Source organism: Pseudophryne corroboree, chromosome 5, assembly GCF_028390025.1.
Source record: "Pseudophryne corroboree isolate aPseCor3 chromosome 5, aPseCor3.hap2, whole genome shotgun sequence".
Classification (NCBI taxonomy): domain Eukaryota; kingdom Metazoa; phylum Chordata; class Amphibia; order Anura; family Myobatrachidae; genus Pseudophryne; species Pseudophryne corroboree.
The window spans coordinates 94,569,363-94,713,541 of NC_086448.1; the positions used below are offsets into that span (position 1 = coordinate 94,569,363).

The 144,179-nt window shown below is 45.3% G+C and overlaps 1 protein-coding gene across 1 annotated transcript; it reads right to left on the minus strand.

The window, feature by feature from the left end:
* Positions 1 to 19,073: 19,073 nt before the first annotated feature.
* Positions 19,074 to 114,145, minus strand: LOC134927265 (ATP-dependent translocase ABCB1-like). Its single transcript, XM_063921476.1, has 28 exons — positions 113,894 to 114,145; positions 113,591 to 113,686; positions 94,641 to 94,719; positions 91,846 to 91,990; positions 90,467 to 90,515; positions 79,714 to 79,905; positions 75,901 to 76,072; positions 66,115 to 66,239; positions 64,147 to 64,318; positions 58,908 to 59,021; positions 56,429 to 56,539; positions 50,554 to 50,679; positions 50,157 to 50,360; positions 49,182 to 49,352; positions 48,624 to 48,785; positions 47,651 to 47,827; positions 45,201 to 45,347; positions 43,678 to 43,779; positions 42,217 to 42,294; positions 41,891 to 41,974; positions 33,092 to 33,295; positions 31,784 to 31,884; positions 31,379 to 31,519; positions 29,572 to 29,728; positions 28,296 to 28,493; positions 27,158 to 27,364; positions 24,469 to 24,615; positions 19,074 to 20,441 (listed from the first exon to the last, which is right to left on the minus strand). Exons 2-28 carry the CDS (start codon positions 113,677 to 113,679, stop codon positions 20,241 to 20,243), a joined length of 3,855 nt encoding a protein of 1,284 aa, XP_063777546.1. The 5' UTR covers positions 113,680 to 113,686; positions 113,894 to 114,145; the 3' UTR covers positions 19,074 to 20,240.
* Positions 114,146 to 144,179: the final 30,034 nt, after the last annotated feature.

Genomic DNA, 144,179 nt, shown 5'->3' on the forward strand with positions numbered 1-144,179 from the left:
AGCTAAGACAGAGCGATTCCGCAAAATATGTGGGACTTGTGGATGGAGCCCTTCATTCGCTTTGCCAGGATTCAAGGGTGGTCAATCTGCTGAAATCAGAGCACTACATTTTGGCCACAGTGCTCGATACTAGGTTTAAAGCCTAAGTTGTATCTCTCTTTCCGGCAGACACAAGTCTGCAGAGGTTCAAAGACCTGCTGGTGAGAAAATTGTCAACTCAAGTGGAACGTGACCCGTCAACAGCTCCTCCTTCACTTTCTCCTGCAACTGGGGCTGCAAGGAAAAGGATAAGATTTCCGAGCTCACCCGCTGGCGGTGATGCAGGGCAGTCACGAGCGAGTGATAACATCTGGTCCAGACTGAAGGACATGCCAATGATTACTGACATGTCTACTATCCCTGCATATGATTCTGTCACCATTGAAAGAATGGTGGATGATTATATGAGTGACAGCATCCAAGTAGGCATGTCAGACAGTCCGTACGTATACTGGCAGGAAAAAGAGGCAATTTGGATGCCCTTGCACAAACTGGCTTTATTTTACCTAAGCTGCCCCCCCTCCAGTGTGTACTCTGAAAGAGTGTTTAGTGCAGCCGGTAACCTTGTCAGCGAACGGCATAGGAGGTTACTTCCACAAAATGTGGAGAAGGTGATGTTCATCAAACTTAATTATAAATTCCTCCGGGAAGACCTTTACCAGCAATTGCCTCCAGAAAGTACACAGGGACCTGTGATGGTGGATTTTCCAGTGGGGACAAATTAATACTCTGTGAGGAGGAGGATGTACACAGTGAAAGGCGTGAGGAATTGGAGGATGAGAATGAGGTCGACATCTTGCCTCTGTAGAGCCAGTTTGTGCAAGGAGAGTTTAATTGCTTCTTTTTTGGTGGGGGCCCAAACAAACCAGTCATTTTAGCCACAGTCGTGTGGCAGACCCTGTTGCTGAAATCATTGGTTTGTTAAAGTGTGCATGTCCTGTTTATACAACATAAGGGTGGGTGGGAGAGCCCAAGGACAATTACAGCTTGCACCTCTTTTTCTTCTTTGCATCATGTGCTGTTTGGGGACTAGTTTTTAAAGTGCCATCCTGTCTGACACTGCCGTACAACTCCAGGGGTACTGTCGTATAAGTCCAGGGGTACTGCCATTTAAGTCCAGTCCAGTGGTGCTGTCTTGTGCTGCATCAGTCCAGTGGTGGTGTCTTGTGCTACCATAAATCAAGTGGTGGTGTTCTGTGCTGTATATTATTTACTCCAAATAAAAGGGTTATATACATTACTTATGTTATTTTCCAAATAATTTTTACAGGGCTTGCCCTGTGTGGTGTAGGGGTACGCTCGCCTGTGCTGCATATTATTATAATAGCTTCAAATAAAAGGGCTATTATTATCCAAATTAATTTTACAGGCTTTGCCATGTGTGTGTTTGGTTTGGGGGTACGCTATCCTGTGCAACCAATATTGTGCGTGTATTACATCTGGGCAAATTCCAGCACGTCCCATGTTGTTTGTGCCGCACAGTTGTGTCGCTTAGCTTAGTCATACAGCTACCTCATTGCACCTTTTTTTCTTCTTTGCATCATGTGCTGTTTGGGGCCTATTTTTTTAAATCTGCCATCCTGTCTGCCACTGCAGTGCCACTCCTAGATGGGCCAGGTGTTTGTGCTGCACACTTGTGTCGCTTAGCTTAGTCATACAGCCACCTTGGTGCAACTTTTAGGCCTAAAACAATATTGTGAGGTGTTCAGAATAGACTGGAAATGAGTGGAAATTAATGTTATTGAGGTTAATAATACCGTAGGACAGTGGTTTCCAAACTTTTTTGAATCATGGCGCCCTAGAATATCAGAATTTTTTTCACGGCACCCCTAGGCCAAAAATTTCTTATTGAGAAATTTAGAAAGAAATATTACATTAAGTAGAACGTGTTTATATGTCATCCTTAGGGTCAGTTGTGTGGTGAGGGACAAGATTTGCTTCTGTTTGGCCACATATTTTGTGACTGGCAGCCACCAGCACTGGTTTTGCCCATTATATTGACCATGAATAATTTGAATTGGTCCTGGACCACCAACCCAGGGCACCCCTGTAAGTGTCCCGAGGCACCCCAGGGTGCCAAGGCACACAGTTTGGGAACCTCTGCCGTAGGATCAAAATTACCCCCAAATTCTGTGATATTACCTGTTTTTATGTTTAAAAAAAAAAAATTAAGATCCAAAACCAAAACCAAAATACAAAAGGGTGGTTTTGGCAAAACCAAGCCAAAACCAAAACACGAGCGTAGAATTAGAACCATATATACATACTATATGGACAAAAGTATTTGCCCACATCTGTTAATTATTGAATGCAGGTGTTTCATTCAGACCCGTTGCTACAGGTGTATAACATAAAGCACCTAGCCATGCAGTCTCCAATTGAAAACATTTGTGATACAAAATGGGATGTTCTGAAGTTTATATACCTCTCACAGGTTCACTCCTTTCATTCCACATTTGAATCTTGATAGATACACAGCAGGTCTCTGTAAGTATTGTACCTCGATCTGTTCATTGCTCCCATATGTGATATATGATCTGTATCCTATATACTTTCTATTATTATATTGTTGCTTTAAAGTACTAGGGGCATGGATAGTGGTGATATGCTGTATTTTTATGGAGTGTGTGGCACTTTTTAAGCCCCATTATCTTTCTATATTGGATTTTATTATTTAACAACTGAGCCCTAAAAATGATGTATGAATTTACAGATCATTGCCTTATTTTATTGGTGAATACCACTATACCATCCAGCAGGACTATCACAAGTCCAGTAGTGTTCCTTGTGATCTTTTGCACTTTGGTATGTATAATCACCCTTATGGGTGCCTATCCATTTGATACGATAGTATGACCGTTATGATGGTCCATTTTTCTTTTCCTCTTTAGGTCCAACACAATTGTTGGCTAGCACATCTAAATAATCCCTATAAAGGATCATTTTTACGAACAAAATGTGTATTCTTTTATTTGTTTATATGGAAAAACAAATGTGGTATGTATATCTGCTATCTTCTCCTTTGTATATTTTATAGATTTCTGAAAATGAACTCTATGATAAATCATCAACTGGCCGTTATTGAATGTTATTGTGTATAGTAACTTCACAAACATCATTGTGTATGTATCGTTTGGACTATTGTTAAACAACTGGTATTTTATACATGTTTATTGTTTTATTTATCATCTAGATACTTACCCCTGAGGAAGTCCTTTGGGACGAAACGCGTTGAGTTCTGTGTCTTCTTGATACATACATCACCTTTTTTGAACAACTATTTGGCAAGAAAATTCTGCTTGATTAAATAAGAACTATTCTCTGTGTGGATAAAGTTTTGATTATGTCTGTTGTGTGGAAATTGTAAACAAATTTTACATATTTTGTACTGTTCTTTAATATTTCTGATTCTAACTAATATGAGTGCCCTCAGCAATTGTGTTTCATGTTTTATGTGTGGGCCCTTACTAGCAGAGGGCTTTTCTAGAGGTGCAGCTGACTCTTGATTTTAGCGCAGTGGGGTATTTGTTGTTTTCATACATTCTTTCTGCTAGTTACCTTGTACTGCAGCTTTTAAAATATGCCGGTTTGTTTGGATAGGACTAAGAGGGCCCAGAAAGTTAATAATATTTTTGCTGAAGATGAGCAGGCTATACAAATTGAGGATGATGAGGATGAATATTATGGATACTTGAATTCCTTGGAGAAATTGGCTTCCAAGGAAATGAAAGGATGGTTTGATATAGTCACACTTGAGAAATATCTAGAAGTTGGATGCATACCAAGGGTGCTCAGACTCCACAAATTCCCCACTTTTGGAGGGGATAACGTTTCATTTCTGAAATTATGGAATTCAATTTTGGATGAATGTTCAACCAAACTAATAGAATTGATAGTCAGTGAGTGTAAAAAAGAGATGGCTAAGTTTCAGGAAGAGATTAATAAGATAGAATCTCTAGCGGCTAAGTTTGAAGAAAGCGAGGAGTACCAGAGAGACATTAAAGATCTACAATATAAATTAGATAGTTTGGAAAAAGAAATTATCTCAAGGAAACAAAAAAAGTTTTTACGTGACAAAAGAGATTATGCCTGTGGTCAGATCCATAATCGACCTAATGAGACGCTGGTGATATGAACTATAGGGTATTACCCGCCAATACCAGTATCAATCATCCTCGTCTCTATTACAGACAAGACTCACAACGCGATCAGGTCCCAAATAGACAGTACAGTAACTTTAGCATGCAACAAAGATATTTTGAACCACGACAGGTCGATAGAGGGGAACACCAGGGAGGTTATGACATTGGTAGACCCCGATATCAGCGTAATAGGGTCCCTTCTCGTTCCAATAGAAGAAATGATAGATTTGGGACCAATAGATATGAAGTGTTTAGATCTCCTACACCCGAAAACCGCCAACGTTTTTTAGGGGAAAGAACCGAAAAGAGGAATATTATTCCACAACGTCAGTGGAAAGAGGAGTTGTACACAAGGATAGACGCCCCACAGGGCACCAAAAGAAGATATGGAAGAAACGAGGAACTAGAGGAGGAGGTAGAAAGATCACCAAAGAAAAAGAGAGGGTTTCAAACCCAAGAGAGTACCAGACAGGAGTCATTAACAACTCTAGGAAGGGGCTTTCTACAGCAGAACTCTCAGTTCTAAGTAAGGGCTTTAAATTTGCCCCAGATAACCACCTCGATAAATTCAGTTTATATGTAGACTTGAATAAGTACATACGATCACTCACAATACAAACACATTTCTTAAAAAACCTCCAGTATCTGGGGCTTCTCAATACGAAAAATCTAAACCTTTGGTATCAAAACCCTCACGTTTTTATCCAGTGGAGTCAAGAGGAAGTTACATTGACATCTTCTATGACTCTGCGAGAGATGACTTTAGAAAAATTAAGCAGTGTGATTTGAGACACTGTAGTAATCTTAACTCACAATAAAAGCATGCCCTTGAGAATCTCAAGAAAGATAAGAACATCATCATAAAACAGGCGGATAAGGGAGGAGCTGTTGTAATTCAGGATCTGTCAGTGTATATGGATGAATCGGATAAGATACTACGGGAGGAGAGTACCTATGTAAAATTGAAGGATAACCCTACCGTTATTTTTCAGGAAAATCTAAATGTCCTCCTGAACAGAGGCCTGAGGGAAGGGTCCATTTGTATAGATGAATATAATAATTTAACGGTTAAAACCCCGGTTATACCTATTTTCTACCATATACCTAAGGTTCATAAAGACAAGGACCACCCTCCGGGAAGACCTATTATTGCAGGGATTAACTCCCTGACTGCAAATTTGTCTCAGTTTATAGACCTGAAGTTGCAACCCCATGTGTTGAAGACTAAGTCCCATCTTAAAGACTCAACAGCTATCCTCCAAAAACTCAAGGGTTTTATTTGGTCCATGGAGATGGTATGGATTACCATTGATGTACAAGCATTGTATTCTTCAATACCTCACCATAAAAGCTTAGAGGCCATCAAAGTTACTTTGGACACTTGTCCTGAGTCTAATCAAACTGAAACAATCTTTGTTCTAAATTGTATTCAATTTATACTAGAACATAACTTTTATGAATATAAAAATGAGTTTTGTCTGAAGACCCAAGGCACGGCTATGGGGACAAAATTCGCCCCTTCATACACTAATTTGTTTATGAACATCTGGGAAAATGATTACATTTATGGTTCCAAGTATGAGAAGAACATCGTTATGTATCAAACATACATTGACGATATTATCATCATTTGGCAGGGAGAACCAGAAAGCATTACGAAATTCATTACTTATGTCAGAGATTTTCAACCTTTTTTTACTTGCGGCACACCGAACACTATTTTAAAATTGCCAAGGCACACCATCAGTTCCCCACAGAAAAAAACAAACAAAAAACACACATTGGCCCTCACAGAAAAAAAAAATCCACATACATTGGTTTTTTTATGTGTAGGCCAATCACATTGCTCTCCACATGAATTATGTTGCTCCCCACATGAACTCACATTGTTCCCCCCATAAATCCATAAATCCTATTGCTCCACACAGGAGAAATAGCATAACAAATATTAGCCCTTACCGGTCAGCTGTCCTCCTCCCTGTCCCTCAGTGGCGGGGGTTGTTCATAGTGGAGTGCTGTGAATACTAAGCAGTGGGCGGTTGGGCAGGTGTGGATGTGGGTGGGCAAGGAAAGCAGTGGATGCAGGCGGGAACTGGAAGATGTGTATACAGACGGGTGGGCTGGCTGGGTGGTGAGACGCGGCGGCCGTGACCTATAATATCACACCTCCGCGTCTTCAAGGCATAGGTCACAGCCGGAGCATGACTGATCCTCTAAGAAGAGCCCGGGCAAACAGTTCACTCTGAAGGTGCAGGAAGCTGCTCTGGCTCCATGTCACACCTTGCAACTGGTCGCGGCACACTGGTTGAAAAAGCCTGACTTAATGTTAATGATAGTAACTTGCGGTTTACCCATAAACAGGATCCCTGTAAGATTGAGTACTTGGACTTGGAATTAATCAGAATCCCTGGCCAAATTATTCTGACTAAAACTAATTTCAAAACTGTTGATGCCAACAGCTACAGTATATTCCATTCTCCAGTTGCCATCACCTGGTTTGGAAGAAAGGAGTTCCTTTCTCACAATTCCTATGGGTAAGAAGGAATTGTACTGATGAAAGGGATTACTGGTTGCAATCTCCATTACCATATGATAGGTTTATCAATAGGGGGTATGCACATGAATTGGTGGATGACGCTAGGTTGCGAGCAGCTGAAAGAAGTAGAGAAGACCTACTGATACCTAAAATGAAGATTAAGAAAGATGGATCTTCTAGGCCTTTCTTCACTCAATATAATAGAGAGAACCATCTCATATGCAAAATATTCGATCGACATTGGGGGATCCTTACCAAAGACCCCATTTTAGGTCCACACCTTCCACCTAGATTGAATCTGGCATTCCGTAAATCTTCTAACCTTAGAAACCAGCTAGCCCCCAGTAGACTCAAACTGGATAACTCTCAGGAAAGCACACCCGGGAGTTTTCTGATGACTAAGAAACCGGGGTGTCTTCCTTGTAATAAATGCATATGCTGTAAGTTTCTTGACAGGTCAAAAATTAGCAGGAAATTGGATTCCAGGAAATTGGATTCTGGGAAAGTGTACACCCTAACTCAATCTGTAACTTGTAATTCTGAATATGTCGTTTATAAAATCACGTGTGGATGTGGTCTTGTATATGTTGGAAAGACTAAAAGACAGATTAAGATCCGTATCCAAGAGCATATACGGAACATTAAAAATAAAGTAGGGACCCACAGTCTGCCTAGACATTTTCAGGAAAAGCATAGTTCAGAGGTACACCCATCCACATTTAAATTTACGGTTTTGGAAGTGGTCAAAGAACCTTCTAGGGGAGGGAATAGGGATTTAGCATTAGCCAAAAAAGAGAGTTTCTGAATTTATACTTTAAACTCCATGACTCCATGTGGCTTAAATGAGGGTATAGACGTAGTGTCCTTTATTTAGGTCTTATTTTCCCTTTATAGGTTTCTGTCACATCCCTTTGTTGGTGTTTTGGAGCCATATTTCAAAAATGCAAACCAGTTGCTGTTGGTCAACATTTAATATCACTCCAAGAATGTTTGTATTACTGTTATTCTGTGATTGTAAATGTTATTGTTCAGTATTTATAGGGCAAAAACATATCCTTAATGTACTGTATGTGCTAATCTGTTAATATGGGAGCACTGAATAATTTTAATACTAGCTCATACTCTACTACAATGGGCTAGTTCTATGAGGTTGAGACTAGTAATTAAATTTTGCACTTCCGCTACTTAGGGTCTTCGATCTTTATTCATTTAAATTATTAAGCTCTTCACCTTAATTAGTCACACTTTAGTAGTTTTATAGGTTTACCGAGTTAATTAGCCACACTGTTGTTTTTTAGAAATAACCCCTATTTATAGAAAATATTTTTTCCTTATTCAGTCCCTTATACACTAAAGTGAGTGTTTGTGTATGTTTTATGGAAGCGCGACATTATGTTGTGGAACGTACACTGTAATCCATTTGGAAGTTTATACTTAAGCGCATTACATCAGCTTTTCCCCAGGCTTGGTTCTTTCCCCCTGGCAGCACGTCATCACGTTTGGAACACATACTGGCCCTCCCCAGTAGATTGTCACCCAGTATACATTGCACACTTCCTATATATGTCCGGGATCCGCCCCCCGGAAATACGGTATCAGGCGGTGGAACGCACAAACTGCTTTCCCCCGTGGTTAGAAAGTACATACATGCTGCTGACTCCACTTCCTTTGGAAAGGATGTTGTGCGCTTCCAGTGGATGCTGTTAAGAATCCCCTGGTGGTGGAACGCAGACAGGAAATAGTGTTGTCCGCGGGTGGAGCGCATACAGGTGGAACGCAAACAGGAAATAGTGTTGTTCGCGGGTGGAACGCATATAGTAAATATGCTCCCCCGCGAGCTAGGATATTTATATTCATTTAAATTATATATGTATTCACTTTGTTTTAGTATATAATGACTGATGAGATTTGATAAAAGGATATAGGTCCCTTTAATGTCAGAAGTTCTTTAATTGGCATATCCTGATCCCTGTTAACTAAATGATAGGAAGTGATGTCATCCACTCATGGTATATATACCTCTCACAGGTTCACCCCTTTCATTCCACATTTGAATCTTGATAGATACACAGCAGGTCTCTGTAAGTATTGTACCTCGATCTGTTCATTGCTCCCATTTGTGATATATGATCTGTATCCTATATACTATCTATTAATATATTGTTGGCTCATGCTTGGGGCTTTATGTCTTGTATACTGTATTTTTGTATAGATTTGTTTATTTCTGTATTGACATATATATATTTGTATACTCTTACAACTATATTGACGGCCCATGTCTGGGGTATTATGACGTTTATAAACATATAGATGGCTTACCCCTTGGACACTAGTGTTAGAATGCAAACCCTTGAGTCCTGTTTGGAGAAAGAGCGCTATATAAATAAAAATAAGAATTTACTTACCGATAATTCTATTTCTCATAGTCCGTAGTGGATGCTGGGACTCCGTCAGGACCATGGGGAATAGCGGGCTCCGCAGGAGACAGGGCACATCTAAATAAAGCTTTTAGGATCACATGGTGCGTACTGGCTCCTCCCCCTATGACCCTCCTCCAAGCCTCAGTTAGGTACTGTGCCCGGACGAGCGTACACAATAAGGAAGGATCTTGAATCCCGGGTAAGACTCATACCAGCCACACCAATCACACCGTACAACTTGTGATCTGAACCCAGTTAACAGTATGATAACAACAAATGAAGTAGCCTCTGAAAAGATGGCTCACAACAATAGTAATAACCCGATTTTTGTAACAATAACTATGTACAAACATTGCAGACAATCCGCACTTGGGATGGGCGCCCAGCATCCACTACGGACTATGAGAAATAGAATTATCGGTAAGTAAATTCTTATTTTCTCTAACGTCCTAGTGGATGCTGGGACTCCGTCAGGACCATGGGGATTATACCAAAGCTCCCAAACGGGCGGGAGAGTGCGGATGACTCTGCAGCACCGAATGAGAGAACTCCAGGTCCTCCTTAGCCAGAGTATCAAATTTGTAAAATTTTACAAACGTGTTCTCCCCTGACCACGTAGCTGCTCGGCAAAGTTGTAATGCCGAGACCCCTCGGGCAGCCGCCCAAGATGAGCCCACTTTCCTTGTGGAGTGGGCCTTTACAGATTTAGGCTGTGGCAGGCCTGCCACAGAATGTGCAAATTGGATTGTGCTACAGATCCAACGTGCAATCGTCTGTTTAGACGCAGGAGCACCCATCTTGTTGGGTGCATACAATATAAACAACGAGTCAGATTTTCTGACTTCAGCTGTCCTTGAAATATATATTTTTAATGCTCTGACAACGTCCAGTAACTTGGAGTCCTCCAAGTCGCTAGTAGCCGCAGGCACCACAATAGGCTGGTTCAAGTGAAAAGCCGAAACCACCTTAGGGAGAAAATGAGGACGTGTCCGCAGTTCTGCCCTGTCCGAATGGAAAATCAGATATGGGCTTTTGTACGATAAAGCCGCCAACTCTGAAACTCTCCTGGCTGAAGCCAGGGCCAATAACATGGTTACCTTCCATGTAAGGTATTTTAAATCTACCGATTTTAGAGGCTCAAACCAATGAGATTTGAGAAAATTCAAAACTACGTTCAAATCCCACGGTGCCACTGGAGGCACCATTGGGGGTTGTATATGTAGTACACCTTTGACAAAAGTTTGTACTTCAGGAACTGACGCCAATTCCTTCTGGAAGAAGATTGATAAGGCCGAAATTTGAACTTTAATGGACCCTAATTTTAGGCCCATAGACAATCCTGCTTGCAGGAAATGTAAGAATCGACCCAATTGAAATTCTTCCGTTGGGGCCTTTTTGGCCTCACACCACGCAACATATTTTCGCCAAATGCGGTGATAATGTTGTACAGTCACTTCCTTCCTAGCCTTCATCAAGGTAGGAATAACTTCCTCTGGAATGCCCTTTTCTTTTAGAATCCGGCGTTCAACCGCCATGCCGTCAAACGCAGACGCGGTAAGTCTTGGAACATACAAGGTCCCTGCTGAAGCAGATCCCTTCTTAGAGGTAGAGGCCACGGATCCTCCGTGAGCATCTCTTGAAGTTCCGGATACCAAGTTCTTCTTGGCCAGTCCGGAGCCACTAGTATTGTTCTTACTCCCCTTTTCCGTATAATTCTCAGTACCTTTGGTATGAGAGGCAGAGGAGGGAACACATACACTGACTGGTACACCCACGGTGTTACCAGAGCGTCCACAGCTATTGCCTGAGGGTCTCTTGACCTGGCGCAATATCTGTCCAATTTTTTGTTGAGGCGAGACGCCATCATGTCCACCTTTGGTTTTTCCCAACGGTTCACAATCATGTGGAAGACTTCTGGATGGAGTCCCCACTCTCCCGGGTGAAGGTCGTGTCTGCTGAGGAAATCTGCTTCCCAGTTGTCCACTCCCGGGATGAACACTGCTGACAGTGCTATGACATGATTTTCCGCCCAGCGCAGAATCCTTGCCGCTTCTGTCATTGCTCTTCTGCTTCTCGTGCCGCCTTGTCGGTTTACGTGGGCGACTGCCGTGATGTTGTCCGACTGGATCAACACCGGCTGACCCTGAAGCAGCGGTTTTGCCAGGCTTAGAGCATTGTAGATCGCTCTTAGTTCCAGTATATTTATGTGAAGGGACGTCTCCAGGTTTGACCACACGCCCTGGAAGTTCCTTCCCTGTGTGACTGCTCCCCAGCCTCGTAGGCTGGCATCCGTAGTCACCAGGACCCAGTCCTGTATGCCGAATCTGCGGCCCTCTAACAGATGGGCACTCTGCAACCACCACAGGAGAGACAACCTTGTTCTTGGTGACAGTGTTATCCGCTGATGCATGTGCAGATGCGATCCGGACCATTTGTCCAGCAGATCCCACTGAAATGTTCGTGCATGGAATCTGCCAAATGGAATTGCTTCGTAAGAAGCCACCATCTTTCCCAGGACTCTTGTGCATTGATGTACTGACACAGTTCCTGGTTTTAGGAGGTTCCTGACAAGTTCGGATAACTCCCTTGCTTTCTCCTCCGGGAGAAACACCTTTTTCTGAACCGTGTCCAGAATCATTCCCAGGAACAGCAGACGTGTTGTCGGGGTCAATTGAGATTTTGGAAGATTCAGAATCCACCCGTGTTGCTGAAGCACTACCTGGGTTAGTGCTACACCGACTTCCAGCTGTTCTCTGGACTTTGCCCTTATCAGGAGATCGTCCAAGTAAGGGATAATTAATACGCCTTTTCTTCGTAGAAGAACCATCATTTCGGTCATTACCTTGGTAAAGACCCGAGGAGCCGTGGACAAACCAAACGGCAGCGTTTGAAACTGATAATGACAGTCTTGTATCACGAACCTGAGATACCCTTGGTGTGAGGGTTAAATTGGGACATGCAGATAAGCATCTTTTATGTCCAGGGACACCATGAAGTCCCCTTCCTCCAGATTCGCTATCACTGCTCTGAGTGACTCCATCTTGAACTTGAATTTTTGTATGTACAGGTTCAAGGATTTCAGGTTTAGAATAGGTCTTACCGAACCGTCTGGCTTCGGTACCACAAATAGTGTGGAATAATACCCCTTTCCCTGTTGTAGGAGGGGTACCTTGACTATCACCTGCTGAGAATACAGCTTGTGAATGGCTTCCAATACCGACGTCCTTTCTGAGGGAGACGTTGGTAAAGCAGACTTTAGGAACCGGCGAGGGGGAGACCTTTCGAACTCCAACATGTAACCCTGAGATATTATCTGCAGGATCCACGGGTCCACTTGTGAGCGAGCCCACTGATTGCTGAAAATCTTGAGTCGACCCCCCACCGCTCCTGAGTCCGCTTGTAAAGCCCCAGCGTCATGCTGATGGCTTTGTAGAACCCGGGGCGGGCTTCTGGTCCTGGGCAGGGGCTGCTTGCTGCCCTCTCTTACCCTTTCCTCTGCTTCGCGGCAGATAAGACTGTCCTTTTGGTCGCTTGTTTTTATAGGAGCGAAAGGACTGCGGCTGAAAAGACGGTGTCTTTTTCTGTTGGGAGGGGGTCTGAGGTAAAAAAGTGGATTTGCCGGCAGTTGCCGTGGCCACCAGGTCCGAAAGACCGACCCCAAATAATTCCTCTCCTTTATATGGCAATACTTCCATATGCCTTTTGGAATCCGCATCACCTGACCACTGTCGCGTCCATAAACTTCTTCTGGCAGATATGGACATCGCGCTTACCCTTGATGCTAGAGTACAAATATCCCTCTGAGCATCTCGCATATAAAGAAACGCATCCTTTAATTGCTCTAGAGTCAATAAAATACTGTCCCTATCCAGGGTATCAATATTTTCAGTCAGGGAATCCAACCACACTACCCCAGCACTGCACATCCAGGCTGAGGCTATTGCCGGTCGCAGTATAACACCAGTATGTGTGTATATACTCTTCAGTGTAGTTTCCAGCCTCCTATCTGCTGGATCCTTGAGGGCGGCCGTATCAGGAGACGGCAACGCCACTTGCTTTGATAAACGTGTGAGCGCCTTATCCACCCTAGGGGGTGTTTCCCAGCGCGCCCTAACCTATGGTGGGAAAGGGTATAATGCCAATAACTTCTTGGAAATTAGCAGTTTTCTATCTGGGTTAACCCACGCTTCATCACACACGTCATTCAATTCCTCTGATTCTGGAAAAGCTACAGGTAGTTTTTTCACCCCCCACATAATACCCCTTTTTGAGGTACCAGCAGTATCAGAGATCTGCAAAGCCTCCTTCATTGCCGTGATCATATAACGTGTGGCCCTATTGGAAAATACGTTTGTTTCTTCACCGTCGACACTAGATTCATCTGTGTCGGTACCCGTGTCGACTGACTGAGGTAAGGGACGTTTTACAGCCCCTGACGGTGTCTGAGACGCCTGAGCCGGTACTAACTGGTTTTCCGGCCGTCTCATTTCGTCAACTGACTTTTGTAATGTGCTAACATTATCACGTAATTCCATAACTAAAGCCATCCATTCCGGTGTCGACTCCCTAGGGGGTGACATCACCATTACCGGCAATTGCTCTGCCTCCACACCAACATCGTCCTCATACATGTCGACACACACGTACCGACACACAGCAGCCACACAGGGAATGCTCTAATCGAAGACAGGACCCTCTTAGCCCTTTGGGGAGACAGAGGGAGAGTTTGCCAGCACACACCAAAAGCGCTATAAATGTATATAAACAACCCTAGAAGGTGTTGTTTTTGATATAGGCGCTTTTAATATATCAATATCGCCAAATTATGCCCCCCTTCTCTTTGTTACCCTGTTTCTGTAGTGCAGTGCAGGGGAGAATCCTGGGAGCCTTCCTCACCAGCGGAGCTGAGCAGGAAAATGGCGCTGAGTGCTGAGGAGAATAAGCTCCGCCCCTTTTTCGGCGGGCTTTTCTCCCGGGTTTTAAGAAAACTGGCCTGGGTTAAATACATACATATAGCCTTAATGGCTATATGTGATGTATTTTTCGCCACTAAAGGTATTTAATATTGCTGCCCAGGGCGCCCCCAGCAGCGCCCTGCACCCTCCGTGACTGAATCAGTGAGACGTGTAGCAACAATGGCGCACAGCTGCAGTGCTGTGCGCTACCTTCATGAAGACTGAGGAGTCTTCTGCCGCCTGCTTTCCGGACCTCCGATCTTCAGCGTCTGTAAGGGGGGTCGGCGGCGCGGCTCCGGGACGAACCCCAGGATGACCTGTGTTCCGACTCCCTCTGGAGCTAAGTGTCCAGTAGCCTAAGACTCCAATCCATCCTGCACGCAGGTGAGTTGGAAATCTCTCCCCTAAGTCCCTCGATGCAGTGATCCTGTTGCCAGCAGGATTCACTGAGATTTAAACCTAAAAAAACTTTGTCTAAGCAGCTCTTTAGGAGAGCCACCTAGATTGCACCCTTCTCGGACGGGCACAAAAACCTAACTGAGGCTTGGAGGAGGGTCATAGGGGGAGGAGCCAGTACGCACCATGTGATCCTAAAAGCTTTATTTAGATGTGCCCTGTCTCCTGCGGAGCCCGCTATTCTCCATGGTCCTGACGGAGTCCCAGCATCCACTAGGACGTTAGAGAAATTATTATTATTATTATTACTAGGGGCATGGATAGTGGCGATATGCTGTATTTTTATGGAGTGTGTGGCACTTTTTAAGCCCCATTATCTTTCTATATTGGATTTTATTATTTAACAACTGAGCCCTAAAATTGATGTATGAATTTCTACAGATCATTGCCCAATTTTATTGGTGAATACCACTATACCATCCAGCAGGACTATCACAAGTCCAGTAGTGTTCCTTGTGATCTTTTGCACTTTGGTATGTATAATCACCCTTATGGGTGCCTATCAATTTGATACGATAGTATGACCGTTATAATGGTACTTTTTTCTTTTCCTCTTTAGGTCCAACACAATTGTTGGCTAGCGCATCTAAATAATCCCTATAAAGGATCATTTTTACGAACAAAATGTGTATTATTTTATTTGTTTATATGGAAAAACAAATGTGGTATGTATACCTTCTCTCTTCTTTGTATATTTTATAGATTTCTGAAAATGAACTCTATGATAAATCATCAACTGGTCGTTATTGAATGTTATTGTGTATAGTAACTTCACAAATATCGTTGTGTATGTATTTTTTGGACTATTGTTAAACTGGTATTTTATACATGTTTATTGTTTTATTTATCTAGATACTTACCCCCGAGGAAGTCCTTTGGGACGAAACGCGTTGGATTCTGTGTCTTCTTGATACATACATCACCTTTTTTGAACAACTATTTGGCAAGAAAATTCTGCTTGATTAAATAAGAACTATTCTCTGTGTGGATAAAGTTTTGATTATGTCTGTTGTGTGGAAATTGTAAATAAATTTTACATACTGTATTTTATACTGTTCTTTAATATTTCTGATTCTGACTAATATTAGCACCCTCAGAAATTGTGTTTCATATATATGTGTAGTTTGCTGATTTAACTGAGTCTCTGCGAGTGCCAGCTCATTTCCTTGCTATATATATATAAATATATATATATATATTCATTTCCTTTATCTGTCTAGTTTAGGGTTTATACTAAATGAAAGTAACTTCGGAGTGTCATGTATCAGATGACAGCTGACAGGTTTGGGGATGGCTGTGTTGTGGCTCGGATTCTAACAGTCTCCCCAATATTCAACAGGAACTACCACAAGTGGAATGGGCTTTGTAGGCACTGAAGTGGTGGTCCTCTGTCTCCTTAACGTGAGGGCGTGGTAAGGACTCCTATTGTTATAGAATTGCAGAGTGTACCAATGGTTTGGATCACAGTCACAGACTCGTGAACGGTAGCACAGGCAGTCGCGGTGTCAGAGGCACAGATACATGAATGGTAGTATAGAAAGTGGTCTTTAGCAGATAGGATTATTATTATATTTTATTTATAAGGTGCCACAAGTGGTTCGTAGCGCCGTACATAAGGCACATATTAGAACAATACAGGGTACATAGAACTTAACATTACAGTAACTGAAAGGGAGGCACTCGATATACTGTACTGGCTGTCGGGATCCCGGGGCGCTCAGCATCCCGGTGCTGTGATCCCGACAGCCGGTATACCGACAACTATTCTCCCTCTTGGGGTGTCCACGACACCCCTGGAGGGAGAATAAATAGCGTGGTACGTCACCGCACCCACAGCGTGGCGAGAGCAGCGAGCCCGCAAGGGGCTCTTTTGTGCTCACCCTACAGCCGGCATTCCGGCGGTGGGGATCTCGATGCTGGTATGCTGGGCGCCGGGATCCCGTGCGCCGGCCAAACATAGTACACGCTAGCTGAAAAACTAAAACATTAGCACCATAATACTCAGTACACAATACAGCTGAGATGTAAGGAAGCAATGGAGTAATCGACGCACTACTAGGGGCGGGCAGCCATTGGAAAAGATAAACAGTAACGAGCGAGAGGAGATGCGGGTACAGACAGTCGCTAAGTAAGACAGAGCTGTGAGAGAAGGGGTCTGTGAGAACAGGAGGGAAGAGATCCCTGTTCCAAGGAGCTCACACTCTAGGGGAAGGGGGGAAACAGACAGGAGATATGAGCAAGGAATGAGACTGCACAGAGCAGGCTGCAAATATGTATGTGTAACTTGAATTCAGTGCATGTGATGCCAGCGGTCATGTGACTGTCAATTTATAAGAACTGCAGTGGCGCACGTCTGCTCCTAAAGGAGGCCACTAGTTAGAGGATCCGGGGAGGCGGGAGGTATCAGTAACGTGGCGATCCTCCAGAATTCACACTGCACGTGCTGGCATAGCATAACAGGGAAGTATAGGTACTGCTGCAACAGGTACTTTTGTTTGCCATGTCTATGTGGCCTAAATGTTTTTAAGCAGTTGGTAATTATTGTTCTTATGCAATTAAACTCCCAAATTATTGTTTGAATCAGGGCTGTACCCTCCATGTTGCCTACAGTCCTCATGTAAGATGACTTCTAACAGTTGAACTTTGCTTTTGTCAAAGCTTGGGAGTTCCTCTGTCCTCTCACTGCACCGCAATAAATCCATTTAGGCCAGTGGTTTCCAAAATGGGTGCTGTGACACCCTGGGGTGCCTCCGGGCACTTGCAGGGGTGCCCTGGGTTAGTGGTCCGGGACCATTTCAAATTATTTATGGTCTATGTGATAGGCAAAACTGGTGCTTGTGGCTTCCAATCATAAAATATGTGGATAAACAGAAGCAAATCCTGTCCCTCGCCACATAACTGAACATACATGAACAAATCCCATTATTATAACCACCAGCTAATAGCCAGGGTAACCGCTGTGTGCAGCACGAATAGCAGCTATACTGGCTCAACTGAACTCAAAATACCACCATAACTTACTTTAATTAGAGTTACTGCAAACCAAGCAATTTCCTATATTCTTATTATGTAGCATTTTCAATAATAAAGCTGTCTAGTACACCAGCTCCTTAATAACACAGAGACAGAACTTTATTAAAAAAAAGTGTAAACTGATGAAGTCGCAATGCTTAAAATATAGAATTATATAAAAAAAATTATACTCAAAGTGGTTTCTTTAAAATAAAGATAAATACATAACAAGAAAAACCTCACATAATTACAGTAAGTGCATCTGTTGTCAGGGCAAGCTGAAATACGGAATATCAATCTAATTCCAGGAAAATATCAATTTAGCTCAAAAGTCCTCACTTTATGCCTATATGGTAATTGCAGAATATTCAAATCTGGTTAGGGTTTGTGCCAAAGTATCCTTCTATTCAACAAATTGTATGCCTGAAATAAAATTTCTGTCAAACATAGAAACACAATACTTTTAATCTAGACAGAACAAATTGACATGTAAATGCATATGAAACATGAATATGAAATATTAATTTGACATATATCGTGTCAGTGTTCACTGATTATAAATACATATAGAGAACTATGCAAGTATGTATTCTGACTAATGGGGGTCATTCCGAGTTGTTCGCTCGCAAGCTGCTTTTAGCAGCTTTGCACACGCTAAGCTGCCGCCTACTGGGAGTGAATCTTAGCATATTAAAATTGCGAACGAAAGATTAGCAGAATTGCGAATAGACAGTTCTTAGCAGTTTCTGAGTAGCTCCAAACTTACTCGGCATCTGCGATCAGTTCAGTGCTTGTCGTTCCTGGTTTGACTTCACAAACATACCCAGCGTTCGCCCAGACACTCCTCCGTTTCTCCAGCCACTCCCGCGTTTTTCCCAGAAACGGTAGCGTTTTTTCACACACTCCCATAAAACGGCCTGTTTCCGCCCAGAAACACCCACTTCCTGTCAATCACATTACGATCACCAGAACGAAGAAAAAACCTCGTAATGCCGTGAGTAAAATTCCTAACTGCATAGCAAATTTACTTGGCGCAGTCGTACTGCGGACATTGCGCATGCGCATTAGCGACTAATCGCTCCGTTGCGAGAAAAAAATAACGAGCGAACAACTCGGAATGACCCCCAATGTGTTTGATGAGATAAGTTCACTACATAATTAATAAGGGCTTGACTTGGAGTGATCATAGCTATTTCCCTTTAAAGACACCCCTTTTGGCTTGCACTAGAACTCTTACCTGGATCTGCTAATTTTATTTTGTGTTAAACACATGCTAAAGACATCAATTCTGGCTGAATATGATACCACCATGTAGCAGGATATAGGTAACAGAAGAGTGTTAGGATAGCGCAAACGGAAAGGTGATATGTGCAGCCACACAGGCTGGGACTGAGCTGATATATTAATAAATAAGTCAGTTAGGCACCTTATATAGATTGTATGTGCAATATACTTGTAGTAAAATGAAATGCAACGGATACAATCAAGTCATCCACATGAAAAGCACAAACAGTTTCAAATGCTAGGAAAGATAAGTTTATTTTTTTATTTGTTTAACACAACTTCATTCAAATGGTAAACAAAAAACCCCAGACGGAGAGGTAGCTACAAATGGGAGTGCACGAGCCGCTTCCCATTCAGAGCGTCTCTGTCCGGGGGTGCGGACAGAGATGCTCTCCATTAAAGATAAAGAAGGCTCCATCTGTACTAGGGTGGTCATTCCGAGTTGATCGTTAGCTGCATTCGTTCGCTGTGCAGCAATGAGGTAAAAAAATGGCACTTCTGCGCAGCGTATGCGGCGCAATGTGCACGCGCGTCGTACTATTGCAACGAACTATGTAGTTTCACACAAGGTCTAGCAAAGCTTTTCAGTCACACTGCTGGCCGCAGAGTGATTGACATGAAGTGGGCGTTTCTGGGTGTCAACTGACCGTTTTCAGGGAGTGTTCGGAAAAACGCAGGCGTGCCAGGAAAAACGCAGGCGTGGCTGGGCGAACGCAGGGTGTGTTTGTGACGTCAAAACAGGAGCTGAACAGTCTGAAGTCATCGCAAGCGCTGAGTAGGTATTGAGCTACTCTAAAACTGCACAAAAAAAGTTTGCCACCTCTCTGCGATCCTTTCGTTCGCACTTCTGCTAAGCTAAAATACACTCCCAGTGGGAGGCGGCATAGCGTTTGCACGGCTGCTAAAAACTGCTAGCGAGCGAACAACTCGAAATGACCACCAATGTGTTAACAGTATACAAAACATTAAGGGATTGCAATAATTTTAGGAACAAAATGGCAACACTGTGACTCTCTATTTATGGTATTTTGGCATTTGTAACCATCATGTAGGATAGGCCCAACATTCTGCAGTACAGCACTCTCAATATCCTCCTCCCTATACACCGCCAACCTTGCTTACTGTCAACACATACATGCCGAAGAAATTAGAACTCACATAATCAATTTATCCCAATGTCATGTTCTGTAGATCATCACCTGTGTCACATTTTGCTGTTCAGTTTTGGAGTAATAGGAGAGATCTGTACTTTGCTTGGTTCTGTTTGTCAGGGGAAGAGTGTCCAGAGAACTGGTCCCTTTATCAGCCTTAGATTAACAATTGTACGATCCACATCAGTAAAGGTAACCCGTCCTCTGATATGTCAGGTAGTATAACGTCTGGCCATGTGTCCACCTCATGTGGGTCCCAGCTGTATTGTGACCAGCGAGTGATAGACCCCTTTCTGCTGCAGCAGCTGTTGATGTGTCCCCTGTTCCACGACTTTCCCATTCTGGATCACAGCTATTTTATCTGCATTCTGGATGGTGGACAGCCGGTGGGCAATCACAATACACGTGCGGCCCTCCCGCGCTTTGTCCAGAGCTTCTTGTACAACCTGTAAATGAGAGTATAATAACTTATAACTGTGTACTAGAAATAATGACAGTTGTCTGGGTATTGTACAGAAGTCACTAGAATGCCCTTTGTATTTTATATTGGTCACTAGGATGCTGTTTGTATTGTGCGAGTATATAGCTACTCGAGTACTCTACACTAATAGTCAGCTATGACTGTTACTTTAGGTGATGGGCTTGATAATAGTTATTTGGTATAACATTGTTTCATGGATTTCATTTGATATTTAAAACCACACCCACATTAGACAAAGCAAGCATGGATATTTTTTTTCTGATGCCCAGTTTTCCATTTCGGCATCCTGGTAGAAAGCCTGGACCCACTGCCTACATTGTAGTCCCGCCATTGGTTGCCCATATTCTACCTTATTCAATTTACAATACTGTACTTCTACTCACATATAAAGCTATTAACTAAACTACACCAACAAAATATCATTTTGCTTATCTGAAAATATCTCCGCTCTGCACAAGATCTGCGTCTCTCATCTGCACGGATCACTCGCTCCCATTCACATTACTTTCTTCGGCCTGCACCCACCCTCTGGAATGTCCTCCCACGCACAATAAGACTCTCCTCTAGCCTCCAAACTTTCAAGCGTTCCCTGAAAACTCACCTCTTCAAGCAAGCCTATCAAATTCCTGAACCGCCACATTCAGAAGCATTCCTATCTAATTACATCACATCAGGACTGTCTTTTGCAATCTGGTGGCACCGCTATGCTATAGATCGGTGGTCAGGGAACAGGGGTAAATTACCTCAAATGGGGTAAAAATTTAATTCCTGGAGGCAATGGACGGTCGCGCTGCCGAGACACAGCCCATCCAGCACCGGCCGGCTCGCAATGTGACAAGCTGACATCACACCGCGCTCCCTCACGCCCGCCCATCCTGCGTTGGCCTGTCCTCCCGCCCGCGACCCGCCAACCCACACACAGAACTTGAAGTGTTCTGTGGCTGACCGCTAACAGAGTTCTGCAGGATCAGACAGTGGCCCACATAACAGTGGGAAATTCCCACTGACATTACGGAGGTGAGGATGTGACCGTCTCCGAAAAGCCGTGTCCCCCCCCCCTACTCTTCTTAGCACTATTATAATGTCTAACAGAGACAAGTGACCCCTTGGGCCCGATCCAGCATCAGTCGTAGAAGTGTGGAAATAGCTATTCAGTGATTTTTGCACTTCTGCGCGATCCGCATGCGATCACAATCTAAGTCCTGGCGGGTGGTGATGATGGGGCATTGCTGTAGCATTTTGGGGGTGCCATGGTGGCGTTGTCCGGAGGTAGTCCGGACTATTTGCAGGGTGTTAACTCTCTGAGGAAACCGCTGGCCCCGTGGGCGGAGAAACGCGTAAGAGGGGCGTTCACTACTTGGATTCCGGTGCCCGGAGCTCTTTCACGAACGGATCCCACTACCGCACGCAGCGCAATGGAAACCTGACCGGGGATAAAGCAACAGCAGGGCCGAGTGCAAAACGGTCTGCACCCCGAGGGAAGTGTTATGATTCCAGCACTCTGGTCTGAGGAGATCTTATTGCAAGGACCGGAGCACTGGAACGTAATGCTGGGAAAGGGGAATGGAAAGGGAATAGCCCCTGGCGCCCTATCTCCGTTGTCTCGCCCGTGCTGTCAGTACACTCTTGCGAGACTATGGTTGCTTGAGCCCATGGCAGCCGCGTTTGAAGGGCGGATTACGTCTGCCCAACTTCGATGCCCCCTCAGGTCTTAATGAGAGACAAAGAGTGTACCGAGACAGGGTGATAACAAGGGGCCCTCTTACTGAAACAACCAAAGCCAGGGGCTACTAACTAGCCTAAAACTAAATGTATGTGCAGCTTGCCGCCAAAGGAAAAGAACAACAAAGGAAATGCTGACCACACGCCCACACAATACTTTTGTGTACCGGCGGTGACAGCATAAGCAGAACCCTTTGCAAAACACCAGTGACAGAAATAATAATGGAATACAGCGGCCTAGACCGACGGACGCGGCAGAGCCGCTACTCACAGAACCGGTACGAATACTGGCAAACGGACAGGAACTCCCAATGCTGCTGACACAGACTCTTAGAACTGGAGGACAGGCAGAATCCCAAACGAAAAGACCGGTGGACACCAAGAAGCCAGAAACTTGACCAGGCACAGGCAAAGGCACTGGACCTCAGGACAGGAACGCCTCACGGCAGGACACGGGATCAGACATAGGAATCGACACAGGGACTGACTCAGGAATCGACACAGGAAGCTCAGGAACTAGCAGGAACCAAGCTCAGAACTCAAGCAGACCGGATACCCAGAAATATCACCAGCGTCTGTGAATTGCAGTCAGCCAGCATATAACAGAGAGGCCTAATTAATAATCTCATGCAGCTGCCCTGTTGCATGACTCCAAACTGACAAGATGCAATTAGCAGCCAGGTGAGGCTGAACACATGGGAACAAGCTGCAATTACACAGACTCACCAGCGGCAGCAGACAAGAGTATTCTAAAACAGAGCAACAGGAAATCTTGGCATGCAAGACAACTTTATAAACATAAAATAGGAATGAACCACTACCTGTGGTTCATAACAGTATCCCCTCCTTAAGGGTGAGCTCCGAGCACCCCATGACACCCACGGGGAACATGAACAGAAGTATAACATAAAATACATAACCAAAATGCAAAAATGGAAATGAGCCACAGCCGTGGCTCATAACAGGAAGCAGAGGCGGCTGTGAGTGACCTTTCAAAAGACGTGCTGCGGCTGGGACGTAGGGGTCGTAGCATACCGCTGTGCATCCATTTACTACACAGCGCTCTCCCCCTACTGCTATCTATTAAGGAGCCTTCCAGTGACTGATAAATTTTTGCTGGATACAAATAATAAGAAGGTTGCCTTGTTTAAAGCCAATTAATTATCAAGACAGCATGGTTACAATTGGACACAATTAATGTGTACCAGTGGAGATTGTACGGATCTATCTGTGTGAATAGACAATTACTAATTCGAGCTCAGGGCATGGGACTAAATAAAGAGTGCACTATATTGTTTTTAATATCCGGATATTATCCTTGATTTTATTTGCTGTTTATATGTGGATTGTAATAAATGTGTGATTTAAACTGACCCTGTTCTTAGCGCTCCCTTGTTTAAATATATTTTGTGGTTTTTGGTAATTGGTGGAACAGTACCACCGGTGGGAGCAGTAGAGATTAGGTGTGTTTTTTAATCAATTATGGGTAGTAATTAACAGATTTCTTGGTGGTATTATCATAAAGCGCTGTGTATTTTAGAAATATTTGCAGGGTGGGCTGCTGCTGCCAACCCAAAAGATGGCAGCCCGGCAACTGCAGGGGGCTACCCTAAAGATGCAAGTACTTTGCGGGGGGAAAGGACCCAGCAGGTGGGAGAGCTTTGCCGTGTGCTGGGTGGCCTCCCCAATGCTAGAGAAAGAAGTTGTAGTATTGCTATTTTTCCGCCAAACTACAGCTCATGCTGAATCGGGCCCCTGATGAGTTGTTTTAATTGATACAGCAAAAGTCAGAATTACAATATCTTTGCTTTTTTTTAAATCTATCTGAGAACCCGAGGAAGCATGGGTATTGGTGGAAAAATGGAAGCTAGATAAAAACTCCACGGGGCAACCATACTGTAGTACAGAAAAAGCAAACCTCTGTCTGTATACTCTGGTACATCTTAGAGGAAACCAACTGAATATCAGATACCCTATTACTCTGGATGGACACAAAATTAGACAGTTCCTCTTGCATAAGAGAAGCTATGGAAAGAGCTAAGACCTAGCCCTAACTGGACCTTCCACAGAGCTGGTGGGGGCCTCATTTTTCTAACACAGCCTGTAAAATGATAGTTGGGAGCTGACTGGTCTGTATTTTATTTCTCTCCACGCTTTGATGAATGACCCCCTAAGTGCTAGCTCTTCAACCCTCACTACACCCCTGGTCTAGAAGCATCCAGCAGACAGTGGGAGATCTTATACACAAAGGAAACAACTTTCTATCTCACCTTTTCACTCTCTGTATCCAGAGCAGATGTGGCTTCATCTAGAAGCAGGATTTTGGGATGACGCACAAGCGCTCGGGCTATGGCGACCCGCTGCTTTTGACCCCCGGACAGCTGTGTGCCCTTATCTCCAACACGAGTGTTATATTTCTATCAGCGAGAAAAGGCATAGGAAGCAGGGATAAATATATTGTACATCTGCAGTTATAATTATATAGGTATACTGTAACACAGTTCTGGTTCGTCAGATCACTATAAGCAATAGAATCCTACGAGTCATATGCTAGCCCTGCGGTAGCAGTGCACAGAGATGCCCTGGACTGGCAACACCCAGCGCACGTGCGTCACTGAACAAGCACTGGGAGCATAAAGATGGGTTGTGGGCATAGTCTAAGGACGCAATGAAGCGGGGTGCTTGGGTGTCATCACTTTAGTGAATGTGAGTTCTCCATCTAAAACAAAAAATTAACATTGGGCTCAATTGAACACCTCAGTCCATAGACATTGGGGCTAAGGGGTCTATTTACTAAGTCATGGGTGAGATAAAGTGGATGGAGATAAAGTACCAGCCAATCAGCTCCTAACTGCCATGTCACAGGCTGTGTTTGAAAAATGGCAGTTTGGAGCTGGTTGGCTGGTACTATGGGGGTCATTCCAAGTTGATCGTCGCTAGCAGTTTTTAGCAGCCGTGCAAACGCATTGTCGCCACCCACCGGGGAGTGTATTTTCGCTTTGCAGAAGTGCGAACGCTTGTGCAGCAGAGCGCCTGCAAAAACATTTTGTGCAGAACTAGAGCAGCCCTGGACTTACTCTTCGTGTGCATTGATTCTAACGTTGGTGGGACGGCTTTTGACGTCACACACCCGCCCAGCGTTCGGCTAGCCACGCCTGCGTTTTTCCTGGCACGCCTGCGTTTTTCTAAGCACTCCCTGAAAATGGTCAGTTGACACCCAGAAACGCCCCCTTCCTGTCAATCTTTTGCGGGTGCCAGTGCGAATGAAAACGTCGCTAGAACCCGTGCAAAACCACAAAGGCCTTTGTACCCGTACATCACGCGTGCGCATTGCGGTCCATACACATGCACAGAAATGTAAATTTTTAGCCTGATCACTGCGCTGCGAACAATGGCAGCTAGTGGTCAACTCAGAATGACCCCCTATAGCTCCGTCCACTTTATCTCCGTTAAAGGTTTAGTAAATAGACCCCTCAGTTCTGTATTATATTGTATATTATGTATAAAGATGTGTCCCCTTACATCTCTACTCCATATGCCATGCAGCTCTGCTAATGTTAGGCATCTTTTTTTACCGAAAATGCATCTAAGTCGCGATGCAATGCATCTAGGATGCACCAGGAGACTGTGCTGATTAAATAGTTTTGCAACATTTGCATATTGGGGGTCATTCCGATCCGTTCACATGCAGCGGTTCTGCGCTGCGGTGCGAACGGGGAGGGACGGCGATGCCACTAGCGCTGAAAGTGATCGCAGCGGCGTTCGGAAGAAGACTGATGGTGGGGAGGCGTTCCCGGGGCGTCTGCTCACCGCTTTCCGTGCGTGGAGATCTGAACGCAGGCGTGTCCAGGCGTTTGGAGGGCGGATGTCTGACGTCAATCCCGGGACCTTCGTCGCTGGATCCGTCGCACAGGGTAAGTAGGTCTGATCCTGGTCTTGTTTTGCAGGAAACTTTTTTAGCATGGCAGGGCTGCACAAGCGATCGCAGCCCTGCTGTGCTAAAATACACTCCCCTATAGGCGGCGTCAAGTTGATCGCACAAGCAGCAAAAAGTTGCTACGTGCAATCAACTCGGAATGACCACCATTGTGCGTTATTGAATCTGTATATGAAGCACAAAGGAACTTGGTATGGAAAAAAGCTGCGTCTGCTACACTGTAGCACTTCATATGCAGATTCAGAGACTGAGTCGCACACAGATATACAATTGTCACATATTATATTACTCAGCATGGTCTCCTGGTGTGTCCTAGCTGCATTGCGTTGCGTATAAGACACATATTTGGCAAACAAAGACGCCCGACACTAGAAGAGTCGCACAGGACCTAGCATGCTAAGAGGGGCTGTTTGGCGTGGCTGCAGCAAAGATGTGTGAGGACACATCTGTATTACTTAATAAAATCACAAATCACACACGCAATTTGTTCTAACGGCTTTTGTGGTGTTTTATTACGATGCGCTTTCTGTTTAGTAACTTGCTGCCTATAGAGAAATTTTAGTCACTGGTTTGTCCCTTCAGCCTCAGCGACTCGTCTGCTACCAGTACAGTAAGAATAGTCACAACACAAACTATATAAGGATCATGTACATTTCATGTCATGAGACATATCTACACACTAAGTATATTTACAGTGATTCTTCTGGATTCTAAGTACAGCAGTACAACACATCTTTCATTTGAGGTGCATTCCTGTATGGTAGATAGACGGCAACCTATGTCCCTCCAGCTGTTGCTGAGGTGCCAGAACTAAGAGCTAGTATGACACAGCTTCCTCAGGCTGGCAGGGTGTGCTGGAACTCGCAGGTTATAAACAAGACACAAGTTGCCTTCACCAGTTATAGAAGCTGGATTGTGTCATAGTGAGATCATGCATTACTGGCAAGTAGCATCCAATCATTACAGAGGACATGTATTCTACCAGCACGATGAGACATCACAGGGACACAGCAGAGACTCACATCCGGGAGGGTTTCAATGAAGCTCTGGATATTGGCACCTATGGCTGCTCGTTCAATCTCTTCTTGTGGCACCGTCCTGCTGTTATCTCCATAGGCAATGTTCTCCGCTATGCTGCAGTCAAACAACATGGGCTCCTGGGACACAATGCCCATCTGGGCTCGGAGCCACTGGATGTTCATGCTCCTCACATCACAGCTGTCTACACTCTAGGAGAGAGACACACAGCAAAGTTGATTTCAATCGATTTTAATTGGTTTTAAATTGATCTAGATTGATCAACATCTATGTTGTGTTTCAGGGGCTAAACCACACATTTACTAATAGGCAATTTTTGATATTGAGTTTTAAGCGTTACTATATGTGTGATTTGTTACTATATGTATCCTTTAGTAAATTTTCCCCCAATATTTACATCCTTTACAGTTCTGATTCCATATTACATTTTACTTAGAGAGATCGCAAACTACTGTAAGCCACCTGAAAATACTCATGAGTATAGAAAAGTATAGAATGTATCATTGACAACTCTTTGCTGATTCTCAACTGTGTCAAGCAGTGTTAGCCCATCGGGGTAATGCAGTGGGAAGGGCCCATGTTTTAGGATGTGGCCAGCCTCCAGAGGGGGTGTGGCTAGCCACCACAGAGGATTGGCTAACCATTAGAGTGCATGGTCTGGGACCCTTAATAGATCTAGAAAATAGTGCAGGGACCACCAAGGGTTTTCCCTATACCCCTGTGGGCCAGTACGACCCTGACTATGGGTCAGGTACGCTTCCCTGCCATGCTCTTATTCTAGTAATGAGCCCTCCATCCAAGTGGCACAGTTCCCCACCATAATACACCAGTAAAGTTAGTATCAATACAATGCTATTTCTCTAGTTATATAAAGGATAACCTATGAATAATAGAAGGTGTGGGTACCTTTTAAATGAGAGGGTAACATTGCTGTATATATTATTATCAGTCCGTTACATGTAATGTAATCAGCCATATGGCTTTAGGTTACAGCAGGGCTTAAAGGAACCCAAAGACCATACTTACAAGTCCCAGTACTGTGTAGATTAAACCAGTGACTACATACAGTATAACTACACCTAGGAAAGTATTCGTTATAAATGATGATATATATATATTTACCACTTCTCCGTTTTGTGGGTCGTAGAATCTCTCCAGCAGTTGGACAGTGGTACTTTTCCCGCACCCGCTGCTGCCCACTAGCGCCAGGGTTTCCCCTTTCCTCACACTGATGTCCAGTCCCTGAAGCACCTGCACATCCGGTCGGGTTGGATAATTGAACTGGACCCCCCGGAACGTGACGTTACCATCACACTGTGGCTGCAGCCAATAAAAACAGTTAGTGCATTCCTGCAGCTGACACAACACCAGTTACATACAGTATAGTTTTCTACTAGGATATTGTTTAGCAAACCTATTCCAGGCCTCAGTATGGGGCCAAACAACCTGTCAACGTGCACTACAGACGTGTGCTGAGAGTGCATGCGTGTGGCCCGACAATCAGGCAGCTTCATGTATGTATTGGAAGCAATTTGTCTGGGCAATTTGTATCACTTCTGGCTTACAGTGATGGGGGCTAGCTCGGTCAGAAGAAAGATCCATTCAGAATGTGGACATGGACATAAGGTCGAGAATTAAAATGGAGACATTCACAAATGCCACCAAGGACAAGAAAATGTCAACATGTTCATCATGTCAGCACCAGAATGTCGATAGTACAGTACATTTTGTGTTATTTTCAGGTTTAGGGTCAGGTTTAGGCTTAGAGTTATTCTCAGGAAAGATCTCCAAGACAGTGCTCCAAGGTCCCCTCGTGTTGTGGCAATGGGCAGAAAAACGTTGCTCACTTCTACACACTGTACAGCGTAAAATGTGTCATGTGTACTGGCGATAGACCTAATTCATAGCACACATTTTACTGATACACCTTTTAATGCAGAAAAGCATTAAGTGTAGAGGTTCTGCCGGAACCTATAGTAAAACTCCGGGTCACCATTCACACTTAGCAAATCACCTAGATTAAAAAAGCACAAGTCTGTGGAAGAAGATCATTATACGCCAGCTGACACTAATACCCCCCTGCACTAACACAATTTCATTGAACATTTAAAAATGTATGAGATTGCACTACGATATGAGTGGGCTAGACAAGCCAATATTTAGCATTCCAGAAGGGAGATGCATGATGAAATCTTGGAGAGAGGTAAAGCGGAGAGAGATAAAGTGCTAACCAATCAGCCCCTAGCTGTCATTTTTTCAAACACAGCCTGTAAAACGGCAATTAGAAGCTGAATGACTGGTACTTTATCTCTCTCCACGGGTTAATGCATCTCCCCTATGTATTAAAGTGTTGACTTACATTCCAACAAAATCGCAAAACTATTAAATATCTACTTACAGGCTTGAGGCCATCGGTGCTGTAACTGTCTATGAGGGGCTCCTTCTCCAGCAGGTGGAATATATGAGCCGCTGACATCATTGCTTTAGCGTAGTCTGGCGCAAAGGAACTAGTCTGTCCCAAGGCCATTGCCCCAAAGACAATGGCTGAGAACACCCTGAAGAGGTAACAGATTTTATTTAGCAGTTTCTAAATGTCAGAGTCACAATGTCAGGGTCACATTACAATGCAGTAGCAGACCAAGTCTCATTAAATGAATTGAAATGTAGTGGATGACTATACTGACATTAGTATGGCCCATAGTAAGAGACTGTACTATAGCATGTTTCTAAACTATGAGGTGGGCTTTACCTTAACAGTCTAGAACAAGTGTGCAGGGGGCACAGAGCATTAAAGCATACACATAGATACCAAATAAAGTGCTTGTTCAAAACTATGTGCATTATTGTGCAGGCAATGTGCTACTAAAAGATGTTGGAATTGCGCATGCGCCGGCGCCGCAGTGCGTAAAACGGCATTGTCGTTTTACAGTAATTCAACTTCTAATTGTCGTTCAGTAGCGATCGCCTCTGCCGGATTGACAGGCAGAGGCGGTCGCAGGGTAGGGAAGGGGGCTGGACGGCGGTGTTAAACCACCATTTAGGGGGCGCGGTCCGGCCAACGCAGGCGTGACCATACCGTTGTGGGGGAGGGCCGCGGTGGCTGCATGACGTCTCACGCAGCTGCTGCGGCCAGTGGCAGCGACTAACAACTCCCGGTCAGCAGCATGAGCTGCGCTGGCCGGGAGTTACTCCACAAATAGCAAAGCATCGCCGCTGTGCGATGCTTTTGTATTTGTGCGGGGGGACGGGGACGGACGTACTGACATGCGGGGCGGACTAGCCCTGTGCTGGGCGTCCCCCCGCATGTCAGGGAACATGATCGTAGCTGTGCTGCTAAATTTAGCACAGCTACGATCAACTCGGAATGACCCCCATAGTATAGTATGTTTATTACCTATCCCCAAATGGCATTGCTGACATAAGAAGTGTTGACATGGGGGCCGGGGCATTTTAACAGAGGAGAAGCCTGTGTGCAGATTCCAGGTGAGCCCCCTCCTGTCCACGGCTGTAGGCTCTGGCATTGAGCCGGAGTCTACTGCGCATGCACTGGTCTCTGGAAACATGGCGTACTCCATGTTCCGGAGACTAATTTCACTACTACAGTAGGTAGGCGTTGGGAATGCTGGACCTTTCAACAGCGCAGTAGTAACTTGCAACTGGACTGGCACCAGGCTGAGCAGAAACCAGACTGGGACAGGAATGAGCAGGAACCAGAATGACACAGCAATGTTCCGAAACCGGAATGCCATTGGTATGAGCAGGAACCGGAATGGCACTGGAATGAGCAGGTAACAGAATAACACCAAAATGAACAGGAACCAGAATGATCAGGAAACAGACTGGCACCAGGCTCAGCATGAACAAGACTGGGATCGGACTGACTGCAAAGTGGTAACTACGTAGGAGTTTGCTCTATAATTAACCCAATAGAATAGAGGAATTCTAGCACCCAACTTACTGGTCACATACATCCACACTCTCTGTGTCACATTATTGCTCTCTGCCGTGAGTTAGCCTGGGCTAAAGAAGTGGAAAATAGGAGATGTACTTCCTAGCCAGGCACCCCGTACTACACATTCACAGTCCATTGCATTTAGGAAAGACATATATAACTGCATTCATTTCAATGAGCCCTACACTGTGTAATGAAAGTGTACAATGTCATTTTAAATGGGTACTAATAATCACAGGAAGTAGATACTTACAGGAATACATTATCTATAGTCATGTGTCCGTTTGCTACCAGCCACGCACCGAAACGGAAGCACCCCGCATAGGCGAAGAACATGATGGCCTGAGACAGCCCGAAGGTCAGTCCGTAAATGTGCGCTTTTTTAATGTTATTCCTAGGGATAAAATAAAAATATTTACTTGCCATCTATATTATTTAGTGGGGGATTTATCAAAGAAGCAGAGATGTTGCCCCTTAGCAACCAATGAGATTCTTGCTATCATTTATCTAGTGCATTCTAATCTGATTGGTTGCATTTTAGAGAGTTTGATAAATGTCGCCCTTAGCACTTATTCTGTGCTTGTCAGCAGGTTAGAAGCGTCCTCAGTATGCAGATTAGACACACAGATGCACAAGCACAGGTAATAGGCTGTCTTACTTGTAGGGCATTACTAATTTATCTTCATACATGGCTTCAAATTTCCTCTCTCGTGTTAGAGAGACAACAGTGCGGACGTTTTCCACAGCATCGATGGCGATCTGTAAAGGAAGAAACAATTATCAGTAAAACATTTAAATGTCCGCAGTTTGAAAGCAACTACTACAGTCCAGCTAGTTTACTACAAATCACTACTCAACAGAATATCATAAGAAGCATTTTCTTTTTAATTTTATTTTTATTAAAGAACACAGACTTTGCTGAGTGAAAATATGAATGTTTTTCTCAATATATTGCACAGCAGATGCGATACTGTGATACACGACGTTGCTCACAAACCTATCGCATGTGCACGCGAGCTGCCAACTGGGCGATATAATGAACGTCGGTTGTACGAATGATATATATGGGCAAGCGTGTGCCCAGCACTAGAGCATGTGCCAATAGGAGGGAAACATTTTTCTAAGAGACGATTAATATTGTTTTTCTATATTGCTCCAAAAACATTAATAATCATCTAATTTTCCTCAGCAAACCTCTTTCTGCGCATATTTTACTAACAAAAGCTGTGTTTTTCCTATGCATTGGTTTCACAAATGCCAATCGGTCATTATTTCTAAAATGAGCACTGTTTCAGTGTAATTGTACTGTAACATACCGTAGGCTGTTTCATTGTAAATCATTAGCATGTGGGGTGATGTATGTTCAAAGCATAAGTACTCAGTTGGCACAGGGCCGTATAACTACAGCGTCAGACCAAGGCCAGATTTAGGGGGAAATTTAACCCTAAGAGGACAAGCGGAGCTGTTGCCCACCAACAGTAACCAATCCTAGTTAAATTTTATAGAATGTACTAGATAAAAGATAACTAGGGGTAGATTTACTTAAGATTCTAAAACAGACAAGTGGTGCAACCAATCAGATTCTGTCTATCATTTTCTACAATGCATAAGAGAAATGATAGCTAGAATCTGATTGGCTGGTATGATTGGTATAAGGCTTGACAAACCTGATCATGTGGGGCCATTCCAAATATCTCAAACTCACGTGCAATTGGACTATATACCACCAGCAAGTCTGGATCAATATTTGGCCGCAAGGTGGGTGGGGGTGGGGGGCGGTTAAGAGAAACAGATGCCGGCGTTTCCATAGAGCTGCAACTGCAACGCGCAACCTGGCTAACTGAATTGACCTATGGGTGTTTGCTGTTACTCATGTGATGAATTAGATACCTGTCTATGGTAAGTATCGTATTCACTCATCTAGGCCAACAGCAATCAGCGCAAGTAACAAATAAATGTAACTCACTTTTCCAGCCACTTCCAATTCCTCCTTGTCTTTCTTTGCATGCCCAGCAATAGCCTTCATCTGAAGCAGTGCGGACACAGCGAGTATTGGGACAATCGCCAAGATGAGCAGCGTTAACTGCCATCCATAGATGAAAGATATTATAGTTGCAGTTCCCAAGTTTGCAACGTTCTGAGAAAGCAACGCCAGCCTGGATCCGGTTGCCTATAAGAGATAAGCAGATATAAATAGTTTGACTCCACATTGACAGAAATTGATTTTACTGAAGAAGGCTTTTTGTGCCTCAAATTTTTGGCTGGGAAGAGCATTTCTACATAAATTCAATGACATGGCTGAGAATGTATGTACAGTGCTATTTTATTTCATCTCTTATTTTTAATATGTGCATACCCTTCATTTGTTATTCATTTTCTTCATTCACTTTTATGGAACCAGTTATCAAGGCTGCGTATTCTTCTGGTTCTGTTTTCTAGGTCGTTGTCGGGTAATTGTAATTATATGTGGGAGCTAAAGATTCTAGACCTGGGGGAAACTATGGTAATAGGACACCACAGACTTGAGACAAAAGGTAAGGGATGGTCAGAAGATCCTTGTACCACAAGGGATCTTGTAGACCCAGGAGTTGAGGATTCTCCTCTTGAAGCAGGATCGAAGCCTGCGGTCCATTTGATTTTTACACCGATGAATAGAAATGCATGGCACATTTGGTTCTAGTCAATATATATAAACAAAGAAATGATTTTGTTCTATGTCTTCAGCTCATGTCTTCAGTATGTTGAGGAGAGAACACTGTAAATGTTCCAAGCAGCAAACTGTACTTGTCGACATTATTTATCTCCTCGCCGTGAGAAGTCCAGAGAAAAGATGCAGCAGACAGCTTTGGGGATAGGACTGGGCTATATGCGTTATTAGGCCCCGCCCCATACACAATAACATGCTGTGATTCTTGGGTCCGTATGGAGGGGCAAGGCTAAAATTAAACAATTCTTACCATTTAGCCCTTCCATATGGACCCAAATCATCACATATTTTCTTCTCATCCTGTCCACCTACTCTTTCAGGGGTGCAGGGAGCTACCCAAAACAAAAATTGCGTTTCTGGCACTTCCGAGAGAGTAGGCAAATATGCCAAGCAGTTCCATATGCACTGAGCTATAGCAGCATAAACCGAGTTACAGAACCAGACAGTGTTGCACATGCATCTGAAAATGCACTGTTGAAATTCGAACATTACTATTTTAGGACCATTTCCATAATTAATTTAAACGTATCAATTGTAATCCATAAATACTTCCTTCATGTCTCGGTTTGGTCATGAGAGCAGAGGGACATGTTTTTGTTACATGCATCACTGTTGTGTGCCCAACGCTCTTTATTACACTGGCTGAGTGGTCTTAGCAATGCAATTTCCTACTGAAGTGTAAAGAGTGTCAGCAGTGTTCCTGTTAGGCTGTTTTGGCATGGCACGCACTCTGGTTATTTTATAACTGTTGAGATGCACCTTGCCTGTTTTTTTGAGTGCTTTATTGCACCCTGCACGTCTTACATTGGTAGCCACCACGGAACAAAAGGAGATGAGCAGAGAAAAGGCCCAGGTGCTGTGCCGCAATCCAGTCACAGAAGAGTTGGGAGTACTCCAAGGCTTGTCATGAGCTCATGCCAGGCTCTCCTATGTGCACTGTGCTGCTGCTCAGAGCATGCCGGTATTCTCATGACCCTGGCGCCCTCTGCCATGAGATGGCTGTCAGGGGTCCCTCTAAGTGCCCCGACACACCCAAGTGGTTCAAACCCAACAGGGTAGGTGAGGTTACCAAGGCCAAGAATTTGAGCAGCAGCGGTACCGCTATACCGGTATGCCGAAGAGGAGCTGAAAATGCTGGTGACTGGGGCCCCTAGGGGTTCTTATTTGGAACCTGGGGGACACTGGCTTTCATACACAGGTTGCCCTGTCTCCGGTCTGGGTGCCACTACCTCTAGCATGGATGGGGGGCTTGTTTAGGGCTACCAGATCATCCTTTTATTAAGGAACATATACAGATGGAGTCACGCTAATCGTCGCTCCATCTGTGACTAGGTGCGCATCACAGGGAACAAATGGGACGCACGTGCATCGTAGACGCGCACGCGCCCAATTCACTTTGAATGGGAGCATCCCTGTGCGATCGCCAGCGGGCTGAGGCGCAAGCGTCCATGCCCCTGTGTGCCCCATCTGTATGGATTACACAGGTTCTGTGGCTGGCTGACTTCAATTCTCCATTTCACCTGGATTTAATCAGCCACAGATCCTTCATAATTCATGTGTCCCTTATTAAACAGATGATCTTGCCTGATGTCTGGAAATTAGTGGCTTTCACCTGAAGTGGTGTCTTAAATGTAATCTGGGGGCCATTGGCTCTAATTGCAGTTTTTGCTGAGATTTTGGGGCCACTGGCGCTGACCAGCGGGAAGCATGGCTAATGTAAGTGCCTGTTTCCAATGTGGGGTTAGTGAGGTACAGTCACCGGTTTACACTGTAGCCTGGGGATCAGTGAATGAATGAAACAACTGATAGGCTCCAGTGTATCTGCTTTTATTTGCCCTGAGCCTTGGATAGGTTTAACTTAAAGTAATACAGGAGCTATCTGTGTCATGTATTGAACTCAGGGGCTGATTCAGATCTCATCACTGGGCTGCTAATTTTACTGTCTTGCGTTCAGATAGTCGCCGCCTACAGAGGGAGTGTATATTCACCGTGCAAGTGTGCGATGCTATGTGTACGCCGAGCTGCTAAAGTTCTGTGTGTGCAGTCTGTGCGCAGCCCAGGACTTACTCCTCCAGTGCAATAGAATCAGGCTGATTGGGGCCGGAGCTGACGTTAGGCACCCTCCATGAAAACACTTGGGCACGCCTGTGTTTTTCCAAACACTCCCAGTAAACGGTCAGTTACCACCCACAATCGGCTTCCTCCTGTCAAACACCTTGTGAAGGCTTGTGAGATCGGATTTTTCGCACCATCCCACCGCTGACCAGAGATGCTCGTTGTTGTTGTCCGACGTGCGTGTGCATTGCGGTGCATACCCATGCTCATTTAGTACCTGATCGCCCACTGTGCGAAAACGCTGAATGACCCCCTCAGTATTGCTAAATATCTGAATTGGGAAACTGCTATATGACATAAAATCAACTGAGGACATTATATTAGAGAACATATAATGTAACATTGACTATTCCGTATGGAGAATTATAACTCTATACATCCAAAAGTTTACTCTTCATAGTTAAAATGTTCCCTCCTCACTAATCCGCACTCTGCTCCAATAAATCCTAGAGTGAGCACTATTTAGAGGATCAGCCGGAGTATCAACTATGGACAACAGGTGTCAGTATATTGTTAACCCTGACATCTGCAGTACTCTTCTGTAAAACTGCAAACATAGCATTTCTACTAAAGGCCAAAACAATCAGAACTGAGAACCCATCTGCATTATTACACAACAACAGGGTACTGGATGATGCACCATTGTTATATAACAATTTTTGCACTCAGCACTTATGCTAAAGGTCAAGTCAATCAGGACTGAGACCTCACCTGTATGCAGCCTATATACTAGCATACTTGCCTACCTGACCCTCTGCATGAGGGAGAAAATGCTCTGTTCCTGGACTTTCCTGGTAATGTATGATTGCCATCACCTGTGGTGAAACACCTTTCTCATCAATTAACTAGCTCACCACAGGTGATGGCAATCATACATTACCAGGAAAGTCCAGGAACAGAGCATTTTCTCCCTCCTGGAGAGGGTCAGGTAAGCAAGTATGCTATATATGGCTCTGCCACGTTTTCTCCTGGGGAGCGATCAATCTGTGACCTAGGAATGGAACTTGATCTCAGTCCAGAGGTACAGCAGAATGCTACTACTTTTGCAGTGAGAAAAAGACTGTGTGGCATGCTGCATCGCGGCATTCTGCATGGGGTGCTGGGCTGCAACTGTTCACAGATAGCGATTACTCCATTAATTCCTAATGGAATTAATGTAGTGCATGCCAACTGCGAATAGTCACAGCCCGGCACGCCACGTAGAATGCCGCGATGCTGCATGCCGCATCGCAGCAAAGATGAACATGGCTACATCTGTAGCTGGTTTTAAGTCAAACCCGCTGAAAACCTGCCAAGATACCACACTCTAGAACAGGCATGTCCAAACTGCGGCCCTCCAGCTGTTGTGAAACTACATATCCCAGCATGCCCTGACACAGTTTTGCTGTCAGAGAATACTGAAGCTGTGTCAGGGCATGCTGGGATGTGTAGTTTCTCAACAGCTGGAGGACCGCAGTTTGGACATGCCTGCTCTAGAATGAAACTGAACAGTGTGGCAGTTATAAGCGCAAGGTGATAACGCACCAGCCAATCACCTCCTAACTGTAATTTTTCAAATCCGTAATGATTGGCTGGTGCATCATCACCTTGTGTTTATCACTTCTTTATCCCTTCTCCAGGTTAATACATCTGCCCCAGTGTTTCTTATATTCGGTCCTCAGATCACCTAGCTGGTGCACAGCTGCCTTCATAACTGTCACATATTAAAAGATATGCCCCCATACATCTGCAACATATTGCCACTATTTGCCAAGCCGACGACGGCTGGGTCGGCTAATAGCGAATATTAAACATGTTTAAAAATCCTGATTCCCTGATCCCAACCGAAAACTGTCGAGATTGGCCAATTGGGGATTTTTACCATATTTCATTTCCCCAATTCCCTGACGAGTATGGGGGCCTTAACAGATGGCAAAGATCATTTCTACAAAACATGAACTGTTTGGATTCCTGAGGACCACGTGTGAGAAAAACTAGACTTAGTGCAATGACTATAAAAGTTTTTTCCAAACCCCAGGTTTACTAAGCTTTTGAATTCAATTAATTACTAAAAAATGAGATGGATTGGATGAAAACAGATTAAAATATTTATTAATAACTCTGATTAATAACCAATTAAAAGTCAATATGACCACCGACAGAATTAATGAACCAGAAATGTCCGTTCCTTTTAAATAACTGGACACCAGTCCTAAGCCTATATATTCTGCCTAAACTGGTGTCCAGTTATTTAAAAGGAACGGACATTTCTGGTTCATTAATTCTGTCGGTGGTCATATTGACTTTTAATTGGTTATTAATCAGAGTTATTAATAAATATTTTAATCTGTTTTCATCCAATCCATCTCATTTTTTAGTAATTAATTGAATTCAGCGCTGCTATCATTTCTTTCTTTTTGTGTATGTTCAGGTATCAGGATTGACTAATCCTGTTGTTTAGCAGCAGCATTAGAACAACAGCCCGTATTGCGCCCGAGCACCACTCTTGGTATTTCTTTTTTGTTACTAAGCTTTTGGTTTAGAACCCGTCGCAATTACACTCAAATACTGTAAATCCCTAGGGATCCATGCAGGCTTAAATAAAATAAAAATAAAAAATGGAGAAGGGATCTTCCCCCCAAATGAATAACTAGTCCCAGGCCTATAAACCTAGGCTGGTAGTAATAAATAGGTGGAACAATCAGGGCTGGCAAAAGAAATTTTGGGGCCCAGTACACTGAAATCTCTGCGGGCCCACCCCCAGCCCAAACCCCCTCTTGCCCCCTGACTCACAGTCACACACATCCCTCCCTGCATGTGCGTGTGCCAATAAATGTATTGATGAGTCTGATCTCATCTGACATGCACATGCATGCATGCAGATGCATCCATATGTGCAGAATGCAGATGCATGCATAATGTACAGAATGTGCCTGCCTGCATCCCGCCCCAAACCAATCCTACAGCCCTAAACCAAACCCAAATCCCATTCCCTATACATGTATTATATGAACTGAGAAAAGCCTTACCAGCAGGCTGCCTGCAGCAGCACCACACTGACACTCACAGCCGCCCGCCGGCGCCACGGCGCTAATTGACTAAGCTTGCATCGCCTCCCCAATTCCCGCAGTACTCTGTCCCGACTGGGCCGCTCCTGCTTTGCGCTCCGTCCAGCTCCTCACTCACTCACACAGCACAGCAGAGTCACAGAGACTGCGTGCGGTGAGGACTCTGGAGGGGCGGTCCGGACGACCAGATGGCAGGTGACCTGGGGCTGGGGGCACTGAGGGGTGAACACAGGTCTCCGGAGGAAGGGAGGGAGAACACGCACGCTGAACAAAAAAAAAAAAATCAACCACACAGTGGGCGGCCCGGCCTTGACCTTGGGGCCCCTTACAATGACGGGGCCCGGGCCGGGTGTCCCCTTTGACCCCCCCTGTCGCCGGGCCTGGGAACAATAGGTGTGTTGTCTCTCCTATCGTCCCCTTTGGGGACTTTCGGCATGATAACCCACTTCCTTAACGTCAACCAGAGCTAGACTGATCAGCCAAGAGCTAAAATCCCTAAGTAAATGGGGACCACACAAAAAATGAGAGCCCCCACCCCTAAAGACAGACAACTAGCCGTGAAAGCCAAGGACTGTTACCCGCACCCACGACGGGATGCAGTTCAAATGCAGGCTGTCGGGATCCCGATGTTCAGGAGACCGACAGTCAACATTTTACCGACGGGCGGAAGCACGACACCCACCCAGTATTTCCACTCGGTTAGTGGGTTCACGCCACCAATCGAGTGAGAATAGAACCTGTGGTGAGCAAAGTGAGCCACAGGGCCCGAAGCGTGTCGCCACTGTCGGTATACTGACAGCCGTCATCCCATGTGCCGGTATATTATAACGAATCCCAATGGACAGTGGGTGTGCTGTTAACAAATAATAATAGTAAATAATATAGTTCTTTATATGTGTACTACTAGTCCCAGCAAGGTTGTCAGGGCATGTTGGCACTTGGAGAGCCTCAAGTGTCAGCATTCCTGGGCATCAAGTGCCCACTGGCAATTGTAGTCTACCTGTGGAATTTTCTTTTAAATAATGACAGTACATGCACCATGTTACAAAGTCCTTTACAAAAAACCTCACACCTCTCAATTAGCCATTTATTACTCCCGTAATCCAATGGGATAGACCATTTTCAATCAATGTAGGCTACCAGGGAACTTGTAAAAAAACAAAATTACTTGTCTGTTTTGGGAACCTGCTGGAAGTGAGACATCAGTCACCTGCACTTTCCGTAGGAATGATTGGGGCTGTGAACTAGGGGAACCCTCCTAATATTTTTTTACCCTATATTTTTCACTACTAAAATCTATTTCCAGATAGGTTCAGGTATGGTTACAGGTAATGTTTAGTGTGCTGGGTGGATACCATTGGGCAAAATGCACCCCCCCCCCCCCCTCTCTGTCTGCTGTTTGTTTGTGACCCCCTCCCCTTTTCTTGCACCTGATATATAATTATCTCCAGAAATGATTGAGCAGCTACCATTGTTTGTCTGCATGTGTGAGAAGGCATTGAATGGGAGCAGTATTTGGAAGGCATGCTGTTTCTTTTAGTGCTAATGGGAGATCCTGGGGGTGGCTCCGGGTAAGTTAGCTCTGTCTGGATGTGTTTTAGTAATAGCCTTTATCATGAGGCCTACTGTGACAAATTACATGGCCCTATGTGGGCACTGCAATTATGTAGTGTTAGGACTGCTGATATCGGAGAAGCCTTGCCGCGGCCAGCAGCTTAACATGTCTTTGCAAAAGCATGTGACCAATTTCTGTGAAATTCTATTACCAGATAGGTTTAGGTATGGTTACAGGTAATTTTTAGTGTGCCGGGGGGATACCAGGGGGGAAGTGCAGCACCCCCCACCCCTTCCCTCTAGGTCTGCTGTTTGTTTGTGACTCCTCCCCTTTTCTATCGCCTGATATATAATTATCTCCAGAAATTATTGAGCAGCTACCATTGTTTGTCTGCATTTTTCACTACTAGCCTAGGTTTAGAGGCCTTATCAAATTGGGGGTGGACCCCAAAGCTTTTTTAATTTTTTTCATTTTGTTTTTACATTTTTTTTCTTCTTTATTTCAATAATACACGCCTTTACAAATCCTACTGACCTGTGCAAGCTTTAAAACTGTGGAGGGCCTGCTTCGATATTTTTGTCAGCTAAGGGTTTACAAACTGAGGAGGATCAGCAATGAGTTCTATCTAGAAGTTAAAACTTTTAGTTTCTGGTTATGTACTATGGGGGTAATTCTGAGTTGATCGCAGCAGGAACTTTTTTAGCAGTTGGGCAAAACCATGTGCGCTGCAGGGGAGGCAGATATAACATGTGCAGAGAGAGTTAGATTTGGGTGGGGTGTGTTCAATCTGCAATCTAAATTGCAGTGTAAAAATAAAGCAGCCAGTATTTACCCTGCACAGAAACAAAATAACCCACCCAAATCTAACTCTCTCTGCACATGTTATATCTGCCTCCCCTGCAGTGCACATGGTTTTGCCCAGTTGCTATCAAAAATCCTGCTGCGATCAACTTGGAATTACCCCCCATTGTAAGGTACTGCTGACCTCTTTTGGCGCCATATAAAGGATAATAATAATAATAATAACTGTAATAACAACAGTGTAATACAGAATAATGGTAAAAAAACATTTCTGATTACTGTACATTATAACATATTTCACAATATATTTCTAAAACTTATACGGTGCGGGTGCAGTAAAATAAAAACAGCTATATGCGAGTTAAATGGATATAAAATGATTTTAGAATGCCACAAATACAACCTTTATATCTGTTGAAACAGTGTGAAGAAGATCTCTGCATTTAGCCTGGGGAGCACCAGACGTCATTATAGACTCTCACTTTATACATTGGAAACTTTTGAGGCACCAAAGAGTAAAGCTAGAGAGAAAGTACCTACCCCCTGGACTTGTGACGCATCTGTAGCCAGCCGCGTGGTTAAAGCCCCGGTACTGTTCTTCTTGTCATCAAACCAGCCAATTTCCTGCAATGTAATATACACACTTTCATGGACTTCACTATTAACCCATAACTAGCTTAAACACTGCATATGTATAGGCTTATACTGCTTACAGCAATTATCCACATATTCTAACTCTGACAATAATGCAGCATTTTCAGCATTGTCCTACAGAATGTAGATTTCATATTGTCATTCTTAAGAGTATAACATTTTCTAAAAGTCAATGTTTTATCATACATAAGTAAATGGATACATTATCCTACCTGTCTTAACATTGCCTTGAAGGTCATCAGTCTGAGTCTCATTGTAAGAATCTCTCCTGCTTTTCCAAATGTGAATCCCTGTGACAAGGTGAATGAACAATAAATAGTGCGTAAGTGACCAGCAGCCATACAACTCCAGAGACCAGCCGCCATACAGTACAGCTCAAGAGACCAGCATCCAAACAGTACAGCCCCAGAGACTAGCATCCATACAGGGCAGCCCAGTGCCTAGCATTCAAACAGTACAACCCCAGTGACCAGCATCCTTGCTGTATAACCCCAGAGACCAGCATCTATACAACCTCAGTGACCAACATACATACAGTACAGCAACAGTGACCAGCATCCATACAGTGCATCCCCAGTGACTATAATCCATACATTACAACCCGTCACAGGCATCCATACAGTACAGCCCCAGTGACCAGCATCCATACTGCCACAGTGACCAGCATCCATACAGTATAGCCACAACGACTAGCATCAATACTGTATGACCTCAGTAACCATAGTCCATACAACCAACCCCCGTCACTAGAATCCATACAGCCCCAGTTATCAGAATACATACAACCTCAGTAACAAGGACATTACTTACTGTAATCCCATTTACCAACACATACACAGAACCAGTAACCAACAGATAACTGGAACCTGCTATTAACACAGTTATAGCAACCACATCTGCACTGCCATTAATTCTCTTTAACAGAGCTGACATCCAAGCAAAGCTCACCATTAAAACCAATGACAACACATGTTGTATTTGCTGTCACAATTCCCCTTGCAAAATGTCTGACAGCACTGAGAATTACAGGGAATCTTGGGGTTATGTCTTGCTGGGGGTGTTGCAGACCGGGCCCTGAGCTAAGTGCCATATGCTACCGCTGAGACATCTATAGCAATACTACTTCTACAAACTGCTGCTATCCCCTCCTGTAGAGTATCTCCTCTTCATAGTGCCCAACATTTCCCAGCTCTTCAGTGGAAATGATGTCCCTGCATGTGCTGTGTGCTGTATCTCTGCTCTCTCATGTATGTCGGATTGTTAGGAACTGTTGTAGCTCAGACAGCCACGGGAGGGAGTTCGTCTGCGCATGCGTTGCTTGGCGCACGATTGGATCCCTCGCAGAGGGCAATGCGAATAGAAGATCATAGTCTTCTATTGAGTAGTTCGCCCATTGGGTCCGTCATATTCCATATAGTGCATATACGAAAAGCGGCAAAATATCCGGAAACTGCATTTTCGAAGGTCTGACCGCAAAATAAGGTTTGATGCATCCCGCCCACAGTCTGTAGATGTTACTGGTAAAACATTCCAAAATGCAGGAAATGACGCCTCTAACGTGGAGTATTAATACAAGTTATTATTTTTCCAGTGATTAACTCCAATTTACAGTAGCTCCTCATTCATTCTCATTCCTAGTAACAGGCAGAGACAAAGATATATGAGATACCTACCTGAAGGAAAAATGTTACAAAAGAGACGCCACCAAGTGCCAAGAATAACAGGGAAAACATGTTGCTTTCAGATCTCATCTTATCCTCTGGACCTGCAAATACCTGCAAAGAGACGATGGCAGTACTTAGGGAAGGATTCAGAGAGAGAAGAAGAAACAGGAATCTAAACAAATAAATCTTTCAATTCAAGAATGCCGGCAAAACAAAGAAGAGAGTTTCATAAACATGGTTCCGCACAGGAGAAGTCTTCAATGAGTGACCAGAGGTTATAAGGGGAAGGAGAGCAGGGAAGGTAGGGGTGTATGTTGGGGTGTATGTAGGGATCTGCCTACAGAAATAAGATGGTATAAGAAGATATAGGGGTAAATGGAATAGCCTATGAGATGCAGGCATTGGTGCAGTTTCGCCAAATTATTTAAATAGGAATAACCGATATATTGATTGCAACATTAAAATATTAGGCAGACTCGCTGAAATCGCAACAATGCAATTCAGGGGGCGAGGCGGAGGTGCCCGCCGTTGCCAGAAACAGGGGCGTTCTGCCGTTTCCCGGGAGTGGCATGGCCAAGGACTGCATGGGGTAGTAGTCAAGTGGAGAAGTTGCCCATAGCAACCAATCTGATGCTTAGGGATAGGTGTACCGAGTCTTGTAGAGTGATAAAGTGGAGAAAGATAAAGTACCAACCAATCAGCTCCTAACTCATTTTTCAAACTGACAGTTAGGAGCTGATTGGCTGGTACTTTATCTCTTTCCACTTTATCACTCTGTAAAACTTAGTATATCAACCACCCCACCCCCCAGTCTGCAGTTTTGGCGACACACCCCCAGTGAGCTTAGACTATGGGGGCCATTCCAAGTTGATCGCTCACTGCCGATTTTAGCAGCACAGCGATCAGGTAAAAAAACGGCATTTATGCGCATGCGTATGTCCCGCAATGCGCACGCGCGACGTACGGGTACAAAGCCCTTTGTGGTTGTGCTCCGGTTCTAGCGAAGGTTGTCTTCGCACTGACGGCCGCAAGAAGATTGACAGGAAAGGGGGCGTTTCTGAGTGTCAACTGATGGTTTTCAGGGAGTGTTTGCACAAATGCAGGCGTGTCTGAAAAACCGCAGGCGTGGCTGGGCGTTCACTGGGCGGGTGTATGACGCCAAATCCGGACACGAATAGGCTGAAGTGATCGCAAGCGCTGAGTAGGTTCAGAGCTACTCTGAAACTGCACAAACTGTTTTTGCAGAGCTCGGCTGCACATGCGTTCCCACTTCTGCTAAACTAAAATACACTCCCCAGTGGGCGGCGGCATAGCGTTTGCACGGCTGCTAAAACTAGCCAGCAATCAACTCGGAATGAACCCCTATGTACAGATTCCATGTGCTTATTTCCGGCATGTGCGCGGTGCGGAACACAAAAGACAAGTTGTGCTCTGTAAATGAACTTGCCTACATCTCTGCATCAGCCCTGTAATGGGTTCATCACTGGGTTCTAAGCGTTATTTCTATTATGATTTGTTGTTTTTTTACATACCCCGATAATCCTGGAGAATATAATGGCAAACGCTGGCTGTGTGGCACCGTTGATAATTGCGCAAATGACTCCAACCACAAAGTACGGCCACTCCGGCTTGTTCAGCTTCATCACTTTGACAAATGAGACTGGAGGCACCTTTTCAACCTGAAAAACATGTATCGCCACTGCATTAAATCCAAGAACAGTATTATGGTTTTTACAATTCCTATAGATTGTAAGCTTGCGAGCAGGGTCTTCCTACCTCTATGTCTGTCTGTTTTGACACAGTTTTGTTCTATTACTGTTGTTCTACTTGTAAAGTGCAACGGAATATGCTGCGCTATATAAGAAACTGTTAATTAATAAATAAATAAATAAATTAAATTTTATTTAAAATCTTTTAGCCTGCAAACGCCATTGTTTCAATTCTCTCTATAGAGGACTCTATAGAAGGCTAAGGGGTAAATGTAAATAGGGGGATGCGGCAAATATACCGCCTGTTGGGATCCCGCCGTTCAGAATCCCGACAGTCGTTGAAATGCCGACGGTCGAAATTCCGACCTTAGCCCCGTATTCCCACTCGGGCGGTGAGTCCATGCCACCACCCGAGTGGGAATATAACCTGTGGCAAGCGAAGCAAGCCACCAGGCCCAAAGATTGTCAAGTGCGGCAATCCCGCAAGGAGACTCGCTGCCACGCTGATGGGATTCCGACAGACGGGAAACTGCTGTCGGGATTCTGACAGCCGGCATTCCGTCCATCGGCCAATCATACCGAATCCGTAATAGGGTGCGAGAAGCCGGAGATGCAGCAGTTTGTGCAAGAATACCTGTGTTTTTAAAGCGGCAATCATTTACAAGTCAAAACCAACCTGGTTTTGCCTTGTAAATGATTGCCGCTTTGAAACTACGGCATTCTCACTTGATGTCCCGGACATCACGCAGGCATTGTTTTGCCTTGTGATTGACCCTTTAAAAAAACATCTGAGTTCGGCCAGTATCCCGCAAGGCCGCAGAACTCGGGCGGCATTACATTCAGCCCCCAGCCTCATCCTATATTTTCGGGGGCAAATTTATCACAAAATACATTTTATATGACTGCATCATTTACCATTCTCTTGTTGCTGGGACAGAGCTTCTGAGAAACTCGGTCCCAGCAAATGGACAGAAGCAAAGTGTTCGCTACCTTGATCTTGACTCCCTCTCCGAGATAAAAATACGGAAAAATAGCCAGTACTCTGGATCCGTCCGTTTAGCAGACCCCATAGATGCCTATGGGGGGCTGCTTTCACTGTTGGCTCTCCTTACATCCTGCTGACTTTACATTTTACAGGGATCCCCTGAAAACAGCTGGTTTGGGGGGTTTCCCCACAATATAAGGGTCATAGATATGCCCCTTTATGAGACAAAATAGTTCCCACGTTAATTGTGTAAGACAGAAAAATATGTTCCACTTAGCAAATGACCTCTATTGAATATTTCTATAATACCTTTATTCTGAATACTGAATATCACATTAATTTCCTGAAGCTGTAACTATGGGGGAGATTTATCAAAGCTTGTGGAGGGGTAAAGGGGAAAGAGATAAAGTACCAACCAATCAGCTCCTAACTGTCATTTTTCAAATACAACCTGTAACATGTCAGTTAGTAGCTGGCTGGTTGGTAATATCTCTCTTCCCTTTATCTCTCTCCAAGCTTTGATAAATCTCCCCCTATGTCCTGCGAACTTAAATCTTGGTTAAAGCAGAATTTTCATTGAGACACTGTAGCCAAATTAAAATACTTTGGCTAAAACAAAACCTTGTTGAACCCACTGAATGAATCCTGAACCTAGGGGGTGATTCATACCTATCGCTGTTGTGCGTTTTCGCACATTGGGTTATAAGGTAGTAACTGCGCATGCGTATGCACCGCAAAGCGCACGCACGTCAGTCAACAACGGGCATCGCCAGTCAGCATCAGGATGGTGCGAAAAATCCGATTGCACGGGCATTCGCAAGGTGATTGACAGGGGGAAGCCGTGTGTGGGTGGTAACTGACCGTTTACTGGGAGTGTCCGGAAAAATGCAGCCGCGCCCAAGCGTTTTCAGGGAGGACGTCTGACGTCAGCTCCAACCCCAATCAACCTGTTGTAATCGCACTGTAGGAGTAAGTCCTGGGCTGCGCAAAGACTGCACAAAGTGGATTTTTGCAGCTCGGCGTACACATAGCATCGCACACTTGCACGGCGAATTAACAATCCCCCTGGAGGCGGCGACTATCTGACGCAGGACAGCAAAGTTTGCAGCCCAGAGATCAGGTCTGAATCGCCCCCATAGTCCAGATTTAAGCCCATGCCTATATCTGTTATATGAATGTGATGAATGCCCCTCATCTTCTAATGCCGAAGTTTTACATGCAGAACAGAGGTATAGGAACATGTCGGAAATCTTACACGGCAGTAGACTTATTGACACAGGAAACTCACCACTTCTTTATCGTCATCAATTTCCTCATATACATCTTCTTCTTTCATCGATGCCTTCTTGAAACTGCTATAGCGACTTGATTTCCTCCTAACTAGTTTTGAGTCAGAGCGTTTAAGTGAATCTGTCATATCTTTAGATTTAACGTCTGTATGGTCATCTTTCTCTGCTTCTAACGTCTACAGTGAAACAAAATAACAACAGTGTTGCAAGCACATAAGCAGAGAGAAAGACCCCGGGGGGTTCGATTTGCAGGTGGTTGGGATGTTGGTTAGAATACCGACTGTGGCATCCCATTGTTTTGGAATCCCAACAGGGGAAGGTAAGTACACTTACCTTCCCCCCTGGCCCCCAACCCACCCTCCCAGCAGCCTAACCCTAACCTTCCCTGGTGGTCCCTGAACATAAAACCTCCTCCCCGCAGCCTAAACCTACGTTAACACTCCCTGAGGGGTGCCTAACTCTATCCCCCCTTCTCTGCCGCCTAAACCTAACTCATGACCCCCCCACCACCACCACCCACCGCAGCTTACCTCTCCAGCGGGCGGTGTCTTTTTGTTCGGCATACCGGCTGTCAGAATTGTGAACCTATTTGGGATGACAGTGTCGGGATTACGCTGTCGGTGTTCTGACTGCTGGGATCCCGACAACTGGGATCCTGATTGGATCCCGTTACTCTATTACATGATTTCAGTCTGCTTGGCCATCTTGTTTTCTTTAACCCCTCGACCTTTGCTATTGACCTCTTTTATCCTATGTCTGCAGTTCCTGACTATTCTGTTTGGTTATTCATCTGTCTGTATTGGCTTCCGGTATCATCAAACAAAACACAGATCGCACGTCTGGATCACTTATATTAGTCCTTGTGTCTGACACATCCTATGCCCATCTGCAACAAGCAGTGTTATATATGCACAGCAATTTTCTAAATGTTCTCTTATTGCAGTTGTACATTTGGAATTAAGTCGCACACACCTGCATGGTGACCAGTTTATAGTAAATTCCTTCTCTCTTCATGAGTTCACTGTGGCTTCCTTGCTCCACAATGACACCCTCATGAAATCCAGCAATAGTGTCTGCATTTCGGATTGTTGACAAGCGGTGGGCGATGACGATGGTGGTCCGGCCTTCCCTAGCCTATAAATAAAAGGAAGATCTTCTGGTTAGCTGAACTTGATCTGTGAATCCCAACTTATGATGGTGCCAGCACATTCTACAAAGCAAATTGTCTCATCCTTCACCTGAAATGTTCCCTGCAGGACAGGCAATAAGCATTTCCCTATGAGACAAAATTGGGCTTCCATACAGTCAGAATAAATCAAATGTGTCTAATTTTTAAAAACCTCATTATTGAGACCCTGAGACGGGGACTGGCAGAGAATGTTAGAGATTCTGCAGATCAATGTAATTGTGCATTCAGGGTGAACTCTACTCAAGTGGAAAATAACCACCATATGTGACTTATTCCACTCATAATGTACCACTCAGTGAGGCTTATACGTAATACATGCATTTAATGCCATGACTTGATACCTTATCCAGAGCTGCCTGTACAACAGATTCACTCTCAGTGTCCAGCGCAGAGGTGGCTTCGTCAAGTAGGAGAATTTTGGGGTTGCGAACCAGCGCCCGTGCGATAGCGATCCTCTGCTTTTGGCCACCACTCAGCTGCGCTCCTCTCTCTCCCACAAGGGTGTTGTATTTCTGGAAATACATAGTTACGTCACTAAAGAGAATACATCATTGCATCAGTCACACATTAGGCAGAACACACTGCTACTCTCATTTCCTTTGTAAATGTCATCAATAGATCACAACTATCAGTACCATATTATCACATCTATCCAATTTGGTCATCCATTTGTGACAAGACTGGCCAGTAGTCACTCAGTACTCAGACATAGCAAAAGAATCAGTCAGTCTAGCGCTAAATTAAGACACAAAGGTTCATACTGTATCTGACCTTCAATGATGTGCAGATCTCTGGCTAGATGCATCATCGCTTGGAAAGTGATAAAATGGAGAGTGAAAATGTACCAGCCAATCAGCTCCTACCTGTCATGTCACAGGCTGTGTTTGAAAAATGGAAGTTAGGAGCTGATTGGCTATTACATTTTCACTCTCCATTTTATCACTTTCCAAGCGATGATGCATCTAGCCCCTCATCCTGTGAGATCGCTCGCAGGGCCATCAAGGCTGAATACTGATTTACAGGCTGCTCATGAATGGAGGTTGAACGGAGGACGGGCATCGCTGCAGAAAGTGGTGGCATTCCTGCCCTCTTTTCAGGGCATGCCGCTGCCAGTGACTGCATCCTTGGACACACTAGTAATCTCTGTGCATACGGTTATGCCTGATACAGTGCATTCGCAGTTGCCGACTCCTTACAGTGGGGCAAATTCAGAGATATACGCAAACTGATGGTTTACATGCACCTCTGATGTTAGCTGAACTGCACGTTTTCTTAAAAGAGCATTTTTTACTAAAGAAAACAAAAACATTATTTACGTCGGGAAGCTTCATGATAAAGTGGTAGGCATTTGCTTCCTTGGTGGCTCGTTCAATTTCCTCCATCGTGACATCTTCCCGGCCATAGCGGATATTCTCAGCAATCGTGGTGTCAAACAGAATGGGTTCTTGGCTCACCACTCCAATCATCTCTCTTAAGTACCTAATATTCAGATTCCGAATGTCCTCACCGTCAATAGTAATCTGTAAGAAAAGACAAAAAGTTCAAAATGAAACAAAGGAAAAGTGACCCAGAATATTTGCAGCAGTGCGTTTCCACCAACCAAATGAAAGTGGCAAAAAAAAATTCCACTTTCCTGTGGAAAAAACTCTTCAATGACACCACGAGAAAACATTTAATTTCCCTGTGTTTAAAAAGTATAAGAAGTGCACTTACCGAGCCTTCTTCAGTGTCGTAGAACCGTTGGATGAGTTGAACTGTTGTACTCTTGCCGCAACCACTGCTCCCTACTAGAGCTACAGTCTTACCAGTAGGGACTGTAAGGTTTATGCCTTTCAATACCTTCAATGACAGAAATGACTTGTGAGGCACACAGCACAGATATAAGCTTCTGGTTGCAGTGAGGTTTATATACCTGACCCCTACAGGACACACAGTGGAGTCAGACAAGTTTTGTGCTGCACCAGTATTCATGAGAATGATTCCCAACAATTCACTGGGGACCAGTAATATTGAGCCATAAAGTTCTCTATAATGTTACAAGTTTCTAGTTAATTGAAATAACTTAGGGGGTCTTTTTTTGCAGCCGTGCGATCGAGTATGAACAGCGCATACACCGCAATGCGCAGGCGCGTCGGCTGCCGGCGACGGGGATCGCCGGGCAGCGACAGAATTTATGAAGAAATCGATCGCAACGGCAATCGCAAGATGATTGACAGGAAGAAGGCATTCATGGGCGGCAATTCACCGTTTTCAGGATCATCACAGCGGGTGAGTAAGTCCTGAGCTGTGCAGAGACTCTGCACAGCCGTTCTCACCTCTGCACAGCGATTACCCCCTCCCCCTGTGGCGGCGATTACCTGGTCTCAGCAGTGCAAAAAACCACCTGCGTGCGATCAGGTCTGAATTACCCCCATAATTCCATAAACACTGGATAAGCCAGAAAAATTGGTGCTGGATCCACTGTAGTAGTACTAAATAGTTTAGGTGATAGTTCACGTCACTAGAACTAAACTATAATGTGACCTGAACCCCAAACCCAGCTAACCTCAGCTTCACATCACTGTGTATGTTACAATACAGGCCTCATTTTGATTTAGGGGTAGATTCGGCAAGAAGGATACTTCAATTTTTTTGGGATTGACAGGTAGGGACCGCTTGGGGGCGGTAACAGGGAGTGGTGGCAAAAATGCAGGCATGTCACAGGCATTTTTCGGGGAAAGAGGGGGTTTAGCCGTTATCTGCGATCATGTACGTAGAGAAACACGGAACCAGCGTCGCTACTGCCGCGGCCAGTCTGTGTGACTATAGACACACTCGGGAAGTCGATGTTCCTCATTTTTGCGTTAATGCTGTATATATGTATACAGTTGCTGAGGACACTGCTGTGGCTCCGGTGGGTTGCTTCTATTCTTTTTTGGTCGCCAGCTTCACTTGTGATGATTAAGAAATCCTTAGGATAGAAAATCATAGTTCCAAAGGCCTGTGCGTACAAAACGGAATCAGGCCCAGAGTCGAAGTAGCGATTGAAACACAATGGCCTCAGAAATCGTAGTGAGTGTTCCTTGCCGGTGACCGGGAGTGACGCAGGTGTGACGTATAACTGGTTGTGAGCTCAGACGATTAGCAACTTATATTGGAGGCCTTACTCTGACGGAGATTCAGCACCTAGCATGGGGCAGGCCAAGTGTCAAGTTTTCATGCTTTGGGCGCACCAAGCAGGACTGCTTCCCAGCTCTTGCACAGTCAGATGTGTGCTTTTACACAAGGAGAAGGGCTGATACTAGCGCCAGGATAAAGTCTCAGACACGACTATGGCAAAAGACGCTAAAGCAGCCGCAGCCAGTCCCTTAAGATGGATTTGCTCCTAACTCTAAAGGTCCGTATTCACGGCCCGATTTGGGGAGAGATGCGTGCTGAGCGTGCGGGGGGAGACCCCCCCGTCTCCCCGCGCACGCTCAGCACACATCGCGCTGTGCTGAGCGGGGGAAGAGATGTGTGCTGAGTGATGCGCTCAGCACGCATCTCTCCCCAAATCGGGCCGTGAATACCCAGCGGGTGAAGTGAGCAACCTTCTAGATTGGCCTGCAATCTAGCACCAGCAATAGCGATGCGCGGGACTGCTCATCGCTATCGCTGTGAGGGGTACACACGGAGTGATCGCCGCTTAAAATCTTAGCAATCTGGTCAGATTGCTAAGATTTTAAGCAGAGATCGCTCCGTGAGTACCCCCCTTAAATCAAGCCCTTTGTCTTATATGACTCCTTGCTGGGAGCACACATTATTTATCTGATTGTGATTCCAGCACTACATTCTGTGTGTTCCTTGCAGGGAGAGTTGCTCATGTGTCCTGGCAAAATCATTTAAAATGTACCGAGGACATGGGGGGTGATTCAAACCTGATCGCTAGGCTGCTAACTTTGCTGTCCTGCGCTCAGATAGTCGCCGCCCAAGGGGAGTGTAATTTCACCCTGCAAGTGTGCGATCGCATGTGTACGCAGAGCTGCAAAAATCCAGTGTGTGCAGTCTGTGTGCAGCCCAGGACTTACTCCTATAGTGCGATGAGAACAGGCTGATCGGGTCCGGAGCTGATGTCAGACACCCTCCCTGAGAACGCTTGGGAACGCCTGCGTATTTCTGGACACTCCCAGTAAACGGTCAGTTACCACCCACAAACGGCCGCTTCCTCTAAACACCTGTGTGAACGGAATTTTCAAACCATCCTGTCGCTGGTCGGCGATGCCTATTGTTTGGCGTCGCACATGCGCACTGTGGTGCATACGCATGCGCAGTCTATCGCTGATCGCCTGCTGTGCTGTGCGTTAGGTCTGAATCACCCCCATTATTCAGAGATGTACGTAAAGCCGATGTTCACAATGTTTTTAGATCGGCACATGATTCACATGCTGCGGCATTTAGGGGGCAGCAACAGGCTGCATGTCAGCCCAGTTTTCTGGGTGTGCTGAAGAAAGTGGCTTGGACACAGCTTCACTGGCTTCAGGAGTATGAACTCCCCGGCCATCATCCTACTAACTGGAGCATTACTCAGATGACCGATGGTCTCACAAATGATCCAAACTATTAACCAACAAAAAACAACATACAGTACATCTGTAATATATACACAGGGAAGAGAAAAGAAGACTCTTATTTGGGTGCACTCTTGAAAGTAGACAGAAAAAGTCTGAATTAAAACTTTACATTTTAATAGATAGTTTTAGGCACCAACCCGACAGCATCCAGGGGACGCCCCCTTTTACTGTCTACTTTGGGTCTTACACATATTATATACGATGACTAACTAACTAGACTAGTGCGGCACCACTCGCTCGTATGATATACACAGGGAAGTCAGATAAATACTGTGAATAGTAGTGTTTGCAAAGAACAACACATGTACAGTGCCAGGACCTTTGGAATAGGGATAATTATCCATTATGTGAGCAGTAAGAGAGATAAGGAGAACGTATTACATGTGCAGGTGAAGGACCAGATAATACGCGGACTATGGCCCTCATTCCGAGTTGATCGGTCGCAAGGCGAATTCAGCAGAGTTACACACGCTAAGCCGCCGCCTACTGGGAGTGAATCTTAGCTTCTTAAAATTGCGACCGATGTATGCGCAATATTGCGATTACTAACTACTTAGCAGTTTCAGAGTAGCTCCAGACTTACTCTGCCTGTGCGATCAGTTCAGTGCTTGTCGTTCCTGGTTGACGTCACAAACACACCCAGCGTTCGCCCAGGCACTCCCACCGTTTCCCCGGCCACTCCTGCGTTTTTTCCGGAAACGGTAGCGTTTTCAGCCACACGCCCCTGAAACGCCGTGTTTCCGCCCAGTAACACCCATTTCCTGTCAATCACATTACGATCGCCGGAGCGAAGAAAAAGCCGTGAGTAAAATTACTTTCTTCATAGTAAAGTTACTTGGCGCAGTCGCAGTGCGAACATTGCGCATGCGTACTAAGCGGATTTTCACTGCGATGCGATGAAAAATACCGAGCGAACAACTCGGAATGAGGGCCTATGTTCAGCTACAGGACATGTTGTGCTTAAATAGCCATAAACTCCGCTGATATGAGATCTAGCAGAGATCTCAATGCCAGTGATATCCAGCAAGACTGTAGCACTAAATGTGGCCTGAAGATATAAAGTGACCTTTATTATTATTAATGTATATAGCACCAACAATTACCCAGCGATGTCAGTGAATAATCATCATTTACATCAGCCGCTGCCCCAATGTTACAGTCTAACAGGCCTACTTATTTACCCACAATATATTCTACAGCAAGAATAATAAATACAGTATCTCATATTGAAGTACTGAATCTATTTAACACACGATATATGTCAGTTATCTGTATTACAGCCATGTACGGTTGGAACTGCCATCGGTCCTGAATGTGAACGCCCGTCTTCTCCACTGTAACAAGCTCAGTTTCGCGGAGCTCATCTCAGATGGCGTTAGCAGGCTCTTTTTAGTGGATAGAGCTGTAAGAGCGCCATCCCTCTGGATGCTTTGTGTACAGACAGGAACGCTGCTGTGGCAGAACCCAACAGTGTACTCTTGTGCCGAATGGTAACATACAGTAACAGATTTTAGCATTAACCGGGCCAGCCAAAGAGCCCATAAAAATAATTTGTCCTAATAGCCCCTACATGCGGCGATAAGGGGTCCGAATCAGACCTGATCGTTGTGCGAAATTGCAGCGCGGACGATTATCGATGACTGCGCATGCACCGCAATGCGCAGGCGCATCGCCAAACAGCGACAGAATGATGCGAAAGTTTTGAGCACAAGGCGTTCGCAAGGTGATTGACAGGAAGCGGGCGTTTGTGGGTGGTAACTGCCCGTTTTCTGGGAGTGTCAGGAAAAACGCAGGCGTTCCCAAACGTTTTCAGGGTGGGTGTGTGACCATCAGCTCCAGCCCCAATCCGCCTGTTTGTATGGCACTGAAGGAGTAAGTCCTGGGCTGCGCACAGACTGCACACACTGGAATAATAATTCGATGGTGAGTGAGTTGCGAACGAATTTGCAGGTGTCCGCTGTCTGGTGAAGTTTTCACACGGCGTACACATGCATTAGCACACTTGCATGGGGCGGGTCTTCACTCTCTATGCATGGCGGCTATCTGATAGCAGACCGCAGCAAAAATGCAGATCAGCGATCAAGTATGAATCGGGCCCACAATAACACATTAGGTCAGCAGCCAATGAAACCACCTGCATGTTTATGGGGTTGTGGGAGTAAACCAGAGGAAACACACACAAACACTAACTCATGACCCCAGTGCTGTATGACTGCAGTGCTAACCACTGTGCTGACGTGCTTCACTACATGAAGTACAAGGCAGAATCATGCGCTCCTTTATTAAAACATTTATTTCTTTTATATGGGCATATTTGTCACAATTTTAATATTTATTAGTTATTTACTGTGTTTTTCTGCCGTAGTGCAGACAAGGTCTACACAATTACCTGCACTACAAACCTGTGTTACAGACAATGGGGTTCATTCACACCTGATCGCACGCTAGATTTTTTTTGCTGCGATCAGGTGAGAAATGCGCATGCGTATGCACTGCACAGGCGCGTCGTACGGGTACAAAGCAGATCGTTGCTGTGTGATGGATTTTACAAAGAATCCATTCGCACAGCCAATCGCAAGGAGATTGATAGGAATAGGGCCTTTGTGGGTGGCAACTGACCGTTTTCTGGGAGTGTTTGGAAAAACGCAGGCGTCTGATGTCAATTCCGGGACCGGACAGGCTGACGTGATTGCAGCGGCTCAGTAAGTTCTGGGCAACTCAGAAACTGCACATAAACTTTTTTGTAGTGCTCGGCTGCACATGCGATCACACACTTACAAAGCAAAAATACACTCCCCTATAGGCGGTGACTATCTGCTTGCAGCGCTGCAAAAAATAGCTAGCGAGCAATCAAATCTGAATTAGGCCCCATGTGTCTGAATATTAGCACCACTCACTCATGTGGAGCTGGGAGCCAGCATGAAACTAGTGAGGGCAGTTCTGCAGTTGCTATAAGATAATGTGGAAACCAAACCATGTTCCGTCGTTGTTTCACTAACCTGAATATCAGGTCTGGATGGATATGTGAACTTCACATTTTTGAATTGAATGTCCCCCTTCACCTTGTCAGGCTTATATCCTGCAGAGGAGAAGCTGTCTATTTTGGGTACCTGTTAAGAAACAAAGCAGATTGTCATTAATATAAAATATGCGGGTGGTCTTCAGTATGCTGAATGTCGGGATCCTGGCGCACAGTATACCGGCGCCGGGATCCCGACACCCGGCATACCGACAGCTATTCTCCCTCGTGGGGGTCCACGACCCCCCTGGAGAGAGAATAAAATAGCGTGGCGCGCGTAGCGTGGCGCGCATAGCGCGGCGAGCGCAGCGAGCCCGCAAAGGCCTCCTTTGCGCTCGACACACTGTCAGTATGCCGGCGGTCGGGCTCCCGGCGCCGGTATGCTGGTCGCCGGGAGCCCGGCCGCCGGCATACCATACTACACCCAAATATGCATCTAACCACCATGGATGGGGATGATTCTGTGCAGACGCACTTATGGCGGTACTTACTACAGCAGCTTATGGTAATCCGAGGATCTGCCCTTGTATACCTAACACACATGCGTTTGTACGTGGAATGCTGTCCAGCCCATTGGTCTTCTGTCTGCAGCTGCTGCAATCAGCCTTGCACCAGCTACACGCTGAAGTGCAAAAGATCTTCCTTTATCCCCCTCCACTTTATCTCTCTCCAAGCTTTGATACATCTCCCCCAAAGACTGGTCCTATGAATTTGTCCACACATGCGACCTCTATCTTATGGGTGGGATGTAATGACTTCCGAGATCGGCGGCCGTGCCGGATGCCGGCCGAACTCGGACGTTTTTTAAAAGGGGCAATCGTGTACAAGGTTAAACTAAGCCTTGTGCATGTTTGCCCCTTTAAAAAAAACGTCCGTGTTTGTCCGGCATCCCGCACAGCCGCCGTTCTCGGAATTCCTTACATCCCCGCCCATGTGTCTGTTTCAGCGCAAGTGCAGTCCCTGGTTTTCTGTCAACGGAACAACCACACTTGCTACCAACGCAGAATCAGACTCCTCAGTACATTGTATTGACGTGACTGTTTACCTTGGTGATAATAAACACATTTTGATCATTTCATGTGTAATACAATTTGTATCGTAATAGGGGGGAAAACACTTATGGAAACTAAACTGTGATTGGTTTGCAGTCTTCTAGTTAACTGTTTATACTATCATAATCTACAAAGGGTGTGGTATAGAAGACCTATAGTGTCTAGTTAGACAGTCAATAGGTCAACAAGCATTAGGTCGACAGGTACAAAAGGTTAACAGAGACCAACATGACCGCTGTCAACACACAAATAGTTGACACCAGTTTTTTAAGGTTTTTTTTTGTGTAATCTTGTATGTTTCATCACCTGTGGCCACCATCAGTCGCTTCGCTTGCCACACTTCGGGAAAAGTTACTATTCCCAATCGTACATGGATAGTAAATCAAGCAAATGTAGGGAAAACGTGAGAACCCCCCGCACCCCCCAAAATGTGTTGACAATTGTCATGTCGGCCTTTTCAACCTCTTGACTTTTTGTACCTGTCGACCTTAATCACTGTTGGCCTTTCACCTGTCTACCTAATGTATGTCAACAATATGGTGTCAACCTATTGACCTAAACACAGTCAACCTATCATCCGGATCCCATATACACAGTTTTGTCCGTGATACTATTTCAAATAGGAAACAATTATGTGGATAAACTGTAACAATAAATGCAAAGCGTTACTCTTGCCATACAGATGTGTTCTACTCCTCATACATCTTTCCTGCAGTCGTGCCAAACAGCCCCTCTTGGCACGCCAGGTCACGTTACAATCTTCTAGCGGTCGGCGTCTTTTTTGCTTCTTTTTTGCCGAAAATGCATCTTAATCGCAATGCAATGTGACTATGACGCACACTGTGCTGATTAATTTGTTATACTGTATGACACTTGCATTCCTGTGTGCGACTGAGTCTCTGTATCTGTACAGGAAGTGCTGCAATGTAGCAGCCACAGCTTTTTACCAACACAAGTCAAGTTCTGCTCGTATACAGACTCAGCCACACACCATATACAATATATGTCATATATCAAATTAATCAGCGCAGTCTCCTCGTGTGTCCTAGCCGCAATGCGTTGTGATGATCATGCATTTTCGGCAAATAAAGACGCCCGACATGAGCAGAGCTGCGTGGGACGTGGCATCTCGCTCTGCATGGCGTGGCGTATTAATGCTAGATGTATGATCTGTAGCTGCTTTTTAACTTTCAAAACAATAACACAATAATTCAATTGCAGGACAATAATGCCATGTATTACTGGTTTCTCTCTTTTTATTTTTATTTTAACTAAAGTTAATTTTATTGTTTAAAGCAATTTTATTGGAATTCACAAATAATCGGCAAAACTGACCACATTTAGTTATACCCTCCACAGAAGTAACCACGCAACACATGAGATTTAAAGAAGAAAAAAACAACTTACATTATCAATAATATTAAATACTGCATACGCCGCACCCCTGGCATTTGAAAAGGCTTCAATACTGGGCGATGTTTGTCCTATACTGAAGGATCCAATGATGACGGAAAAGAATACCTACAAGATGATTACAACAAAATTAATTGAACAATAGTTTGTGAAATATCAAATATAAAAGTACAAAAATCTTCTATGTGTTACACACCACATGCTGAGTAACATATCAAGTATATAACTAAAGTTTACTAAAAGAACACACAAGTTATGCAGATATTTAAAACACAGGTGATGTTAGTATACAGTATGTATAAACCCTGTAGATAAATAGTGATTTCTGATGTATTCACTGGGCCTATTCCTCCTCAGATTCTCAGCAAAAGCACCATGGACCTCTATTATAAGTGCTACTCTCTTCTGAATCTACTGAACTTTTCGAGGGCTCAATTTTAACCCAAGTCTCTAGTACTAGCATGGATGTGTGTCTACTGAGGTAATCCCAGTGGGCTCCTCCTGGAAAGATATAATTTGTGCATTTTGTTCTACACAGCACTGTATTTTACTGGTTTTCCCCATTGAAAAGGAGCTTTGTGTCTCCCTCGTAGTTGCTACGGCATTCTCTGGCTAAATATGAATGGGATATCGCCACAACTGTTACAGCAGATAATTTAACACTGTACTTAATTCTAGAACATTTATCGGAAGCTTTGTGTCTGTTCTGGATCACAGATCTTGCAACCAGCAATGAAGGACTACTCTGGAGGCTAACATCTGTCATTACAATTGTCCTGTTACAAACGACATGGGGAAGTCCTCTGTTGAGGCTCTTATGTCACCATAAGGTAAGAGACTGATGTGTCTTTGCAGACAGACTGATCTGTTGTGTAGACAAGTGATGGTACGACTTGTCCCACTTTGAGATTAGTTCAATTTGAACATTTATGAACAGAAGTGTGCAATCTGCAGTACCTCCAATGCTGAGACCGTCTTTTCCCAAGACTCTCATGTAGAAATGCACCAATGGCCGGATGACAGCCAACAGACACTGCAAAAAAAACATTTGTACTGGGCTATCTTTTCTTCGGAGTGATGATAAGTGTTGACCATCAGACCCAGAAAAAGCATTCTCTGGGTAAGGACTAGATTATATTCCTTGTAATTGAAAATCCAGCTGTGGGATTTAAGTGTCTGTGCTTCAGTTGCCAATGAGCCCAAAGAAAAGTCGGAGGCTCTTTCTTGATCAACAGATTGTCCAGATAAGAGCCATTCATCACCCTTCTGGACAATAGGAGAGCTGCCACTATCTTGGTAAATACCCTTGGGGATGTTGCCAGTCCAAAGGATAGTACTTTAAACTGGAAATTGTGAAATTGACCTACAAGACTTTGTAGGCACTGTGGACCTTCCGACAACAAAATATGCAAGCATGCATCCTTGACATCCATAAATGCCACAAACTTGTCACATACCAATGAAAATTATCATGACTCCATCTTGAAACTGTCCATCCTAACTTAAGTGTTGAGTGTCTTCAGGTTCAAAACTAGCTTAAATTGTACATTTGGTCTTTCTACCAAAACTACATACTCTTGTTTTACTGCCATGGGGATAATTACCCTGCAGTTATTAATATGTTATTGGTTTGATACTTGGCCTTCAACTTCTGATTACAAGAACACTGATGGTGAAACAACATCACGGTGGAGATCTGATGAGATCGATGATACATCCCTGAGCTATAACGTCCCTCAATGAGAAATCTGAACCACTGACCCCTGTAAAGTAGTAGATGGGATACCACTGAACCTTCCATCTAGTGGGCAGACTGGTCCTCATGTGGACTGTGGGTTGGCCTATAAAGGGACATGTACTAAGCAGTGATAAAAGTGGAGAATTGCCCATGGCAACCAATCAGCATTGATGTAACCTTTATATATTTGCATACTATAAAAGTATACAGAGCAGCTGATTGGTTGCCATGGACAACTTCTCCACTGGCTCACAAACCTGTCTAACTTTGCTGACATTTACAAGGAATTGAGAAGTGTTGTCTCAACCCCTGACTGCTGACTTTACTAAGAACTCACTTTTGGAACAGTGACTGGTAGGAAAGGGTTCTGGCTCATATTCTTATAGAACTTAAAAAGTGGTAGCCTTAGACATTCACACTATCAGAGGTCATCCATTGTATTTGGATTTGTCCACATAATAAAGGGTATCCGGTCTCTAGGTTGACCACACTTAGGTCAACACTGTCTAAGTCACTATAGGTCGACATGGTTTCTAGGTCAACAGGTACTAGGTCGACATAACAAAAGGTCCACATGAGCTTTTCTTTTTCATTTTTTTGAACTTTTTCATACTTTTCGATCCACGGGGACTACAATTGGGAACAGTAACCTGTGCCAAGTGCAGCAGTAGCAGAGCAAGGTACCTTGTCCGAAGCATGGCTAGCGAAGCAAGCCATACGAGGGAACACGGTGCACTACCTGGGGTACCCGCTCAATGTACGGAGAAAACAAGAACAAAAAAAGTGAAAAAACTCATGACGCCTAGCCGATCATGCACTCCAAGGGTCTAATTCAGACCTGATCGCTGCTGTGTGTTTTCGCACAGCGGGCGATCAGGTCTGAACTGCGCATGCGCCGCAGTGCACATATGCATGCCAGAGATGCTCTCGTCATCTCAGCCCAGCGATCTCCTCTGCCTGATTGACAGGCAGAGGCGTTCGCTGGTCGGGAGGGGGCGGGCCTGCTGCATTTGGCTGCCGTTTTGGTGGCGCGGTCCGGGCAATGCAGTCATGGCCGGACCATGCGCGGGGGGCCGTGGCCACTGCGTGACATCCCACGCAGCCGCTGCAAACCGGGATACGATAAGTAGCTCCTTACCAGCGTGCAGGAGCTGTGCAAGTAGGGAGCTAATTGTCAAGTACAAAAGCCTCGCCGCTGTGCGATGTTTTTGTACTTGTCAAGGGGGGGTAGGGCCTGACATGCGGGATGGACTAGCCCCGTTCTCCCCATCAAAGTAAATGATCGTAGATGTGCATATTTACGATCTACTCTAAATCACCCCCCAAAAACAGTGAGGAAGGGAAATAAAGCATTCCCGGATTTTAACTTTGCTAGATCTTCAGTGATTGCAAAAACTAGATCATCAAGAACATGCCATCATGCATAATCCTAGTCAAAGCACAAAGATTCCACAACATCTGATTCAGCTGCTATCTTGTCAGCTTCTTGGGATGAAATCTCAGAATCAGATTCTCCCCAGATCTCTTACGTTTTTGTGATTTATCCAGCAAAGAGGTCTTTAGAAACCTCTCCAGGGGGAGAGAAAATATAACCATACATTGCGCCAATTTGGCCAAAGATTGCGCCAAAACCGGATCCACTTATGCTAATGAGAAATTACCTGTTGTTCCCTGGCTAAATGATCTGACATGTCAGAGACTGAAGATTCAGTGGAACAGGAGGATGAACGTTCCCTTTACTAACAATCGGTGACGTGACAGTGCAGATTGTTGCTATGACATCAGCAGCAACCAGTGAAATCGTGTGCGGCAGATTACTGTCCACATAACAAGCTGCATGCAAAGTGTCCTGCTAGCAAGATACCTGGAGCCACTTCCTCTATCTTACAGAAAATAGGGAGAAACGGCATATACAAAGTATACCAAGAAAAATAATAAAGTACAAGAACAGACACATAAACAAGTGCAGAAATACTACGCAAAACCCCCTATGTAATCCCAACCTGGTTACATATAATTCTGAGTTGGTATAAATATCCCGGCACACAAGAGCCCGATAGTCAGAATGCCGTCAGTGTCATTCTGACATTTAAAATCCTGATACTGATTTTATTTTAACACTTACCCTAACCCACACCTCCGGCAGCCTAACCCTAACATATTCCCCGCAGCCTAACCCTAACCGTCCCCTCCCATAGCCTATACCTAACCGTCCTGTTTCCCACACCTGGGATCTAACCCTAATCCTCCTCCTAATTCCTAACCCTAAAAGTAACCCTACCGCCAGTACTTACAATTGGGATTCTGAATGTCGGGATATTAACTACATCCCATACTTCCCCACAGCTGGGAACATGGACAAGAGCAGGAGCTGCATGCAGTGTCTGTTGAGAATGAATTTCAGATGCAAAGCTAAAACCAGACAGAGAGAAGGTACCGAACTGTGCAGGAACCAGCATTACAGCCAAGACCCATAGAACAGCACACTGGGGCTCACTGGTACCTAGTTCGGGGCAGCCATTACTGAAAATAACCTGTCTATTCCTGAGAAGAAGGGCTATGAAGGTCTTAATAGTCTGCTGACAGCGCCCCATGGAAGCTAATGGTGGGAAGATGCATTACTTGCCATTCCACCCAACATGGTACCTGTTGCTGAGCCTTATGGAAATGACAGCACAAGGCCTCCAGTCGCTACCAATGTCAATGTTAAAGTGAGCCCTCTAGTAGACTCAGGGGGTCATTCCGAGTTGATCGCTCGCTAGCTACTTTTTGTAGCGCTGTGATCAGATAGTCGCCGCCTATGGAGCAGTGTATTTTCACTTTGCAAGTGTGCGAACGCCTGTGCAGCCGAGCTCTGCTACAACATTTTGTGCAGTCTCTGAGTAAGTCTGAACTTACTCAGCTGCTGCCATCACTTGAGCCTGTCTGGTCCTGGAATTGACGTCAGACACCCGCACTGCAAAGGCTTGGAGACGCCTGCATTTTTCCAAACACTCCCTGAAAACGGTCAGTTGATACCCACAAATGCCCTCTTCCTGTCAATCTCCTTGCCATCGGCTGTGCGAATGGATTCTTCGTTAAATCCTTTGCTCAGCAAAGATCCGCTTTGTACCCGTACGACACGCCTGCGCATTGCGGTGCATACGCATGCGCAGTAGTGACCTGATTGCTGCACTGCGAAAAACGGCAGCGTGCAAACATGTCGGAATGACCCCCTCAATCAATGGGAAAGGGGTGGAAATGTGAGGTAGTTCTAAGGACTGGAAGGCCCCCTGCCCACTCCATTGCTCAGGCAGCCCAACAGTGTCCGAGTCTTGCAATCGTACTGAAGAAAGGAAGGAGGCGTCACTATCCATTTTATAAGACAAATGCAGTCTATTCATTTACTAGGCACTCGCTCAGTCACTGAGGCACAAGGCACTTTCCATGGCAGGTGAATGAGGTGAATACAAATATCTCTTTCCTTCAAAGAAAAATAAGGGAGCCGTTACTTACTGTGAGCACATTTCCTATAGTGTACTCTTTAGCCACAATCAGACTGGTTCCATACCAGAACGCCAATGCGTAGGAGGCGTATATCATTAAGAAAGCAAATCCCATGGACACATTAGCTGTGATGGCCTTCTTGATGCCTATCCTTTTGGCCTCTTCTAAATTCTTTTCATACCTGCAACATATTCGTAGAAGCCATATGATCGTTATTAGCATTTAACAGAACATTTACTATATTCATAACGAACGGGATGTTTTCTCTGTAAATAAATAAATGAAAGTAGTTTTTTTGTGTTACTACAGCAGGTAATCCATGTATGATGCAATATATTAGATCAACCTTACAACAGCTATAAGAAACATATATGCAATAGTTAATGTAGTATATGTGAAATGTGAACAAAAAAACTATTTGTTGCAACAGTAGCCTCCTATTGGTAGGTGTTTTTTACTGATAAATACTGTATGCGATTTTGTACACCAATGTTTTGCAGCGGTGCAACAGTTGCTCCATCCGATAAGACAAGTTGGGAGCGTTTTTTTGCCAACTGTGGATAATTCTGCACTCAAGAAGACAAGTAAATAAAAAACTAAAATACTTTTTTATCTTAAGAGCCCTTTTCTGATATGTTCCTCCCAATGTTGGGAAGTGCTTCAGGAAGATATGTTCTAAGTGATGGTTGTCGTCATCTATGTAGTTGTCAACCATACTGTACGTGTGCGTCTGACAGAGCTAAACACGGCGGATGCTAGATTTCTTCTGACTGAAGCCCTGCATAACCACTTAAGTATGTTTACTGGACCCCTAAAGGGGGGTACACACGGAGAGATCCGTGCTTAAAATCTAAGCAATCTTGCTAGATTGCTTAGATTTTAAGCACGGATCTGCCGTGTGTATGCCCTCCAGCGATAGCGATGCGCGGCCCCGCGCATCGCTATCGCCGATGCTAGATTGAGCCTGCATGCAGGCTCAATCTAGCGGGTCGCTCACTTCACCGTTGTGTGAAGTGAGCGGCCCCCCCGTCGGCTTCTCCCCTCGCTCAGCACATCGCGCTGTGCTGAGCGGGGTGAGAGATGTGTGCTGAGCGGTCTGTGTTAAGATCGCTCAGCACACATCTCTCCCGTGAGTACCCCCCTTAAGTGGAGAAAGGAGATTTCATCTTGTAGGACTAGATAACATAAATTTGCTAGCTAAGGCGGAGAGGCATTTCCCAAGTTACTTTCTGGCAGGGTGGTGCCTTATGCTAATCACAAGGCCTTTAGTTCATAGGCTGTCCAAAGGTGCTGGAAACTTGACCTCATCCCTATAATTCCAAAGGATTTTATGAGATCTTTCAGTCAAATGTTTGTGACATTTGAGAATGTAATAAAAACAGTTGCAATGCCCTCTCACTCTTGAAATAATTTTAAATGTATATACTGTAAAGCAAAATCAAAGTTTATTAGGAGTGTACAAATGTCAAAAAAGAGGTCTGTCCTAAAGCAGGAGTAGGCAACATATGGCAATCCAGAGTCCACTTGCTGTAGAATTACACATCCCAGCATGCACTACCATAGTCATGTTGTTAGGATATGCTAAAACTGTAGCAAATCATGCTGGGATGTGTAGTTCCTCAGAATCTGGAAGGCTATTTGTTGCTTACCCCTGTCCTAAAGCATGTAGTAGTTGCAGAAATGTTCTTTACAGACTCTAGATTGGTAGATTCATACACAGGGGTAGGACCAGTGTTTTTTAGGGAACACTGTCATGCAATGGTCTGTCATTTCAACTTTTTGTCCTATATTAGATTCTCAGTATTGTGAAGATACGGGATGTGACTTCTGCTGTCTGTATCATGGAGCTGATCACCACACACAGCTACAGTATTTCAGGTCTCTCTGTATATCACGTTACCACAGTCCGATCATGGATTCTATTTTTATTTACTGTTCCCGAGTGTAAAGCAGAGCAACAACACAAATACAACTCACCTGACAATTTCTTTATTTTGTCCACCAAAAGCTATGACAGTCCGAATAGCAGCAAGAACCTCCTCAGCAACAGCTCCAGCTTTGGCGTAAGCCGTCAGCTCCTTATTGGTGAACGATGACAATATCTGTGGATACACAATGACACATAAAACACATAATACATAATCTATTTATTAACATACTTATTATTTTTTAACAATTGGACACAATGATAAAACAAAACTGGGTAATAACAAACAGTCAGAGGTAGGAAGGCCCTGCTCGCATGCTTACAATCTATAGGGAAATAGGCACGGATACACAAGGATAGGTGCTATCTATTGCATAGTTGTCCACTGGATTGCAAAGGTTCTAGGTAGGCTGCATGGTATCACATCACAACAATGATGAACAAGGGTCAGAAGGAAGAGAAAGTGAATAAAGAGAAAATATGTGAGGATATGTATGGACTGTACAGAGGAAATGTAACTGGATAAGAAAGCTTATGAAGGTTGAGTGAGCGGTCCTGGAATGTAATGGCCTGAAGAGGTGAGTTTTCAGGGAACGCTTGAAGGTTTGGAGAATAGGGGAGAGTCTTATTGTGCGTGGTAGGGCATTCCACAGAGTGGGTGCAGCCCGATGAAAGTCCTGCAATCGTGCATGGCAGTGAGTAATGAGTGTGGATGACAGACGTAGATCTTGTGAAAAGCGGAGAGGTCGGATTGGGAGATATTTTGAGATAAGCAAAGAGATGTACTTTGGTGTAGTTTGGTTGATGGCCTTGTGTGTGAGTAAAAGTATTTTATATTGAATACAGTAGAACACAGGTAACCAATGGAGGGACTGACATAGGGGATCTGCAGCCGATGAACATCTAGCGAGGAAGATTAGCCTCGCAGCTGCATTCAGAATGGATTGTAGTGGTGAGAGTCTTTTTTTTGGTAAGTCCAGTAAGGAAGACTATTGCAATAATCAATACGGAAGATAATGAGAGCATGGATTAGAGTTTTTGCAGTGTCGTGTGTAAGGTATGGTCGTATTTTGGATGTTTTAGATGCATGTAACATGATCTTGAGACAGATTGTATGTGGGGAGCAAAGGACAGTTCTGAGTCAAGTATGACACCTAGATAGCGGGATGATTGTTGAGTTCAGTGATAGAGATATCAGGTTGGTAACTACTATTGGCCGGAAATATAATTAACTCTGTTTTGGAAATATTAACTTTGAGGTGACGAGATGTCATCCAAGATGAAATGGCAGAAAGGCATTCAGTGACACGGACCAATACACACGGTGGCAAATCTGGGGAGGATAGATAGATTTGAATATCATGTGCGTAAAGATGATACTGAAATCAAAAAGAGCTGATTAGTTTACCAAGAGATGAGGTATAGATTGAGAAAAGCAGAGGAACTAAGACCGAGCCTTCTTTTACTCCGACTGAAAGAGGTAGCGAAGCGGAGGTGAATTCAGAGAAGCGAACACTGAAGGAGCGGTTAGATAGGTAGGATAGGAACCAAGAGAGGGCTGTGTCCTGAAGACCTAGGGATTGTAGTGTTTGTATGAGAAGAGAGTCGTCAACAGTGTCAAAGCAGCAGAGAGATCTAGAAGAATAAGAAGTGAGTAATGGCCTTTGGACTTCACAGTGATTAGATCATTCACTACTATAGTCAGTGCTGTCTCTGTGAAGTGTTGGGAACAAAAGCCTGACTGAAGTGGGTCCAATAAATTGTGTGAATTAAGAAAATGTGTGAGGTGAGTGTAGGCAAGTCTCTCAAGTAGCTTGGAGAGGAATGGGAGCTGAGAGATGGGACGGTAATTTGAGAGACAGTTAGGGTCAGACTAGTACAAAAAGAGAAGAAAAGAATTAGATTTTAATGGGTGCACATTTTTCTATTATTTAAATAAAAAATAACTGTTATTAACCTTTTACATTAAAATTTCTCAGCAATTCACATACTCTTAGCCTGTCTGGCTGATATGATATTTTAATATTTACAAAATAACCCACTCAGGGGCTAACTGGAGTGAAGTATGAATATAGTGTAAAAAGTGTGGTGTAAAGTGAATACAAAGATGTGTTCTGTGAATAAAAAGAAATAATTAAAATGATTGGATGCGTCCTGTCTTTATTATGTAATTATTATAATATAGTATATATTTTTGCAGCTGTCCATTTAATTTGCATGGGCTTAGTCAGCTCTGATCTGATTTCACATTAACCACTGTGTTTGAAATTGTCTTGGCTACAAATGGTTACACTTTAGAAAAGGGAAAGGATACACTTAAAAAATGTTTCTAGTCAGCCAAATGTATCTTTATTGGCTGCTCATGCTGTCTGAAATGTCACTGATTCATACACAATGGGGTTTTATACTATTACCATTATTTATGAGATGGTAGTGATATCAGCCTCTGCCTATTGCAGATGTTGTGATTTATAATATACACATATGCACTGTTCCCAGATAATACATGCCTGCCTTTATTTGATCACTTGCAACAATTATAATATGCAATGATCTCTATATATATATATATGTATGCACCTTCAGTTCATGGGAACTTGAATCTTTGTAATGTTTTTATATATTTGGGTGTCCCCTGTTCCCAGATAGTGTTTATTCAATGCCTGTTTTTATGCAAATATTTACAAACATCATACCGTGATCATATTATTCGTGGGAACTCACATCCTAGTAATGTGCTTTCTAGGAATGTCTCATGAATTGGCAGCCTTATAACTGGGTAAAATCAGTGTGGTGATGACGAGACACTGATTTTACCCAGTTATAAGGCTGCCAATTCATGAGACATTCCTAGAAAGCACATTACTAGGATGTGAGTTCCCATGAATAATATGATCACGGTATGATGTTTGTAAATATTTGCATAAAAACAGGCATTGTATAAACACTATCTGGGAACAGAGGACACCCAAATATATAAAAACATTATAAAGATTCAAGTTCCCATGAACTGAAGGTGCATACATATATATATATATAGAGATCATTGCATATTATAATTGTTGCAAGTGATCAAATAAAGGCAGGCATGTATTATCTGGGAACAGTGCATATGTGTATATTATAAATCACAACATCTGCAATAGGCAGAGGCTGATATCACTACCATCTCATAAATAAATGTGATAGTATAAAACCCCATTGTGTATGAATCAGTGACATTTCAGACAGCATGAGCAGCCAATAAAGATACATTTGGCTGACTAGAAACATTTTTTAAGTGTATCCTTTCCCTTTTCTAAAGTGTAACCATTTGTAGCCAAGACAATTTCAACCACAGTGGTTAATGTGAAATCAGATCAGAGCTGACTAAGCCCATGCAAATTAAATGGACAGCTGCAAAAATATATACTATATTATAATAATTACATAATAAAGACAGGATGCATCCAATCATTTTAATTATTTCTTTTTATTCACAGAACACATCTTTGTATTCACTTTACACCACACTTTTTACACTAAATTCATATTTCACTCCAGTTAGCCCCTGAGTGGGTTTTATTTTGTAAATATTAAAATACTAGTTGATTCATCGCGCCCTACGGGCGCTCTTCACACCGTCGTAAGGGGCTACGCCCCCTTAACCCCCAAACAACGTCAAGGTGTAGAATAGTTGTAGGCGGTTGGGGAAGCTTGTGTTGAGGTTCAGGGGGAGGTGGAGGGGTGGTGTATTTGTTGAAGGTGGGTGCCAGGTATGGGGCTAGCTTGGTTGGCGGATGTCATTGTGAGGTGTCGCGGGTGTTGGCCAGGCAGGTGAATTGTCGGTGCAGGTCAAAACATAAAAGTGTGTGTGGTTTGAATTTGAAAGTGGGTGGGTGCAGTGAGGTGGAGGTGTGTGTCGGTGTCGCTGTTCCCCTGTGATTTAGGCAGTGAGTGCTTGCGGGGAGGGTTGGTGTTCAAGGTGCGTGTGGTGGATGGGTGGTTGCAAAAAGGGCTTGTGGATGGGGGTGTTGTTTCAGAGGTGATGTTAGAAATGGGGTCTGTAGATGTTGTGAATGGTGGAGGGTTGACTGGTGGGGGGTATGGGAATGGGGGAGAGGTAAGAAATGTTCTGTGTGTGAGGGAGGAACGTGTGGTGGAGAGGTGGGTTCAGAGGGGGTGCAGCGTATGCCAGAGGGGGTTAATAGGTGTTGGGGGTGGGTGGGTTTGAGTTCAGGTGGGTTACGGTTAGGGGCAGTGGATTTATGTTATAGGTTTTGTGTGGGACTGTGGGGGGTGGTGAAGGTACTGTGGTTGTTGGGAGTGGTGGTTGCGAGGGGTATGTGGATTGGGCTGGGGGTCCTCAAGATGCTGTAGGTGGTGGATGACCGTGTGCGGACAGAACAATGGATGGGGGCCAGTGACTGTCTATGCTGCGGCCTAGGGGTGTGGGATGGGGGAGGGTCCAGGAGGTGTAGACCTTGGTGGAGTTGTGGGTGTGTGGGCCAGGGGATAGGGGAGGGTGTCAGAAAGTGGCATAGGTGGGGGAGTTCCACATGGGGTGTATGGGTGGATGGCGAAGGGTATTGGGGTGGTGTAGTGTGCAGGGGAGGTGTGGGAAGTGGGGTAGGCGGATTGGGAAGCTTGTGTTGAGGTTCAGGCGGAGGTGGAGCGGTGGTGTGTTTGTTGAAGGTGGGTGTGGGTGCCAGGTATGGGTCTAGATTGGTTGGGGGGATGTCATTGTGAGGTGTTGCGAGTGTTGCACAGGCGGGTGCGTTGTTGGTGTGGGGCAAAACGTTAAATTGTGTGTGGTTTGAATTTGAAAGGGGGTGGGTGCAGTGAGGTGGAGGTGTGTGTTAGTGTCGCTGTTCCCCTCTGATTTAGGTAGTGAGTGCTTGCGGGGAGGGTTGGTGTTGAAGGTGGTGCGTGTGGTGGATGGGTGGTTGCAAAAGGGGCTTGTGGATGGGGCTGTTGTTCCAGAGGTGATGTTGCAAATGGGGGAGGTGGGGTGGGTTACGATCAGGAGCAGAGGATTTATGTGCTAGGTGTTGTTGGGTTTTGCTTTGTGACACAGTGGGGTGTATTGGTGGGGGCTCAGGGACACAGCGGGGTGTAATGATGGGGGCCTCAGGGTCACAGTGGGGTGTAATGGTGGGGGGCTCAGGGACACAGCGGGTTGTAATGGTGGGGGGGATCAGGGACAAAGCGGGGTGTAATGATGTGGGGGGCTCTGGGACACAGCGTGGTGTAATGATGTGGGGGACTTAGGGACACAGCGGGTTGTAATGATGTGGGAGGCTCAGGGACACAGCGGAGTGTAATGATGTGGGGGGCTCAGGCACACAGTGGGGTGTAATGATGTGGGGGTTCAGGGACACAGCGTGGTGTAATGAGGTGGGGGCTTAGGGACACAGTGGGGTGTAATGATGTGGGAGGCTCAGGGACACAGCGGGGTGTAATGATGTTGGGGGGCTCAGTGACACAGCGGGGTGTAATGATGTGGGGGGCTCAGGGACACAGCGGGGTGTAATGATGTGGGGGGCTCAGACACAGCGGGGTGTAATGGTGGGGGAGATCGGGGGGACGCAGCGGGGTGTAATGATGTGTGGGGCTCAGGCACACAGTGAGGTGTAATGGTGGGGCACTCGGGGACAAAGCAGGGTGTAATGATGTGGGGGCTCAGGGACACAGCGGGGTGTAATAATGTGGGGGGCTTAGTGACACAGCGGGGTGTAATGATGTGGGGGGCTCAGGCACACAGTGGGGTGTAATGGTGGGGGGCTCGGGGACAAAACGGGGTGTAATGATGTGGGGGCTCAGGGACACAGCGGGGTGTAATGATGTGGGGGACTTAGGGACAAAGCGGGGTGTAATGATGTGGGGGGCTCAGGCACACAGCGGGGTGTAATGGTGGGGGGCTCGGGGACAAAGCAGGGTGTAATGATGTGGGGGGCTCAGGGACACAGCTGGGTGTAATGATGTGGGGGACTTAGGGACAAAGCGGGGTGTAATGATGTGGGGGGCTCAGGCACACAGTGGGGTGTAATGGTGGGGGGCTCGGGGACAAAGCAGGGTGTAATGATGTGGGGGGCTCAGGGACACAGCTGGGTGTAATGATGTGGGGGACTTAGGGACAAAGCGGGGTGTAATGATGTGGGGGCTCAGTGACACAGCGGGGTGTAATGATGTGGGGAGCTGAGGGACACAGTGGGGTGTAATGGTGGGGGGCTCGGGGACAAAACGGGGTGTAATGATGTGGGGGCTCAGGGACACAGCGGGGTGTAATGATGTGGGGGACTTAGGGACAAAGCGGGGTGTAATGATGTGTGGGGCTCAGGCACACAGCGGGGTGTAATGGTGGGGGGCTCTGGGACAAAGCAGGGTGTAATGATGTGGGGGGCTCAGGGACACAGCTGGGTGTAATGATGTGGGGGACTTAGGGACAAAGCGGGGTGTAATGATGTGGGGAGCTGAGGGACACAGCGGGTGTAATGATGCTGGGGGGCTCGGACACAGCGGGGTGTAATGATGTGGGGGGCTCAGGAACACAGAGGGGTGTAATGATGTTGGGGGGCTCAGTGACACAGCGGGGTGTAATGATGTGGGGAGCTGAGGAACACAGAGGGGTGTAATGATGTTGGGGGGCTCAGTAACACAGCAGGGTGTAATGATGTGGGGGGCTCAGGCACACAGTGAGGTGTAATGGTGGGGGGCTCGGGGACAAAACGGGGTGTAATGATGTGGGGGCTCAGGGACACAGCGGGGTGTAATGATGTGGGGGACTTAGGGACAAAGCGGGGTGTAATGATGTGGGGGGCTCAGGCACACAGTGGTGTGTAATGGTGGGGGGCTCGGGGTCAAAGCAGGGTGTAATGATGTGGGGGGCTCAGGGACACAGCTGGGTGTAATGATGTGGGGGACTTAGGGACAAAGCGGGGTGTAATGATGTGGGGAGCTGAGGGACACAGCGGGGTGTAATGATGCTGGGGGGCTCGGACACAGCGGGGTGTAATGATGTGGGGGGCTCAGGAACACAGAGGGGTGTAATGATGTTGGGGGGCTCAGTGACACAGCGGGGTGTAATGATGTGGGGGGCTCAGGAACACAGAGGGGTGTAATGATGTTGGGGGGCTCAGTAACACAGCGGGGTGTAATGATGTGGGGAGCTGAGGGACACAGCGGGGTGTAATGATGCTGGGGGGCTCGGACACAGCGGGGTGTAATGATGTGGGGGGCTCAGGAACACAGAGGGGTGTAATGATGTTGGGGGGCTCAGTAACACAGCGGGGTGTAATGATGTGGGGAGCTGAGGGACACAGCGGGGTGTAATGATGCTGGGGGGCTCGGACACAGCGGGGTGCAATGGTGGGGGGGATCGGGGACACAGCGGGGTGTAATGATGTGGGGGGCTCAGGCACACAGTGGGGTGTAATGGTGGGGGGCTCGGGGACAAAGCGGGGTGTAATGATGTGGGGGGCTCAGGGACACAGCGGGGTGTAATGATGTGGGGGGCTCAGGGACACAGCGGGGTGTAATGATGTGGGGGGCTTAGGGACACAGCGGGGTGTAATGATGTGGGGGGCTCAGGGACACAGCAGGGTGTAATGATGCTGGGGGGGCTCGGACACAGCGGGGTGTAATGATGTGGGGGGCTCAGGCACACAGTTGGGTGTAATGGTGGGGGGCTCGGGGACACAGCGGGGTGTAATGATGCTGGGGGCTCAGGGACACAGCGGGGGTGTAATGATGTGGGGGGCTTAGGGACACAGCGGGGTGTAATGATGCTGGGGGGCTCGGAGACAAAGTGGAGTGTAATGATGTGGGGGGCTCAGGGACACAGCGGGGTGTAATGATGTGGGGGGCTCAGGGACACAGCGGGGTGTAATGAGTTGGGGGAACTCAGGGACACTGCAGGGTGTGTGCATGTTGGGGGACTTTGGAGCTCGAGTGTTCCTGCGTGTGAGGGTGAAGAGGGTGCGGTGGTGGGGTGTTTGGTGACTCGGTTGCAGAGGGAGGGTGATGAGAGTGCTGTGAATATTGCCCTGCGCTGACCCCATGCCGCTGCACTTGTGCTGCACCTTGTGAGGGGCGGCATGCTTACACACTGTGTGCCTGGGTTAGGGGTAGAGAATCCGGATTAGGCTGCACATACTGGGTCATGCTGGGCGGGAGGCGCCGTCTGCGGAAGCCTTACACTGGAAGCACGACGCTCCTCACTGTGTTCCTGCGTTAGGTGTATAGCCGCTCGTGTCTCCAGCCCCGTGGGCTGGATGTCAGGTGCGAGGCAGCACCTCACAACCACACCGCGGGGCTGGGGACACGAGCCGCTAATGCAGATTCTATACACCTAACGCAGGCACACAGTGAGGAGCGTCGTGCTTCCAGTGTCAGGCTTCCGCAGACGGCGCCTCCCGCCCAGCATGACCCCCCACTGGCTGGATATGTTACCTGGTGATGGGGTTGCTGGAGGGAGGGCTCCCAGGCGTGGAGTGTGGGTGTAAATCGGGGTGTGCGTGTGTGTTCCCGGGAGAGGAGGCACTCGTGTACGCAGCCCTGTGGTGTGGATATCAGCCACCAGGCATAGTACCTTGTCTCCTGAGAGTAGCGTGGTACATGCAGTGTCAGGGTTCTCCTTGTGAGCAGCAATGGGGTTTGGGCAGTGTGTGGGTCGTGTGCCACTGTGCAGACGACGTGTTCCGTCAGCATGACCCCCCCATTGGCTGGATGTGTTAGATGGTGATGGGGTTGCATGAGGGGGTCACCCTGGCGTGAGGTGTGGGTGTATAGTGTGTTACCACTCAAGGTGCGGCGTCCGTCCACCTGCTGCTTTTAAGTGTCTTTTTGCCTGTATTCCCCTCCCTGCTGATGCTGGCAGGGTTCTGTGGCTGCTGCTGGCCAGTTGACTCCGCCCATCCCTGTGACTCCACCCAGCGTTAGAGGGCCAGGCACAGAATCACAGGGCTATTATATAGGAGATCATATCAGCCAGACAGGCTAAGAGTATGTGAATTGCTGAGAAATTTTAACGTAAAAGGTTAATAAAAGTTATTTTTTAATTAAATAATAGAAAAATGTGCACCCATTAAAATCCAATTCTTTTCTTCTCTTTTTGTACTAGTTAGTCTATTGTATATTGGAGGGTTGCACTTGATACTGTTGATTGATGTACTAATAACGGGATATACATGTTTGATTACCCACAGTCCATCAAACAGATCAATATTTTTTCTAATTTATATAAGATCTGGTGTGGAAATCACCCCCCCCCCCATCCCCCCCTCCTTTTTCACTCTCAAGAGTTAGGGTCAGATTATTATTTTTTCCCGAATGGTAGTAATCACTGCATGCTTGAACAGTGAAGGAAAGATACCAGTAGAGAGAGAGTACAGATGTTAGTTAAGACTGGGATGAGCATAGGAGACAGATACAGTATTTACTTACTTGTGAGGGTATAGGCCCATGAGGAGAGGTAGTAGAGTAGCAGGATGAGAAGAGTGTTGACACTTCCTCTTCATTTATGGCTTAAAATGAAGAGAGAGTGCCAGAGGGTTCAGGTAGAGATTTGAGCAGATCACTTTCTGAGGAAGAGCATAACATTTCATCTCGGATCTTATCAATCTTTTCCTTGAAGTAGGAAGCAAGATCTTGCGCCTTGATAGTGGCTGGTAGGTTGGGTGAGGGAGGGTTCAGAAGTGATTTAAATGTATTTAAAAAGTCATTTGGGGTTAGAGGCTTGAGCAGATATGAGAGTTTGGAAATATGTTTGTTTGGCAGTGTCCAGAGCATTACGATAAGAGTGGAAGACATGTGTTGGTTTCAATAAAACAAAATAAAAACAGGCAGAACTCTCCAACCTTTGCCCAGATAGCAGCTGAGAGCCCCATGACCGGGCTAATTGCCAAAATAACTAAGGTCAACTTCCAGCCTCTAACGAACCCAAGAATAAAGCCGGTCAGGAAAGTAGTCAATGACTGGATCAGCATAGCGATTTTGTCACCAATGCCGTCATTGATTTTTTGGACGTCACTGAAATAAAAAACAGAATAACATAAAGAACAGAGGAACTCTGAACGTGGCAGTGGTTAGTAGAAAGTAATGTGGGAGGGATGCATTTCCCATTTCTATTTCACTGGTACAGGCTTTTTATTATCCATTTAGCCTCTTTTGTAATTTTATGTGCTTTTTAATTGGCAACACAAATTAATTTGAGTGCTTCTTTATTATGATTCTTTGCAAACATAGGGGCATGTGGTTTCTGTTCATAATCGCAACCCCTCATTGGTTTTTATGATGCCTGCTATATTGGAAAATGTATTAATATCAGAAGTGCTTGGCTCTGGTACCTAATACCATATTCATATGGCGTTAGCCAGCGTGGCATATAAGCTATATATCACACAGTGTATCGGGAGAGAGAACTGTAGATCCCTCCCCAGTAATGGCCACTCGCACATGTATTCTCTGATGACCGCACATGTGCAGTAGCGCACCAGGGTTCCGGCAGAAGAAAATAAAGTGGTTGCAGCAGTGATCACGTAACATTACACATCGCAGGGACAGGTTATTATCAGAGCTCCTGTCCTTGGATCTGTATCTTAATACAACCGGGTCAAATATAATTTCTTATTACTGCACACAGTGACAATAGGAAATGATAATTAACTGGTCTAAATCCTGATAATTAATATCTGGGCCTCATAGTCACTACAACTATAAAACCAGTGCTGAACAGAACTTCTGATGGGGTGGGGAGACACACACGTACAAGAAAATCATTTTTAATTACTGGTGGGACCATTTATATCTGTCATACAGATGAGAAAGTGGTGGAAGCTGGAGTTAAGAAGGTGGGGGGAGGAGAGAAGGAGGATCAGCACAAAAGGGGCTGATTTTATCCGCGCGCTGGTGCGCTAACTTATGGAGGTCAGGTACCCAGGCTGTCCATCCATCTCTCCTGCTCCATGGCTGTGCCTAGTGTACCACACTCCATGAACCCCGCTGTTTGGCCGCCTTCTCAGACCCTGGGCATCGCCATGGCACCGTCGATCAGCTGACTTCGGATCCTCCAATCCCGGCATCCACTGTGGTCAGGTGATTCCACCTACCAATCACTGCAAGCTAAGGGGGATATAAGGAGGGCACTGACTAGCTACCTGTGCCTTGAACAAACTGTCGCTTCCTAAGCAACATAGATGTCCTCTGTCTGTTTTCCCTGTCAGTTTCAGTCTGACTCCTGTGACCCTCTCTGTGAGCGTTCGTCAGTTCCAGCCTGACTACTGTACAGCTGTTGTCCCTGACTCTGCTAGAATGCATTGTCAGTTCCATTCTGACTAAAATAACATCTCATGTTCCTGGGACAGCCTGTAGCATTGTCAGTAACACCTGCTATGTCTGCATTTACCTGCAAGCATTGTCAGTTCCAGTCTGACTCAACTAAGTTCTGCTGTGTTCTGCCTAACTCATTACACCCGCTGCATTCAGCCAAGCAAAGAGCAGTCTTCAGATCAAGCCAGACTCAAGTGTACCTGTGAATACCAGCTCAGCATAGAGTAATCCTTGGCTTTTGCCAGATTATGTTCATCATCAGATACTGGCTCTGTGCTAAAGCACATCAACGGTTACAGTCCGATAGTCACATCATCTGTTCCAGTCCTATAGTCACATCTTCAGTTCCAGTCCGATAGTAGCATCATAGGTTCCAGCCCGATACAAGTAGCATCAGTTCCAGCCCAATACCATTATCATCGATTTCAGTCCGATATAAGCACCATCGGTACCAGCCCGATACTATTATCATCAGTTTCAGCTGGAAATTCCTATCGCGTCTAGCCCGACAATAAACATCAGGTTCCAGTCTAACATAAACAGTACATCATCGGATCCAGGCCTATATCTGCACCGTCAGTTCCAGTTCTATAGCCAAGCTCATATTATTTCTACCAGTTCATCCACTCGAGCGCAGTACCAGTAGACCCAGTCAGAGGGCCACCACCTCCACGGACGTAGCTGAGTCTATACCTAATTATGGGGCATAGGCCAAGTGAAGACCGCCTCGTTTTAGACTCCGCGCCTCTGTTTTGGGTATTATCCAACGGACTGGTACTCGCTTATCATTCCATTCTGTCCATGCGCAAGAATTATCTCAAGCCTCTCAGTTTCCTCCATCAGACTTCAACAACTGGTCCACCAGTGTCACTACCAGGAACACAAAATACCTCAGACCTGACACTTGTGTTACACTTATTTTTCTGTTAGGGAAAGGGAACGCTGCCAATATTTTTACTGCAGTTAATAAAAAATATATAGACTTTTATTTGTGTCTTGTACACTTAGCAGTTCCGATGTTCCCAGACACTTGGGTACTTATTATTTGTACTATACATTTATTGTAATGTCTATGCGTTGTGTATAGTGAGTTTTAGGGTTTTGGAGCTCACAGTGAAGCCATAACTCTAGTCGTATTCCTGGCACATCAGACCCTTTATTTTCAGTCGTCAGTAAGTTTTTAGTTTATAAACGGCTCGTGGGGCCTGCTACATGTTTCTGTCCATCATCCGTCATCTAGCGGTCAGACAAAACTGCTTGACAGAATGTTTTGTCCCAGATTGGCGCTTTACCAGGGGCCACTAGGGGGCCTTTTATTGGTCCAGCCAACCCCTCTGACCTGATACTATTGCGATGTCTTTTTAGATATAAACACATGGCAGATTTCTAGTGTGTTCTCCAGTGTAACGCACAACAAAATAAATGACAGGTCCGCTATATCCTGCTGTCCTCTTTATCCATATAAATGTCAAGTAAAGTCTATTTTAAGGTGCATGAGAGCTTAATTATATTGTGCAAAGGTTTCCTTAGCAACAAATGAGATAATTGTCCTGGCACGATCCAGACATCAGAATAAAGGTCGCTCCCTGCATTGCACAATTACGTACGCTGCACAGAATTGCATTGATTTGCTTTAGAGCAGTGCAGTAGCGTCTTAAGGGAAGATGAATTAAACCTTCTAAAGTGGACAAGGTTACCCATAAAGTTATTCTAAAGTGCCTATATCAACCAATCAGATTCTACCTATCATTTATCAAGTACATTCTATAAAATGATAGCTAGATCTTAATTTTTGTTATAGGCAAAGCCTTCATTTGTCCTCTTTAGACGGTTTGATAAATCTCCTCCTATTACTGCTTTCACATCGCAATGCTGGGTCCCACCCGGGAATTGAAAAGGGGGACCCGGCATTGGACCCTACACACCGCCATCCCGACTCGGCAATATGCCACGGTCGGGTACGGACCAGGCATCGGGAACGGGTGCGGAGGTGGCTATGGATGATGACATCATCTCCGCACCGCCTCTCCCTATACAGTGAACAGGTCTCGGGTCGCATCAAACCAGCAACCTGTTCACACTGCACCTGACCCGGTATTTAACCTGGGAATAACCCTTCTTTATTCCCGGGTTGAATTACCAGGTCAGGAAACCCGGGAATTCCCTCATGGACCTTTTGACACCGCACAGCGACTGTGTCAACCCGGCAATATACTGGGCCGATACCGGGTTATTTTTGCGGTGTGAAAGGGCTATAAGGAACGTCTGCTTTACAGAAAATCAATCCAATTTGATAAAAGAACCTACTACCACACAGCTAGCAAATGAGACTATGCACTTACTCTGTCAGCCTCGTGTTCAGCTCTCCGGCATCATTTACATCAAACCAGCCGATTTCCTGCCTCAGCACCGCATGGAAAAAATGAGTTCTGATTTTCTTTATCTGCCGGCCAGCGGCCAATGACCAAAATGATATCTGGATATAAGCAGCAAGAAGCACTCCAAACCCTATCCCCGTGTAATAGTAGGCATACCTGTGGCAGAAAAATAATCACAATGTTATAGGGCATACAATCTTATTTACGGTTTACAGAATACTTTACTGTGGTACCACAAGTTCCAGAATAACACGGAAACCACTAGTGGAAACTCATAAGCTAAGTTCACTAAGGGGTACAGTATATTTACTAAACCACCGCTTACTGGCAGTTCTGGATGCTGGATTTATAAAGGGCGCTTATATTAAATGCAACACTCATAAGACAAATGGGTGTAGTATGTGTTGCCGGCGGTCGGGCTCCCGGCGACCAGCATACCGGCGCCGGAATCCCGACCGCCGGCATACCGACAGCTGGGTGAGCGCGAATGAGCCCCTTGCGGGCTCGCTACGCTGCGCCACGCTATCGATTCTTCCTCCAGGGGGGTCGTGGACCCCCAAGAGGGAAAAGAACTGTCACTATGCCGGCAGTCGGGATTCCGGCGCCGGTATGTTGGTCGCCGGGAGCCCGACCGCCGGCAAAGTGAAGACCACCCAAGACGAATAACTTGTCACACGTCTCATGGGCTATCCAAAAATAATTGTCAGTACTCAGGGGACAGTTACATCTTCCATCACTTATCACTTCAAAGACAATACTTATGTCATGTACAATAATGTCAGATAAAATGTCAGACATGTGCAGTATTGTCAGTTTTCCCAGTTATATGCAGCTCTCATTTAAAAAACTATATCAAGACATATCTGTAACATATATATAAAATATCATATCAGATAAGTCGCGGGACTCCTGAGTGATAAGTATAATATATGGGTGCGGTGTGGGCCCCCCTGGACCCAAGGACCCATGTGCACCACACACTGCACCCATTATAGAAACGCCTATGACCATTGTATAGTATACACCCAAATACACCCAATTCATCTTTTGATGAATTGGGTGGTCTCACTGCCCCATTTGATGTGCTGCACATCTGATAGGACAATGCCACTGATGACCCGGTGTTATTACAATAAGCATTTAACAATAAATTGTGTCGTAGTGAGCAGGGCCATCTTAATGCATTCTCTACTTGCCTCCTGGCCTGCAGCCAGACAGGGAGTCGATTTCAGCATGCTGATTGGTGGATTGCTGGAGTTATCCACCAATCAGAGTGCTGACAGCCAGTCACTGTATGGAAGCGTAATTTTTTTTTGTTTATGTATTCCTGTGAATGGCTGGGTAGGGGCCATGGTGCATTGTTTGGCCCAAGGCCTGCTGTTAGTATGGCCCTGGTCATGAGGCGGATCATGTAGTGGGTGTGGCGATGCAATATATCATTACATCACATCGCAACATCACTGGGTTGGCACATTTTTAAGGTCTGTACACAGCCTTAAGGTGGGTACAAACTGATAGATATATCTGCAGATCAATTGATCGGCACATATATCTATGGACGGATCGGGCAGTGTGTTGAGCATACACACTGCCCGATCCTTCGGGGACTGACGTCATGAACTGGGCGGGCGTGTACACACGCCCGCCCAGTTCAGCTGTCAATCACCGCCGGCCGCCGCAGCATGTGTACGAGCGGCCGGCTGGTACAAGTAAGATGAAAATTTAAAATAGAAGTCACTATGCAACACCGCTCGGTGCAACTCACTGGTGCAGCATGGCGTATTGGGGCTAAGTATATGAGGACACATTTATAGGTGAAAACCTTTTATAGCCACTGGACTTTCAGTTTATTCTGCTCACCTTCGCATACAGTCAAACCGCTTTATCAGATGAAGATAGAATGTGTTATTGTTAATAAATAACTGGGAACTTGAACTTTGTGTCTTGAGGTAATAAACGGACAGTTTTAATGATATATGTTCAGGATGTCAACCCTGACAGAACATCAGCATTGCCAGAATATTAGGGTTATTTTACGGGTTAGGCTGCGGATGTTCTACTGATGTACTGGGTGGCAGGGTCAGGCTGGCAGGTTCCTGTGTGTATTGGAGATATATCCTGTGCACCTTCAGTTAAATCTCCCTGTATTTAAAACAGACATTACTGAGCATGCCATACACGGGTTTCGAACTCTCAACCCCGCGTACTACAGTAAGACTCCAAACACGTTTTGCTATTAGGTCCTGCATGGGAAGCCTTTTAACTCTAATGTGAAGCTACAGTAATTGCAAATGTAAGTTTTTAAACCATTGCAGCTAAGATCTACTGTATGTAGTGTGGGGCTGTATACTGGGGGTCATTCCGAGTTGTTCGCTCGGTAATTTTTTTCGCATCGCAGCGATTTTCCGCTTAGTGCGCATGCGCAATGTCCGCAGTGCGACTGCGCCAAGTAAATTTGCTATGCAGTTAGGAATTTTACTCACGCCTTTTTCTTCGTTCTGGTGATCGTAGTGTGATTGACAGGAAGTGGGTGTTACTGGGTGGAAACTGGCCGTTTTATGGGTGTGTGCGGAAAAACGCTACCGTTTCTGGGAAAAACGCGGGAGTGGCTGGAGAAACGGAGGAGTGTCTGGGCGAACGCTGGGTGTGTTTATGACGTCAAACCAGGAACGACAAGCACTGAACTGATCGCAGATGCCGAGTAAGGTTGAAGCTACTCAGAAACTGCTAAGAGGTGTGTAATCGCAATTTTGAGAATCTTTCGTTCGCAATTTTAAGATGCTAAGATTCACTCCCAGTAGGCGGCGGCTTAGCGTGAGTAAATCTGCTAAAAGCAGCTTGCGAGCGAACAACTCGGAATGAGGGCCACTGTGCGCGGTCTTGTGTGGCTGCACACTACATAGATCTGCCTGTCTACTGTAGTTTAAACTGATTATTACATCTAGCTTCATATAGTCTACAATTACTAGGTTTCCTATGAAGCAGCAAATAGTCCCATGTGTTAAGTGTCCCAATTATATTTTACTACCTGCCTAATCTATATAATTCCCTTTATTTAAAAAAAAATCTTTATTTTTTGTTTATTCATATTTTGGGCGGGATGTATTAAAATACATCGCCGCTCACTGCAGCAATGCTAATCACATACTGTATATACTAACATATGCGATTAATATCGCAATGCGGTGACAGAGGCCCCCCATGATACCTGTCAGAAGGTGTCCTGGTGGTCTCCGTCACCTCCATGGGGTCTCACCACGCAGACCGGCAAGCAGGAACTGCAGCAGTCAGGCACGGGCCTCCTCCTCCTCCTCCCTACAGCCGGACCTCTGGCTGTATTGTTGGGGGAGGAGAAGTTTGGGTTCCAGGACCAGGGCTGCCTGCAAACAGGTATGCCATGGGGAGGGGGGTCGGCGTGAGCGGTGTGGGGTGGCAGCGGGATGCGGCAGCTTGCGGCCGGGGGTTAGTGCATTTTTCCTTTAGTACATCCTGCCTTTTGAACACTATACAAGCCTGCACAGATTTGTGTGATCTATGCACACTTGTAGACCACGGTGGGATAGTGGAAGGTTTGCAGTTGTATACCAGCAGGATAGGGCTTTAGAAGTCATCAGTAATTGACTGTGGGCTTTATTTCGAAGTTCAAAGAGTTTTTTTTAGTAAATACCACTTGATGTAAATAGAACCTGCTGTCAATCTGCAGTGGGTTTCGGAGGGTTTGTATCAACTTCAAACTAGCCACTTAGCAAACTGAATCCTAAATCACACTATAATCATTATTGTTAGGGAATAAAATAAGAAAAATAAAATCAGTTCAAATACAAATAGAATAGAATCAAATGTGAAAATGTAAAATTCTGTGTATCCAGTTATCAATATTCAGCATTGTAACATGTAGAAGTGAACGTAGTGATGATGTGAATAAAATTAAGTCACTAGCATCCTATTAAAAAGGGCTATATGATTACAATCGACGTGTCTGGCTGGGGGGTCTGCTAAGCAGCCTGGCTTAAACAGACTGCATCAGCTGCAGCTAGGAAGGCCAATCCCGGGCCGGTTTTTCAATCCCGGGATTCGGGATTGAAAAACGGTCAATCCCGGGATTCCCGGGATCCCGGGATTGCAGTAGGGATCATTGAAGGTTGTAGGGAGCAGCGCTGGAGGGAGGGTGTATGTAGCGGTGCGGGAGGTAGGGAGGGTGTAGGCAGCGGTGCAGGAGGAAGGGAGGGTGTAGGTAGCGGTGCAGGACTCGGGAAGGAGGGTGTAGGTAGCGGTGCAGTACTCAGGAGGGAGGGTGTAGGTAGCGGTGCAGGAGGGAGGGTGTAGGGCGCGGGAGGGAGGGTTGGTAGCGGCGCGGGAGGGAGGCTGTAGAGAGCACTGCACGGAGGGAGGGTGGGTGTTAGTAAGTAATACTACTTACTATTAGGCGGGCGGCAACCATGGACACTGAACGCGGCAGCATTTCAAATGAAGCGCCGGCCGCCAGCCAACCAGAGCTGGCGGACTGGATGCCAATCAGGGAAGCGGCCGCAGCAGTCGCTCCTGACTGGCTGCCGCTGCTGCAGCAGCTTCCCTGATTGGCTGCCGGTCCGCCAGCTCTGATTGGCTGGTGGCCGGCGCTACATCTGAAGTGCCGCCGTGTTAAGCTTGTCCATGGCTGCCGCCCGCCTAATATTAGTAAGTAGTATTACTTACACCCACCCTCCCGCACATGCGCAATGTAATCCCGTGAATCCCGGGATTGGAGGCTCCAATCCCGGGATTCAAATCCCGGCATTTTTGGGCCCATATCCCGGGATCCCGCCGAACCGATCCCGGGATTGGCCTCTCTAGCTGCAGCCCATAAAATCCAGATAGAGCTGACATTAGAGTAGGGGAATGGCTTCCAATGGGAAGATCTCTCTATGCTATCGCAGACGGACTGGCAGTCCAAGGGGGAGAAACTCCCCCCCCCCCCCACCCGGGACTGCCGGTCTGGCTGTGATTAGCAGGGAGCACTTCCTAAGGGAAGTCACTGCCACTGATAGGCTGTCCCTGCAGGTGGTAGATGTTACTGGACTGTAGCTCCTAGGTAAAATCCGCCACTGAAATTAATCTACAGTAGATGTTAAAATCCCTCTCAAGAAGTTAAGGTAATATAAATGGTGTAAAATATGGTGAATGGTGAGTGAAAAATCCAAATTATAAACAAACCCAAGTGAACAAAGGTGACATTTAATGGTTTGAACAAGACATAGATATGCACAGAGGTGTTAGAATAACACAATATTGTGTCATCGTAACAAATTGGTTAGCGAAGTTAATGAATCTCATGTTCGTTATACCTACACATCATGCAGGTTGAGCCTCCCACATGTGAAATGATTGGGTCCAGAAGTATTTTGGATTTCCGATTTTTCCATACATATTTGCCTACCCTAACGAGATATCTTGGGTATGGGACCCAAGCCTAAACACAGAATGCATTTATATTTCATGTACACCTCATACAAACAGCCATAAGGTCATTTTATACAACATTTTTTGTGATTTTGTAGATGAAACACCGTACAGCAGAGGTGTCATCTCTGATGGGGATTCGGTCAAGATGCCGCTGGCCTGAATCCCGGTGGTCGAAATACCGACGCCGGAATCCCGACCGCCACAATCCCGACCGCCACAATCCCGACATATTCTCCCTCCGTGGGTGTCCACGACACCCATAGAGGGAGAATATAATAGTGTGCCGAGCGTAGCGAGGCACCGTGCCCGCAGCGTGGCGAGCCCGCAAGGGGCTGCGTTCCGCTCGCCACCCCTGTCGTGATTGTGTGGTCGGGATTCCGGCGTCCGTATATCGACCGCCGGGATTCCGGCCGGCGGCATTTAGTACTGATCCCCTCTGATGCGCTACAAAAATTTTGGATTTCGTATATTGGATTTAGGGATATGGGAGTCTCAGCCTGTACTAAATATTATTCTAACTGCTGTGTAACAATATCTCTCCTAACTCACAAGCTTGCCATATAATGCGCAATATCGATACATTTCGCTCCACACTCTGTACATATACTAATGTAATGCTCTACACCCTGTACAAACATTATTATATTATTGTGTATCCTGTATAAATGCGGAAATTAACTATCTATTCTGTATAAATTCCTATATGGTAGAACAAAGGAATTGCCTGGGTAGTGTCGACTGTATACAGTAGCTCCCAGGTTTTACACTTTAAATGTTGTTCTTTCAGGGACTCTGGCATGAAGAATGAAGAACAATTGCAGGAAGTCGTGTATGAGGCTGTTGAGGAAACCAAGAAACGGTTTTGAACCACCCATAATTACCTGTCACTGTCTCTGCTTGCTCAGTGCACTGACGCTTACTCTTTATCATGCAAACAGGCGTATGCTGTATGGTCCCTGCACTGCCAGAGGTGAATGTTTTACACTTTTGTCAATAACCTTTAATGTTTTCTTTCTCTGGTGTTTGATTAACCCATTGTGATCTTATTGCATATTTAATTTACCTACACACAATCTGTGTGACTCTGATATTACATTCTACAAGATCCTATCCTGTGTTACTTTTATGCAGTCAGGCTCCAATGCTGAACATAATTGTATGACGGTGGCCAGAAACATGATGACAACCAATCAGATATTAAATTTGATCTAGCTCAGATTACACTAATAAAAGCTATTACCTGATTGGATGCTAGGGGCTAAGCCCATCTGAACCATGACTTTACTTTAGTCTTCTACTTTAGTACAAGTCAAACTACATTATAAAGGCTATTCAACTTCACTAAGTTTTTCCATCCATTCTCCATTCCTTACAAAGGAACGCCACAATTATTATAAACCCATACTTCACTGCTACATTCATAATAAACCCCTATGTCATCACAAACACATATTATAACCTACATACTGCACTCATGTACACATTACAACCCCAAAACCACTCCTATGCACATTAAAGAACCCTTCTTAAATGTATACACATTTTACAGTGCATCCAGGAAGTATTCACAGCACTTAATTTTTTCCACATTTTGTTATGTTACAGCCTTATTCCAAAATGGAATACATTCATTTTTCCACTCAAAATTCTATACATAATACCTCATAATGACAACATGAAAAATTAGCAAATTTATTAAAAATAAAAAACTAAGAAATCACATGTACGTAAGTATTCACAGCCTTTGATCAATATTTTGTTGATGCAAGTTTGGCAGCAATTACAGCCTCAAGTCTTTTTGAAAATGATACCACAAGTTTGGCACACCTATCTTTGGGAAGCTTCGCCCATTCCTCTTTGCAGCACCTCTCAATCTCCATCAGGTTGGATGGGAAGCGTCGGTGCACAGCCATTTTCGGATTTCTCCAGAGATGTTCAATCGGATTCAAGTCTGGGCTCTGGCTGGACCACTCAAGGACATTCACAGAGTTGTCCTGAAGCCACTCCTTTGATATCTTGGCTGTGTGCTTAGGATCGTTGTCCTGCTGAAAAATTACCCATTGCCCCAGTCTGAGGTCGAGAGCACTCTGGAGCAGGTTTTTATCCAGGATGTCTCTGTACATTGCTGCATTCATCTTTCCCTCTATCTTGACTAGTCTCCCAGTTCCTGCCGCTCAAAAACATCCCCACAGCATGATGTTGCCACTATCATGCTTAACTGTAGGGATGGTATTGGCCTGATGATGAGCGGTGCCTGGTTTCCTCCAAACATTCACGCCAAAGAGTTCAATCTTTGTCTCATGAGACCATAGAATTTTGTTTTTCATGGTCTGAGAGTCCTTCAGGTGCATTTTGGCAAACTCCAGGTGGGCTGCCATGTGCTTTTTACTAAGGAGTGGCTTCCGTCTGACCACTCTACCATACAGGCCTGATTGGTGGATTGCTGCAGAGATGGTTGTCCTTCTAGAAAGTTCTCCTCTCTACACAGAGGATGCTGTAGCTCTGATAGAATGACCATTGGATTCTTGGTCACCTCCCTGACTAGGGCCCTTCTTCCCCGATCGCTCAGTTTAGAAAGACGGCCAGCTCTAAGAAGAGTCCTGGAGGTTCCGAACTTCTTTCATTTACGGATGATGGAGGCCACTGTGCTCATTAGGACCTTCAAAGCAGCAGATATTTTTCTGTACCCTTCTCCGGATTTGTGCCTCAAGACAATCCTGTCTCGGAGGTCTACAGACAATTCCTTTGACTTCATGCTTGGTTTGTGCTCAGACATGCACTGTCAAGTGTGGGACCTTATACAGACAGGTGTGTGCCTTTCCAAATCATGCCCAAACAACTGAATTTACCACCTCAAATTAAGCTGTAGGAACATCTCAAGGATGATCAGTGGAAACAAGGATGCACCGGAGCTCAATTTTGAGCTTCATGACAAAGGCTGTGAATACTTATGCACATGTGATTTCTTAGTTTATTATTTTTAATAAACTTACAAAAATCTCAAAAAAACTTTTTTCACGTTGTCATTATGGGGTATTGTGTGTAGAATTTGGAGGGGAAAAATTAATTTATTCCATTTTGGAATAAGGCTGTAACATAACAACATGTGGAAAAAGTGAAGCGCTGTGAATACTTTCCAGATGCACTGTAAACCCCCTACATAAGATCCATACATATTCTATCCTCCTTACTCTCCTATACTGTACCACAGTATGGGATGCAGTCAGGATGCCGCCTGTCGGGATCCCAGCAGTCAGATTCCTGACGCCCGAATCCCGACACTATCGGAATTCCGACACTGGCATCTCGAATAGTTACACATTCTGGCATCGGAATCCTGACAGCTGGGATGCCAAATGTCCACACACCACAGCGCTGCAGACATAGGCAGCGGGGTGGTGGTGGTGGGGGGGGTAGGTTTAGGCTGTGGGGGGAGGGTTAGGGCTAGCCTACGACTGGGAGTGATAGGTTTAGGCAGCGGGGATGGGGGGTTAGGATTAGGCACTTACGGGGGAAGGTTAGGGTTAGGCAGCAGGTAGAGAGGGTTAGGGATAGGAGGGGAGGGGGTATAACACCCCTTACTCACCCCTGTCGGCTTCTTCGCAATTGGGATCTCGACGTCGGCATTTCATACGTCGGGATCCCGGGTGCCAGCTTTCCCTACTGAACCTTACAGTACACCATTCCCTACACACATACACAGCACAGCACTGCACTGGAAATGCTATATACAGTAGCTGCACTTTACACTGACTTTTTATTTTCAGAATCTATAGCAGAATGATTTCTGATAACACGAAGGTCTGTTTCTCTATATTCTACTGTCTCAGTCATTAAATATGGGCCCTCATTCTGAGTTGATCGCTCGCTAGCTGTTTTTAGCAGCCGTGCAAACGCATAGTCGCTGCACACGGGGGAGTGTATTTTCGCTTTACAAGTGTGCGAACGCCTGTGCAGCGGAGCTCTGCAAAAACATTTTGTGCAGTTTCAGAGTAGGTGTGAACTTAGTCCTTGCGATCACTTCAGTGTTTTTGGTGCCGGAACTGACGTCACACATCAACCCTCCAAACGCCTTGACACGCCTGTGTTTTCCCTACCACTCCCAGAAAACGGTCAGTTGACACTCATAAACGCCCTCTTTCTGTCAATCTTCTTGCGATCGGCTGTGCGTATGGATTCTTCATTAAATCCATAGCTCAGCAACGATCCGCACTGTACCAGTACGACGCGCGTGCGCATTGCGGTGCATATGCATGCGCAGTAGAGACCTGATTGCAGCGCAGCGAAAATCGGCAGCGTGCCATCAACTCAGAATGACCCCCATGGTCCAGAGAATGGCAGACATGATTGTAGACATGTGGGCTAAACTGACAAAGCCGCTGTGTCTTCAGTGGTTTCTGGCCCTGGATTTAAATGGATAATTATATTCAATACAAAACCAAGCATGTATTCTAGATTGTGTTACACTGCATGTTTTCTTTGTTAGTTAATTGATGAATGAGCTATGAATTCATTTTTCACATGCTTCCAAAATGAAAAGTATGCACAGTCTCAGAACATAAGCTAGTGAGAATAATGTATATGTAAATAACATTGTTATGTGCCTTTATTTTACCAAGCCTAATAAAAAAATACTCCTGCCGACAATGTACATCTCCTTCCGTTTCATATTAAAAAAACCCTGACCCATCCGCTCTGCCCAAGATCTGTGCCTCTCATCCACACACATTAATACCATTCCTGCTTGCAAGACTTCTCTGGGGCTGCACCATCTACAACAAGACTTTCCTCTAGATTCCTGCACTATTGGTGATCCCTGAAAACTCTACTCTTTAGCCAAGCTCATCAAATTCCGAACCACCTTCTTAAGCTGGGTATACACTAGAAGATATTTCGCCCGATCCCGCGGAGTAGAGCGACATATCGGTTGCATCGTCTAGTGTGTATCCATGATACTCACACTGCCACGGATTGCTAGCGTCATCCCCCTTCGGCCCTGCAGCAGCAATGATATGATGAAGGATGCAGCATGTCACATGACTTCCTTAAGATACGTAGCTCCCTCCCTTACTGATGCGTACCCATCTCAACATCACCACTGACAGGAGCCAGCATGCGGCAAGTGCATACACACTTCATCTAATGTATCAATATTGTATAAATTGTACACTTGCAAGCAGGACCCATTTATCTATTAGTCTATTAATACTTTGCCTTGTTTCACTGTGTTGTATAGTGCGGAGACGCTATAAACATATATATTAGCATAACTTACGTTGTCATTTTGTCCTGTAAATCGACAGATGCATTCATCATAGCTTCCACTGCCAGAGAAAAGAGAAAAACACATTTACTTGTAAAGCTCCAACATAATCTGCAGAGATGCAGGTATTTTACTGGGAGATGTACAGTACTAAAGCCTTGGAGAATGATAAAGTGAAGAGAGATAAAGTGGACAGAGATAAAGTAACAACGAATCAGGTCCTGTCATTTTTTCAAACACAGCCTTTAACATGACAGTAGCTGATTGGCTGGTACTTTATCTAAATCCACTTTATCTCTCTCTCTCCAAGGCTTTAGTACATAGACCCCAAGTACCAGCCAATCAGCTCCTAACTGCCATGTTACAGGCTATGGGGTAAATGTTATGGGAGAGAAGGAGATGTGTGTACCCCTGTCTATATCGGCGGCGCTGTCTACAAGATAGCATGCCGATATGCCGGGCAATGTACAGTATGACCGTTCAGACACCTGCAGCTATCGGTTTCGACAGCTGCAGGTGTGTTGCCCATACAGCACAGCAGGGACAGAGCTGTCCCTGGCTGTGGCAGCTGCTGACTCAGGAGATCTGCACAGGAGATCTCGCGAGAGTAGCGAGAGCTCGTGCATGTCCAGTGATACGACGGGGAGGAGAGGCACTTGGCTGTTGCGCTGTGTGGGGACTGGCAACAATCGCTGGAGGGGGAGTTCCGGCAAACAAGATGTTCACACATTATATTGATATTGCTTCCTGCTTCACCCTGGTAAAGAGGATGAAGCAAGAAGAGACATACCGGCACGATCAGTGCCTGGTAATATATCTACCTCTGTGTTTGAGAAATGACCAGTTAGGAGCTGGCTGGTTGGTAGTTTGGCTCTCCTGACTTTTTCTCTCTCCACGGCTAAGTACATCTGCCCCTAAGTTTCAAAATTGTCCTCAGCTACCCTCCCCTCCCTGGATACTGGACTGGCACAGTGGTAATAAGGTTAGCTCTGCTGACCCACAGCCATGGGTTCCATTGCGACCAGGTCCTTCCCTACTTGTGTGGAGTCTGTATGTCCTCCCTATGTTAATGTGGATTTCCTCCCACAGTCCAAAACATACAAGTGCATCTAATGAGAACCCAGCAAAGAACTCCAAAACCATAGTAGAATATAAGCATTGAGGATATTCTTTGGACTGAGGAAATAAATCGGAGCATCCAGAGTAATTGGCAAAATGGGGAGAACATACAAACCCCTCACATATATTACCCTGGTCAGTATAGAGCCCACTGTTCCAGCACTGTGTGTGTTAACCACTATTATACATGACCAGCAGTCTAAATGGCAATATTATTTGATGACCATTTTTATTTCATGACCATAAAACGGATTTCATGACAACAAACTCACTTGACATATTTTGACCAGCGCTGACAAAGCTGTCCGTCATTTCGCCAAACACCAGCATCATGAGCGGCAGGCCCGCCCCGTGCAACATTGCTGCAGCTGTTCCAACAATCATAAGCAGTCTGTCCACGCCTCCAGAGTATCGGAACTGCAGAAGAAAAAAAATATTCCACAGAATTATCAAAAGGGTCAAATTATCATAAGGGTCAAAAGAAGATTGTTCCGAATTTACTTTTTTCCATAATAAAATCATCCGGGTGTTGTGTTTATGCATTTGCAGGATAATTTATCTGTACTAGTCAAACACATTCAGAATATGTCAGTTTTCACTGAAAGTAAGGTGGTTGAAACAACTATCAGACATTAAATATAATGTAAAAAAAAGTTGGATTTGGAATGTTTGAGGGTTTTATTAAATAAATTTTAGTTTCTTGAAATCATTGTTGCAAACACAAGTCAAGTTAATGTTTTTCTGATTTATTGATTTCAGGTTCACTATGGGGGTAATTCAGAGTTGATGACAGCAGCAAATCTGTTAGCAGTTGGGCAAAACCATGTGCACTGCAGGTGGGGCAGACATAACATGTGCAGAAACAGTAAAGGGCCCTACACATTTGGCGATCCGCCGCCGAGCTGCCCGACGGTGGATACAGCCGACAAGCGACCCGGCGGCGGGGGGACAGTGACGGGGGGAGTGAAGTTCCTTCACTCCCCCCGTCACCCGGCTCCATAGAAGTGCAGGCAAATATGGACGAGATCGTCCATATTGGCCTGCATGCACAGCCGACGGGGCACCAGCGATGAACAAGCGCGGGGCCGCGCATCGTTCATTGCTGTTGCCTCCACACTGCACGATATGAACGTTATCTCATTCATTAATGAACGAGATCGTTCATATCTTGCAGTCAAATCGCCCAGTGTGTAGAGCCTATTAGATTTGGGTGGGCTGTGAAATCTAAATTGCAGTGTGAAAATAAAGCAGCCAGTATTTACCCTGCATAGAAACAATATAACCCACCCAAATCTAACTCTCTCTGCACATGTTATATCTGCCCTACCTTCAGTGTACATGGTTTTGCCCATTTGCTAACAAATTGCTGCTGCCATCAACTCTGAATTATGAGAACAATTTAATTCTGAAGGTAACCCCCTTAAACTTGGACAGTGGCACTTAAGGAGAAGATGAATGTATTTAGCAATTTCTTGAACATACGGTATAGGTTACTGAGCCTACACTATTCTTATTTTCATAAATGTCAGCAATTGTTTTAAACTGCTTCTAATAAGGAAAGTCTACAACTTTCATTTGTAAGGGATTATAAAAATGAAATGAGACATGAAACAGAGTATTTCCTTTGTAGACCTCAACTCATTAGGGAAAAAAGGAAATGACACTAATTAGATGAGACACTAATGCTGTGTATTACTCTCCAGACTTCCTGAAATTGCTGAATTCCCCATGACATTACCCACATGTCAAATATTACTTTTGTTATTATGTTTCCATGATAGCAGAGAGATATGGTTCACTGGCTCATCATTATAAGGTTATTCTAAACACTGCAAATTACTACTGTTCACCATCTGTACCTTGAACAAGTTACAGCCAGCCAATAAACTAGCGGTTTATTTAGATTTATTATTATCCATGGCTGGATATGTTAATTGTCTGAGTCTATATTTTCTCTATTTAAAGCACCATTCCTAGCTAGAATATTATTTTTACATAAAAACCGAGTAAAGAACTGTTTAAGCATTCATTTATCTATCCGCCTACACATCATTATTTCCTTTTTCAAAATCTCTGATTAGGAAACAATAATGGTTGCCAGACACATACACAGTCTGCTACAGAGGTTCACAGCTGTGCGCATGTCATATGATGGGAAATGGGGTAGAAAGAGGAAGTCACAGTGTAGACAGAGCTCAGAGAGGTGTTCCAAAGCCCCTCTGCTCGCTACTGCATGTGCCATGTGACTGTGGATGCCATGGTAGTACAGATTTATGAATCATTAATAGCAACCACAAGTAACAAACCAGGAGAAAATGGTAAATTCAAACATGTTTTGTATTGCCTATGTTATTTATTTACATTAATGGAAAAAAAGACCTGATTTGATGCACAGAAGTGGCTGGGGTGTGCATCATAGATTGAGAACTATTCCAAATACACTCTTTAGGAAGAGTAACAAAACATGACTCTCACTCAGTGGATTGATACCAGGGAATGAAGTGATTGGATCAATATTTAGTGATATTTTTTCCATCTCTGTTATTTGGAGTTATTGGGGTATATTTACTAAAGTGCAGGTTTTTTAAAATGGAGATGTTGCCCATAGCAACCAATCAGATTCTAGCTATTATCTTAAAGAATGTGCTAGATAAATGATAAGTAGAATCTGATGGGTTGCTACGAGCAATATATCAACTTCTAAAAATACTCACTTTAGTAAATATACCCCATTGTGTATACTACAGTATGTTGACCTCGTTGAGAAATAGCCTTTACTTTCGTCTATATTTTTTAATGTATACATTGGGGCCCATTTATCAACAAATTTTACTCGCTGAGTATGACAAATAGTGCCCCAGCCAATCAGCTCCCAACTGTCATTTTTCAAGCACATGATAGCTAGGAGCTGATTGGCTGGAGCACCATTTATCATACGCAACAAATTTTAAATAGCTAAAACTCGTTGATGAATGGGTTCCATATTTTAATATACGTACAGCTTATTTACTTATTTTAGCAAAATAGTAATTATACACAGAATACAACGTTAGGTCTCAGTGCTTACCATGGTGAAGGGGCTGACTAATTTTGGTTTCTCTTTTTTCTCTTTATTTTTAAACTTGGAGAAAAATCCTTTCTTCTTGCTGTCATACACACAGAAAAAAACATCACAACTGTTAGTAGGCAAACTAAAGTACTAAATTGTGAGAACTTACACGGGGGGAATTCAATTAGTGCCGTTTTTTCGACCAAATAATTACATTTTTCGCCTGTTTTTAGATCGAATTTACATTAAACCTATTCAATGCCCATGCCGTTTTTTCGACTGGTCGAAAAATCCGGCACTGGCGAAAACCAAATGTATAGGTAAATTTGCCACTGATACACATGTTTTTGCAAATTCGCCCATTTTTGGTACAATTTTCGCCCATGCCATTTCGACAAAAATAAATAAAAATGAAACGGCATAAATGGATTAAAAAACGTGCTAAAATGCCCGCAATTGAATACCCTGTGTCGAATTAGTGCAGTTTTTTCGACCAGTCGAAAAAACAGCACTTGATTGAATACCCCCCATAGTCAGTTAACTAGCTGGAAAAGCACTAGTGTTTAAAGAGCTCAAGTGATATTGCCCATAAATGTAGCTTTACAGACAATGGCCCTCATTCCGAGTTGATCGCTAGCTGCCGTTGTTCGCAGCGCAGCGATCAGGCTAAAAATCTGAATTTCTGCGCATGCGTATGGTGCGCACTGCGCACGCGCGTCGTACTTTCACAAAAGCCGACGTAGTTTCACACAAGGTCTAGTGACGCTTTTCAGTCGCACTGCTGACCGCAAAGTGATTGACAGGAAGTGAGTGTTTCTGGGTGGTCACAGACCGTTTTCAGGGAGTGTGTGTAAAAAACGCAGGTGTGTCAGATACAAACGTGGGCGTGCCAGGAAAAACGCAGGCATGGCTGGCCGAACGCAGGGCGTGTTTGTGACGTCAAAACAGGAACTAAACAGTCTGAAGTGATCGCTAGCTAGGACTAAGTCTCAAGCTACTCAGAAACTGCACAATCTTTTTTTGTAGCCGCTGTGCGATCCTTTCGTTCGCACTTCTGCTAAGCTAAGATACACTCCCTGAGGGAGGCGGCTTAGCGTTTGCACTGCTGCTAAAAGCAGCTAGCGAGCGAACAACTCAGAATAAGCGCCATTGTTAATTTCATATAACAGCACTATGTAGATGTGTTTTAACCCTAAACTGTGCTAGAAAGTTGACATATTCCTGCTGTTTGTTATGTGTTACATCAGATTTGGGGCGTAATATAGCAGCATTTTCTTAAAGCTGTAATATCCTTTATTTATGCCCTTATGGGGTAAATTGAGCCACAAGAACCTCATTGGTTTATTTTAGAAGACATATTTTAACAGTTATTTGTCACAGGTGCATTCTTATCATTTTGATTGACAGGAGAAATCCTGAAATAAAGGTACATTATCTGTTTTCATTTTTCTTTCGTCTTATTTTTCATTGCACAGGGCAGGGGTAGGCAACCTGTGGCACTCCAGCTGCTTTGGAACTACAAATCCCAGCATGCCCTGTCACAGTTTTAGAACATCCTAACAGCAAACCAGTGGTAGGGCATGCTGGGATGTGTAGTTCCACAGCAGCTGGAGAGCCACAGGTTGCCTACCCCTGGCATAGGGGGACAACATAAGTAAAAATTAGCTCATCTTACCCCACTCTCCACTATGCAATTTAAACACTAGGTAGAAGATAATTGGTTCCCCAATCACAAAATACCAAAAATCTGAAACCATATGAAACACAAGTATAAAAACAACAACATACTGTAACAATGTTATAAAACACGAATCCATTAAACAAAACAAGACAATTCAAACTGGCGATAGCGACTCTGCTTGGTGATGCACATATACAAATGTGTCTCCAATAATGCTCACTTAAAAATAACTATAAAATGACTACATAACATGGCATCAACACATGACAATGTTACGCCAATATGTTTAGAAGCCTATCCACTGTATTGAGGCTTCATTTACATAAGCGTAGAATCCACTGTATTGAGGCTTCATTTACATGTGCCCCTATTCCAATTAGATCTTTCAAAGGGTTTGGAACTGAATTACATAGAGACTAAAATGAATCAATGATCCTTATGCTGCATGTCTATCTGATCCCGTAGCCCCTCTGCAATGGACTGAAACTGAATTAAATGAGCCCTTAAAGTAGTATTAAAAATCACAAATATGAAAGACATACAGTATAACAAGAAAAAAAAATTTGGGGTCGAGTTGGCCCACAGGGGAAAACCCCGGTGGGTCCCACTGCCTTGAGCCCCACCTACCCCTCTAGGGATCATGTTCCAGACTGTGCACTTGTTGTATACATTATACAGGTTGCCTTATGCTGCACATGACTATTGTGTATTTTCTACAGTGCATTGCTGTTGTTAATCTGGTACATTAACATGCATGCACTAGCAGTATTGGCTATATATATATATATAAATATATTTATTTATAACTGGCCCAGCCGAATGATCAGGCAAAGCCACATGCACCCCCAGTGTTGCCAATTGTCTCAGATTTTTTGGTTTCTAAGGATTTTCTCTCTATTTTTTTTTTTTTTTTTAATCAATAGCACAATACAATTTAAAATGATTTTTATACAAATCTGAGTATTTGTCTCTATTCTGTGTGTTAAAAGAACTTCACAGTCTCAGATTTGTCTTGTACCTTCTGGAAGACTCCTAAATTTGGGGGAGAGTTTCTAGCTCCTATGAAATTAGTCATCTCTCCCACATCCGACATCTTCCCAGGTGAAGAGGGAGGGCAAGCGATGTGATTTGCTATTAATCGTGTCATCGCAGCCCCTTCCCCTGTGATGTCATTTCAGAAATATATTGTAGGTAAGGACAGCTGCACATCAGACCATTTAATTACCAGCATTGCTTAAAGATGAAAATCTGCTCTAAACCACGACAGCCAACTGTATAACAATACATATACATGTCTGACTGGTTGCTGTGAGTTCCTGCACATACTGTATTCACCATTGGTCAACTGTAAGTAATAAACGTCAGTGATGTCTTACATAAGAGGGGGTAATTCAGATCTGATCGTAGATGTGCTAAATTTAGCACATCTACGATCAATTACTCTGACATGCGGGGGGACGCCCAGCACAGGGCTAGTGACCCTGCTTGTCTTGGCCTACCCCCCCCCCCCCGCACAGGTGCAAAAGCATCGGCGATGCTTTTGCACCTGGCGAGTAGCTCCCTGCCAGCGCAGCTTCTGCATGCTGGCAGGCCGCTACTCGCCGCGTCCCGGGTCACAGTGCCTGCTTGTGACATCACGCAACGGTCCGGACACGCCTGAGATCTAATGCCGTTGGTACACCCCCTCCCGCCCCGTGAGCACCTCTGCCTGTCAATCAGGCAGAGGCGATTGCATCCCTGAGATGCCTATAGCATCTCACTGGGCTCCCCGGGTGCGCACGCGCAGTGCGGCCACTGCGCGTGCGCACTCCGGCAAGGGCTTCAGACTGCGATCGCTGTCACTGCAGTGATCCAGTCTGAATTAGCCCCAGAGTCAGAGGAGGATTTAGACCTCATGGGGCCCTAAGCAAGATACCAATTTGGGGCCCCCCTCCCTCAAATGATCCATAGCATGAAATTTGCGTTCATAATATACAGTATGCCTTTAAAATTATTTGTTGCTTTTCCTACATATATTCTATGACATTATATTACTGATTGCACCACGTCCACTCACTGACTGCATTTTATAATACTCATTATAACCCTCTTCAGTCAGTGTGACTGTATTGATTATATATCAGTGACCCCACTGATTGTAGCAGGCAGGTCCCAATCACCTATACACATAGGGGATTATTCAGTTTGGAGTGCAGAATCTGCTAAAAAGCAGAATCTGCAATCCTTTCTATCACATGCTGGGGGCCGACCAGCGCAGGGCTAGGCCACCCAGCATGCTAATTGACGGCCAGCTATGGATCGCAAAAAAATTGCAATCGCATCATTGAAGCAAAAATGAATGATGACTCCCAGCATCCGTAGGCTGCGTATGCAGGAGGTCCGCTGCTATTTTCTTAATCGTAGTGGTTACATGTGATGTCATGCAGCCACCCTGAAAAGAGTCCGGCCATGACCGCATTGGCCGGACCACCCCCCACAATGGCGAAACGCCGCCCCCACGCCGTATCCTGGATTGCACTGTAACTGCTAGCTGATGCGCTGTTCGGCCCCAGCGCATGCGCAGTTTGGAGAAAATCGCTCATTTGCAATTTTCGCCAATCTGCGATCCTACATGAATAACCCAAATCGTACTTAAAATAGAGTATAATAGCAAACTGATATATCATCAGTCAGTGTACCCCCTCCCCCCTGATTGTAGCAGGCAGATGTTATACGCTGCACAGCCCGGCCTAGCACACAGGGCCCTAAGCAGCCGCCTGGGTTCATTGTGGTAAATCCTCCTAGGCCCAGAGTCCGCTGAAGTTCTCGAGGAAGTTTCAGCTGCAGCTCACAAAGTAAATCTGACAAACCCTGATAAGCGGACTTATCAGACCGACCGGTAGACAGGAAACACAAAGTTTTTCTTGGCTTTCTCTTACTTTATAAAAGCATACCCAGGAGTGAGCAATAAAAATAGGATTTTAAATACTTACCGGTAAATCCTTTTCTCGTAGTCCATAAGGGATACTAGGGTTCGCTTAGTACGATGGGGTACAGACGGGGTCCGAAGGAGCCGGTGCACTTTAAATTTCTTCAACTGGGTGTGCTGGCTCCTCCCTTCTATGCTCCCTCCCACAGGCAGTTCTAGGTAAAATAGTGACCGAAGAAGAATGGACATAATTGAGAGAAGGAACATAACAACAATGAGTGGTGAGATTCACACACCAGCACACCACAACACAAACTGACCAGCAACGGCTGGCAACCAAACAGCAACAGCTGAACAGATAAACTTATATATAAGAAACAACCTGCAGAAAAGTCAACGCACTGAGGCGGGCGCCCAGTATCCCTTATGGACTACGATAAAAGGATTTACCGGTAGGTATTTCAAATTCTGTTTTCTCTAGCATCTATAAGGGATACTGGGGTTCACTTAGTACAATGGGGACGTCCCAAAGCTTCCAGAACAGGCGGGAATGTGCGGGACGCCTGCAACACCGCTTGCCCAAACTGGGTATCCTCTTTGGCCAGGGCTTCAAACTTGTAGAACTTCACAAAGGTGTTCTTCCCGACAAGGTGGCAGCTCGGCACAGTTGCAAGGCCGAGACTCCACGAGCAGCCGCACAGGAAGACCCCACTGATCTTGTAGAGTGGGCCTTCAGATTGTGGAACAGGTAAGGCTGCCGACACATAGGCCTGTTAGATAGTAAGCCTAAGCCAACGAGCAATGGACTGCTTTGAAGCAGGGCAAACCTTTTTCTTCTTCATAGAGCACAAACAAGAAATCCGTCTTTCTGATTCGAGCCGTCCTCTTGACATAGATCTTCAAGGCTCGCACCGAATCCAATGCCTCCGGAGGAGCAGAAGTGCCAGAACTTGACGGAACCACAATAGGTTGATTCAAGTGGAACGCAGAGACAACCTTCGGCAGGAACTGCTGCCTAGTCATGAGCTCCACTCTGTCCTTGTAAAAGACCAAGTAAGGACTTTTACACGTTAGGGCCCCCAATTCTGAAACACGCCTAGCAGAAGCCAAGGCCAGTAACATCACCGTCTTCCATGTGAGGTACTTGTTTTCTACCGTCATCAGAGGTTCAAACCAGGAGGACTGTAGAAATTCCAACACTACAGTCAAATCCCATGGTGCCGTGGATGGCACAAAAGGAGGTTGTACAGTATGTGAAGTACCCCTTGCAAGAAGGTCTGAACTTCTGGCAACAATGCCAATTTCTTCTGGAATAAAATCGAGAGAGCTGAAATCTTGACCTTAGTGGAACCCATACGTAAGCCCTTATCCACACCAGCCTGCTGGAAATGCAAGAAATATTCCCAAGTGGAACTCTGCAGACGGATACCTACGTTCCTCGCACCAAGAGACATATCTTCTCCAGATATGATGATAGCATTTTGACGTCACAGCCTTTCTGGCCTGAACCATAGTTGCAATAACCTTTTTGGAAAGGCCTTTGTGAGCTAGGATGTTTCGCTCAACCTCCATGCCATCAAACGAAGTCGCCGTAAGTCCGGGTAGATGAACGGTCCTTGTTGAAGAAGATCCCTTCTCATTGGCAGAGGCCAAGGGTCTTCTACGGACATGTCCAGAAGATCCGCGTACCACGCCCTTCGAGGCTAATCTGGGGCAATCAGAATTGCCTGGGCTCTTTGATTCCTGATTCGCTTGAGCACCCTAGGGAGCAGAGGAATCGGGGCAACATGTAGAGAAGCCGGTAAGGCCAAGGCATCATCAGTGCATCTACTGCCCGCGCATGAGAGTCCCTGGTTCTCGAACAATACCATGGAAGCTTCTTGTTGAGTCGAGATGCCATCATGTCTATCTGTGGACAGCCCCACAGATTGATGATCTGTTGAAACACCTGCTGGTGTAGGCCCCACTCCCTCAGGTGGAGATCGTGACGACTGAGGAAGTCCTCCTCCCAGTTGTCCACCCCCGGAATGAAGATGGCTGACAATGCTCTTGCATTTCTTTCCGCCCAGAGGAGTTTCCTTGATACCTCTTGCATGCAGGCTCTGCTTTTTGTCCCTCCTTGTCGATTGATATAAGCCACAGCCGTGGCATTGTCCGACTGAACCTGAACAGCTCGATCCCGAAGCAGAGGAGAGGCCTTAAGCAGAGCATTGTAGATCGCCCGAAGTTCCAGAATGTTGATCGGAAGTATGGCTTCGTGGGCTGACCACCTGCCCTGGAACTGAGACCCTTGGGTGACAGCTCCCCACCCCCTCAAACTCGCATCTGTCGTGAGGAGGATCCAATCCTGAATCCCGAAACTCTGATCATCCAATAGGTTTGAGGACTGTAGCCACCACAGGAGGGAAATCCTGGCCTGAGGTGATAACCGTATAATCCGATGCATCTGTAGATATGATCCGGACTACTTGCTTAGGAGATCCAATTGAAATGTTCTGGCATGGAACTTTCCGATCACCTCGTATGAGGCTACCATCTTTCCCAACAATCTCATGCAAAGATGGATGGATATCCGAGTCGGCCATAGGACCACTCTGACCATTTCCTGAAGCATCCTTACTTTGTCCTCTGGGAGGAATAATTTCTGAGCTACTGTGTCCAGAAACATTCCCAGGAGATAAGTGTCCTTTATATCCAGCTAGACCATGAACTCCTGTTCTTCCAGACCCGCAATCACTGCTCGCAAGGATTCCATCTTGAACTTGAAAACCTTTAGGTAAGGGTTCAAGGATTTTAGATTCAAAATGGGCCTTACTGAACTGTCCAGTTTTGGTACCACAAACAGGTTGGAGTAGTAACCCTTTCCCTGTTGTTGGCACTGACACAATGACTTGGGACTGGACCAACTTTTGTATGGCCTGTTGCAGCGTAACTCGTGAATCCTCCAAAACTGGTAAGCTTGATTAGAAAAATCGTTGGGGAGGAGCACTGTCGAACTCCAGCTTGTAGCCCTGAGAAATTAGGTCTCTTACCCAGGCATCCTGGAAGGAGCTTTCACAGACGTGGCTGAAGTGACGCAGTCGAGCTCCCACCTCAAAATCCCCTCGGGGTGGGGAGGCACCGTCATGCTGAGGCCTTAGTGGAAGCTGAACTTGTGTTTTGTTCCTGAGAACCTGCGGTGGTGGCTGGTTTTCTTGTCCTACCTCTGGTGCCTCTCGCTGCGGTGGAGACACCTCTGGCTCTTGATCTGAACCTGGCAGATCGAAAGGACTGGGTAGGCAGGCCCGGGTAGGAACGCTTAGCTGGCGGGTGACCAGAAGGGAGGAACGTGGATTTTCCCGCAGTAACCTTGGAAATCCACTTATCCAGCTCAACCCCGAAGAGCCAATCCCCTGAAAAAAGAAGAGACTCGACACTGCGCTTGGACTCTGCGTCCGCTATCCACTGACGCAGCCACAGAGCACTGTGCGCCGACACTGCCATAGCAGTGGTCCTAGCATTAATATTGCCTATCTCGTTGAGAAAGTCACACAGGCCGCGTGTTTTAGGAGAGTCACCATAGTGACCAGGGACATATCCCCCGAGAGGCCACATGAATTTGAGTAGCCCACGTATGAATGGCATGCGTCATCCAGCAACCCGCTATGACCAGTCTTTGTGACATACCAGCCGCTGTGTAAATAGACTTCAGCGTAGTCTCTATTTTCCTATCCCCAGGGTCCTTTATGGTAAAGGAGCCCGGAGCTGGTAGTACCGCCTGTTTAGATAGGCGAGAGACTGATACGTCTACGGCCAGGGGCTCTTCCCATATTTTCCTGCCTTCAGGAGCAAAAGGGAAAGTGTGCAAAAATAGTTTTGTCACTTGGTATTTCTTATCTGGATTTTTCCAGGCTATCTTAAACAGGTCATCCAGTTCTGCAGAATCAGGAAAGGTGACACTGAGTTTGTTCTGTGCTAAGAAAAACGACTGCTGGGCAGCAGCGTCCTCTAGAGGGAGTTTTAACACGTCCCGTATAGCAAGTATGAGGGGCTCAATACCCTGTGCAGAATGGGAATCCCCAGTAACAGGATCCAATTCCTCACCCTCCTCATGTATCTCCTCATCAGATTCTGAGAGTAAAGCAGGTAACCCATGTTTTAGTGGTCCTTATCTAGAGAGGAGGGTGCTGTTTATCATCTGCCCTTGCAGCAAGGTCTGCAACAGCCTGATGCAGTTGTTGTGTCTTTTGAGTATTAGCAGTGAGCACCTAGCCAGGAAGGCTCTTGACCCTCCCCCAGCCCCCTCACTGAGTTGTGAGGACTAGCTGCATTGTTCACATGATATGGAACCAGATGTAGAGGAGAGAATCTGGTGTGACATACACTGCATAATTGGTGTTTTACCATGTTTACAGTAGACAACGCTTATACAGTATATACATACACACAGACAAGTAAAATAATAGCAAGCCTGCCCTTATTGTATGTGAGAGGGAGACACAGAGGAAGGAACAGCACACCCAAGCTAAGCAGCCCCAGTGAGACTGCAAGCTGTTTTATCACGGTGTAACACTGGAGTTTCTGTCCTTTTCAGGACACAGATTGTGTACAATAGTGGCTCTCCCCCTTTGCTACACCCCTGTACCAGTTTTCCTGCGTAGCCTATAATGGTGCCAGAGCTATGTAGTTTTTTATACTGGCAAAGCCTACCACATAGTGTAAAACTAAGTAAAAGAACCTGTTTTCACTACTGCTGGCCAGTGTACGCAGGGGGCTATAGCGGATCCCCCCAGGGAGGGTTCCGTATGCCGCTCCTGCGTTTGCACCGCACCAAGAACCAAGGGACCCCCCTAGCGGGGCCCCCAGTTTGTACTCACCACTCTTCCCACCTTCGGGCGTCTGTTAGGGGTGTGTGGCTTGCTGCGATTGCGACAGCTAAGGCGCAGTACCCCGCTGTACAACAACCTCTCAGTGGTCTTGCAGTTGGGGAGCGGCTCTGACGCCTGAAGAGAGCGGTAACCGTCTCCCCCCCTAACTCCCACGGTGCAGGTATGCTGTTGCCCAAACAGCATACCGAAAATAATGAAGTTTTAAAAGAAACTGAAGAAACCTCTCTGGAGCTCCAGAGTGTGCCTCCTCTCCTGAGGGCACTTTTTTCTAAACTGCCTGTGGGAGGGGGCATAGAGGGGAGGAGCCAGCACACCCAGTTGAAGAAATTTAAAGTGCACCGGCTCCTTTGGCCCCGTCTATACCCCATCATACTAAGTGAACCCCAGTATCCCTTACGGATGCTAGAGAAGTATAATTCAAATTTCAGCTTTGAACTAATAATTGAGCTGCAGAGAGTTTCACAAACACAGTATCAGTGACGTGTAGAACATGGGAATGCTATTCCTACAGTATATACGTAACAGCATAAAACATACTGTTATGAAAGTGAAATAGGCATTTGAGTGTAACGCCATGTACGGAAATGTTTTGACAGTTGTTTATACCATGCCCTTGATAACATTCAGCTGTTATGCTTTTCTTATACTGCTCTTGCTGAGATAGTATGCTATGACACCCTATAAAGGGCGGTATCCGGATGCTAGGTCGCCAGTCAATAGGTTGTTCACTAATGGTCAACATGTATTAGGTCGACATTGACAAAAAGGCAACATGGCAACGGTGGACACAGGAAAAGATCGACATGAGTTTTTTACACTTGGGAGTAATAACCTGTGCTGAGCGCAGCAGCAGTGGAGTGAGGCACCGTGCCCAAAGCATGGCCATGCAAGAGGACGCGGAGCACTAATTGCGGTTCCCAGTCATTTGTACGGAGAAAACGACACCAATTTTTTTTATTAAACTCATGTTGACCTTTTCATGTGTCGACCTTTTATCAATGTTGACCTTTTGGGGTCGACGTTTTTTAGGTCGACACATTGATCCGTAACCATGAAGGGCTACTGAGACTCTGGGCAGCCTGGTGCAGAAGGAGAAGCGTGGCTGCTGGAGGGGGCACGGCTACTCCCCCTCGTTGTATATATCAGTATTTATCAAGGGGCATGATTGGTGCCCCTGACCCTATAAGGAGTAATGAGGCAAATATACTCTACTCATACTGCTCTTGTTGGTGCAGCATACTATGCCACCCTATAGAGAGCTATAATATGTTTTACCCATACTACTCTTTCTGGGACAGCATACTATGCCACCCTATAGAGAGCTATAATATGTTTTACCCATACTACTCTTTCTGGGACAGCATACTATGCCACCCTATAGAGAGCTATAATATGTTTTACCCATACTACTCTTTCTGGGACAGCATACTATGCCACCCTATAGAGAGCTATAATATGTTTTACCCATACTACTCTTTCTGGGACAGCATACTATGCCACCCTATAGAGAGCTATAATATGTTTTACCCATACTACTCTTTCTGGGACAGCATACTATGCCACCCTATAGAGAGCTATAATATGTTTTACCCATACTACTCTTTCTGGGACAGCATACTATGCCACCCTATAGAGAGCTATAATATGTTTTACCCATACTACTCTTTCTGGGACAGCATACTATGCCACCCTATAGAGAGCTATAATATGTTTTACCCATACTACTCTTTCTGGGACAGCATACTATGCCACCCTATAGAGAGCTATAATATGTTTTACCCATACTACTCTTTCTGGGACAGCATACTATGCCACCCTATAGAGAGCTATAATATGTTTTACCCATACTACTCTTTCTGGGACAGCATACTATGCCACCCTATAGAGAGCTATAATATGTTTTACCCATACTACTCTTTCTGGGACAGCATACTATGCCACCCTATAGAGAGCTATAATATGTTTTACCCATACTACTCTTTCTGGGACAGCATACTATGCCACCCTAGTCAGCCGTGAGTGGGTAATATGCTCAACTCATAATGCTCTTACTGAGACAGAATACTATGCCACTCTAGATGGACCTATGTCAGTAAGATACTATACCCACTCTTCTCCGGGTGTGGTATGATATACCAGCAGATAGAATGCCATTGCCGGCTGCCAGTATACCGCCAGCGGCATCCCACCTGCTGGTATATCGGCATCAAGGCAGCGAGTCACCTCGCCGGCTCACTGTGCTGTGTGGCATGGACCCACCAATTGAGTGGGAATTGTGAGGAGGGGCGGGGGATGTAGAGATTCTGACCGCCGGTAAAATGTCGGGTTTCTGGATTCCAGCATTGGTCTCCTGAACGCTGGGATCCTGACCACCGGCATTATAAGTACATCCCCTCTGCTCCTGTCAGTCTAGCGCCTGTGTGACAATCATGATATATGTTACAAAGGAATAAAATCCAGCTTAGTAGAAAACAATAGAATGTTAGTTAATATTATTAGTAATTTATGTCCCATGCCAGCCTGTAGCATGTTACGCAGAAGACTTGCAGAGCTAATTTACAACATATTGTTTTGCAGGGTTTCATTCAGGATACTGGCTTTCAGCATCCGGCTGTCAGAATGCCGACGCCGGAATGCTGACACTGCTCGGAATGCTGACATCCGCATCCTGACATGGATAGAAATGCCGGTGATGGGCTCCCGAACACCAGAAACCGGGACTCCATATTGATAAGCCGCAAGGGGATGTTAGGTGCAGGCTGCAGGGAGGGTTAGGGTTAAGCTGAGGGGGGGGGGGGGTTAGGGTTGGGTGGTAAGTGGGATTCTCTGCATCGGGATGCCGGTGTTGGTCATATGACTGCCGGCATACCGTCAGCCGGGGAATCATATGTATCCCGGTCTAGACATGCATAGTGAACAAGGCACTAATTCCGGCCTGGTCAACCTGTGGCTCTCCACCTGTTGTGAAAACTACAAGTCCCATATTTTACAGCTGAGGGTGTGCTGGGAGCCACAGGTTGGCCAGGCCTGCACTACACTATGTATCATTAATCTGACAAATTACATCGTAAATTAGGACCATTTCAGTCTTTAAAATGATCATTTTGGCCTGTGTATTACTATAAACAAGAGCTGTCCCCGACTTCCTGGGCTATTTCGATTTGTTTTTCATATTCGCTGAATTTCACAGAACAGTGGCTGTGAGAACCTCACCGGAGCACGTGGGCTCCCCGCAGTCCAGGATACAGATTTTATTTCTGATAATATTCACAAGTAAGAATGACCAGGAAAACAATCTGGGACAAAGCTATTTCTGAGTTTGTTTGTTTTTCCATAGTTTATAGTGAGGTGCAAAACGATTGTTAAAAATAAATGTAGCATCTTATTTTCAGGGATGCAGAGGATGTTATTTAATTAGAGGATGTTATTTAATCTCCTTGCTGCTGGTCCCATTACACTAGCAATTTTGTATGGAACACTATTAGTTTGCTTATACCTCCAGAAAATGGAACAGTAAAGCCCCGTACACACGGGGGAGATGTGTGCTGAGCGATCTAGCACAGAACGCTCAGCACACATCTCTCCCCCGCTGAGCACAGCGCGATGTGTGCTGAGCAAGGGGGCGCTGCGGGCGGGGCCGCTCATTTCGCCCAGCAGTGAAATGAGCAAGCTCACTAGATTTGGCATGCATGCATATCAAATCTACAGCCGGCGATAGCGACGCGCAGGACCGCGCATCGCTGTCGCCGGCACCCTACACGCGGAGAGATCCGTGCTTAATTTCTAAGCAGTCTAGTCAGATTGCTTAGAATTTAAGCACGGGTCTCTCCGTGTGTACCCCCCATAAATCTACCTGACATGGCCAAACAAAAATGAAAATGCTTTGATTTATTGAAATTGTAAGAAAGTGAACTAAAAGCAAATGTGAGTATTTCTTCAGCATAAATTCTCTTTTCCAAACCAGCAAAATTAGGAATACGCATATTGGTTTTTTAACAAAATCTGCAGTTGAATAGGATCATACCTTATTTTATTTTTTTTTACAATTTAGCACTATTTTTCTTTCACACATTTCTGCATGTTGTGTGATAGCAAACGGGTGTATGTCACACTGCACACAGAAACTAGACAGGCACTGCAATGCTCACCACATCATGCGCCATGTGACTGTGGTTACCGTGGTAGCCATTACACTGTATGATTTTAAATTATTAATATCTGGTTGAAGAAACAAATCAATGAGAAATGGTAAGTATCACGATTTTTTATTCACGGGATTGTTGCTTAACAATAGGGACAACCATGTATTAAAAAAAGAAAAAAAAATGTTTACAATGTAACATTATCACAATATATAGATCATAACTTTTTATGTAATACCTGCATATGTGGCAACAGAGTGCTATCTAAGGATCTGGAATTTGGACCTTGCTACATTATTATGAGTTATTGGATATAATATAACCGGTGACAAGAACAGGATGCGGTGATACTGGGTGAAGCTAAGAAATAAAAAGCAGGTTTGATGTGGGCAAGTAATTCACTGATTTTTCTGAATCCATCTGCAGGAAAAGAGTTCAATGAAGAACTGCATGTGGCCCAAATCAGCCGCAGCCAGTGAGGTGCAGACCTGAGCTGTAGGACTCAGAAGCTTATCGCAGTAAGGATAGGCCAAATAATCCACTGATCGCTACAAAGTCTTCACAGTCACTACCCAGGATACCTCACATGCTAAGTGGACCCTGGACTTTGTCATTCGAAGTCGCTACTCTGAGAATGGATATGGCGTGTGGATATGGCGTGTCTTTAGTGATCTACTGATTTCCTACTCTGACTAATCACTATTCGGGTCCTGCTGACATGCACATCTACCTAGAAGAATTAGTATGTTTATAAATAAGTTATTAAATGTCATCATCTACCAAAAAAATAATAATCGCTATGCAGTATATATAGAACAAGTGAATGGAACACTGAGCATGACAGATATGAGGCAATTCAATTAGGAGAGAGTTTGCGAAAGACAGAAACTCTCATACATCGTGTGAACGGGTGTAGTATGGTTTGCCGGCGGCGGGACAAGCGCAAATGAGCCCCTTGCGGGCACGGTAGTGCGCTACGCACGCCACGCTATTTATTCTCCCTCCAGGGGGGTCGTGGACCCCCAAGAGGGAGAATAGGTGTCGGTATGCCGGGTGTCGGGATTTCGGAGTCGGTATACTGAGCGCCGGGATCCCAACAGCCGGCATACTGAATACCACCCGTGTGAATGCACACACCCGAGTCATGCCTACAATAAGTGACATGGGAGAAGGGCATGAAAAATAGAGGAAACAATCCTGGAATCCAAAAAAGTGGCAACTGAGAGCAGGACCCTATAAAAAGCTGTAAGTGGCCATAAGGAAAGTACAAGCGTCAAATGGATGATTTTTGCACATTTTATAAATGATGGGAAAACGTTAGCAGCCATGTGTTTTTTTTATGAAATAAAAGTCTTTCCAGCATATTGGGGTACAGAAAATGCCTGGAAAGTGGTTTCTCAGTGTTTTAATACCATTTTGTAAAACGTTGGGGGGAACAATGAATTTTAGCTCCATTTAAGAGAAATTCACTTGACATGTCTTTATTGGGAAATTATGTTATTTAAACCCCTCCAAATGCATAATTATTCATTGGGAAGGGTGTATCAGAAGTATTGCACAGCGTCCCAATATTTTTACCTTAAAATAAAGATTTCCCTACCTCTTCTCCTGCTCAGGAGGGTACACACAAAAATTATGAATTTCATCAGAAAAAGCAATGCGAGTTCGGAATTAAATTGAAAAATGAAAATTGCGATTTGAGTTTGCAGTGAAAATGGCTCACAGGACCCAACTGACACCTAATTAAATTGACCAAATAAAGTTCATAATAAATAAATTCTGCTTTTCCCCTATGGGTTCCTTAAGTCTTATTTGTTTTGTAGAGGTCTACAGTGCGAGAAAACAGAGGAGATGTACTGTATATAACTGCATTATTTACAATGCACTGCAATAGAATCGTTAGATAGTAAGAATAAAGAGCAGATTAGATCTAGAACAATTAAAATTATAGAAATCTGCAAAATAAAAAAAACTTTCATTGTGAAATGAAAACGAATCGGCTTTCATGCAGAAGAGAAACATACAGTAGCAATCCCAAGCAATACTACACATTTACTAATTCCAAATTCAATAACGTCCACAAATACAAAGGTGGTCATTCCGAGTTGATCGCTAGATGCTTTCGTGCGCAGCGCAGCAATCAGGCAAAAAAACTGCAGTTCTGTGGATGTGTATGCGGCGCAACGCGCATGCGCGTCGTACTCTTACAATGGGGATAATTCTGAGTTGATCGCAGCAGGAACTTTGTTAGCAGTTGGGCAAAACCATGGCCCTCATTCCGAGTTGTTCGCTCGGTATTTTTCATCGCATTTTTTAGTACGCATGCGCAATGTTCGCACTGCGACTGCGCCAAGTAACTTTACTATGAAGAAAGTATTTTTACTCACGGCTTTTTCTTCGCTCCGGCGATCGTAATGTGATTGACAGGAAATGGGTGTTACTGGACGGAAACACGGCGTTTCAGGGGCGTGTGGCTGAAAACGCTACCGTTTCCGGAAAAAACGCAGGAGTGGCCGGAGAAACGGTGGGAGTGCCTGGGCGAACGCTGGGTGTGTTTATGACGTCAACCAGGAACGACAAGCACTGAACTGATCGCACAGGCAGAGTAAGTCTGGAGCTACTCTGAAACTGCTAAGTAGTTAGTAATCGCAATATTGCGAATACATCGGTCGCAATTTTAAGAAGCTAAGATACACTCCCAGTAGGCGGCGGCTTAGCGTGTGTAACTCTGCTAAATTCGCCTTGCGACCGATCAACTCGGAATGAGGGCCTATGTGCACTGCAGGGGGGTCAGATATAACGTGCAGAGAGAGAGAGATTTGGGTGTGGTGTATTCAATCTGCAATCTAAATTGCAGTGTAAAAATAAAGCAGCCAGTATTTACCCTGCACAGAAACAAAATAACCCACCCAAATCTAACTCTCTCTGCAAATGTTATATCTGCCCTCCCTGCAGTGCACATGGTTTTGCCCAACTGCTAAAAAATTTCCTGCTGCGATCAACTTGGAATTACCCCCAATGTACGATGTAGTTTCACACAAGGTCTAGCGAAGCTTTTCAGTCGCACTGTTGACCGCAGAGTGATTGACAAGAAGTGGGTGTTTCTGGGTGTCAAGTGACCGTTTTCAGGGAGTGAGTGAAAAAACGCAGGCATGCCAGATAAAAACGCAGGCGTGACTGGTGAAACGTAGGCATGGCTGGCCAAACGCAGGGCGTGTTTGTGACGTCAAAACAGGAACTAAATAGTCTGCAGTGATCGCAAGCTAGGAGTAGGTCTGGAGCTACTCTGAAGCTGCACAAAATTATTTTGTAGCCGCTCTGCGATCCTTCTGTTCGCACTTCTGCTAAGCTAAGATACACTCCCAGAGGGCGGCGGCTTAGCGTTTGCACTGCTGCTAAAAGCAGCTAGCGAGCGAACAACTCGGAATGAGGGCCAAAATACGGAGTATTCCAATATAATGTTTTATTTACAGAAAGCTCACAAAGTTAAAGTAGTAGTACTGTATAAGGCTTTATATAATTTAACAGGGATGGAAAATCAAATTAATATAAACCATCTTGAAAAACTGATCTGAATGCTATAAATACAATGAAATCACCATGACTTATAGAACATGTTCTGCAGTCACAGCTATACAGCTCTTCAGTGTCCACATTATAACCCTAAATCATAATTACATTAAGAAAACAGTGTCCTAAATTGAGTCTGCGTTTAAATGATTAATTCCATTGTTAATGCAAAGAAAATGTTTCCCGAAAATATTTTAGCACCAATTAACTCTATTGAAAAAAAAAATTCCATTAACAAAGCAGCTCCCAGGAACAGCCTGCTACTTGCCTGAACAATGGTTTATCCCATCCTTGTTTCATGCAACCTATAGTGCCAAGTTTTACCAAATAAAACTACGTATATTCACTGGAAATCTCATTACGTACGATGTGTACATTCTGTTGTCAAAACTCCAGCGTTCATTAGGAAAAAATAAGAGTTATGGTAGATCTACCTTTAACTCTTTTTCTTTCAAATCCATAGGGTCCACATGGATGGTTCTGGTATGAATGGTCGACCATGTTAAGGTCGGCAATCATTAGGCCGACCACTATTGGTCGACATTGACATGATCGACATGGACCAATAGTCGACACGTGAGAACGTTCGACACGGGACAGTCGGACGTTCTCACGTGTCGACATTGACAGGACGACATATGAAAAGGTCAACATGGATTTTTTAACTGTTTTTGGTTTCATTTTTTGTGTAACATGACCAGGAACCCCAATTAGTGTACTGCGTCCCCTTGCATGGCTCGTTTTGCTCACCATGCTGCTGGCAAGGTTACTATTCCCAATCGTAGTCCATGTGAATGGTATGAAAAAGTAATTAAAAAAATATATAAAGCCATGTCGACATTTTCATGTGTCGTCCTGCCCTGTGTCGACCATTTTCATATGTCGCCCATTGTCCATGTCAACCATGTCAATGTCGACCAATAGTGGTCAACCTAGTGATTGTCGAGTTGCCAAACGGATACCCACATGGATACCATGGGGTGTAGGTGGTTGGAGAGGACCGGGCACAAAACAGTTAACCACCTACACCCCATGGTATCCCTGTGGACTCCATATGGACCCTGAAGAAGAAACTTAAGTATCATAATGGTAACACAATCATTACTCTTGAATGTTACAGCTATTATACCCTGTACCTGGGCACTGCGGCTTCTTGCCTTTATAAGGTCATAGAACTGTTTAGTGAGTTATGATTATACATTCCTTATGTGTTTGTCTTCTAAAATCTAAAAGGAATCTTTCTGGTTTTATGTGATATATTTTTTACAGCATATATGTAACAGTTTTCCGAGTTCACATACAGTGCTATAGACTATTTTGTTTACACTACGCATTCACGAAGTCAACAATCACTCGAGTGTCCGATGTTATGATGTTGACAGTTAAACTGTTGACATCTAACTGGTTAATGCTGGGAAACTGTTGACATTATAATTTATTTAATAACATTTACTTTGTAGCGCCAACATATTTCATTGTGCTTTACAAATGATACGTCGACAGCGAAAATGTTGACATAGGCATTACCATTATGGGTTAGATGTTGTGAATTGTGAATATGTCGACATTATGGCAGTGTCGACTACTGCACATGTCTACATGATGTACAGGTTGACAGTGGCCCACATACAGTGCATGTCGACATTATGTCGTCGGCGAACCGTATGTCGATAGTTTAACTGCTGACATAATGTATGTTATAAGCATTCTATTACAATTTACAATAAACATAAGCACATATAAGATCCATATATAAAATAAAACTAAAAGCTGAGAGTAATCCACATGAGAAAAGTCACCTCTTGCCATTGGGGTCTGTGATGGTCACTGTAACATCCTCCTGGCCATCAGCCATGCCAGTCACTGCACCGTTCTGCTCACTCGCCATGTTCTATCTGTCAGGAAAAGAAGAAAGTTTGGGGTGATGGTGACTGTGAGTGTCTCAGGGAGAGGAGCAGTGAGGAGACAGCAAGCTGTGGAGCGATAGCCGGCAGGGAGTGCTGGGACTTGTAGTCACCCCGTGGCTGGAGAGTCACAGGTGGGAGATAGAAGGGTGGGAGATGGAAGTGTTGCGCACAGTGAGAGCATCGGGTGTAACTTACGTGCAGCGCTTCTTATCCTCCGCCTGTGTGATGTCCCCCTGCGCAGAGCAGCTGTGCCGCCGGAGTGATGGGTGAGATGTTACTGTGTGGAGGAGACAGAGCACAGGGGCAGAGACTGTGGATGGAGCAGAGAACCTCCCTGTAATACTGTTATAGGCAGCAGATGGGCGGGAGTCACAGTCCCGGGAATGAGAGGCTGCTGCTGTTGTATCTGTTAATGTGTAATATACAGTAGATAAGGATTGATGTTGTGTTTCTCACGCACTGTGTGAATGGGGGTGCGGTAACCCCGCCTCATCACTTTACCAGCGGTTACATCATGATCAGGACCTCCCGGCTTCCTGTCATGCTGCTGCTGACTATGACTGACATCATCGAGCTGAAGTTAGCTTCTTATTCGGCCAGCTTCTTATTCACTTCTTATTCAAGCTCCAGCTTCTTATTCAAGCTCCAGCTTCTTATTCACTTCTTATTCAAGCTCCAGCTTCTTATTCAGACCATTCAGTTTTGCAAGGGTTAATGAGTCTTGGGCAACACATTTGATGCCTGAAATTCACAGAGTAGGGTCCCTTTCATATGACCCACCTGTATTTTGGCTTGCCTAATGCTGGTTTGGGCATGAAATACGCTGCCCAAGTGGGCACATACACTATAATTCACCATTTTGAATAAGTAGCTGTAGTTTTGCAAGGGTTAACGAGTCTCGGGCAACAATTTTTACACCTGAAATCAACTGAGTCGGGTCACTTGCATATGACCCACATGGATTTTGCCTTGCCCAACACTGGTTTGGGCATGAAATACGTTGCCCAAGTGGGCACCTTAACACTATCATTTTCTATTATGAATAAGTAGCTGTAGTTTTGCAAGGGTTAACGAGTCTCGGGCAACAATTTTGACACCAGAAATCAATAGAGTCGGGTCACTTGCATATGACCCACATGGATTTTGCCTTGCCCAACACTGGTTTGGCCATGAAATACGCTGCCCAAGTGGGCACCTTAACACTATAATTTTCTATTATGAATAAGTAGCTGTAGTTTTGCAAGGGTTAACGAGTCTCGGGCAACAATTTTGACACCTGAAATCAATAGAGTCGGGTCACTTCCATATGACCCACATGGATTTTGCCTTGCCCAACACTGGTTTGGCCATGAAATACGCTGCCCAAGTGGGCACATTCACAGTATTATGAATTACTAATTTGAATAAGTAGCTGTAGTTGTGCAAGGGTTAACGAGACTCGGGCAACAATTTTGACACCTGAAATCAACTGAGTCGGGTCACTTGCATATGACCCACATGTATTTTGCCTTGCCCAACACTGGTTTGGGCATGAAATACGTTGCCCAAGTGGGCACCTTAACACTATAATTTTCTATTATGAATAAGTAGCTGTAGTTTTGCAAGAGTTAACGAGTCTCGGGCAACAATTTTGACACCTGAAATCAATAGAGTCAGGTCACTTGCATATGACCCACATGGATTTTGCCTTGCCCAACACTGGTTTGGCCATGAAATACGCTGCCCAAGTGGGCACATACACAGTATTATGAATTACTAATTTGAATAAGTAGCTGTAGATGTGCAAGGGTTAACGAGTCTCGGGCAACAATTTTGACACCTGAAATCAACTGAGTCGGGTCACTTGCATTTGACCCACATGGATTTTGCCTTGCCCAACACTGGTTTGGGCATGAAATACGTTGCCCAAGTGGGCACCTTAACACTATCATTTTCTATTATGAATAAGTAGCTGTAGTTTTGCAAGGGTTAACGAGTCTCGGGCAACAATTTTGACACCAGAAATCGATAGAGTCGGGTCACTTGCATATGACCCACATGGATTTTGCCTTGCCCAATACTGGTTTGGCCATGAAATACGCTGCCCAAGTGGGCACCTTAACACTATAATTTTCTATTATGAATAAGTAGCTATAGTTTTGCAAGGGTTAACGAGTCTCGGGCAACAATTTTGACACCTGAAATCAACTGAGTCGGGTCACTCGCATATGACCCACATGTATTTTGCCTTGCCCAACACTGGTTTGGGCATGAAATACGTTGCCCAAGTGGGCACATTCACAGTATTATGAATTACTAATTTGAATAAGTAGCTGTAGTTTTGCAAGGGTTAACGAGTCTCGGGCAAGAATTTTGACACCTGAAATCAATAGAGTCGCGTCACTTGCATATGACCCACATGTATTTTGCCTTGCCCAACACTGGTTTGGGCATGAAATACGCTGCCCAAGTGGGCACCTTAACACTATCATTTTCTATTATGAATAAGTAGCTGTAGTTATGCAAGGGTTAACGAGTATCGGGCAACAATTTTGACACCAGAAATCAATAGAGTCGGGTCACTTGCATATGACCCACATGGATTTTGCCTTGCCCAACACTGGTTTGGGCATGAAATACGTTGCCCAAGTGGGCACCTTAACACTCTCATTTTCTATTATGAATAAGTAGCTGTAGTTTTGCAAGGGTTAACGAGTCTCGGGCAACAATTTTGACACCAGAAATCAATAGAGTCGGGTCACTTGCATATGACCCACATGGATTTTGCCTTGCCCAACACTGATTTGGGCATGAAATACGCTGCCCAAGTGGGCACCCTAACACTATCATTTTCTATTATGAATAAGTAGCTGTAGTTTTGCAAGAGTTAACGAGTCTCGGGCAACAATTTTGACACCTGAAATCAATAGAGTCGGGTCACTTGCATATGACCCACATGGATTTTGCCTTGCCCAACACTGGTTTGGCCATGAAATACGCTGCCCAAGTGGGCACATACACAGTATTATGAATTACTAATTTGAATAAGTAGCTGTAGTTGTGCAAGGGTTAACGAGTCTCGGGCAACAATTTTGACACCTGAAATCAACTGAGTCGGGTCACTTGCATATGACCCACATGTATTTTGCCTTGCCCAACACTTGTTTGGTCATGAAATACGTTGCCCAAGTGGGCACCTTAACACTATCATTTTCTATTATGAATAAGTAGCTGTAGTTTTGCAAGGGTTAACGAGTCTCGGGCAACAATTTTGACACCAGAAATCAATAGAGTCGGGTCACTTGCATATGACCCACATGGATTTTGCCTTGCCCAACACTGGTTTGTGCATGAAATACGCTGCCCAAGTGGGCACCTTAACACTATCATTTTCTATTATGAATAAGTAGCTGTAGTTTTGCAAGGGTTAACGAGTCTCGGGCAACAATTTTGACACCAGAAATCAATAGAGTCCGGTCAGTTGCATATGACCCACATGGATTTTGCCTTGCCCAACGCTGGTTTTGCCATGAAATACGCTGCCCAAGTGGGCACATTCACAGTATTATGAATTACTAATTTGAATAAGTAGCTGTAGTTGTGCAAGGGTTAACGAGTCTCGGGCAAGAATTTTGACACCTGAAATCAACTGAGTCGGGTCACTTGCATATGACCCACATGGATTTTGCCTTGCCCAACACTGGTTTGGGCATGAAATACGCTGCCCAAGTGGGCACCTTAACACTCTCATTTTCTATTATGAATAAGTAGCTGTAATTTTGCAAGGGTTAACGAGTCTCGGGCAAGAATTTTGACACCTGAAATCAACTGAGTCGGGTCACTTGCATATGACCCACATGGATTTTGCCTTGCCCAACACTGGTTTGGGCATGAAATACGCTGCCCAAGTGGGCACCTTAACACTATCATTTTCTATTATGAATAAGTAGCTGTAGTTTTGCAAGAGTTAACGAGTCTCGGGCAACAATTTTGACACCTGAAATCAATAGAGTCGGGTCACTTGCATATGACCCACATGGATTTTGCCTTGCCCAACACTGGTTTGGCCATGAAATACGCTGCCCAAGTGGGCACATACACAGTATTATGAATTACTAATTTGAATAAGTAGCTGTAGTTGTGCAAGGGTTAACGAGTCTCGGGCAAGAATTTTGACACCTGAAATCAACTGAGTCGGGTCACTTGCATATGACCCACATGTATTTTGCCTTGCCCAACACTGGTTTGGTCATGAAATACGTTGCCCAAGTGGGCACCTTAACACTATCATTTTCTATTATGAATAAGTAGCTGTAGTTTTGCAAGGGTTAACGAGTCTCGGGCAACAATTTTGACACCAGAAATCAATAGAGTCGGGTCACTTGCATATGACGCACATGGATTTTGCCTTGCCCAACACTGGTTTGGGCATGAAATACGCTGCCCAAGTGTCATTTTCTATTATGAATAAGTAGCTGTAGTTTTGCAAGGGTTAACGAGTCTCGGGCAACAATTTTGACACCAGAAATCAATAGAGTCTGGTCAGTTGCATATGACCCACATGGATTTTGCCTTGCCCAACACTGGTTTGGGCATGAAATACGCTGCCCAAGTGGGCACATACAGAGTATTATGAATTACTAATTTGAATAAGTAGCTGTAGTTGTGCAAGGGTTAACGAGTCTCGGGCAAGAATTTTGACACCTGAAATCAACTGAGTCGGGTCACTTGCATATGACCCACATGTATTTTGCCTTGCCCAACACTTTTTTGGGCATGAAATACGTTGCCCAAGTGGGCACCTTAACACTATCATTTTCTATTATGAATAAGTAGCTGTAGTTTTGCAAGGGTTAACGAGTCTCAGGCAACAATTTTGACACCAGAAATCAATAGAGTCGGGTCACTTGCATATGACCCACATGGATTTTGCCTTGCCCAACACTGGTTTGGCCATGAAATACGCTGCCCAAGTGGGCACATACACAGTATTATGAATTACTAATTTGAATAAGTAGCTGTAGTTGTGCAAGGGTTAACGAGTCTCGGGCAAGAATTTTGACACCTGAAATCAACTGAGTCGGGTCACTTGCATATGACCCACATGTATTTTGCCTTGCCCAACACTGGTTTGGTCATGAAATACGTTGCCCAAGTGGGCACCTTAACACTATCATTTTCTATTATGAATAAGTAGCTGTAGTTTTGCAAGGGTTAACGAGTCTCGGGCAACAATTTTGACACCAGAAATCAATAGAGTCGGGTCACTTGCATATGACCCACATGGATTTTGCCTTGCCCAACACTGGTTTGGGCATGAAATACGCTGCCCAAGTGGGCACCTTAACACTATAATTTTCTATTATGAATAAGTAGCTGTAGTTTTGCAAGGGTTAACGAGTCTCGGGCAACAATTTTGACACCAGAAATCAATAGAGTCCGGTCAGTTGCATATGACCCACATGGATTTTGCCTTGCCCAACGCTGGTTTTGCCATGAAATACGCTGCCCAAGTGGGCACATTCACAGTATTATGAATTACTAATTTGAATAAGTAGCTGTAGTTTTGCAAGGGTTAACGAGTCTCGGGCAAGAATTTTGACACCTGAAATCAATAGAGTCGCGTCACTTGCATATGACCCACATGTATTTTGCCTTGCCCAACACTGGTTTGGGCATGAAATACGCTGCCCAAGTGGGCACCTTAACACTATTATTTTCTATTATGAATAAGTAGCTGTAGTTATGCAAGGGTTAACGAGTATCGGGCAACAATTTTGACACCAGAAATCAATAGTCGGGTCACTTGCATATGACCCACATGGATTTTGCCTTGCCCAACACTGGTTTGGGCATGAAATACGTTGCCCAAGTGGGCACCTTAGCACTATCATTTTCTATTATGAATAAGTAGCTGTAGTTTTGCAAGGGTTAACGAGTCTCGGGCAACAATTTTGACACCAGAAATCAATAGAGTCGGGTCACTTGCATATGACCCACATGGATTTTGCCTTGCCCAACACTGATTTGGGCATGAAATACGCTGCCCAAGTGGGCACCCTAACACTATCATTTTCTATTATGAATAAATAGCTGTAGTTTTGCAAGAGTTAACGAGTCTCGGGCAACAATTTTGACACCTGAAATCAATAGAGTCGGGTCACTTGCATATGACCCACATGGATTTTGCATTGCCCAATACTGGTTTGGCCATGAAATACGCTGCCCAAGTGGGCACATACACAGTATTATGAATTACTAATTTGAATAAGTAGCTGTAGTTTTGCAAGGGTTAACGAGTCTCGGGCAAGAATTTTGACACCTGAAATCAATAGAGTCGGGTCACTTGCATATGACCCACATGGATTTTGCCTTGCCCAACACTGGTTTTGCCATGAAATACGCTGCCCAAGTGGGCACATTCACAGTATTATGAATTACTAATTTGAATAAGTAGCTGTAGTTTTGCAAGGGTTAACGAGTCTCGGGCAAGAATTTTGACACCTGAAATCAATAGAGTCGGGTCACTTGCATATGACCCACATGGATTTTGCCTTGCCCAACACTGGTTTGGCCATGAAATACGCTGCCCAAGTGGGCACCTTAACACTCTCATTTTCTATTATGAATCAGTAGCTGTAATTTTGCAAGAGTTAACGAGTCTCGGGCAACAATTTTGACACCTGAAATCAATAGAGTCGGGTCACTTGCATATGACCCACATGGATTTTGCCTTGCCCAACACTGGTTTTGGGCATGAAATACGCTGCCCAAGTGGGCACCTTAACACTATCATTTTCTATTATGAATAAGTAGCTGTAGTTTTGCAAGAGTTAACGAGTCTCGGGCAATAATTTTGACACCTGAAATCAACTGAGTCGGGTCACTTGCATATGACCCACATGTATTTTCCCTTGCCCAACACTGGTTTGGCCATGAAATACGCTGCCCAAGTGGGCACCTTAACACTCTCATTTTCTATTATGAATTAGTAGCTGTAATTTTGCAAGGGTTAACGAGTCTCGGGCAAGAATTTTGACACCTGAAATCAATAGAGTCGGGTCACTTGCATATGACCCACATGGATTTTGCCTTGCCCAACACTGGTTTGGCTATGAAATACGCTGCCCAAGTGGGCACATACACAGTATTATGAATTACTAATTTGAATAAGTAGCTGTAGTTGTGCAAGGGTTAACGAGTCTCGGGCAAGAATTTTGACACCTGAAATCAACTGAGTCGGGTCACTTGCATATGACCCACATGTATTTTGCCTTGCCCAACACTGGTTTGGGCATGAAATACGTTGCCCAAGTGGGCACCTTAACACTATAATTTTCTATTATGAATAAGTAGCTGTAGTTTTGCAAGGGTTAACGTGTCTCGGGCAACAATTTTGACACCAGAAATCAATAGAGTCGGGTCACTTGCATATGACCCACATGGATTTTGCCTTGCCCAACACTGGTTTGGCCATGAAATACGCTGCCCAAGTGGGCACATTCACAGTATTATGAATTACTAATTTGAATAAGTAGCTGTAGTTTTGCAAGGGTTAACGAGTCTCGGGCAAGAATTTTGACACCTGAAATCAATAGAGTCGGGTCACTTGCATATGACCCACATGGATTTTGCCTTGCCCAACACTGGTTTGGCCATGAAATACGCTGCCCAAGTGGACACCTTAACACTCTCATTTTCTATTATGAATCAGTAGCTGTAATTTTGCAAGGGTTAACGAGTCTCGGGCAACAATTTTGACACCTGAAATCAATAGAGTCGGGTCACTTGCATATGACCCACATGGATTTTGCCTTGCCCAACACTGGTTTGGGCATGAAATACGCTGCCCAAGTGGGCACCTTAACACTATCATTTTCTATTATGAATAAGTAGCTGTAGTTTTGCAAGAGTTAACGAGTCTCGGGCAACAATTTTGACACCTGAAATCAACTGAGTCGGTCACTTGCATATGACCCACATGTATTTTCCCTTGCCCAACACTGGTTTGGCCATGAAATACGCTGCCCAAGTGGGCACCTTAACACTCTCATTTTCTATTATGAATCAGTAGCTGTAATTTTGCAAGGGTTAACGAGTCTCGGGCAAGAATTTTGACACCTGAAATCAATAGAGTCGGGTCACTTGCATATGACCCACATGGATTTTGCCTTGCCCAACACTGGTTTGGCCATGAAATACGCTGCCCAAGTGGGCACATACACAGTATTATGAATTACTAATTTGAATAAGTAGCTGTAGTTGTGCAAGGGTTAACGAGTCTCGGGCAAGAATTTTGACACCTGAAATCAACTGAGTCGGGTCACTTGCATTAGACCCACATGGATTTTGCCTTGCCCAACACTGGTTTGGGCATGAAATACGTTGCCCAAGTGGGCACCTTAACACTATCATTTTCTATTATGAATAAGTAGCTGTAGTTTTGTAAGGGTTAACGAGTCTCGGGCAACAATTTTGACACCAGAAATCAATAGAGTCGGGTCACTTGCATATGACCCACATGGATTTTGCCTTGCCCAACACTGGTTTGGCCATGAAATACGCTGCCCAAGTGGGCACCTTAACACACTCATTTTCTGTTATGAATCAGTAGCTGTAATTTTGCAAGGGTTAACGAGTCTCGGGCAACAATTTTGACACCTGAAATCAATAGAGTCGGGTCACTTGCATATGACCCACATGGATTTTGCCTTGCCCAACACTGGTTTGGGCATGAAATACGCTGCCCAAGTGGGCACCTTAACACTATCATTTTCTATTATGAATAAGTAGCTGTAGTTTTGCAAGAGTTAACGAGTCTCGGGCAATAATTTTGACACCTGAAATCAACTGAGTCGGGTCACTTGCATATGACCCACATGTATTTTCCCTTGCCCAACACTGGTTTGGCCATGAAATACGCTGCCCAAGTGGGCACCTTAACACTCTCATTTTCTATTATGAATCAGTAGCTGTAATTTTGCAAGGGTTAACGAGTCTCGGGCAACAATTTTGACACCTGAAATCAATAGAGTCGGGTCACTTGCATATGACCCACATGGATTTTGCCTTGCCCAACACTGGTTTGGCTATGAAATACGCTGCCCAAGTGGGCACATACACAGTATTATGAATTACTAATTTGAATAAGTAGCTGTAGTTGTGCAAGGGTTAACGAGTCTCGGGCAAGAATTTTGACACCTGAAATCAACTGAGTCGGGTCACTTGCATATGACCCACATGTATTTTGCCTTGCCCAACACTGGTTTGGGCATGAAATACGTTGCCCAAGTGGGCACCTTAACACTATAATTTTCTATTATGAATAAGTAGCTGTAGTTTTGCAAGGGTTAACGAGTCTCGGGCAACAATTTTGACACCAGAAATCAATAGAGTCGGGTCACTTGCATATGACCCACATGGATTTTGCCTTGCCCAACACTGGTTTGGCCATGAAATACGCTGCCCAAGTGGGCACATTCACAGTATTATGAATTACTAATTTGAATAAGTAGCTGTAGTTTTGCAAGGGTTAACGAGTCTCGGGCAAGAATTTTGACACCTGAAATCAATAGAGTCGGGTCACTTGCATATGACCCACATGGATTTTGCCTTGCCCAACACTGGTTTGGCCATGAAATACGCTGCCCAAGTGGACACCTTAACACTCTCATTTTCTATTATGAATCAGTAGCTGTAATTTTGCAAGGGTTAACGAGTCTCGGGCAACAATTTTGACACCTGAAATCAATAGAGTCGGGTCACTTGCATATGACCCACATGGATTTTGCCTTGCCCAACACTGGTTTGGGCATGAAATACGCTGCCCAAGTGGGCACCTTAACACTATCATTTTCTATTATGAATAAGTAGCTGTAGTTTTGCAAGAGTTAACGAGTCTCGGGCAACAATTTTGACACCAGAAATCAACTGAGTCGGTCACTTGCATATGACCCACATGTATTTTCCCTTGCCCAACACTGGTTTGGCCATGAAATACGCTGCCCAAGTGGGCACCTTAACACTCTCATTTTCTATTATGAATCAGTAGCTGTAATTTTGCAAGGGTTAACGAGTCTCGGGCAAGAATTTTGACACCTGAAATCAATAGAGTCGGGTCACTTGCATATGACCCACATGGATTTTGCCTTGCCCAACACTGGTTTGGCCATGAAATACGCTGCCCAAGTGGGCACATACACAGTATTATGAATTACTAATTTGAATAAGTAGCTGTAGTTGTGCAAGGGTTAACGAGTCTCGGGCAAGAATTTTGACACCTGAAATCAACTGAGTCGGGTCACTTGCATTAGACCCACATGGATTTTGCCTTGCCCAACACTGGTTTGGGCATGAAATACGTTGCCCAAGTGGGCACCTTAACACTATCATTTTCTATTATGAATAAGTAGCTGTAGTTTTGTAAGGGTTAACGAGTCTCGGGCAACAATTTTGACACCAGAAATCAATAGAGTCGGGTCACTTGCATATGACCCACATGGATTTTGCCTTGCCCAACACTGGTTTTGCCATGAAATACGCTGCCCAAGTGGGCACATTCACAGTATTATGAATTACTAATTTGAATAAGTAGCTGTAGTTTTGCAAGGGTTAACGAGTCTCGGGCAAGAATTTTGACACCTGAAATCAATAGAGTCGGGTCACTTGCATATGACCCACATGGATTTTGCCTTGCCCAACACTGGTTTGGCCATGAAATACGCTGCCCAAGTGGGCACCTTAACACTCTCATTTTCTATTATGAATCAGTAGCTGTAATTTTGCAAGGGTTAACGAGTCTCGGGCAACAATTTTGACACCTGAAATCAATAGAGTCGGGTCACTTGCATATGACCCACATGGATTTTGCCTTGCCCAACACTGGTTTGGGCATGAAATACGCTGCCCAAGTGGGCACCTTAACACTATAATTTTCTATTATGAATAAGTAGCTGTAGTTTTGCAAGGGTTAACGAGTCTCGGGCAAGAATTTTGACACCTGACATATACTGAGACGGGTCACTTGCATATGACCCATATGGATTTTGCCTTGCCCAACACTGGTTTGGCCATGAAATACGCTGCCCAAGTGGGCACCTTAACACTCTCATTTTCTATTATGATGGGATGGTATGGTAAACCTATCTATGTTTAATGTATTTATTTATTATAAGTTTCTTACATAGGGGCTAATTCAGGTAGGATCGCAAATTGCGATCCAAACTGAATGTTTACGATGGCCCAGCTGGCGCATGCGCAGCACCTGTCCTGTGCATGTGCCCGTCCTGCACATGCACAAACAATTTCTGCGGGGGGGGGCGCACTTTCTGTGGGGGGGAGTGGCGCATAAAAAGCAATCGCCTCTGCCTGTCAATCAGGCAGAGGCAGTCGCTGGGTGTGGGGCGGCGATGCTGCCTTTCCAGGGAGCAGACAGAACGTTGCGGCAAACGGCAGTCAGGGCGCCGCAAATGGGGGTCATGTCATAGGCGTGATTGCGGCAGCTGTGTTATGTCACATGCAGCCGCTGCAATGGGTAAAATGGCACCGGTTCTCCTGCGGTGTCACGATCCGGGTATCTGGACGCCATTTCTTACCTATCAGATGCCTCCTAAGGCTGGCTCAGCGCTCCAGGACCGGATCCCATCTGTTATCCTGATGTGCACATTCCCGCATCCTCTCCTGTCTCTCTGGACGCAGTCACAGTAACGCCTTATACATCTGGCATGGCGTCTCCCGCGGCCTCCGCCGCCGTCCCTGAGCTTCTGCATTCAGAGTGGCGATTACGTCAGCCGCGGCCTCCGCTGTGTCCGCGTGGTCGGATGTGCATCTGTCAGCCTGGCGTCTCCTGTCTCCGGTGGCCGGCGCCGCCATTACTGTTTTCCAGACCACATGGATTACAATCCAAACTTCCCTCCAAGTGTCTGCATGGGCGCAGCCATCTTGGATTCTGTCAGCTGATCTTTCCTACCAATCCGTTGTCAGTATTATTAATTTGCATAATTGCCTAGCCAATGCCTTCCTTGCTGCAGGTATAAATAGGTTGTGCCTGAGCAAGGAAGGCGTCAGTGCTTTGGTTGTCAAACCTAGTTCCAGTTTGTCTCTCTCCTGTGATTGTCTTCCAGGTTCCAGCTCCTGTCTCCAGACTTCTGCTATAGAGACCCGCACCAGCATTCCATCTGCGGTGTAGCCTGACTCTCCGATCCATTCTGGACTCACCTGTTTCCAGCTACAACATCACCTGCTTCCAGCTCAGCTTCCAGCAGTGTACAGCTTCTCTTAAAGGGCCGGTGTCCTTTCTGCAGTTTACCACTCTCCACCGGTATTTATTATTTCTCCGCTCTCAAATTCTACATTTCATCTATATTGCATCGCTCTCAAGCTTTATTTATTATTTAACTGGTTCCAGCCAGTATCCACTCCGTGCCAACACCTGTCTGGTTCTAACCAGTACCCACAGCAGCATTTTATCTACAGCAGTCCAGCTTTCCCTGGAACACCAGCTGGTACGACCCTGGGCTTTCCTCATTGCTACAGTTGAGCCTGGTAAGGACTTTCCAACTTGCAGATAATAAGAACTGTCTCATACCACCAGAGCTCTGTGGCCCCTGCCACCCTGTAGTACCCAGGAACTGTATTATTATTTCTCTGCTGATTTTTATGTTTCTTTTTACTGCTACTGTGATGCATGGAGTTTGTCATAAATAAATATCATTGACTTTTACTCAAGTTGTCGTGGTCACGCCTTCGGGCGGTTTCTCTTCATGTTACTTACATGTCCAGGGGTCTGATACAACCTCCCAGGTTCCGTACATCTCAGCCCCTACAACTGAGGCTGCCTTCCGTCAGCTCAGGCCCTCAGTTGTGACATGCGGGCGCATCTAAGCTGTGCCGGCAGGAGGCATCAATAGTTTTTACGATGAAGCAGAAATCGCGAGGTGATCGCAATTTCTCTTACATCCTAGAGGATGCTGGGGTCCACATTAGTACCATGGGGTATAGACGGGTCCACCAGGAGCCATTGGTACTTTAAGAGTTTGAGAGTGTGGGCTGGCTCCTCCCTCTATGCCTCTCCTACCTCCTTTAGAAAATGTGCCCGGAGGAGCCGGTCACAGCTAGGGGAGCTCCATAGGAGTTTCTTTAGTTTTATTTTTTTCAATAGAGTTTAGGCACAAGGAGGCTGCTGGCAACAGCCTCTCTGCTTTGTGGGACTAAGGGGGGCGGAGTAGTGTCCGCCCTGCGGGGTCTGAGCCACTATCTCCGCTGACAGGTGTCAGAGTCGAAAAATATCATGATTCATATGCCTTGTATTAACCCCAATGCACGTGCCCGCTGCTCGTGCACGGACTCCCCCGTGCGTACGCATCCCCCCAGGTTGCGTAAGGGACGCTCTGACGTCGCCTGCGCATGGAGATGGGTATTTACGGCGGTGTTTGTGTGCGACTAGCGAGCGACTCAATCGCTACATATTTAACCAATATAATGAGTTTTATAGTTAATATTCCCCTTAACAATGTCAGCAAGTATGGTAAGTATGGTAACTTCTTGGACAGAGAGATTCCTCTTTGCATGCTGGGAGGGCTCAGACAAAGGTTGGATGGTAGTGTTTGGTGTCCAGCTGTGGGGTATTGAAGGGGTGTTGTGCCTATGATAGTTGGGAGGGATTCGCATAGTTCCTGCTCATGGTTATGCACAGAAGTAGAAAATAAGATTAATTGCATTCCGAATAAATTACACATAAGTGCAGGGTTGTTGAATGGAATTCAGTCATTTCTTTCCCACAGACTGAATACAATAGCCTTATTTACACTAAGCTTTGAGATTCTATGAAGAGGGCTTACACCTTTGTTTATGAATAGAACCAGGTTTCTCTCCAGAATAATGAGTGCTGAGTAGTCAATTGTCTCAACTGAAGGTGGGGTAAACAAAGCCCAGAGACAGAGTTTGTTTAGAAGATCCAAAACAATAGCTTTCCTCAATATAATCAGACAAAGAGGAATTTAGAATACTAACAAGTCCTAGCCATCGCCCACTTCTTGAACTAACCAATGATCCCAGGTGCAGTACATGTCCCACCCCCTAACCAATGGAAAGAGAGCACGCAGTATCTATTGTAGTTTGTCTTGAGTTAGTAAATAAATATAGCTTGCAATAGGCTTGGTGACACAAGACTCTGCAAGGTTTTTACACTGAAGGCTAGAGCCCTGGTCCAGGTTGCGCCGGCGAAGTCATTCCCACGTGTGTAAGTTTCTCTGTGACCACCTTATTCTCTGTCTGTATTTGCCATACACTCTCTCTCTCTCTTTCACTGTTATTGTTTATGATTATGCCGCTATTGTATATTCATGTCTAGATATTCTGTTTAGGTATTAATGTTAGTCTTGTAGTGTATAAGCTGTTAACTGTTTTCCCCTTTTTCATACAAATTATCGTAAGTAAAGGTTTTGGAACCTTAGCAAGGTGTCTGTGTTTCTCTAGCTAGTACAAAGGGTTTCTGAGTATCTCAATCACTCAAACAGCTTGCTTAAATATCCAGGTTAACCAGTGGTATATCATTACAGTATCTCAATACTAAGACTTACAGTATAATCATACTCTGTGTTTAAGGTTTAAAAGGTTATTATCTGTGTGTACGCTCGCTGTGTGTATTCCGTACACTCAGCGCAGCGTTTGTACGTAACTTGCGTGCCACGTGCGAGGTCTTTGTACACAAATAGCGTACGGAGTGCGTAGTACGTGCACGTGGTTTAGCGGCCATTACGGCTTGAAGGTATTAGTAAATAGCTTGTGTTAAAAGGTAGAAAAATGACTCTATCACAGGACACTGAGCTCCTGAGGTGATCGAACATTCCCCGCCAAAAGGGGATCGCTCACCCCAGCAGCATGCCGCCAATCCCCTTACAGAGCCAGAAGACTTTGGTGGCGAGTTACTTACGGGCCCCCCTGACAAGCGGGGAGCTGGTGTGAAGATGGCGGCATCAGGGTAGGGAGTGCAGTACTAACTGCGCTCCAGAGTTTAGCGGTACTTGGTGCGGCGCTGTGAGGGGCGCCCTGAGCCAGCGACTACACCCTACACTGTTTAGAAAGCCTGTCAGGGTCCCAGGATCACCACCAGCACATACCTCAGGCCAGTATAAAATTCAATTCAGAGCGGGAAGCAGCGCCATGAAAGGGGGCGGAGCTTCTCCTCAGAGCGGACCCAGCAGCATTCAGCGCCATCTTTCTTGCATGCAGGGACGCTGACAGGGGAGAGCTGTCCCTCCACATCAGCTCCAGCTATCTGTACGGTACCAGGGGGTTGTAGAAAGGGGGGGGGGCTGTGTAATAGACTTTGTAACCTATTAAGGTACACAGTTAGCGCTGGTAAGGGGTATCCTTTATCTTAAAAAGAGCTGTGTGTGGGTTAGGTCCAAACTCTGTGTCTCTCTTGGCATTCTCAGTGGGGAAACTCTGTCTGCCATTTCCCTGTGTGTGGGGGGGTGTTTGCTGTCTCACAAAAAGCCACGTCTAGGGACTCTGTGTCTTATGCTGCAGAGGATATGTCCTCTCAGGATGATCCCATTCCATGTAATAAGGATTGCTGTGGTTTAGCACAGATTCCAATAAGAGAACCTGAGTGGTTAACCTCATTTAAGAGTATGATCTCTCAGATTTCTGCTTGGGTAGCACAGAATGAAACTGCAACTCAGGTTTTACAGAATTCTATGGCTGTTTGGTCCGGGTTGGCACCTTCAGGGCCCCCTGGCACTCACTCTCAAAAGCGTGCTCTTGCTCAGATTATGCAAGACGACACGGATACCGACTCTGACACGGTAGGCGGTGATGGGGACGTGCTGAGGGGGGCGCCATCTCTTGCAAAGGGGGTGCAGTTGATGATTGAAGCCATTAGAGATGTGTTAAATATTGATGACACAATACCTGAGCAGGTTGAGGAGACTTACTTCACGGATAATAAGAAAGCCTCGCTAACCTTTCCTGCGTCTAAAGAGTTAAATGCTATATTTGAATATTCCTGGTAAAACCCAGATAAAAAATTACAGATCACCAGAAAGATTCTGGTGGCATTCCCCTTCCCTGAGGAGGATAGAAAGAAATTGGAAAACCCACCCATAGTTGACGCATCGGTGTCCAGACTGTCAAAGAAGGTGGTTTTACCTGTCCCGGGATCTGCCGCGTTGAAAGAACCGTCTGATCCCAAAATTGACACTGCGCTCAAATCCATATACACGGCTTCGGGGACGATACTACGGCCTACCATTGCCTGTGCATGGATTTCTAAAGCTATAGTAAAGTGGTCTGGCACGTTACTTGAGGACAATGGATAAAAGTGACGTTGAATTGTTCTTACGTAACATACAGGATTCTGCAGTATTTACCGTGGAATCCATGAAAGACCTGGGTTTGATGGCTGCTGGGATATCTTCTATGTCGGTCTTGGCTCGTAGAAGACTCTGGCTGCGCCAATGGTCTGCCGACACGGAATCCAGGAGAATCGTGGAGAACCTACCCTACACAGGTCAGGCTCTATTTGTGGAAGCGCTAGATGCGTGGATTTCAACGGCAACTGTGGGTAAGTCACCTTTTCTTCCATCATCTGTCAGTATAAAACCACCTTTTCTGAAAGGCCACCGAGGCTGCAACACCACCAAGCAAGAGGCATCACACCATGAAGACCAAGGAGCTCTCCAAACAAGTCAGGGACAAAGTTGTTGAGAAGTACAAGTCAGGGTTGGGTTATAAAAAAATATCCAATTCTGTGATGATTCCACGGAGCACCATCAAACCCATCATCTTCAAATGGAAAGAACATGGTACCACAACAAACCTGACAAGAGAGGGCCGGCCACCAAAACTCACAGACCAGGCGAGGAGGGCATTAATCACAGAGGCAACACAGAGACCAAAGGTAACCCTGAAGGAGCTGCAGAGTTCCACAGCAGAGACTTGTGTATCTGCGCATGTGACCACAATAAGCCGTACACTCCACACACTTTATGGAAGAGTGGTCAGAAAAAGCCATTACTTAGTGTTAAAAATAATAAGGCATGTTTTGAGTTTGCCAAAAGGCATGTGGACGACTCCCCAAATGTATTGAGGAAGGTGCTCTGGTCAGATGAGAGTAAAATTTAACTTTTCTGCCACCAAGGAAAATGCTATGTCTGGCACAAACCCAACACATCCATCACCCCATGAACACCATCCCCAGTGAAACATGGTGGTGGCAGCATCATGATGTTTTTCAGCAGCAGGGAATGGTAAACTGTTTCGAGGGAAAGATGGATGGTGCTAAATACAGGGATATTCTTGAGAAAAAACAGTTTCAGTCTGCCTGTGATTTGAGACTGGGACGGAGGTTCACCTTCCATCAAGAGAATGACCCAAAGCATACTGCTAAAGCAACACTCGAGTGGTGTAAGGGGAAACATTTAAATGTGTTGGAATGGCCTAGTCAAAGCCCAGATCTCAATCCTATTGAGAATCTGTGGTCAGACTTGAAGATTGCTGTTCACGAGCGGAAACCATCCAACATGAAGGAGCTGTAGCAGTTGTAGCTTGAGGAATGGGCAAAAATCACTGTGGCAAGATGTGTCAAGCTCATAGAGACTTATCCAAAGCGACTTACAGCTGTAATTGCTGCAAAAAGTAGCTCTACACAGTACTGAATTTAGGGGGGTGAATAGTTACACACACTGAAGTTTTCTGTTATTTTGTCCTATTTGTTGTTTGCATCACAATAAAAAAAAAAAAAATCTTCAAAGTTGTAGGCATGATCTGTGAATGAAATGATGCAAACAATCCATTTTATATCCAGGTTGTGAGGCAACAAAACATGAAAAATGCAAAGGGGGGTGAATACCAAGGCACTGTATATACATGCATGTTATCATGCATGTAATATATGTGTTGTATCTAGTTTCTCATTGGCCATTACCCACATTGTGAAGTCCCCCGGTTGGCCACCCGGGGTGCAGGGCCGTTTGTCATCTGTTCCCCCGCACCCCACCTTAGCGTGACATCTGGTCACGGCTTTTGTACATGGATGCCTGCCTAGAGCTAGTGCTAGCGCGGCTGATATCACGATAAGAAGCCCACGCTGCCCAGCTGAAATGAGGTATGTGCGCCACACCAGTGACGTCACGCACCTCGAAGAAAGAGTGGTGGCAATAGGTCGACAGGGTGAAAAGGTCATAAGGATAAAAATGTTGACATGCAAAGGGTCAACATGCAAAAAGTAAACAGGGTAAAAAGGTCACCATGACAAAGTTAGTTTTTTGGTGTCCATGTTGACAACTGTCAACATGGACCTCAATTAGTGCAAAGCCTAACCTCAAATGGCCTGCTAAACTCGCCATGCTTCGGGCACACTGTTGGAATCTCACTCTATATATCCACGTGGATCATAAAGTAAGAACAAGTTGGTTAAAAAAGACATGAAAAACACATGGTGACCTTTTTCTATGTCGACCTTTTTAAAGTCATCCTTTTGCTTGTGTTGAACTTTTTTCAATGTTGACATAAACTATGTTGACCTTTTGGTGTGTGGACCTAGACACTGTCAACCATTGACCAGATACCGGTAGTATAAAAATACCTGCAGTTGCCCGAGACTGTAGGAGGCTGCACAGAAAAGAGCTCTTAGGCCCTGGTACTTTTTTGAAGCCTGCAGTGTTTCCCCTGGGAGCCTCCCAGGGGAGGATGGATCCTACTGGGGAGGACAATGACGGCGAGTCCCGGGCTGCTGGGCCCGAAGGAGGCCCCCGGGATTTCTGGCCTGCAGACAGCCGTGGAAGTTCCAGCATTGGGAGATTCGGTCAGTGTGGCAGCCCCAGTGATTGTGGACCCTGTGAAGAAACAGGATCCCCAACTAGTGACCCCCAAACCACGGGACGCTGGCCCTCCGGGTGAGGAAACCCGGGGGGGGGGGGGGGATATGGCAAAGGTACCTGCTTGTGGTGAAGCGGTGGATGCTGTGGTCTCTGATAGCAGCTCAGAATCCTCTATGGATGAATATGTGAATATGATCCTGGAAGAGTTAAAAATGGAGCAGACTCGTTTAACCTCTTGTCTTTCCCTCAAGAGAAGGAAATGAAATACTTTTAGCAGCCGTGAGAAAGCTCTCCTAAAGGATGAGATTTGGGAGTACTAGCCTGGCTGCAGTAAAGGAAAGAATTAAAGTGTTATGTATTCTGGCTCTTTCTCTGGAGAAAGAAGTGTTGATGAAGTCTTTACCTGAGCAGGATGGTGGGGGCAGTAGCGGCTCGGTCCCGGCAGTTTCTGTAGCGCGTCAGCATTGTGTAGTCAGGTTCTGTCTCAGGGGAAAACTGAGTTGCAGGAATCTCTGCCTGAACAGGATGGCGGTGGCGGCCCGGTCCTGGCAGGTTCAGTAGTGGCATCAGAGCCTCCAGTGGAGGGTATGGAGGTGGGAGTCCAGCCTATGGAGAAGGAAGTGGCTGTCGGGAGCTGTGATGGAAGGGATGTTTCTAAGATCGTGCATGGTGCTGTAGAGATCGTGGAAAGGCCAATGATGGCAGTATCTGGTGGCTTCCAAACGGGGGAGGTGTCTCTCCTGGAGGAAGTGCTGGGCGGTGACGCTGCAGTGGGCGTGGCAGTTGCTGGGGTAATGGCGGGTGCTGGGACTCTGGTAACTGTCGCTGCTCCCTGTGGACTTGTCCCCAAAATCCTCTAAAGTTGCAAGTGTGGGGGCGACGCGGGCTGTGGTTTATGCTGAGGCTGGCCATCCCTGTAAGCCTGCGGTGGCTGGCTCTGGCTTAGTCACCGTGGTGGCTGAGGGATGCGGGGCCAAAGACGCATCGGGTATAACATCGCAGGTGACATCATTACCCACGGCGATGGGTTTTTGAAAGTATGAAAGAGGGGCAGAGATTGGCTTAAGGACTGCCAGCTGTAGATAAGAGCAAATTAACCCCTGAAGAAGTTATGTTGGTAGAACCTGTATATGGTGTGAAGTTCGTTTAACTTTCAGGAAAGAAAAGCAATACCTTAAATGCACAAAATGTTCAGGCCGCTGCGACTGCTAAGCGTGTGTGTGTAAAACCCCTATGAAATGCATACACGTTGCGTAAGCACGCCGTCACGCTGTAAGCACAAAGTAGCTACATGTGCGGCGGAATACACTTTATAACCCCTAACAGGAAAGGAATGCGACACCAATTGTATATGTAATGTTGTGGTCCAACGCAGCAACAAATATTTACTTAAAAGGGGGTTCACAGAGAAATACAACAATACAAGAGAAAAGAAGCTACAACCAATGGATATATACGTTTTGTTCGCCTGCACCACCCAGATCCGGTCCTCAGTCAATCTGGCTAGATGACCTTCAGAGAATAGACTGAGGCCGGCCAGGAGGCTTGTTTTTTATACAATAGTCCAAAGCATGAAACAAAGGAAACTGTAATCTCTTTTTTCATAGGTCAAAGAGCTGGTCATTCACAGTATGTGAGAGGTCATAGGTTGGTTTGAACAGGTGGGCGATGCTTAGTCCAGGTGTACTTGCAGATGTCTTCCACTGGGTTTCACCCGAATATTAGGAGTACAGTACATACAGTGAGGTATGAATATTGTTTTCCTGCGCAAAACTATGCGCAGGAGCATGCGATTATCTGCAAACTGCAATCGGAATATTGCCCTTGAATTACTGTACATGTGGATACCAAACACTATGTTCTGACCTATTTCTGTCCCCTCACATCCTGTAAAGTTGAATATCTCTATTGTTCCATTTCTAAAGTAAATGTAACTTGCTGGTGTGATGTGTGTAGACTATGTGTAAATTATGCACTACGTGGATGAAATGTCAATTATGTCTTTGTGGCTTTTCCATGCGAATGCGTATGCTACCGTATTTACTCATACCACGCGCTAATAAGCAGGACTTCATGAGCCAATGTACGTAGCGTGCGGGCATGTGCACGCTCGGCAGAACAAGCACACGCACGGAGGCCACTCTGTGTGGTGTTTGTACTTGATGCATGTGGGTATAATATTTTCGACTTCGACAATCCCAGCTGATCCCAGCGCCCTATCCAATCCAGCGCCTGGGTCACATGCCCCCCTAGCCCCTCCCTAGTTTCGGCTCTGACTGATGCAATCCTGTACTGTGACTATCTTTACTGATACTCCAATCCTGTACTGTTACTCTACTGATACTCCAATCCTGTACTGTTACTCTACTGATACTCCAATCCTGTACTGTTACTCTACTGATACTCCAATCCCGTACTGTTACCCTACTGATACTCCAATCCTGTACTGTTACCCTACTGATACTCCAATCCTGTACTGTTACTCTACTGATACTCCAATCCTGTACTGTTACTCTACTGATACTCCAATCCCGTACTGTTACTCTACTGATACTCCAATCCCGTACTGTTACCCTACTGATACTCCAATCCCGTACTGTTACCCTACTGATACTCCAATCCTGTACTGTTACTCTACTGATACTCCAATCCCGTACTGTTACTCTACTGATACTCCAATCCTGTACTGTTACTCTACTGATACTCTAATCCTGTACTGTTACTCTACTGATACTCCAATCCCGTACTGTTACCCTACTGATACTCCAATCCCGTACTGTTACCCTACTGATACTCCAATCCTGTACTGTTACTCTACTGATACTCCAATCCCATACTGTTACTCTACTGATACTCCAATCCTGTACTGTTACCCTACTGATACTCCAATCCTGTACTGTTACTCTATTGATGATCCAATCCTGTACTGTTACTCTATTGATGCTCCAATCCTGTACTCTTACTCTACTGATATACTCCAATCCTGTACTGTTACTCTATTGATTCTCCAATTCTGTACTGTTAGCCTACTGACACTCCAATCATGTACTGTTACTCTACTGATACTCCAATCCTGTACTGTTACTCTATTGATGCTCCAATCCTGTACTGTTACTCTACTGATACTCCAATCCTGTACTGTTACCCTACTGATACTCCAATTCTGTACTGTTAGCCTACTGACACTCCAATCATGTACTGTTACTCTACTGATACTCCAATCCTGTACTGTTACTTTATTGATGATCCAATCCTGTACTGTTACTCTATTGATGCTCCAATCCTGTACTCTTACTCTACTAATATACTCCAATCCTGTACTGTTACTCTATTGATTCTCCAATTCGGTACTGTTAGCCTACTGACACTCCAATCATGTACTGTTACTCTACTGATACTCCAATCCTGTACTGTTACTCTACTGATACTCCAATCCTGTACTGTTACTCTATTGATGCTCTAATCCTGTACTGTTACTCTACAGATACTCTGATCCTGTACTGTTACTCTACTGATGCTCCAATCCTGTACTGTTACTATCTTTACTGATACTTCAATCCTGTACTGTTACTATCTTTACTGATACTCCAATTCTGTACTGTTACTCTACTGATGCTCCAATCCTGTACTGTTCTCTACTTATACTCCAATCCTGTACTGTTACTCTACTGATGCTCCAATTCTGTACTGTTACCCTACTGATGCGCCAATCCTGTACTGTTATTCTACTGATGCTCCTACTGATGCACCTATCCTGTACTGTTATTCTGCTGATGCTCTGATCCTCTACTGTTACTCTATTGATGCTCCGATCCTGTACTGTTAAGGTGCTCATACACTTACGCGATTTGGGGCGATTCAATCTGATTTTGACAGATCGGGTCAAGAAATTGGATGAAAAGTGTCAAATCACAGGTGTTTTACCTCAGATTCCGATCGGATGCGCAGTCCAGTGCTCATCGGAGTCGGAGATCGCAAGGGCTGCACTATACATTTGTCGGATCCCAGAGCCTTCGCTGGGATAGCATATGATACATCGTATGCAATAAGATCGCATACGATGTATCGTATATGATCCTGCCACCTGGGAAGCTGCCGGGGAGCTCAAGGGAATCATATGCGACTTCTCCCCTCCAAGAAGTCTCATAAGTGTATGGGGATCATAACTCTACTGACGCTCCAATCCTGTACTGTTACTCTATTAATGCTCTAATCCTGTACTGTTACTCTACTGATACTCCAATCCTGTACTGTCACTCTATTGGTGCTCTAATCCTGTACTGTTACTCTACTGATACTCCAATCCTGTACTGTTACTCTACTGATGCTCCAATCCTGTACTGTTACTATTCTTTACTGATATACTCCAATCCTGTACTGTTACTATCTTTACTGATACTCCAATCCTGTACTGTTACTATCTTTACTGATACTCCCAATTCTGTACTGTTACTCTACTTATACCCCAATCCTGTACTGTTACTCTACTGATGCTCCAATTCTGTACTGTTACCCTACTGATGCGCCAATCCTGTACTGTTATTCTACTGATGCTCCGATGCTTTACTGTTACTCTTCTGATGTATTGTTAAAGTGCTCATACACTTGTGCGATTTTGGGCGATTTAATCTGATTTTGACGGATCGGGTTAAGAAATTGGATGAAAAATGTCAAATCACAGGTGTTTTACCTCAGATTCCGATCGTATGCACAGTCCAGTGCTCATTGGAGTTGGAGATCGCAAGGGATTCACTATACATTTGTCGGATCCCGGAGCCTTCGCTGGGATAGCATATGATACACATATGATACATCGTATACAATAAGACCACATACGATGTATCGTATATGATCCTGCTGCCGGGGAGCTCAAGGGAATCCTATGCGACTTCTCCCCTCCAAGAAGTCTCATAAGTGTATGGGGATCATAACTCTACTGATGCTCCAATCCTGTACTGTTACTCTATTGATGCTCCAATCCTGTACTGTTACTCTACCCAGGGCTGGTGCAAGGGTGTTCGGCACCCCCTGCAAACTATAATTTTACGTCATGTGGTGAAGCCATGCGTGACTGAAAGGGGCATGGCCTATGGGAAAGGAGGCATGGCTTCGCGGGAGTACCGCAATTGCAAGCCATGCCACATTTTATTCACTGAGGGGGCATGCCAAGTGGTCTGTGAGCTGCAGGCATGCCTCCATTCCCATTTTCTCCCATGAATAGATGCTGTGCGCATGCACACAGCGTCTATTCACTGCTGCTCTGTTATAAATAAATATATATATATATATATACATATAAAGATTAGAAGGAGCACTTCATAGTGCAGTATGTTTTTTAAAAAAGTCACACACACATATATATATAGGACCACTCTAGGCAAAATTTGCTTGTACCTATAAATTCATCTGTGTGGACTAGTACTACCACTTGGTTTTTGATTTTTATAGTCACCGGCATCAGCTCCAGCACTCGTCCGCTCTAGCATCAGGACACCGCAAGCCGCACCGAGGAAATCCCCGACACGTCGGGACACTGCAGCTCGCTTCACGGAGGGAGTTGGACCGGGAGGTAGCGATGACGAAACAGGTTGGGATGTGAATCTAAACCAAGTGGTAGTTCTAGTCCACTCAGATGAATTTATAAGTACAAGCAAATTTTGCCTAGAGTGGTCCTATATATATGTGTGTGTGACTTTTTTTAAAACATTGGGGGTCATTCCGAGTTGTTCGCTCGCTAGCTGCTTTTAGCAGCATTGCAAACGCTAGGCCGCCGCCCTCTGGGAGTGTATCTTAGCTTAGCAAAATAGCGAACGAAAGATTAGCAGAACTGCTACTAAATAATTCCTTGCAGTTTCTGAGTAGCTCCAGACCTACTCCTAGATTGCGATCACCTCAGTCCGTTCCTGGTTTGACGTCACAAACACGCCCTGCGTTCGGCCAGCCACTCCTGCGTTTTTACTTGGCACGCCTGCATTTTTTAGCACACTCCCTGAAAATGCCATGTTGCTGCCCAGAAACATCCACTTCCTGTCAATCACACTACGATCTCTTGAGCGTTGAAAAAACGTAGCTCGAGCTTGTGTAAATCTCCAAAGTTTTGTGTTAAATAACTAAGCGCATTTTCTACCTAATCGCTCCATTGCGAAAAACGGCAACGAGCGAACAACTCGGAATGACCACCATACTGCACTATGAAGCGCTCCTTCTGATCTTTATTTAAATATTTTTTTACCCATGGGATTCCGGGGAACACATTTTGGAAGAAAGCTGCAGTCTGCATTATCAGAGCTTGGTGCTTCTAAGTGAATATTGAGGATAAACTCTGATCATTTAACACAGGACTACTGTGAGCGCACCTGTACATTGTTATATATATATCTATATATATATATATATATATATATATATATACATGTTGCTGGGCACTCCTGGAGATCAATTATATGCCGGGGTGCCTTCCTTCACAATAAGATAGTTCAAGGATCCAATTTGAAAAAGGACCATGTGGCACTCCAACAGTCTTGATAAACCGTAATATATTTCACATTGATCAGCCAGCGGGGCAGATTTTTCGTCAGAGTGTGCAAAATTCTCTCATTGGCTCAATGCCAAATTTGAAATGCCGCACCTGGCCGCAGACCCCAGTTTAACCCTACCACCTTACTGCACACCCTGTTGGAGTCGGGGACTGGTGGTGTCCGGCGTTCCTGGGAATTTGTCTTTCCCCCTGCCCTGCAAGCCCACCACTGCTCTCTCCTACCTGCTGCCTTGGCTGCTAAGCTGGGAACCCGGAGGTCTTTGGCTTGCGTGGACACCTGTGGCCGGGGGCAGAGTGCAGCTGGGTTGGCGGGGACGGGGCTGTGGGTGCAGTGTGTGGCCATTTTTGGTGGTGAACGGTTCCAGAAAGCCGTTCATGATGACGTCATTATTCAAAAGAGCTTCAGAAACAGCATTCCGGACCGCTCTGCCTGGAAAATAGCTCCGGTCTTATAATAAGACTTAATATTTAACTGAACCTCTGGTACTAAAATCTGTGTCTCTTTTGGTGTAGGGTAAGTACAAATATGGGGATTTAATGATATTTATGGCAATTATGTTACTGCGAACCTGTCATAATGTAAGTAGATTGGTTATCTATAGGCATTATCAGTGTCGGATTGGGGTATGAAGGGCCCACCGGGGGAATGTAATGATAGGGGTCCATGCTTGGGGGTGTGGCCAGTCTACAAAGGGGGTGCGGCTAGCCTCCACAGAGGCTTGAAATGCACAATAGTCTTGTGCAGTGTAATGTAACATATCTACTATGTATAATACAAGTGCACAGTCTGGAACCTGATCCCTAGAGGAAGGAGTGGGCCCTCCGGCAGTGGGGCCTGTAGAGATGTGCCCTGTGTCCCAGGGCACATCAGAGGTGCAGACCCTAGCTGTGGGCAGCTTGTCTGTCCCCAGCGCCTGTCAGCGTACAGCAGCGGCGGGTGTCTGCTGCAGGGATCAGATGTTTCCCTGCACCAGATTGTCAGCGGCATCGGGCAGCGCAGCGGCGCTTTAAACTTGGCGCCATTCTGGCCGCCAATGAAAAGCCCAGCCCGCGGGATTTGAAATCCGGCGCCGCCCGCGAGCCAATCGCGGCTCGCAGAGTGCCAGCCAATCAGAGACGGGCGCGGCGAGCCAATCGGCGCTCACCGCGTCATAGGCCCTGCCACCAGCTTCTGATGTCAGATGCCGGACGGGAGAAAAAAAAGAAAGAAGCCGCCGCTAAGGTGAGCCAGAGGAGCGCACGGATGAGCGCTGAAGAGGAGGACGCGAGGAGAAGACGGCGGCCGTTGGAGGAAGAGATATGGTGGCCGCGGAAGAGGCCAGAAGACGTCGGGTTGCAGAAGGAAGATGTCCAGTGGCAGCTGGACGCTGAAGAGCGGAGGCGGCGCCGCTGGCCAGGACGGGTCAGCGACAGAAGAGGGCGCCGGAGACCCCCGGAGCAGATGAGGCCTCAGTGAGGCTACTTTCACCCTCCTTCCTCCCTAGACCACAAGGTGTTCAGGCATTAGGCCCGTGGGTGCAGTCAGCCCTGTGGGCAAATAGTCGGGCCCCCTCGGCCCTTGGCCACGTATAGTCGGGCTCCTGGCCCGTGGCCCTATTAACCGGGCACTAGCCCCGAGGCCCCATTAGGCAGGCACTAGGCCTGGGGCTCAGTGTGGGCATTAGGCCCGGGTAAGAATAGTCAGGCCACAGGCCTGTGGCACCAGTAGGCGGGCATTAGGCCCGAGGGGCAATATCAGGCGATCGGCCTGTGGGGCATTAGAGGGCATTAGGCCCTAGTTCATGCACGGCTGCTTAGGGAAACAAGGTGACCCTGGTCATTAGGCCCAGGTCCCCCAAACGGCACAAAGTTAGGCGGGCACTAGGCCTGAGGGTAAAGTCAGGCCTCTGGCCTGTGTGCAGCTAGGGGGCAGTAGGCCCAAGTAGGTGTACGGGAGGTGGGTTAGCTGTACGGCGCCCACTCCCTGGTGTTCTGATTCAGGTAATTAAAGGGACAGCACCGTGGTTGTACTCGCACTACTGTGTATTGTGATGTATGTTGTTACCGTGCAGGGCAAAGTATTTGTTTTAAAGTTTGTGTCTAGTTTTGTTGCACCACACCCACAGAGTTAGTTGAGGGCTCTGCTGTTATAGTTGGTATAGGGTTGTTACATTAGGTTAGAGTTAGGCCCTGCACGGCTGTTTGTTTGTTTGCCTCCTTACAGGGACCTGTAAGTGGAGAGGAAGATCGCGGTGCAAGACTGACGACGGTGAGTAGCATCTGTGTACGTTTGTCCCTTTGTCTGTCCCCAAGCGCCGGAATAGGGGTTTGCTCACGGACGTGAGAACCCCTTCATCACACTACGCGCGAGAGTGCGAGTGTGTGAAATCTGGGTGGCTGAGGCTTTGTGCCGGTGATGACCTTACACCCAACCGGTGAAGGTCGCCGCCACCCCCTGGGGTATCCCCTTTTCCGGTGGAAGAAGTGTTGATACCCCCCCTTAAGTTCGTTTACTTTCTCCCCAGTACATTCGTCCGTCAGCTCCGAGAGGGGATCGCCGTGTCCGGGTCCGACTGAAGATTTCCAGGTCCATTGAAGATTCCGGTACCTGGAGGTGAGAGAGTGCGGCGCCTGGTAAGTGGTGAACCTACACCTGCACGGCAGCAGGCACTACACCGCACCGCCACCCTCTTACAGGGCCTACCGGTGGTTTCCCCTGTACCCCTGTGGGCCAGTCCGACCCTAGGCATTATTGATTCCTATGCAATATACTGTATGTTTGTATCTGGTAACAGAAGTGTGAGGGGAAGTTGAGCAGCAGTAGATTAAACCAGCATGAATGCAACATTTTTCTGCATATTGGGCGAAATATAATAAAGTCCAAGTTTAGCGGCCGTGTGGGATGCCGGCCGAACTCGGACATTTTTTTAAAGGAGCAGTCATGTAAAAGGCATGGTTTAGCCCTGTACATGATTGCCCCTTTAAAAATACGTCTGAGTTCATCTTGCATCCCGGCCCTTATTTACATTTGCTGTATTTAAATAATATGCCTTTAATATCTGTCTAGGAAGTGACAGGACGCAAGCTGCAAATACGCAGAAGGAAGCAAGACCAAGGTGCCTGTTAATACATTCTGCTCTTAAACGGCAAATAAACTGCTGTTTCCACATGTTTAAGGGCATATTTATGTAGCGGGAGATATTGGAGATACTGTATCTCCTGTTCTAGTCACCAAACCTCAAATCACCTGTCCTATCAGCTATCTATGTGGATGGTATTTGACAAGATCGGCAAAGCGAAGTCTTGCAGATCTTGCATGCTTGGTGCGAACGCCACCTTCAGATGACTGTTACATTCAATTGTGCAGGCCTGCCGGAGAGGAATCTTGTGATCCCTCTCTGTAGGAGCTCCTGATGTTTATAGCGTCTTTTTCGCATTGCACGTGTGTAGCTGGAAAGTTTGCACATGGATAACAGCATGCTTGGTGTTCAAAGCCGATAGTAGTGATCACATATAAAAATATGGCAAATATCTAGCGAATAAAAACACAGGGCCAGGAAAAAATAAATGAAATAGAGAGGCTGTGTGGATGTGAAGGGTGGGGGTGGGGGGTTAGCGGATGGTTCATCTTTTTAAAACCAGCAATTGGCCCTGAGAGTTATAGGCCCTACACACTGGGCGATAATAGTCAAAGATATGAACGATCTCGTTCATTAATGAACGAGATACCATTCATATCTTTGAGTGGAGGCACCAGCGATGAACGATGGGCGGCCCCGCACTCGTTCATCGCTAGTGCCCTGTCGCCTGTGCATGCAGGCCAATATGGACGATCTCGACCATATTTTCCTGCACTTCTATGGAGCCGGGTGACGGGGGAGTGAATAAACTTCACTCCCGCCATCACTGCCCCCCCCCGCCGTCAGGTCGCCTGTCGGCCGTTTCCGCCGTCGGGCAGCTCGGCGGCGGATCGCTCAATGTGTAGGGCCTTTTAGGATCAGTTGAGAAGCATGAAATGTATAAGGAATGGCCACTTCTTTGTATCACACAATCATGAGACATAACAGGTTACACCAGCGACTCTCCATCACGCTGGTTCTATTTACAGTATATACTGTTCTGTGCGTGTCTGCAATATCTGGAGGTTATCCACTGCTGTCTGACACATTAGAGTAGTTTTCTTTACAACAGATTGATAGGAAAAACACTGTTGATCTAGTACAGAAAGTATCTGCATTTCATGTAATAGTTTGCATAAACTACAGTAATCACCTCATCCACACTTTCCAACAATGGGGGTAATTCAGAGTTGATTGCAGCAGCAAATTTGTTAGCAGTTGGGCAAAACCATGTGCACTGCAGGGGGGGGCAGATATAACATTTGCAGAGAGAGTTATGGGCCCTACACAGTACACACAGGGCGACATGAGTAAAAGATATGAACGATCTCATTCATAATGAACAAGATACCGTTTACATCTTCCAGTGTGGAGGCACCAGCGATGAACGATGCGCGGCCCCACGCTCGTTCATCGCTGGTGCCCCGTCGCTTGTGCATGCAGGCCAATATGGACGATCTCGTCCATATTTGCCTGCACTGCTATGGAGCCGGGTGACGGGGGGAGTGAAGAAATTCCACTCCCCCCGTCGCAGCCACCCCCCCTCCTTCCCCCGCCCCGCCGCCATATCGCCCGTCGGACGTATCCGCCGTCGGGCAGCTCGGCTGGGGATCTATCAGTGTGTATGGCCCATTAGATTTGGGTGGGTTATATTGGTGGTCATTCCGAGTTGATCGTTAGCTGCATTCGTTCGCTGTGCAATGATGAGGCAAAAAAACAGCACTTCTGCGCATGCGTATGTGGCGCAATGCACATGCACGTCATACTATTACAAAGAACAATGTAGTTTCACACAAGGTCTAGCAAAGCTTTTCATTCGCACTGCTGGCCGCAGAGTGATTGACAGGAAGAGGGCGTTTCTGGGTGTCAACTGACCAATTTCAGGGAGTGTTCGGAAAAACACAGGCGTGCCAGCAAAAAATGCAAGCGTGGCTGGGCGAACGCAGGGCGTGTTCGTGAAGTCAAAACAGGAACTGAACAGTCTGAAGTGATCGCAAGTGCTGAGTAGGTATTGAGCTACTCCAAAACTGCACAAAAAAAGT

Excerpts from the sequence above, each read along its gene's own strand:
- LOC134927265 (XM_063921476.1), bottom strand. The coding sequence starts at position 113,679 with ATGGCGAGTGAGCAGAACGGTGCAGTGACTGGCATGGCTGATGGCCAG. Across the intron at positions 66,240-75,900 it reads CAGCTGCTATCTGGGCAAAG|ATATTGTCATCGTTCACCAA; the intron begins GTTGGAGAGTTC and ends GTGTATCCACAG. Across the intron at positions 47,828-48,623 it reads ATAAACTGGTCACCATGCAG|ACGTTAGAAGCAGAGAAAGA; the intron begins GTGTGTGCGACT and ends GTTTCACTGTAG.